Below are 107,101 nucleotides of genomic sequence, written 5' to 3'. Positions count from 1 at the left end.
AGGTAGGTCCGGATGGGGCAGTCCATCCGCTGACCTTTGCCGTAAAACTTTTTCTGGAGCTTTCCTAAAACCTCCAGGAAGCCCTTCAGTGGCCCCTGCAGAAAGAAGGACAGATTCATGAATGTTAATCTTTCTGCACGTATACGTGATTCACTACATGTTAGACACACTACAACTGAATTCAGGCCAACTGAGCTCAATGTGTAGATTTTACAAGCGGATTTAATTTTACACTGTGTAAAATGTAAGCAAAAAGAAGGAACATCCAACGATTTGCAAATCTCTGAAAACCATATTTTGTATTAGATGTTTAAACTGAGAAACAAAAATCCAAGCTGGGACAGGCCCAACTGCGCAAAATCCTTTCTTCTTTCAATAACGATCTGTAAACATCTGAGAACTGAGGAGAACAGCCGCTGGGCTTTTGGAAGAGGAATGATGTCCAATTCTTGTTGAATGTGAGATTCTTGTCATGTTTTTCATTTCATGATGCACGGTACACAGAACAGTGGTGTTTAGAGATCACTGTTCACATATGGCTTCGTCTTTGTGTGCTTTCTGTGGATGACACGGTGAGCTGTGTTCACAGACAGCGATTTCTGGAAGCATTCCTGACCCCATGCAATGATTTTCATGACAGAATCATGTCTGTTTTTAACGCAGTGCCACTTGCCTAAGGATCATTCATATCCAGTAATGATTTTCAGCCTTGTCCATTGCGCACTTTTCTAGACTTTTCTTGCCATCTTCACAACTTTTTTTAGACAAGTTACTGCCATCTAACTCAAAATTAGCTGTTTTCCATAAAAGTAAAATGTCTCACTTTAAAAATTGCATGTTTTCAGTGGTGAAACAATGTGGAGATTTTGATTTTCATTTACATTTTACACAGCTTTCCAACTTTTTGGGAATTTGGGTGGTTGTTGTAGGTAGGTGTAATTCTATAAGAAATAAGAGTGTTATTTGACTTTTGGTGTCCCTTCCTATCATTCTCCAATGGAAAAATGTCTCGCTGTGTATACTGTACATGGTCTAGAGGCTTGTTTTCATGCGCCTTCTCGTGCTCAAAGAACTTGTCCAGTCCATGGGCCTTGCAAATCCGCTCAGACTCATCTGAGAAGAGGACGGCATCTCCATCAAAGGCAACACGGAGCTGAGTGTCCGACACTTCCTTCATCTTCTCCGGAGTAAACATGATGGCTGCTGCTATACCTGGGTCACATATTTGACAGAGGTTATCTTTGAAAATTAGCTGTATTCATGGACACTGATTATACAGGTCTGCAACCAAAAAACTACATAGGATTTTTTTTTTTTACTGTTTCTTATGGATTTTTACCAATTGAAACCAGGAAAAATATTATTTAAATTCCATCTTGTCAGGTTTTTCTTGCAAAACTCATGTTTTTAGTGTATTTAAGTGAAAATTTCCCCTTTTCAACTGAAATCTGGTATCCTATACTTGAGTAAAAAAAACCATATCCAATAATGATTTCTTATATTAATTTAACCGTTCTGAGAGTGAGACAATTATAAATATCAAGAATATTGACAAGGAATATTACAGACATGAGAATATTAACTGTAACAGGCTGCATACATGGTTCATGCATGCACACTGGTGTCCCAACAGGTTTATTTTGTTCATAGGGAAAAATAAGGAATTTCAGAAAAATTATGCATAGTTAATTGTGTTTTTGCAAAAAAAACAAAAAAAAAAACAAAACTGTATGTGATGAAGGGAAATGGATTCAAAACTCTAAAAAACATAAAATTTACCAAAAATATCCCATGCAGCTGAATCTTTTTTTCTTTTTTTGCAGACCTGTGTTATCACACCACAGAGACTGGCACTTACTTTTTTTCATTTTTTAAGGGACTTTGTTTAGGAGTCAGTAATAGAAGCAGGTTGTGTACTCACCTTCTGCCAGAGCTTCACGAACCTTGACAGGGTCAGCAGACAGGTAAAGATTAGTGTGATAGGCCTTCAAGTATCCTATGGGACTGTTTCCTCCAGTCATACAGAAGCGCTCAATAAACAGCTCTGCAGAAAGGAGAAATCAAAAGCTAAGGAGGCAGTCAATAACACTGATCATAGATGATATATTCACACACACACACACACACACACACACACACACACATACATATGTGTGTACTTCCTCTGGAATATATCCAGAGGTGTGTGTCCCTTAAAGTTGCATTATTTTTAAAAGCCACCAGGGGGAGATAATTGTGTTTCAAAAAGACATTTTGCAGGACACTAGCAAAACAATCAAACTACCCACTGTAGTCAGTGTTTATGATTATTATGCTACTTTTTTATTATTCGTAATTTTTTCTTGCTTCTTTCCCATCATGGTGAACTCCACCGAGCTGTTCAACTGAACTTTTAATCAGTCAACAATCTATCGATGCACAGTGTAACCCTTGTGGGTTTACTAGTTGTCAGCTTCTGAAGGATTGCATGGATGCAGCGTAGGTTGCATATTTAATCCCTAACTCTGCATAACCAAATACCTATGCAAACAGACACCAATACAATGCTATGAATTCAACTTCACAGGAACCTGGACTATTTGTTAAAGCGGGCAGAAGTGAGGGGTTTCCATTAATTATACGAAACAATGCTACTTTAATGAAAACCAATAATTTAATAATGGAGCTGGACATGATTAAAATGGTCACTTTTACTTAACATTTAGTTGCAGAAAATATCCAGAGGAGGCAGAGCCGGGAAAAGAAGGAAAGTGCCATGATTTTGTGATTTTCTTAAGTGAGTATGGTAATCTGGTGCTAAAGAGCCAGGACCCAAACTCTCACCACTTATTATTGGGGTCATACTATGGGACTGGGATCATGAGAAACATCCCACTATAACCACTGTCAGTCTCTATTCATCCAGTGTGGCTCGAGTGACTCCTTAAACTGAGCCGAGTGGAAGTCTATTGACACGCTTCAACCAAGAAATAAACAAAAGGGGCTTCGGTTAAATAGTGAAGCCTCACATTACAAGAGATTCTTAGATTACAGTCAGTTCTTTTCCTCTTCTCTTTCTATCCGTCCTTTTTCCTTTTATTTAGTCAACAGAGGATACTGCAATGCCTTGAGGAGAGTCTGTGAGCACACTTGTGTGCCTGTGTGACCTGGGAAGGACTTGGGTCATAAAATAACCCACAGTGTGGGAACAGAGGCGGCCAGCTGTGGAGAGCAGCTGGAGAAGAATATGAGTCAATACCAAAGTTCAAAGTTCAGTTTTTATAAAGAGCTAGGCATAAAATTCTCAAATGTATTTTAAGGGTGTATTTGTTAAGGGCTCAGTGGCTCCAGTTACTTGTTACAATCATATGGAATAAAACAAAAAGTCAGTTGTTTTTGTTGTTTTTTTGCTAAATCTGTGTTTCAGAAAGAAGGATTATCCAGGGTATGCTCAAAATCATTAGCTAATGAAATGTCAGTCACAACTCTTTAGCCAGCAAGTGTGCAGTTTCACAGTCAGATCTGCGCCCTGCATTGATCCAGTTGAGGCTTTATAATGATGCATCACAAACCAGGAAGTGATATGATGGTCGCTATGTTGATTGTTTGTAGCGGTTATTTTATTAGTCTGTATCTGTGCATGGCCCTCAAACAGTACATGTTGTCTAAGCTAAGAATGCTAAGTTAACAAGCTCATTAGCATTCTACCCACATCCAAATATGGTCAAGCTTCTAGATACAGGTAACACTTTAGTAAGGGTTGCAAAACACATGCCAATAGGTAATATTATGGTGGCTCTGTCCAGCCCTTCTGTATTATCTATTGTTTGAATCCTGTGAGCTTCAGATGTATATTAAATGTTGTATCTACATAAAAGCAAACCTTAATCTTTCCCAAAATGCTGATCAACTGTTTGTGCTTGCTTTTTCATGACTGCTCTGTAGAAATTATCAACAATCATATTTCTACTTTATTTACACCACTTTCTTAAGATATTACAGTGAGTTTTTAAATTGCTCATTTACCTTGAAAATATGAAACATTTGATTAAAAATTAATAAATTGACACGCATTTTGACTTTTTTTAGATTTTTTTTTTTTTAGGGGAAACAACGTCATGCAATACTTTCTAATGAATTTTATCTATTTATTCCAATATTCTTATTTTATTTTTATTATTTTTTTTGTCTTTTTCTGTAGGTACAACATATGGACAAGACTACTAGAATACATGTACAGGAGCTGCTTATGGCATGAAGCTGATAATGACAGAGGAGGTTTTAATTCTGGCAGAATCAGCAGAGAACTGGTGACTTTTACACAGTTATACCCCTCAACACTCAGCGAATCCACTTGTGTAGCTTTTCATGGTCTGCTACTTTGTGTCTCAGTTCCTGAAAACATCTGGTTTGTAATAATACCATTTCCAGTTGATGGTGGAATATCTAAAAGTTAAGAAATTTCATCAACTGATTTCTTGCAATGGTGGCATCCTCTTACAGCACCACGCACGAGTTCACTGAGCTTTAAAACAACCCATTCTTTCACAAATGTAAAGGCAGGCTGCGTGGCTATGTGCTTGATTTTACAACACCTGTGGCAATGGGACTGAAAACACTTGAATTAAAAGATTAAAAGGTGTGGACCAATACTTTTTATGTATAATGAAAGGTTATGTAACCAAATAATTTAAAAAATGCCATAACCACTTATAAATTCTACATGTTGCGCCTTTAAAGGTCTAATTAAAAAGACAACTGCTGAAGAGAACAGATAAAAGGACATGTCACCCAGATGCCCCTGGAACTCACGGTGGTGATTAATGGTATTGATGAGTCTTAGGCCCACATTTGCATGGTTGTTGGTCATGAGCACAACATCAAAGAGCTCCTCGCTCTCGGGGTAAAGCTCCCTCAGTTTAGCGTTCACAGCCTCCAGAGCCTGGGAACACGAGCAGATAGGTTTCAGTTATACAAACAGGGTAATTCTGTATCCCCGCAGTGGGATGGAAACGTGTGAATGTGTTTGAGTGGGTTTGTGGTTTGTATTCATCCACCGCCTCCGGAGACACGACCTAACACTGACAACAGTGAATCTCTCTCTGTGTTAGTGTGCATGTGTGTGTGTGCTTGTTTCTCCAGCTCTTTGCCTTCCCAGTCTCTGACCTTGACAAAGGAGAAAGCAGGTCCGGGGCTGAACGGCTCCGTTTCGTGCTCCACTTGGTACTTGATGTACTCTTCCATGCCTTGCTGTTCATAGATCTGCTGCTCCTTCTCCATGTTGAAGAGGACTCGAGATGACACGGCGATGGTGATGGCATTTTCAGGCTTTGGCTGGAGCGTGAATGAGAGGAGCTGAGATTGTTACCCAGTTGGGTAGAGAGCTGTATTTTTTTTCTTGAACGTAGGCACAAGGGACCTTATAATTTTATAAGAACATGCACAAGATCCTGATGAAACCTTTATGTTATTGACCTTGCCTGGCATGCAACAGTAGATAAACTGAATGAGCTGATGTGACAGAATAGAAGTGACAGCATGATATAACATACTTTCCTCAGAGCCTGATAGTGCAGGTCCAAACACCAGAAGGGCTGACACCTGTTAACTCTTTAAAGACTGAGGCGTTTAAATTGCTTGCATAATCTGAAAGGTTTCCTTTTGTGTAAATACTTTGGTGTTTATGAGTCCACTAAACTTAGAAATATGCTGTCACACCCTTTTATTTAATTGACAGCACGAAGAAATCCACAGGATGAAAAATATTCAGACTACTTAAAAAGTATTAATCGAATCAGGACATATTTCTGTCAGATTCCCAGGTTAGACAATTCTTTGTGTTCTTAATGTGCTTTAAGTTTTAGGTGTTTCAGTTTTGAACCCTGTAAGTTCTGAATCTTCATCTATGTTTTGGAAGAAAGCAAAAAAACCAGAACTGTATATTATGATTGCAAAGATTAGGGTTAGCGCTAAGGCTGAGGTCATCACCGATGATGACTTGGACCTGGCAGGGTGAAATTTCGATTCTTCCCCTCCAGAAAAAAAGTCCAAATGAGGTCACTTTACTGACCCGAAACAAGACCCATCTGTACCTCGCTCAGTCTCCAGGCAACACAATACAGCCGCGCCATGCCTCCTATACTATCCTGTTTCACTGAACTACATTGTTATGTGCTTTTATTTTCAGTTAACCCAAAGCTATAAATGATGCATTGCAGACCTGTTTCAACCCTCCCCCTGGTTTTGAGAATGTTGAGTGGCTCTGTGTGTCTGCACTCTGTCATTTGTCATCCATAAGATGACATAACTCTTTGACACTACAGGCAAGAATAGTGAACATGAATCTGCCTTGGCTGATAAATAAGAGTACAATTGTCACGCTTTAATTTTAACTTGAATTATGTGCAAGGAGAATCTCCTTTTGCGTTGTATAATTAATAGTACCTGTTCTGTAAGTGTAGATGGATACTGTAAACAAAAGGCTGTATAGATACTCACTGATTTAGGTTTCCTGGTGGGGGTCGAGGGCCTCAAAACTGTCCTCGCATCTTCCCAAGGGGCTCGGCTGCTGTTGTCTCCATTCTTGGTGAAATCTTGTCCGCCGACATTCAGACTTTGGCCGTTGTTTAGACTCATCTTACCTCTGTGGTTCACCACTCTCCTCCAGGACCACACTGAGCCCTAGCGTTTCCCCTCGATGGCTCACTTTATTAGTCCCCGTCTCTCTCTCTGGCAGGAGTTCCCAACAAAGTCCTCACTCACTCTCACACATTTAGAATTTGAATTCAGTCCTGCTGCACTCAAGAGATGAGATCAGCCTGATTGCTGCAGCTGCAGAGCCACATAGCTATAATATAGCTCTAATAAGGCCGGAGCAGCAGCGAGAGGTTGCAGGACGAGGATGGAGAGAGATTCAGGAAAAGGGCTGAATTCGAGCTGCAAGCACTTCCCTTTTTGTCTCTAGCATCACGCGTGTTAGGACATTCCTTCCTCAGCTCTTCCTTGCTTCTCTTTCCTCTCTCTCACACACATTACTGACTTCAAACCATTTTGCATCCTCCTCCTCTTTGTTAACCCTTTCAGTGTCTAACTTCCTGGAGCAGTACTACAGCACGTGAGAAAGTGTGTGGCAACTGCTTGTTGCTGCCTATTGGACAGAGCATGCTGGTGTGTCAGAGGAGGGATGTGTCACGATGCTTGAAATATAGCCCTCCTTGCCTAGAGATGTAGCATCTGATATAACACAGAGCACAACATTACAGCTATGATTAGGGCTGTGATTATAATAATAATTATTGTTGTTATTATTATTAGTGCATTTTATTATTATATTAGATTTAACTGCAAGAGTAATTATGCACATTGCATCCCATGTGCTTTCCACTCACCACTAACATTTCCTGCTCCTGTTCAGCAGTGTGAGAAATCGAGTCCATCCTGGGTCATTTACTCTCCCCCATGCTTTTACAAATAATGCCTCCTTGCCTCCTTCCCATTTAATCCCTTGAGGATGTTTCCTTGGATTGAATTACAAAGCCATGGTCGCAGTTTCCAAGCAACGGCCACAGAGTCAGACAGGCTGGGACTCCAGCACAACATCTAGAGCTGATTGGCTGTGTGGACACAAGAGGCAGTGCAGCCCGCCTCCCAACAAAACACTGGCATCAGTCAGAGGAACAGGCAGGTGATGCAGGAAACAAAGATGAAAGTGCATGTCGTGCTTTGAAGAACATGAATGCATTATTAATAGTGTTAGCTGGGCTTTTATCACAGCATACAGGCAATTCAGCAGCTAAAGATGTTTCTGGGAAGACGATACTGAGCAGACGCCCATGCAAGGAGTAAAAGAGGAAACAGACCCGCATCCTATCAGACTCCTATTGGATACAACATGCATCATGGCTGTCATTTTTAAATATCTACGAGCAATATACAAAGGCAACAAAGACTGACTGTTGACTTAAAAAAAAACCACATGCACATATTTTTAGCCACATACACATACAAATCTTAAACGTGTGTGTGTGTCTGGGTTAAATGTGTGTTATATTTTACAGGAACTGACAACCAAATTGCATAAAGCTGCACATCAGGGTTGATTACACTTATCTTTCCAATACAGCAGCTCACATGATTACGCCCCCCGACGGGATAATATATGTGTTGCTGTGACCACACACGCTCCTCCACGTACCAGACACAAAGAGCTTTTGTTGATTCTCTGGATTACTTTTATGGATTGAAGACAACTAATGGATTTTTTGGCTCAGTGTGTGTGTGTGTGTGTGTGTGTGTGTGTGTGTGTGTGTGTGTGTGTGTGTGTGTGTGTGTAGCATCAGATAAATATGTGTTCATTTAGATATTTGCACTGTCAGTAGATATGTTAGAGAGCAAGTGAAGAAGTAAGTGTTCAAAATGAGGAGATGTAAGAAATACAAATCTGACACTGTTGATTCAGTTCATAATTTCTATTATTGTATTTGTTTGTTTTTTTCTAAAGTTTAGCTTTGCATTTTTAGTTTCATACAGCAGCTTTGATTAATTATTAATACACAGATTTGTTGTATTATTAACAATGTACATTTATGCAAATTTTCAGGCAGGCAGGAAGGAAAGTACGTTTTGCATCAGCTTGAAATTATTTACAACCTATTTGTTCAAACAGTGAGGAGGAAATCACAGACCTGTGGATTCTGGCATAAATTTGTAGTTCACACTGGTATGCCTTTTTGAGGTGTTAATGCCTCTTTTCTGCTCCAAATGATGATGTCTAATCTAGAAGTGGTCTCACACATTTCCACCAGTAATGTTCACTTTGTTAGGTACACCTGTTCAGCTGCATGTTAGCACAACACAATACAGGCAAAACAGGTGAACCTCATGGCAGCAATTTAATCCATTTAGACATGTAGACATGAACAAGACGACATTCTCAGAATGAGCGTCAGCACAGGGGAAGGCTTTGAGTGTGACACGTTTGCTGGCTGGTCTGAGTATCTCAGAAACTGCTACTCTACTGGGATTTTTCCACAGCCATCTTTAAAGTTTACAGAAAACAAAGAAAATGAAAACATGAAAATGTCTTGTCAATACAAGAGGTTGGAGGGGAAAGGCCACAAAAGCTAGGAAGGAAGGTAACAGTAAGTCAAACAGCATGAGTGAGTATGGATCCATTCTGCACTGTATCAACAGTTCAGTCTGGTGCACACTGCAGGGCCTTTAGTACCAACTAAGTGTTGTTTAAACATGCCACAGCTTGCTGATCGTATGACCAAAGTGCACGTCTTTTGATGGTTGCTTCCAGCAGGATAACACACCATGTCACAAAGCTGTGAGAGGCCTGTGCCCCTGGCTCAGCACTACAACTGATTTGGAAAAGACAAATAAGTGCAGAGGAGTCAGCAGCATCACTCTTTTTTTCTTTTTTTTTGCATGTGACACTTACATCCACTAGAGTGTAGTAGAGGCTTGGTTGTGACTCTCTGCATGTTCTGACTACTTCACAGCTCCATTCATCTTTTACGGGGCTGTAAACAGAGGATGTGAAATAGAAACTTTGCAAGTGTGAGAGAGGAAGTTGTTAAACTGTAGTACACTGCTGTCTTAAAACATTTAAACTTTTCAGTCCTTGCTGCTATTATTATTTTCTAACAAATAATAATAGAAAAATAACCCCAAATATAAGACCAAATGTTAGATAAAAGAAAACCCAGTAAAATGTGACAATAAAGCTTTGCATACGGCAGCGTGCATGAGTATCAGGAGCAATAAAAGGGTATATGTTAACAAAACTATATCAGCATCTTTCCTATTAGTTGTAATTATGTAAAAATTGCAGTTGTGCTATCTGCACAACATCACTGATGTTTTTGCCATTTAAGAAGCAAATCCCTGAGCCTACAATTATATTCGCCTTTGTGTTATAGCCTGAAACTCTTAGGGGGTTAACAGGACACGGAGACAGTTGGGCCGCACCCACCAAGTTGATTTGAATAACGCCAGCATTTGGCCTGAGGCTCACAAGAGCCAGCCTTTCTTCATACCGGCTGTTAAACCACTCCCCGCCTGATGCACCCTGTAGTGGCGGGAAATGTTAACAAGGACACAGAAACACTATAAATAGGAATAAAGAGGGAGTCTGGGATTGCACTGACTGGACTCTGTACCTTCATTTATCCTGCAAAATCAGATACACCGTAAAAGACAAACAGAAAGGAAGAAGGCTAAAGAAGAAGCAGAAGAAGAAGCAACATGCAGCTCCACCTCCCTTTTTGGCGCGAGACTGCAATAGAGATAAAGGTCCTTTAGTGGGTGGAGACAAAGAGAAGGCATGAGTGGAGCAGGGCAGAACAAAGAGAGTAGAAACACCGACCACCCCTCCACCCCCCCCCACCCCCACCCCCCTTTACCCTCACTCCTTATCAGCCCCCCCCCCCCCCCCCCCCAAACACACAGCCTGAAGGCTTGAGGCAAGCCAGATGACTATTATAACCTTAATCAGTCCTTGAAAGCAGCCACTCAGGCATGTTCACCAGCACCGGATTCTTTGTTCTTACTGGGGTTTTATTTGGTTTTAGCTTCCTCCTTAATTTATATTTCAAAAACACACTGCCACACACACGTGCAAATACTGTTATCGTGCACAAGAAAGCTCACACAATCACGCTAAAGGGCCCGGGCTGTATGCTGAAATGGTGACATAGATCACTAAAAGGGACCACAATGTACTCCATATCCCTATCCTAATTCCTTGCCATTTAATTAAACACATCTACCTTTATGTTGTGAGGAAAAAAATACATAGCAGCAGTTCCCCTCACTTCCTGCCTTCTCCAATGGGTTCTTCACAAAAACAGGAAGTCTGTGCTGCTCATGTGTTTCCTAGGTCTCTCTGTCTTTCACAAGAACACACACGCAGGCTTATAGCGGGAAAGGGAAAAACAGGGCATTCATTATTGCATAATCTCCACAGAGGTGGACACTATAGACCTCTCTGACAACAGCAGTCACTGACTGTCATGACTTGCAGTTGAAAAGAAGGAATTGTAACTATGCAAAACGAACAGACGCTTCTGCACCTTTGCCATCTGATAATGCAGACCTAGACTACTTATATGTGTCCTTGGATGTGTGTGCATTTGCATTCGAGCACTTTAAAAGTATACTGATGCAAAAACGCCCTGCATCAGCCTCGCTTTGCAGTAACTGGTCAATAAATTGGCCTTTGTGTGGCGGGGATAGGGCCTGACCCAAGGACCTGGGGAGAGGGGGGGGGGGTAAAAGTTGTAGGGGTGGTGGTGGGAGTTGCGGTTGCAGGACAACAACTATGAGGTCTGTCGGGGGGTTAAAGGGGACAGAGGGGAGGGGTAAAGCCCCTCTCTGAGTAGCTTTTGGGTGAACGGGGGGTTGGGAGGGGTTGATGGCACTCAATGGGGCTAAATTCAAAAGATGCAGCAAGTGTCCCAACTTTAACTGAGGCAACCCTACACCACTGAGCCAAACAATGGAACATCTGCTGGCTGACAAAAGCTGGCAGTTTGCTGAGAGAGCAGCGCTAGCTGTGTGTTGCTTCTCTGTGTGTGAAGCCCCCCCAGCAGTGGCTACAGGTTTGAACATACTCCTAAGATTCTTGACTGATTACCGCACCTCCTCTGAACATAGCAGATTATTTCACTTAATTTTAAAAGCATAAGACTTTTATTTTTTAAGTGGTTCTAAGAGTAGAGGAAGTTGATTCTGGCAGTCAGGGAAGTTACCAGATAGAAAAAGTACTGGTATGCTGGACTTTGAAGTATCTAAGTTATGTGTGAGTGAACTATCTGCCATGACAGATTGCCATCTTGAACGTGAGTTTCAGATTAACAGGTAAAACTAACAGTATTAATATAAACATTGCAGTAACTTAAGTAATCAGTGTATTTATTTGCTTGTGTTTTCATTTGGAGGTCATTTTAGAGGTTCACATGAGCAAACAAGGAGGAACAATAATATTAACTAGAAGTTTTGTTTGTGTCAACCTGAAGAAGACTTTTTTGTGCTTTGTTGACTTAAGAAAAAAATTACATTTTGTTGTACACATTGTTTTCTGTATACAGTTCAAATCAATACAATCCAAATCACAACAAGAGTAACTTTAAAGGGTTTTATATTTTAAGGACCCTGTAATAATAGAGAGAAAACCCAGCAGTCAGACATCCACCTATGAGCAAGCACTTGGTGATAATGGGAAGGAAAAACTCCCTTTAAACAGGAAGAATCATCTGGCAGTACCAGAGTGTTTCACCTAGGCTGAGGCCTGGACTTGGGCTGAGCCATCACCTTCTTCTGTTTCTTTTGCAACCATTCTGATGTAGATTTGCTGTGCTGGGGATCACTGTCCTGTTTATGATGCAGTTTGGACCAAGCTTTAACTTTTGGACAGATGGCCTCACATCTGACTCTAGAATACTTTGATATACAGAACAGTTCATGGCTGTCTTAATGATTGTAAGGTGTCCAGGTCCTGTAACTCCAAAACAAGCCCAAATCTCCACCCCACCACCACGGTGCATGACAGCTGGTATGAGGTGTTTGTGCTGATATGCTGTGTTTGGTCTTTGCCAAATGTGGTGCTGTATGGTATGACCAAAAATGGCAAATTTTCCGGCTGCAAAACTAATATAAAAAGCTAAAAGGTTGCTAAAGCAGTGCTAGATTTGAAAGCCTTAAGTCTATCACATCTGCAAGTTAGCATTTTTGTATTAAAAGAATAAGTTAAGCAGCCTTACAAACACACATTTTACTCATTGCCTTCTAAAATACAATGCACTGTTAATTACAAGCTAACCATCAAGAAGTCAAACTCAGCAAAACTAAATGTGGAAAGTCTCGGCTAAAAACACAAGCCAGAAATTTATAGCTTCTGCACAGAGCCACACAAACAGTAACTAAACAATAAATTATAGGCAGCCAATGACCAGATTTTATATAAATCTCAAAGCATTTAAGACCAGTTTATATTGTAATATGTTATAAACACACAGTGAGGCAAATTACCTCCTTTATCTCAGTTAATTTCTGCATATAAACTGGAAGTAGTTGAGCTTAAAGCTCCATGTTTAGCCAAAGACACTGGAACAACAACAACCATAATAATAAGCAGAAGAACTGAGCAGCTTTAAAACACAAAGTTGTAAGTTGCTTTACAACAAGAAAAAGCATAATAAAATACAAAGCATAATTTGAGAATTAATTACACAGAAACAATGCTGTGTTGTTTCTGTGTAATTAAAAATTAAGAATAAAAGGAAATTTAAATACAATAAATAAGCTGATGATGAGACAGAAACACATTATTCATGTCCTCTAACACAAAATATATTTTACTCTTCCTAACCATCTTGACAATTGACTGCTTTATTAGCATCAGCGTATGGCTTGAGATAAATTGGGCACTCATTAGCGCCCGAGGACGAGAATTTTGGTGGGAGCTCGAAGACCTTTTGATGGGTTCATTATAATCGGAGTGGTGCTGTGTCTGGGCCCAGATGGCGATAGTGTTCACACTAACAGGATTAAGATAAACCCTAGATTAGATTATTACCCTCCCGAATTTATGCTGCTGTCTCACAATGGGCCAGACGCGGATGGGTGACAAATTAAAGGAAAAAACCTGCACGCTCATAAGTACTTGTTACTGCAAATCAGTACCAAGCAATCTGCGTTATCTGAATCTAAACATTTTTTATCTTTGTGGGATTAGTCCCTTCTCGAGGAATGAGAGGGGGTCACTGAAAGATAAGAGGGTGAATAGTTTACTGATGTTTTCACACTCACAGATGTTAACACAGCTGAGGATAAATGGAAGACTTTTGAGTGATTTGTTAGACAGTTCACTAAGTGTGACTCTAATTTTGACATAGCTTTAAATAAGAACACCAAGCCACAGTAAAGCTACTCTCGGGGCCCAGCATCCTTATTTTTTTCAGTTAATTTGTCACCCATCAGCTGTCTTCTGAGGAGGGTAGTTGAAGTGCTTGTGGGGAGTCACAACAAAAGCCTTACGAATTGCTGTGCTGTACAACAGGTGCTGCACAGGAACTTGTGACCCCCCTCCCTACGGTGGCCCTGAGAGGCCAAACGGACTGCAACTTCAGAAAACACTTGCAAAAAGAAAAATGCTGCAAAAAGAAAAACACTTGCAAAAAGAAAAATGCTGCAAAAAGAAAAACACTTGCAAAAAGAAAAACGCAGCAAAAGCACACAAAGCACAACGGAAATAGGAAAAAAGACAACGGAAATGTTTCTGGGGAGACAATAACCGGACGGACCAATTGCACGAACCAAAACATGCTAACAAGTGCACTGGGACTGGGAGACACTTCAAAGAAGTGGAGCGGCCAAAGAGTAAACTTTCAAAAGTAAGTTCTGAATATTATGTCACTTATTTATGTGCAAATGTTAGCCGTTAGATAGTCGACCTTAATCTTACAGAGAATGTGATGATTTTGTGGATAATTAAAGTCAGTCATATATCCACAAACACAACAGGCTGAAAGTCAGTGATGCTGCTCAGTTTGCAGTCCTGAATATCACGGCACAAGCAGGATTCACTGCACTGTTAATGTTAGCTATGTTATATTGCTGCCTCTGTTCGGTGGTGTCGAGCCAAACGGACTTTAACGTGTGTTTGAACGAGCTGACGGTTCACTCGTTAAGCTGAAAGAAAGATGCTTTAATCACAGCAGTCACACATGTGTCCACTGTACCATCTGGGAACTCTTCTTGTTTAGCGCTCGTAATAACACAAACACTAAATCCTCCTGTTTGTAGCAGTGTATACACCTGAGACTGTCACCTGTCTGTCTGTCCTGCACTCTCTCTCTGTTTCTTTCTCTCTGATTGTGGAATAAAAGTATGAACATGTATTTATAAGTTACACTTGTGTTTGAATCCTGCAGCTTATCACACATTTGATTTCCATGTGTGACAACTGCAAGTGTCCAGAGTGAGGACACACTGAGGGACCCACTGCTGCACATCATGTGTGAGGCTTTGCACCCCTGATGATCCACCAGGACAAACTCAGCAGTGTGTGAGGAAGAGGAGGAGGAAGAGCCAGCAGCAGCTGACAGATGGAGAGAATAGACAGACTGTTCCCTGTTTGTGAAGGACTGTTTAAGTGAAGATTTAAGGTGATAGGAAATATAAATAAATGCAACTTGAATCTTTACTGAAGCTCAGTGTTTGGCACAGAGTTCATGCTCACTGCTGTAATAACTAATAATGATTAATATAATATTGGCCATATTATATTTACATTACCAAAGTGAGATGACTTTAGTCTCATGAACAACATTAGCTAATTGTTATTTACTAGCTAATCTTAAATGACTGTTCAGTACAAAAATGAAGCCCAACAATCATGTTTTACAGTCCTGTGGTCTCAGCCTCAGATACTTATCAAATCACACAAAGCTCATGTAGAAACAAATGTACAAAATATGTTCTCCTTCATTTCTGTCAAACAAAGCTGTATGAAACGTTTCCAGCTGTTAGTATCATGGTTGCTAGGCAACCTGGGCAGCGCGACGGAGGCTAGACCGTCCCATTTCACAAGCCTACAAGCCTCGCACTTCCGGCCTCAGCAGTCTTTGAGTACGCGGCCCTTGAGGACCGTTAAGGCTGCGTACTTTAAGGCTGCAGACCCTGAATTGGGAAACAGTCCCTGAATTGGGATACAGCCATACATACATGTTTTGGTTCGTGCAACTGGTCCGTTCGGTTATTGTCTCCCCAGAAACATTTCCGTTGTCTTTTTTCCTATTTCCGTTGTGCTTTGTGTGCTTTTGCAGCATTTTTCTTTTTGCAGCATTTTTCTTTTTGCAGCATTTTTCTTTTTGCAAGTGTTTTTCTTTTTGCAGCATTTTTCTTTTTGCAAGTGTTTTTCTTTTTGCAAGTGTTTTTCTTTTTGCAGCATTTTTCTTTTTGCAAGTGTTTTCTGAAGTTGCAGTCCGTTTGGCCTCTCAGGGCCACCGTACCGTGACACCTATGTGTGCTCGTTTGGGTTTAAGAGCACATCCATTTGTTGGACCTGGTTTGACACAACTCAGCTGAGGCCAGATGCATTTGGATAAACCAACACGCGGGGCCTGTTCCAGCTGAATCATCGCTGTTACATAACAATGGTCTTAGAAAGGGGAGTGTGAGCGGCACAGAGAAGGAGAGAAACCGAACCTCAGAAGACTGACCTAGATCAGCAATCCGACAGATAAGTACCCGAAGAAAGGGTGAGGAGGGGGAAAGAGAGGGTGGTGGGAGCTCTCACTCTGGAGGGTGTTGTGGGTGATGAGAAAAACAAACAGGAAGCCAGGAATAGTGGAATCGCCACTCAGGAAATATGACGAATTTGGGTCAGTAGGCAGAAAGATTAAGGACAATAAGCAGCGAAAGTTTCCTTGCGCATTTTGGTCATCTGTGTTTTGTGTACACCCACAACCAGATGTGTGCATGAGCGCCTTTTCCCGCTTGTGTTTTCCACATCTTCCCTGACCGTCAGCCTCTTGAAAATAGAATAAGGGGAAGGGTGTGTGTGTGTGTGTGTGTGTGTGTGTGTGTGTGTGTGTGTGTGTGTGTGTGCGTGCGGAGAGTTGAGTAAGAAAATGATGACAATAAGTCCACTTCTTGTCTTTCCACCAAACTAAGATTCAGAAAATCTGTGTGCACAACCTAAACACAGGGCCTCTGACTGAAGATTATTCAGCTTATTCTCAAAGACAGAATCATAAGGTTATTATTTTTGTACCACATTTATTGTATACTGTTGTATATTATTGTAAGTCAGCGATGAGCCGCCAGTCTTACAATCACGACCTGTGCAGTGCGTTCATGGTCTGCTTCCTCCTCTGTCCCACTGTGTCAACAAGCAATATAAACACACTACACAAGTCAAGCCAGTCACACAGCCAGATAATACACTGAAAATATTGCACAATGTGCCAGTGTCTGTATCTGTGTCTGTGTGTGTGTGACTGTTTCCCTCTCTCTCTCTCTCTCTCTCTTAAAATGCATAGCTAAGAGATTCATCACAGTGACAGCTAGGGGATTTTAACAATTGCGAAAGCTGATCCTCTCACTTCTTTCCTAGAACACGCATGCACTGCCTGAGTTGCTTAATTAAAGGTTAAGTGACATTAAAAAAAAAAAGAAAGAAAGAAAAAGAGGCTCTCCAGATTCACATGTACTGTAGTTAATCAGCAAGAAATGCCAGAGCAGCAAGTACTACAAGTCTTTTTTTTTTCATCAGGGAGACTTGCCAAAGATGTTCTTACCTGCTTTTTTCTTTTTTTCTTTCTTTGTTTGCCATTTCATCTGACGAGATGTATGCCAAAGATAATAAAGTCAAAAATATAAATTCATTCTTTCACTGGCAGCACATAATCAGGGTGGACTCGTTGTTTAACACCTAACTGTATGTGATAAAGTAAATTACAGTGCGTTTTCTGCCGTCTTACTCACAAGAGGTTAACACAGCAGTTGGCCCCACATGTTGGAATTGGCTTTACTAAGAATGCCAGATGCGCTTCTTGAATAACAAATAAGGGATTCGTGCCTCTTCTTGGGATTGAAACGGGAATCTTTTTCTTGGTAGGTGAATGGGCAAATATACGTGTTTCATCATTTCTGAACTTGTCAGGGTTCTTTCAGCTTTCCTAGCCTTTCCTCTCCAATCTCACCCTATCTGCTTGGTTAAACACAATTTGAATCAATCATTTACCCTTTTAATAATGCTACCCAGTATTGAGTCAAAGGATTTCCCGTGCAGCAGTGCACTGATGCATCTGACAAGAAGTTAGCGCCAGTATTAGATCTTATTCTTACAAGCAGGTGCTCTGTCATTGCACATTGCCTAGTCGCAGCAAAAAAAAAAAAAAAAAAAAAAAACAGTGGATTGACTCAAAAAGAGAATTTAAGATTTCGCAAGACAAGTGTGTGACTGTGGGTTTAGAACAAGGATATAAATCAAAACAAGGCTGCCCTCCTCCCAGTCAAATCATCAATTCTCCACAGTCCCACCCTAGTCTTACACATCACACACTGCCTGACCAGCAGTGATGCTGTCACTTTTCTCGAGGATTTGCAGCGTACGCTACAAGTCTCGGCACTTATATATACTGGATATTGAGCAAGAGCTATAGGCTACAGTGAGAAATTGCAGCTGTAAAAAGTGAGAGGCACGTTGCTCAATGTGGAAGACCAGAAAATCCAGTCTGGCAAGTTAACCGTCAGCGGCACAGAGCATCCAGCAGGACAATCAGATCCTCTTACCTCATTGTTTCCCTCAGGAAAAGTCTTGTTTTTTAAAAAAAAAAAAAAAACTGGAGCCCAGAGTGTCTGCTGTCAATATTAGCAGGAATGCAAATGGTTTTCACCTTTTAAGTTAAGAAATGACACTTTTTTTGTCACCGTTCATGTCTACATAGCGCACTGCAGGAACCCACGTGTGCAGTATGTTTTAGTTCCTCAAACAGCATCTCAAGATATGATATTTTGCCCAAGAACTAACATTTTATTTGCATCCACGACACGATGCACTTAATACTTTACATGTTGCTGGTGGGAGTTAGAAAATGAAGTGGGAAAGGTGATTTTTAAATGAATTTTGTCGTTGGAAGGTAACTGGAAACACACAGAGACGTTGTTCCTATCTGGCTCAAGACCTGATATCTGATTTCTGCTTTCACTTCCTGATGCAAAATAACGTTTAAGCAACAAACTAGAGGCCATGTGCACCGAAGCTGGTCGCCATCACAAGTTTGTTCAGGTTTGCATTACCTGAGATCCTGGTTGGTTTGTTTTCCCCTTAGTGTGGAAATATGAGACCTGCAAAACATACCATTTTCTTCAAGAAATATAAGGTAATTGGGAAGAAAGTATAGCATAGTCAGTATTAAGTTATGTTAAACTGAGCCTCATGAGGCCAAATGTTGACTTGGTGAAGGAAATATATATTAAACTGTGCCAGAAAACAGTGCCCTCAGGACTAAAAACGGGACCCGTTGAATAAACACGAGCAGGTGGAACGCCAGTTCCAGGCATAACAAAAGCCAAGTGAGGTGCGAGACGGTTGGAGTTCAGGGTGTGCCTGGCTCGTCTGTCAGGCTGAACTTGAACAAAGTGCCTGCTTTGAGTTTATTAAACAAATGACTGCAGCTCAAACCTGAGTCATCCAGGCTTGCAGAGACTCGTTGGTAAGGTCGCACACCAGGCAACAACATCACCAGGAGCTTGGATGCATGAAGTTAGTTTCATATTCGTCCTTTAGGCCAATTTACTATAGAATGAATTCCACTTAAAAGGGGTGAATAGAAGGATGCTAACATATTTGAGACCAGTGTTTTTAATGTAGGTTAAGAATGGTCTACATTTTATGTATTGCTTTAGATATATATTTAGATATATATATATATATATATATATATATATATATATATATATATATATATATATATATATATATATATATAGATATAGATATAGAGAGAGAGAGATTTTTTTTTTTTTTTTTTTTTTTAAGAAAAAAAAAAACCCAAGGGACTGTTCTAAAGATACCGATTGTATTTGTGTGTGAGTGTGACCCAATTCAGAGCACATCAGGTGCCCAGCATGCAGCAGTCACTGCAGAGGGGAGAATCACACAGGAATCTCTTCAAGGACGAGTCTCAAGGACAACCTCAACTCAACCTTGTGTAGACCAGCATCTTGTGCAGGAGAATCAATACGTTAAGATACTGTTTGCTAAATTGAATGATCTGCCCTTATTTTACACTTGATCAGGTACAATAGAAGGCGATGTTTCTGGAGGGCAGCAGCCCATCAGCACAACAGAGAGGCCCCTCATAACTTTCTCTATTTTAATAAAACAAACAGTAGACCTCAGGTTCGTATGCAAATATGGTATAAAAATTTAATGATGCTATTGTTGTTAGCATGCTTATAAAACAAAATCAGAAGAAGCATTGAAAGTGACGTGTGAGTATAAAGTACAGTAGTGCAACCTTTATCATCCCAGTTTACCTCCTATTATCCTATCAAAACAGAAGCTTTTGGGTAGCCTGGTGTTACACCACCCAGAGGAGTAGAGTCTTTGTTTTATGGAACCTCAAATAATCAGTCATACAAAAAAAAAAAATGTAATTCATTCACTCCCAGCTACACAGAAAGGCATTCATGCATCACTCCATGTGCAATGGTGAAATGAAGAAACACACATATTCAAAAGGCTACAAATGTTTGCTCTTGGTAAGCAATTAACAGGCAATTCACATCATGGTATTGATGAGCATCAATTCATCAACCCAACTATTGACCAAAAAAAAAAAAAAATCTAACCACTCCTCATCGTCAGAACAGGTTCACAGGCCAGCACAGTCAATTCACAACAACAGCTGAATGCATTCCAAAAAAATTTCACAGCTATTCACATGAGGCATGTAGGAAAAAAAAGCATAGCTTTTCAAAAGTGACGGGTAACTTGTGAGCAAAAGTTCTCGGGGGTGAATGAGGCAGTTTATTTTGAAGGCGCGCTTGTTTGGAGGCTCAAGAGCACTTGAGTTCAGATAGCCTGCGAAGGAGCTGCTGGCGTCTGGATTTGAGGCGCTTCTTCTCCTGCAGCTGCCGTTTCTCCCTGCTGTGCAGCTCCATGAGGTACTCTGTCGCCTGGGTCAGGATGGCCACCTTTGGCGTTTTGGCCGACTCCAGGCCGGGGATCTGATCCCGTAGGGCAAGGAAACGAGACCTGAGGTCATTCCTCCTCTTCCTCTCAAGGAAATTGTGGTTCCGTCTGCGGTCCGTGTCGTCTGTGTCCGAGTTCTGCGAAGCCTCTGAGGAGGATGATGGTTGGGAGACATGAGCTGAAGCACCAGGTCCCATAAAGGCACGCTTGTTTGGGGGTTCTTCCTCCTCCTCCTCCTCCTCCTCATCGTCATCCTCTTCCTCCTCCTCCGGTTCTGGCTCACTGTCAGGGGAACGAGCGGCATAGTTGTGCTGCTGTCTGTGGACAGACATGTGAAAACGTTTGGGGCAGGGGTCTGCCCGGACCGTGATGGTGACTGGTTTTCGGACATTTACCAGCCGCACCCGGTTCTGCTTGTTCTCCACAGTGACTACATCGATCTCCTCTTCATCATCTGTCATCACACAGACAAATAACTCATCAGTAAACACAGAAAAGGGACTCACTCTACAAACTTGCAAATTCCTACAAAGCACTCAAGCTAGTTCAACCTTTAAAAGCAATTCCATAAAACAAACAAGCAAATCTCTATCCGTCAGTGCCAGGATGGCAGAGCAGCAGGTGAGGCGCTTAGAGCAGTGGTGGTGCATGCCAGGTTCAATTCCATGGCAAGAATTGAGGCTTTAACCACTGAGCATTATTCAGCAGTTTCAATGAACACTTTTTATGCTGATAGGGGACAACACCTAATTTGGGAAATGCTTGAAAGTTATTCTCACGGTCTGTCAGTGTTTTTGAAGCAGCAATAAATCATCAGCGGGTTACCCCACCCTTCTACTGCACTCTGATTTCAATGCAGAGCCAGAGGAAGATAGAGAATTGAAGGGGGGTAGAGCGAGAGTAGCAGGGGCGCGGTTTTTAAAATACTACACTCAGCAAGCTTCCAGCCTTTAGGTGACTGTGTCACACTTGATAACCTCGCCATGCAAGTCAGACCACAGCTATGCAACCGCAGCCCCCGCTTTCCAAATTACGCACTGTTATGGGCAATTTAATCCTGGAGCAGGGCAGGGTGGGGCAAATCAGAGGCATGGCTGTATCCTTACCAGAGGAATCAGAGCGGGACTCAGAGCCAGACGACGCCGGCTTCCTGCAGCTGCTTGCGGGGAAGGTGAGAACAGCAGCGGGGTCAACGCAGTCCGTCGCCTTGATGGAGAGCAAGCTACCCGGCGAGACGCACTGCGCTTTGTTCGCTCTTGCAGAGATCTGGGGGACGGGGGAAACACCGGTGTGCCCCGCAGCCGGCGTTCTCCCGTTGACCTTCTCCAGCTGCTTGCTGGCAGAGAAGCTACTCCACATGCAGTCCTGAATTATGTGGGAGCTGAGGTTACCGAATAACTCCTCGGTGTCCGGGATGAACTGACCCTCGCACTCGTCCTCCTGGCCCAGCATTTTGGAAAACACGCTGAGCCTGTCTCCCGGCGAGAGGGGGTACAGAGTCCGGGTGGGAGACATGGGAGGGGTGGGAAGCAGCTCGAACTTTTTCCATATGTCCTCGCTTGGTGCGGTTGATTTGTAAAAATCCTCCTCGGTATCCAAATAATCGAAAAAATAGTGCGAGTCGAAGTCCATTTTCCCGGCTAATAATATCCTCCAGAGTTTATTCCCAGGAATGATCCAGTGGCACACACGAGTGGCTTCTGAACAACGTTCTGCACAACCAGAGAGGAAATTTCAGAGAGATTAGCAATGATCTTTTTAAAGCAGCCTAGTTCCCAGCACATGCACGATCACATATCAAGTGGCCCATCCATCTAATGGGACACTATCAGGACATCGCAATCCCCCTAACAGCCTACTTTCTACAAATGGGACCATATCAATAATTGATGCCATCTTGCAGATGCTCCTCTTTGCGCTGAAGGACTCAAGCTGTTCAGACACATATGGTTATTAAATAATCTAGTTATATATAGTGTTTGTGTGTGTGTGCAAACTTGGGATTTAAAACAAGTGTGAGGGCATACGAGAGGCTACAATAACTGCGTAAAAGTGCCAGACGGTATTTCCTGAATTGAAAACAGCGCTTTGTTCCACTAAGCAGCTATGTGAAGCAGTAGAGGAGATCACTGAGCAGCCACACTGTTACTGAACAGGTCCGTTTCTTCAAGTGAAACTTTCAAAGACGAGACTACAGAATTAAACCACTTACCGGCTCTCCTCGAAATGTCCGATGCGTAATAAAGCGCACAGGGGGGAAAAAAATAGAAACGGCAACGAAAGACCCAATTCACGAAAATGTAATGGATTAAAACCAAATCCAGTTGTTTCTGGTGTGCGATCTATACGTTTTTGTTCCAGATAAATAAAACAAAAGAACTAAAAAATAAGAGAGAGCCCAAAAAACGCCGGTGCTGAAACAGCACGCACGATACTCTCCCCGGTCTCCACAATAAAGAGCCACACAGTGCGTTTTTCGCGCCAGTGAGATACCCTGTTATAAGGCGTCTGAAGCAGGGAGGAGCCTCAGAAAATTCTGCAGCAAGCTGTAGATCCGGGTAAGTCCCCTTCATTTGCATCAGAGCCGTAGTGTAAGTGGGGTTGTTGCACAGCCCCGCCCTGGCTGCTACACCAGTAATGATTACAATAACTGACACTTATTTTCATATCATTTTTCACTGGTCTTGGCAATTGTGGGCTAATGGGGAAAGAAGAATAAGGGAAGCTAGGAAATGTTTTCCATTGCAGAAGAACAATGCAGGGCAAATGTGCTAGATCCAGACTTGTTACTGTTTGGTGTGGTGTGGAATATTTCCACCTTATTGAATTTTAACTTTGAATTGAACGTTTTATGGTTAGTCATAAATTATAAAGCACTAAATAATATATTACTAAAACCTAATGGATTTTAACTTGTCACAGTCAACAAAACTGCATGCCCAAAATGTTTCGTTTAACTCGTTTAATTCCATGTCAGTTTTCGGTTTTCATTTTGTTACAAAATTAAAGAGTAAAATGTTGAATCTGATGCATTCTGGTCCAATAAAATATTCGTGCTTGACATGATAATACCCACGGGAGCCATTTTTGCATGAAAAGTGCTGCAGATACAGGACCGACTCAGTATTTTGACACTGTTTTGCATGTAGCCCTAAATCAGTTTTAGACCCTGCATAGTTTTCACTGTGGGGCCACGTTGCATTTGATGTCGTTACTCACTTCAGTCTCTAATCAAACAAAACTGCGAGACAAGGCTGTCAACCCTGAAGCCAAACAATACTTTTAAGATTAAGACCGTTTTCTCTAATCCCATCAAAATCAGCAGAACTGCCAGTTAAAGGCTATAAAAAAAATGCCAAAGTAGTTGGAGTTAATCTCCATTACTGATAAGCAGTGGTAAGAAGTTACTCTTAAATGAGTTCAAATGTGGATTGACTGGGCATGGAGCAGTTTTCCAAAGCTGCATGCAAACCCCTGTTGAATCACACTAGCAGGCCTCTTCATTTGTATTACAAAAGCTATGAATTCAAAGGAGATAGACCTTCATTTCCATACACAACATCTCCACAAAGACAGAGTCTGAAGTAGTTAATAGGTGTATTCTGTCCCAAGTTATGAAACATTGTCCTGCCGCTGGGTGGAGCACACATCTTTGAACGACCAGCTTTTATCACAAAAGATCACCAAGCACCCAGTTCAGCTGTTAAAATATCTGGCGGTGGGGGTGAAGTGATCAGAGTAAACCTCTTTACAGTTGGTGCAAAGTTTTCCAGCAGCTGCAGGTTAACGTCTTAAACAAACACTGCTATGTTTGCTTTTAACTTCCCGCTTACAGATGACAGTTACAGCTTTGCCAGCAGCATAAGTCTGCCCTCAAGTGACCTCAGAGATTTAATCATGTTAACACTGATCATGATGTAATCACTGGGTAATGATGAGGCTTTGTGCTCACTGGCAAGCAAAAGGTCAAAGTTTGCCAGCGTCTCGTGATCAGACAACAGCAGACTGAAGTTGTACGCCACCCCAAATCTTTCCACCCTCCTAAAATATTGATTGGTTTGGTCCATAGGGTATGCACGCTGTGATACTGAGGCCAAATTATGGATTCTGATTGGTGACTGGGGCTTATTTGGTCAGTGACTGACTTTAAGTTGGCCACATGCCACTGTCGGTTTGGGCAGCAAAGGCAGTTTCAGTCAGTTTGAGGAAAATTGATTACTGGATCTTCTAATAATTGCCCTGGTCCTGGCACAACATAAGTAGAGTCAGAAGATAGGATTTTTTATTTTTTATTTTTTTGAGGATTTTGAAGCACTTAGAGGTTAAAATTTTTAATTCTTGATTTTAAAAATCACCAGCTTACAAAAGACTACATAAACTCTCCAAACACAGCCCGGCAAGTAGCAGCTCTGGAGCGTTTCAACACATAATTAGAGCTTCCTGAGCAGATGGCGTATGCCAAGAGTAACCATTTCTATCTCCACTGAAAGTTCAGAACTTAAACTCAGTAGTGAGCGCCCAGGACGTGAGACATATGTCTAAAGTATAAGCTGCATTTAAGTTACAAGTCTTCGTATCAATAATAGAGATCATCTTATTTGTGGTGTTCAAATTGTTGTGACTTTTTAAAAATAGCAAAAATAAAGGAAAACTCATAATGTCTGCAGAACCTTGTGATATTTTAAAGCAGATTCAATGTGGTCTAAATAAAAAATGAGTTGAACACTTTGAAATCTGGGCTCATTTTAAGCTTCACCGATGGGATTTTGGAGCTCTTTTGCCCTCAAAGCAAAGACCACAGCCTTTAGATCCTGCAGCTTCACATCCTATAATTACACAGTGGACCAGCCCTCAGTCTGCTATGTTGGGACTGTTTCATCCCTGCCAAAGAGAAAGAAGAAAAACACTGGTCTCATAAAATTCAGATGAGTTCCTCCTCCTCTGCTCGTCTTTTCGGTCCTTTTCGTTAAAACCTGGAGATACTTTCCTCATCCGAGACAATGTAGGGGTAACAATGCTTAACACCAACAATAGTATCTCCCCAGGTCACTGCCCAGCTTAACTTCAAGTACCCTCCTTTGTTCTTTATTGTTATAGTAACATATGTGTGAGGGTGGTAAAAAGGGGGTGCAGGGACTTTGGTTTCCCCCTCAGTAGAGCCCTCATGTATCTGTAACACCCACTCAGCAGCATGAAGAACATCAAGCACTACTGTGGAGGAATTTCGATGGGTTTTCAGGGTCTGTCTGTAGAATTGTCCCCATTTGCTACAGAAGGGAGGGGGTGCCCTGTTCCCCACGACCCCAGTGACACACAGAACCTCCTAACCCCGAACTCTGACCCTATCCTCCCAAATATCTTTAACAGGTCTAAAAATGGAACCAGCCAACCAACTGCGCAGGAGAAAGAAAACATAAATAAATCCCCAAAGTCTTATTGCTCCAGTGGGATGTAAGCCATCATAGTGTGACACCTCAGGGCCTTCCTGAGAATACTATGAGAGTGCATTCAGCAGGGCGCCAATTTTACCTGTTAACTGTTGTCACATGCCAAAGATTTGTATCAGTCAAAGCACGCATTACATCAGCTTTCCACTGCTGATGTTATCTCACACGTGTTCACTCCCTCAGTTAACTGCCGCACATAGTGAAAGGATTGTAGATATGATTGCTGTGTAAGTTATTGAATTAACACAATGATGAAATCAACACTTGTGGAAAGTGAGCGTGGTTAAAGATATGATTGAAGAATGTTTACAGTTTTTAATTGATTTTTTTTCACCATTCTGCAGTTTCTCATCACAGCACTGTCAGTCACTTCAAACCCAATGAAGCACTTTACATACAAGATTAACTAAGTTCTGTGCAAATATTTCAAAGGACAAACCAGTGTTTTGTCTACAATTGAGAACCTAGCAAAGAATCGGTGTGTTTCTAGCAGCCTGTCACAAAAACACATAATTTGTTCACCTCTTTAGTTGAATCTCTGAAAAATTCCAGATAGTCATAACGGGCATAAAATTGTAGTTGTGCACTGATCTGATGTGCAAAGATCTATTAGCCAGAAACGCGGAAATGGGGAGAAAATGCTGAGGCATGCCAAATTACACAAGGATGATTTGCCGATCAGTAGCAACACGTCTAATAGAGTCATCACTTCAGGTTTAAAGTTTTTGGTTAAAATTTTCAATATGTGCAGAGAAGTTCAGGAAAGAATAAAGGTGTTCATACCAAATATTGACTTTGAAGTTCGTTAGAATTGCCCCCCCGCCGCCATACACTCAATTTCCATGCATATTTCAGTGAACCGCTGCAGCTACTTCTCTTTTTCCTAACGAAATAGAAAGAAATTAGTGTTGGCTCAAGACTTTTGCGCGGTACTGTATATGCCAAAGTTGAATGAAACGGTTCAAAGAGGCCATGAGAACACTGCTATAGTAGACTGACTTAGACTGCCACCTGGTGCTTGCTAAGGGTAAATAATCTGGGAATTGGTTTCTTTGAAGTGCGCCTGAAAAACTAGAGTGAGATAACAGAGAGGGAGATGTTGGAAGGCAGCTACTTTTAATGCACGCAGGTAAAAACTGCTCAAAGAGTGAGCAAAGTCTTGCATTTAAAACACATTAGGAAACAAATCAAAAGTACTGAGCAGTGTCTACTTCAAAAATCACATCTTTTTTTTCTTTCTCATTTTGTGCTCATTTTAGTCTTTATTTTTAAAAAATACAACTGAAACATGATGCCACCCAACAGGAAGCATTAAAACATGGCTGACCCTAATTTTTAAATTAAATGAAGAAACAGGCAGCTGTTGATTAGCACTGTTGTCTCACAGAAAGAAGGTCCTGAGTTCAATTCCACCATTTAGCCTATATCCACAGTCCAAAGACATGCAGTAGTGAGGTTGAGTTGAATGCAAATGATAGTCTGTTAGCCTGGCGACGTGTCCAGGGTGGACCCTGACTCTTGCGACCCTGACAAGGAAAAGAGGATGGATGGAAGAGAAAACTGATGTTCTATTGTTACAATCCTCTCACCATCGTAAGTGGTGTTCTTGGCCCTTACATTAGATCCTTCACATTCACACCTATGGGCAATTTAGAAACACCGGTTAACCGAAACCACTAATCAACAAAATGAAGCTGTTGTCAGAGCAAGCTTCTTTGAGCTAAGGCTCATTAAAAAAGGATTAAGCTGTGCTTCACCTTCACTGATTTTGAGAAGATGATTCTCAGATTTTTTTTTAATCTTTTTTTTAAATTTATCTATTGCAATAGTTCATTCAGTTGTTGTTTTTTTACACTGACTCACAATTAGAAATGATGTAACATTTTATGAGTTTATGCTGCACTATAGTATTATTATAATTATTATTAGTAACAGTGATAAAAAAAAATATTCCATTTAATTTAACATGATAAAATATTTACTTTCTGCATCATATAGTGATGCAGAAATATGATGTAATGTTTAACTTCCTGGAACGGAACTAATTTGCTTTTATTGGCGAGAACGATATCTACCACTATGCAGAGAAGCTGTAATTTTGAAAAGATCACAAACAGCATCACTACAAATTGTAAACAGTCGTACAGGAGCCCTTTTCCAGTAATGTAGGGATATATATATATATATATATATCCTTGTTATTCTTTGAATTTCTGCCTTGCAACCACGAAAGGACTCATTTGGTTTGTGCCGCTTCCAGCTCATCCATATGAGTAATCCAGGTAGCCTATGAGTCAATAGTGAAAAATAATAGGGACCACTTCATCTGAATCATGGTTTTAGTGAATCATGTATCATTGCTGGGTCTAAAAATTGTGAATTCGCGTCACAGATTTATGAGATTCACATCTTTTCCGTTCTGGCAAATTTTCGCTTTCTATGTATGGGTAAATCCACTAGATGGCGCTAGAATTAAAGTTTTTGCTGCATATAGTTTGCGAAGAGATTCTTTTCTTCTGGTGCTGAAACATGCATATTTTTATGATTATTATAATTTAATTGAACTGTTCAGATGTTACTATACGATCGTATTTTAGGCTCCTTCAGTTATCTGAAGATACTAAATATATATATTTTAGTTGTTGTTTTTTTGTTGTTTTTACCATTAAGTATAAACTCATCAGCAACCACAGAAGGACTCACTCGTGCTGCTTCCATCTCCCCAGTTTTTAACTACAGGTAAATTTGCATTTTCATTAGAAAAGGCCTATAAAATTAAACACGCTGTTGCCTCACAGTCAGTAGGTTCAGGGTTTGAATGTGCCAGCCCGGGGCCCTCTGTTTCTATGTTTTACTCCCACAGTCTTAAAACATGCTTGTTGGCTTATTTATTGATTATAAATTGATTGTGGGTGAGAGTACATGGTTGTATGTCTCTCTGTGATAGACTGTTGACCTCTCTGGCGTGTACCCTGTCTCTGTTTGCTTTCTGTGACCCTGATCTGGATAGAATTTTTTTTTAAATTGATGAAATGTAAAGTAAATTATGTAGCCAGATTGATCTTTCTTACACGCAAAAACAACACATACTAACTGTACACTCTTTGATAAATGAGATTAAATATTTTATAAGATGTGTTATTACACCCCGATAGAAACAAAAACTCAATTTTCTCAGTAAAAGCAGCCTTTGTGGTTTTATTCATTTACATAAAGCGTTTTAAACTGGAATGCAGTTTTCCTAAGCATCTCAATGTGCAGGATTAAGATGTTTCAGGTTATTATATGTCATAAGACTAGCTAAGTTCTCTGCACTGACACCAAAGTAACCATATAGACTTTGTTTCACTCCGGCTGGGAGAAAATTGTGTCTTTTAGTTTTCTTTAAAAAGAAGCAGAAACTCCTCCAGTGTGTTTGTTTGGTATTATCAGATTTGTTGTAATGGGTTCCATGTCTCTTTTTAGTATATGCTCAAATTCCAACAAGGTTCTGTGTTCGAACAAAAAGGAATGGGAACAAAAAGGTTAATGACCCCTGTTATTGAGGCCATAAAAACATAATAGTGCTGTTCACAATGACACAGTGAAGGCTCAGTGCACAGGCCTAATAACTTTGGCAGTATGTAAATGTTATATGGCCAGATCGTACTGCTGAGGGAAGAGATGTCAGTGGACATTCCACAATTCACTTACAGCAGTTTTTGAATTTTTGCTCTTAAAGCATTTTGTAACATATTTATATTGAAACATTATTAATGTATTTAACTTATATTCACAAGCTGAAATCTTATGTTAAAAAGGAAACTACTGCTTTACTGCAGTCTTACATACATAAAGTGCACAGTCCTGTATGGTGCCTTTTAGGCTGTTTGCTTTATGTATATATAAAGAGAACAGATTGTATCTTGTTTCAAAAAAGGCCCCACTTCCCTTTTGGAACATGCTACATTTGAGAACAGATGACATGACTTTATCAGACAGGCTTATTTGCACAGTACCAGGCTGGAAAATGAGGAATCCAAACAGGAGGAGTGGTCTTTTGCACTATACAATGTCTCATAAAACATTTTTATTTTTCAGTTTTTTATTTCCCAAACATTGACCACAGGTAGCATGACTAATTTGAACAGTAGCACAACTGTTTTGCTTTTTTTTTTTTTATGCCTGCTTAAGTAATGGTTTTCCTACAGTTATACATAATACATAGTGCCTGCAATCACTAATACCCAATGTAGCTCTAAGCATACAGGGAGTGCAGAATTATTAGGCAAATGAGTATTTTGTCCACATCATTCTCTTCATGCATGTTGTCTTACTCCAAGCTGTATAGGCTCGAAAGCCTACTACCAATTAAGCATATTAGGTGATGTGCATCTCTGTAATGAGAAGGGGTGTGGTCTAATGACATCAACACCCTATACCAGGTGTGCATAATTATTAGGCAACGTCCTTTCCTTTGGCAAAATAGGTCAAAAGAAGGACTTGACAGGCTCAGAAAAGTCAAAAATAGTGAGATATCTTGCAGAGGGATGCAGCAGTCTCAAAATTGCAAAGCTTCTGAAGCGTGATCATCGAACAATCAAGCGTTTCATTCAAAATAGTCAACAGGGTCACAAGAAGCGTGTGGAAAAACCAAGGCGCAAAATAACTGCCCATGAACTGAGAAAAGTCAAGCGTGCAGCTGCCAAGATGCCACTTGCCACCAGTTTGGCCATATTTCAGAGCTGCAACATCACTGGAGTGCCCAAAAGCACAAGGTGTGCAATACTCAGAGACATGGCCAAGGTAAGAAAGGCTGAAAGACGACCACCACTGAACAAGACACACAAGCTGAAACGTCAAGACTGGGCCAAGAAATATCTCAAGACTGGTTTTTCTAAGGTTTTATGGACTGATGAAATGAGAGTGAGTCTTGATGGGCCAGATGGATGGGCCCGTGGCTGGATTGGTAAAGGGCAGAGAGCTCCAGTCCCACTCAGACGGCAGCAAGGTGGAGGTGGAGTACTGGTTTGGGCTGGTATCATCAAAGATGAGCTTGTGGGGCCTTTTCGGGTTGAGGATGGAGTCAAGCTCAACTCCCAGTCCTACTGCCAGTTTCTGGAAGACACCTTCTTCAAGCAGTGGTACAGGAAGAAGTCTGCATCCTTCAAGAAAAACATGATTTCCATGCAGGACAATGCTCCATCACACGCGTCCAAGTACTCCACAGCGTGGCTGGCAAGAAAGGGTATAAAAGAAGAAAAACTAATGACATGGCCTCCTTGTTCACCTGATCTGAACCCCATTGAGAACCTGTGGTCCATCATCAAATGTGAGATTTACAAGGAGGGAAAACAGTACACCTCTCTGAACAGTGTCTGGGAGGCTGTGGTTGCTGCTGCACGCAATGTTGATGGTGAACAGATCAAAACACTGACAGAATCCATGGATGGCAGGCTTTTGAGTGTCCTTGCAAAGAAAGGTGGCTATATTGGTCGCTGATTTGTTTTTGTTTTGTTTTTGAATGTCAGAAATGTATATTTGTGAATGTGGAGATGTTATATTGGTTTCACTGGTAAAAATAAATAATTGAAATGGGTATATATTTGTTTTTTGTTAAGTTGCCTAATAATTATGCACAGTAATAGTCACCTGCACACACAGATATCCCCTAAAAGTAGCTAAAACTAAAAACAAACTAGAAACTACTTCCAAAAACATTCAGCTTTGATATTAATGAGTTTTTTGGGTTCATTGAGAACATGGTTGTTGTTCAATAATAACATTATTCCTCAAAAATACAACTTGCCTAATAATTCTGCACTCCCTGTAACACTGATTACAAGGGGGTATCTCAGACAGCACTTAGCACCCTCCACAGTGTAGACATTTGAAGCCTGACAAATCATATTTGTCTGCATGATGTGGCTTCTTATATTATATTAAATATTTTTTTGCATATAGAATAGGCAATTATTATTATTTTATTTCATTGCATTAGATGCTTGTGCCCAAATAGATATGTGTTTAGCCAAGGGAAAGGCATGTCGGCTACCCCATTTAGTTAGGTGTGTAGACATGGTCAAGATGATCTGCTAAAGTTCAGCAGAGAATGCTACGAAAAAGAAAAAATCCATTGAGCAGCAGCCCAGAGAACTGACGGTGACTGGATTTAAATTTAAGCTCAGAACATGGACAGAGTGTGTCTTTTAAAAATGAGTCAGGTTTGTGGTGTTGGTGTGATGGTGTGGGGATATTTTCTTGGCACACTTTGGGTCCCTTAGTACAAGCTTAGCATCATTTAAATGCCACAGCCCACCTGAGTCTCATGGCTGACCATGTCCATCCCTTTATGGCCACTGTGTATTACAATCTTCTAATGGCTGCTTCCTGCAGGATAACACGTCATATCACAATACTTGAATCATCTCAAAGTGGTTTCTTGGAAATGGAAAATGGAAATTAGTTCACTGTATCCAAATGGCCTCCAACGTCACCAGATATGTTGGAATGGGAGATTTGCATTATAGATGTGCAGCTGACACTATTATATCAATATGTATAAATCAAAATCTCTGAGAAATGTTTCCTGAATCTATGTCATGACGATTTTAAACAGTTCAGAAGCCAAGAGGGGTCCAAACCAGTACTAGTAAGGAGCACCTAATGATGTCTCTGTTGCATCCAGACTATTCTACTTTGGGTGTGTCTCTTTGCGTCTTACACAAAGCTAAGTTGATATTACTTCACTCATTTGCCAGTAGTATTATTACACAAAGGTTGAAAGTAAGGGAACGCTTCTGCTTTCAGTTACATACAACCGAGCAGTGTCTGTCATCAGGATTTGCCATTTCTCTCAGTCAAAGTGATACCGGATACAGAGGGGAAAAGAGGAAAGCTCCAATTCATAAGGATACCACTTATTTTCTACTGAAGATAGAAATTAGCATTAGCTTCAAAGTCCTACCCAACTCATTATAGGTTTAAACAGAGTAACTAACATATACTTGACCATGTACATCGCTTTATGACCACAGTGTACCCATCTTCTGATGGTTGCTTCCCAGAGGATAACGCCCCATGTCACAAAGTCCAAATCATGTCAAACTGGTTTCTTGATCATTACAATGAGTTCACTGTACTCAAATGACTCCCATTGTCACCAGATCTCAACCCAATAGAGCACATTTGGCATGTAGTGGAACAGGAGATTTATACCATGGAGGTGCAGCTGACAAATATGCAGCAACTCTGTGACACTGTCATGTCAATATGGACCAGAATCTCACAGCAACGTTTTTCAACACCTTGTTGATTTCATGCCATGAACACTTAGTGTAGTTTAGGCTATCCTATTTCTAGTGTGCTTTTTGTCTCTTACACAAAGCTAAGTTCATATTATTACATTCATTTTTCAACGGAACTGTATTACATAGTGGGTGCCACCAGATCTCAGTCCAATAGGGAATATGGGATGTTTTAAACGGTATCATTAAAAATAATTCTGGACAACAAAGTTATCCTCAATACTTTATCGACAATGGCAATATTATGGAAAACACTGCTGATAAGGTCAACAGCTTTAATCATTATTTTGTAAATATTGGACCAAAACTGGCAGAACAAATTCCTGAGTCACTGCCATCAGTAGACTGTAGTGAAAACCTGATTGATAGGAACCCTAACTCAATGTTCCTCACATCAGTGGAGGAAAAAGAAATAATTGACATTGTACACATGTGTAAATATAAAACATCTACTGATTGTAATGATATTGACATGAAAATCGTCAAGAAGGTCATTGAAGGAATTGTAGGACCTCTAACATATATTTGCAACTTATCATTTCAGACGGGAAAAGTGCCAAACAAAATGAAAATAGCTAAAGTTGTGCCGCTGTATAAAACCGGGGATAGACGCCACTTCACAAATTACAGGCCTGTTTCTTTACTACCACAATTCTCCGAAATCCTAGGAAACCTGTTTAATAAACGATTAGACAAATTCTTAGATAAATATAAATTACTCTCTGACAGTCAATATGGATTCAGTTCAAAAAGATCAACATCTCTGGCATTAATCGAATCAATTGAGGAGATTACGAATGCTATAGATCAGAAACAGTATGCAGCTGGAGTATTTCTGGATCTCAAGAAAGCATTCGACACAATCAATCATGACATATTAATTAATAAACTGGAACGGTACGGGATCAGGGGGGTTGTACTGCAATGGGTGAAAAATTATTTAAGTGACAGGAAACAATTTGTGAAGCTGGGTGTCCATTCCTCATCATGCTTGGACATTACTTGTGGTGTTCCACAAGGCTCTGTACTGGGTCCAAAATTATTTATTATTTATATAAATGATATTTGTAAGGCATCTGATATATTAAAATTAGTATTATATGCAGATGACACAAATATTTTTTGTTCTGAGGAGAATCTAAAGAAGCTGCTGGATACAATTACTTCAGAAATGTGCAGAATTAAAAAATGGTTAAACAGGAACAAACTATCGCTAAATCTAAGTAAAACTAAAATAATCTTATTTGGGAATTCCCTTAGAAATGCACAAGTGCAGATTCATTTAGATGGTGTGGAAATTGAAAGAGTACTTGAACATAAGTTTCTTGGTGTGATTATAGATGATAAATTAAACTGGAAGTCTCATATAAATCATATACATAACAAAATTTCAAGAAGTGTCTCAATCTTGAGTAAAGTAAAACACATTCTGGACCACAAATCACTCCACATTCTCTATTGTTCCCTGATTGCACCGTATTTGAATTACTGTGCAGAGGTTTGGGGCAATACTTACAAATGTTCGCTATCATCAACCTTTATATTACAAAAAAGGGCCATAAGGATAATCCATAAAACTGGTTACAGAGATCATACAAATCCACTATTCTTAAAATCAAAAATTCTAAAATTCACAGATCTGGTTCATTTTCTCACTGCACAAATTATATATAAAGCAATAAATAACCTGCTTCCTGACAATATTCTAAAAATGTTTTCTAAAAGGGAACAGGGATACAATTTGAGGGGGGAATTAAATTTAAAACATCCTCGTATCCATACAACATTAAAAAGTTTCTGCATCTCTGTGTGTGGAGTGAAGCTGTGGAACAGACTAAGTAAAGATATGAAGCAATGTCCAAGCATGGCGCAGTTTAAAAAGCGGTTTAAGGATATGGTTTTTACAGGGTACAGGGAAGAGGCAGAGATTTGATAGGGTGTTCTTGTCTAATATTTTCATGTGTGTGCGGGTGCACGGGTATGTTGGTATGGGTATATATATATATATATTTGTAGGTTGTGTATCCTTGAGGTGTTAATGGGGTTATTGAAAATGTGTATATGTGCGTATGTGTATATACGTATGTATGGATAGATAGAAACATATATGTATATATATTAAAAAAAATTACACATGACATATAATGTAATTGCAAGGAGGTATTTCTGTAGTCTATTGATACTAGATAGTGGAAAAGGGGTGGGATTAAATAAGCTTATGCTTCTTCCTGCTCCTTTTTGAACATGAAAGTTATTTGGAGTTGTGGTTGCTCGTTTTCCTTTTGTTTTGCTTTGTTCATTTGTCTCTTTTAATTCTATTTTGTTGTACTTTTTCAACATGTTCAAAATAAAGATTCAATCAATCAATCAATCAATAGAGCGCCTTGGGGATTTGATGAAATGGGATTCAGATCATGAATGTGCACCAAACAAATCCGCCCCAACTATGTGAAAGTTTCCTGCGTCTTAGCTGCTCTGAGGCAAACGTGGGTCCACACCTTTACTAAGATATGCCTAATAAAATGTCCAGTGAGTGTATAGTTATTATTTTATGAAATTAAGTGAAATTAATTAGCGCAAAGAAAAGGTTAAAAAGTTGGTGATATTGCTGATGCCTTCCTGTTAGCTGCTTCGTTATTAGGTAGAGTAAGGGTTCTTCAATCTCCACTGAAGTTGGAATTTTTACTGATTTTCTAACACAAAGAAAACTTCTTAAAAGACCCAGCGTACTAAACTTTTAGTAGTTACTGAAGGTCACGAACAGGGGGAAAAAAGGAAAAAATGGTGGAACATCCGATTGTGACGTGTAACCTGACGTAGCCTACATAGTAGAAAGAATGAGGTGGACGAAAGCAGCACGAGCGCTCTGACTCAGAAGCTCCCAGAGCTCTGGCTAACATGGCGATGCTGTGAACTCTGTTCATTCTTCTGACACTAAGGAATATATTTACATTTTACAATATCGGAAAATAACATCAACTAGAACAAGATAATGGCACGAGGAGAGGGCGCCGAGCAGTACGCGGCGACTTTATTGTCAGTCAAACCGCTCAATGCAGAGATCAAGACGGTGAAGGTAAGAGCGACGTTTAACCGGCACGTTTGATTTTTAAGAGGAGTGTTAAAATGAACAGGATTTATGTGCCCACCGCGCCCACTTAAAAAAAAAAATAATTAGGTGCGTTAAAGGGCGCCTAAATTCAAAGTAACGTTTGATAAAATGCGGTCGTTACTTCCTTTCTTCCCAAAAACCTCACACCCTGCCTTGTTCTGTGCCCTTTCCTGCCCTCGAGGTTTGAATTTCGCCCGGTCCACGTTTATCTGTCCTCCAGCTCTCGTGATGCTGGCATACCGGTTTTAAAGGGACCAAACACCTTAACGAAAGCCGGCGTTTTCTCTCTGTCACATTCAAATATAGCTGCTGGCAGATGTGGAGAAACGTGGCGTGATCCTGTTTTTAGAGCCACGACTTGTGAGCCATATTTGGTTTAAGTGGCTGAAATTAAGTCCCTATATTTAACGATTAACGCCTTAAATTTCCCCCCAAAATGGTTTAATAGCTTCCATATCGTTCAACAGTGGCTGTGTCTTTGCACGAGAAAATACACGGCAGGTTGCATTTCAAACATCAGTGTCTTCTCTGTGATCATTTACATTAATGTGATGTAGATTTAAAGTGTAACAAAACTCCTGTGAAACATTAGCCCCAAAGCTGCTAATCTTTAGTAACCTTGATGTGCATTTAAATTCATTGTCTTTGGGTTTTTAGACTGCTGGATGAAAAAGTAGCAATGTATATGGCACCATGGTTCAAACTGTAAATTATACTGGTGGTTTTCTATGAATCCAAAGGCACTTTTCAGTGCAGTCCTCTTGTACTCTGGGAAAGACTGTGGAGATCTTTCTTTAAAGCACATTAAAGGTTATGCAGGCTGCTGTTCTTTATTTAGCATCAGTATTATTTTTAGTCTTGCATCACTGTAATTCCAGACATGCCCTCTGTGGAACGTGACCACAGAGAGAATATTGTGTGTGCCTGTTGATAAGGTTGCAATTTGCGTCCTTCAAGAGGTGATTCTGCTTCTGTGTCCGTGATGGTTGTAAATCAGGGTGTGTAATCCCCCCTTTGCTGACATCACACTTGAGAAAGGGTATTGGCTACCGCTCATAGGCTCTAGTCTGTCTGGAGGCTGTTGGCTATTCAGCATAAAATGTCACACTACCTCTAACATACCATTGCTGGAGCCAATGGCTGTGCTGAGGTGATGTAGTGATGTGGTTTCACTCAGCATGAACTACAGTAACCTCATAGTTCCGCGTTGCAACGCAAAGTTTGACAGAGGGATGGGTGTAGGGATTTGAATCAGAGGGATGAATTAAAGACTGAAGGCAGAAATGGAGCCAATGATAATGTGTTAACCCACTGTCTACATAATTACACCTTAATTTATAGCTTCCCAGTGGAATTCGAGTTTACCCATATTTAATGTCTAAATGCACTAACATCACTGCATTTCCCCTCTGTTCTCCCCTCTTCTTCTCTTCCAGCTGAAGACCCAGAGAAATCGTCTGTCTGTGTTCAGTAAAGTGTGCTATGCCTTTGGCGGGGCTCCCTACCAGATCACAGGCACTGCTCTTGGCTTCTTCCTCCAAATCTACTTGCTCGACGTGGCACAGGTAATTGCCAGGCGCTGGGCAAAAAAAACCAAAAGGTTAAAATCACACACTTCTGCCTCCTTTATAAAGCTCCACCAACTGTGAAGATTCTGGGCTGATGCCAGTATTTAAAATAAAAAAAATTTAACATTTGTGTGAGGAAAACTAAGTGATCTTCATTATTTAAAAAAAGCTCTTCATCACAATGTTTTTTTTTTTAATATTAAAAATCAATGCCACACAGCAGCTAAATGACATCGATAAAATTAAATTGTTTGCAGAACACACACAGGTTACAAGAGCAGGGGTCTGTGTGTGTGCGTGTGTGTGTGTGTGTGTGTGTGCGTGTGCTCTTCTCAGCCTCATATCAGCTAAACTGTCTCCGGTCAAGCGTGTTAACCCGGACTCCCCCTGTTTGCTTTGTTAGCAAATTAGACTTTTTCCTGCTGTACACAGTAGGAACTGAAAAAGGCCATTCAGCTCAGAGGATGAGATCATTAGAGGGGCTTTGAATGCTGCTTTGTTATAAAAGAAGTGACAGTGTTGTGTATTTTAATTCTGTTGTGCTCTCAGCTGTACTGAGTCTGCTGTCACAGCTCTTTTGAGCCACTCTCCATATGAGGTAGTCCTTGGCATCCTCACTGTTTTGGTCTCAAAGCTAACACACTTTTTTCCACCCTTCCCTTCTAGCTGGACCCCTTCTATGCCTCTATCATCCTGTTTGTGGGAAGGGCCTGGGATGCTATCACCGACCCTACAGTGGGTTTCCTGGTGAGCCGGAGTAGATCCACCCGCTTTGGCCGCATGATGCCCTGGTAGGTATCTGTACGTTGAATGATAATAAGATAATGCTGCGATTTGAGTAAGGACAGAGATACATGAGGCAAATGCTCTGGCAACAACAAGGGAAAAAAAACAAAAAAAAAACAGCTCAGGATCAGTAGCCATGGCAACAAGTTTGAAGTAGCAACTAAGGAGGAATAAATGGTAAGAGTGCAATAATGCAGTCTAAATATGTATCATATACAGTGCCAGCATCAGACATTCCTACCAAATGCAGGCTGAAGCACCCACTGAAACCAGCCAGTTGAAGAGTAGGAGCAGGGCTACCATCATCTGCTGCGGTCCTAGTTTGGATCGAGCCTTGAGACGAAATCCTTTTAGGGAAGCAGTTGAATTATATTGAGGACTGATAGAGTAGCAAGCAGGACAGCTAGTCAGCCAATAGGGAAAATAAAAGATGGGCCTGGGCTAGCTGGTTAACATCAACTGAGCTTTAAAAGTGAGGGAGTCAGACAGGAAAAAAAACTAAAATGAGCTGCAAGATATACTTAAGTGACTTGTGTGAATCACAGGGATGGATCAGGTCATAACAGTGGTTGTGAGAATTATTATTAGTGTAAGTCTTCTTGCTGACAAAGACTTTAACCAGGGTTTTAAAAAGTCCAGCTTACTTGACATCAAGTCTGAGCGCATGTCTCCCCGGACTAAACTAAGTTTGACGAGCCTGTAGGAAAGTGACACTTGGCTCGGTAAGAAATTTGTTGCAGCAGCTGGGAGAGTTTCTCTTCTTGCAACTTTGCAAGTACAAAAGGTCCTTGTAGCTGAACACACGCTGTACTTTTCCTTCCCTGTAAAACATTTGCAAAACTCAAATAGATGAAAATGCCTGAAACCATTTTTGCATTCCTAACAAACCAGTTTAGTTACCAGCATCGTCTCCCATGTTTTAGTTGTTGCTTATGTTTCAGTCTAGATATGTGTTTGCAATCTGCTGTGTGTTTGGTTCACTGTGACATAGCTGGCAGCTTGTCATGGGTATCCCTGCCTGAAGAAGGGCGACCTTGACTTTCTTCTCACAGTCAAACATGGTGCAGCTTTCTTGACAATATCAGAACCGTATCTGGTTACAAAAATCTCTCAAGGCCATGATATAATCTGCAGAGGAGCAGAGCTAAATATTTTTACAAGCTTTTTTTTCCCCCCCTCACATGATACCCCAGCCATATCTGGAGTGGAGTGACTGAAAAAGCCAGCTGTGCATGAGCTGTAATGTTGTAGCTGGGAGGAAGTGAGGGGGAGGGGGAAGTTACTGGCTTAAGCTGTGATTGGTCCAACCCACAACACACCATCAGCTTCAAACCAATATGGGTGTGTTCTCCTTTGTGTGTATGATTTCCTGGCGTGTACAAGTGTAGAGAGGTTACTTCAGGTCAAAAAGCATGCTGGGTTAAAATAATGAGGCTAGTTTAAAGAAAAATAGCAAAATGTACATAAAAGGGACATCCTCCAGATAAAAATACAGAGATTTGTTAGGTTCTTACTTCTTTTTTCTGTCTGTACTGGAAATGTACATAAAGACAGGCAGGCAGCCAGACTGGCAGGAGTCTACATTTCTCATTTTACTTATTATCTTAGCTCAATGAGGTTTTTTTTTATTTTAGAAGTAGATTTTGTTTCTTTTAGAAAGAGGGGGGGGAGAGTGTGATCATGTGTCTGTGACTTTCACTGCTGTGCCAGTGAACCAGCAACCTGTGCTCAGTGAGCAAAAATGGAAATTATTAGTACTCATTAACCTAAATTCGCTTGGACGTTAAAAGGTATCAGGAGTTTTCTTATTTTCCATGTGAAGCCCTTTCTCCACACACAAGATCTAACAAGGCAGGATTAGAAGGATTATTCACAAAGCATAAAAGAAAGAGTTGAAAAGAATTGACTGCCAGGGAGGGATGTAAAAAGGAGGGGTTGAGCTACAGTAACAGTGGGGAAAATGCATTAGACACACCCTTAAAGGAAGGAAACAGTGGGTTCTATGTGTTTGCCTTAAATACAAAAGAAAATAAAACAAAGGTAAGAAAGAAATGCTCAGTCTTTTATCAACCTATGTCCACTCATCTCTTCTCAGGATCATTTTCTCCACCCCGTTTGCAGTGCTTACTTACCTCCTGATCTGGTACGTGCCTCCGTTTGAAGAGGGGAAGGTCATTTGGTATCTGGTCTTTTACTGCCTTTTCCAGTCAATGCAGACGGTTAGTACCGCATTTTGAGCCCATGTTTTTTATTTTATTTTTTTTTTATTTGCTTTTTGTCCACTGGCGTGAACTTGTCTAATGTTGTGGTCTCGTACATTTGCAGTGCTTCCATGTGCCATATTCAGCCCTCACCATGTTCATCAGCAGGGACCAGAAAGAGCGGGACTCTGCTACAGCCTACAGTACGACATCACCCTGTGCAAATAAACTGATTTCACTGGTGTTTTGTTATTCGTGTGCTGACCGTCAGTTCTTGTGTTTGCTCTCAGGGATGATGGTGGAGGTGCTGGGCACAGTGCTGGGCACTGCAATCCAGGGGCAGATAGTAGGTGATAATTCCAATTGTCCCACTGAGTCTGATGCGCCTTACAGCACAAACTCATCCAGTGTCAACACCACTATAGCCTCACTGGATCAGACGGTGAGTCTATTGAGAGGGTTTTTTTGTACTGTGTCAAATAAAAGATGATTATTGTTGGTCCAAGCTAAGGGTCGTGTATTTTTTTTTTTTTTTTTTTTTTTTTTTTTTTGTGTCCTCAGAAACAAGCTTACTTGGTTGCTTCAGGGGTCATATGCATCATCTACGTCCTGTGTGCTGCAATCTTATTTTTAGGTGTGAAGGAGCAAAAAGGTATGAATCCTTTCTTATCCAATCAGGGCTCGCAAAATCGCCTGACGGGCGGGGCTTGGATAGATTTTGGTCGCCCGACCGGAGATATCGCTAGCCCCGGGACATCGGGCGATTTTGCGAGCCCTGATAAATGCAAACAACATTTAAAGCAAGATAATGACTCAATTTGGCTTCAAGACAGACTTGAATCATGAATCTGACAACTTGACACGTGAATTGATGTAAAAAAAAAAAAAAAAAAGAAAATTCTGACTCAGTTTTTGTCCAGTTTAATCATCCGCATGCAAAACTGTATATTAGTAACAGTGACAGGAATAATTCTTTAACTGTTAAACTTTTCTTAGCGCCTCTGGTTAGTTCCTCTTGGCCTTCTCACTCTGTGTTCAAAAAGATAAAGATGTGGTGGCCAGATTGTAGCAAGTGCTGCAAAATACTCACTAGACAAATACCACATTGTCTCACCACAAAAGCTTGTGTGTGTTGTATTCTTAGATGCAGATTTTCAGATGTCTCATTTGTTGTCTTCTCCTTTATGTTGGACTCTAGAAACCGGGCGGGACAAGTCGGAGCCGCTCACCTTTGCTCAGGGCCTGCGGTTGGTCATGTGTCACGGGCCGTATGTCAAACTGGTCATCGGCTTCCTCTTCACCTCTCTTGCTTTCATGGTAACGCTACATTTGATTTATGCATGATTTTTTTTTTTTTTTTTTTTTTTTTTTTTTATTACAGTAATTTGGTTTATAGTTGCTTCTGTCTTTTACAGCTGCTGGAGGGAAACTTTGCACTTTTTATCACCTACGCTCTCGGCCACAGGAAGGACTTTCAGAATATCCTTCTTGTCATCATGGTGAGTGTTTGTATTTTTACTATGAGTGCTCTTCTCGTAAAAACCCTCATCAGGGTAGATTTAGTGTACATCAACACCATGTCTGCAGACGTAAAGCTTGCTGCTTGCTGTAAACTGTTTAGGGGATATTTCAGTTTCTAGTCTTAGGCGCTTCCTCGCATGAAGTAGAAGCATGCTACGAAGGCCTGAGAGGGCAGATTTCAGGATGAGAGGAGGTGTCGTACTGTTGGGAATCGGTCTCCCACTCACTCACTCTCTGAGTTATGCTAGATCAAGGGCACAGAATGGAGCTTTTGTTGCCCTGGCAACCCTTCACTGACACCATGGGAACAGCCACCATTGCTAATGCCCTCCTCTCACTGCTTTCTGCTCTGCTGCCTTTTTCTATGATTAGGAGTGGGAAATACTTGGACACTGTATCACATTTGGAGAGTTTAGAGCAGAGTGTCAAAGTCTGAGAATTCGTGGGCTTCTGGCCTTTCATCTACTGCTTGACCTTGAGGTCAAAGGTTTTCTGCGCCCCTGCAGAGTTGGGTTAAAAGCCAATGAAAGCTTATCATGACCTTATCCCCTGACCTCCTCCGGTGGTCATTTTAATTTTTCCACTTTCCACATTTCCCACAGTCCTCAGTGAAGCCCAGTTAGTAGTCTGAATAGTTTCTGTAGAAAATATTTTGTAATTTTTTGTTTATGAATTTCATTTGATTTATTTAAAATTATATAATTGATCATCCAAGAAAGTCCATCATATAGAGTTAGAGCTAGGAATTTAGAGAAATGCAGACTAACTTTCCAACTAGTGTTTGGATTCCACTCATTTTAATGTATAAAACACAGTATAGGAAAATTTGGAGCACTAGATGGTGCCTAAATATGGGAGATTAGAAGTTAACACTAACAAGCTTGACTAGCAAGTTACATAAACTGTATACATTGTATTAATGAATCTAACAGATATGTATTTCATTTCATTTCCTTTATTTATTTATTTCACACTTGGTCAACAGTTTCCACAGTTAGTTCTTTCAAACAAACCAACTACACTTTCTGTCAGTAAAGCACTGCAACCACGTGTGAAAAGGAGCAGGCAGAAGAATATATTCTTATTAAACCCTGCCCCCTATCTACAATCCAACTTATATTGCAAGTGGGCACCAAAAGTCAAGGAACAAACTAACATTAACACTTATTTCCAGTCCTAACTCAAACCAAACAACAATTTACAATCAGAATATACCACTCCACATAGTAACAAGGAGAAAAGTAAGTAAATGAAACAAAAAATAATGGATCCTTATTCAATTAACTCCAATTTCATTCACATTCTTCATATTGAGTTATTGTTTTAGACATGTAACACTTTTTAAAACAATGTAAATTTATACAACTCTTTAAATTATAATGAAGAGAGTTCCACAGTCGTACCCCTAACCGTTGGACTCATTAATCTTTGTGTTGTCCTAGCTAGCTGATGCTTAAAATAAAATTTCCTTCTGCTGTCTTCTTCCCCGAACACGTTAAAAATACTCCTTGTAACTTAGAAGGCAAAATATTACTTTTAGCCTTAAACATAATTAATAGTGTCCTTAGTTTCACTAAATCTCCTAATTTTAATCATTTTGATTTTATAAATAATTTATTTGTATGTTCTCTATATTTAACGTTATGAATCATCCGTATCACTTTCTTCTGTAATAAGTTTATAGATTTTATAGTATTCTCATATGTATTCCCCCAAACTTCGACACAGTAACTAAAGTATGGAAAAAAAACCAATGAGAAATATAAAATGCGCATTGTTTTGTGGTCTAATAAATCTCTTACATTTCCCAAAACATAAATGTTTTTAAACATCTTCTTTCTAATATACTCAATATGTGATTTCCACGTCAAATTTTCATCTACTATTAAAATTCAGTAACTCTTTCAATCAATTCTCCATTAATGGACATAATGACTTCTTCCTCCTTTACACGATTGCCAAATATCATGAATTTCGTTTTTGTCAGATTCAAAGATAATTTATTTACATCAAACCATTTTTTTAATCTTAACATCTCAGAAATCATAATTTCAACCAAATCTTTCAAATTCTCTCCAGAGCAATAAAAATTTGTGTCATCTGTAAATAAAATAAAATTTAACCTTTTTGATACATCACAGATATCATTAATATATAAATTAAAAAGTTTAGGTCCTAAAATAGAACCTTGAGGAACGCCACATACAATCTTCAATCGTTCAGAGGTATTGCCAAGATAATGTACATATTGCAACCTATTTTCTAAATAACTCCTTAACCAATTCAGTGCTACTCCTCTCACACCATAATTATACAATTTAGAAATCAAAATAGGATGTTGTAACGTGTCAAAAGCTTTTTTTTTTTTAAATCAACAAATACCCCAACTGTGTATTTATTATTATGGGTTGCAGATGAAATATCATCAATGAAAGTCAACAATGCTAATGCCGTTGATCTATTTTTACGAAATCCAAATTGATTTCCATTTATTAGTTGATAGTTTTATTGAAAAAAATCAAGTCTTTCCGCAAAAAGTTTTTCAAGCACTTTTGAAAACTGTGACAAACGAGACACTGGCCTATAGTTGTTAAAACTATGCTTATCTCCGGATTTATATAAGGGTATCACTTTTGCCACTATTCATTGATGTATTAAAAAATAAAATCTGTCCACCCACCATGAAGGGGGAAACTAGGTGTTTAATTTGTACCATTCTGTAAACATGTTTATTTCTGCTGTAAAGTTGGGCTTTTAAGTGGCTTTTGGAATCAGCCTCATGTGGCTACTAAAGGAATTGCAGTTTTTGGCATTTCATTTCTGGCTTCATTTTTTTACTCCCAGACATTCCCACTGTGTCCCCGATGATTATCCAAGCAGACATTTTTTTTTTTTCTCCATTTGCATCAGACCTGCGTATTTCACATAGTAGCAAGTTGCAAAAATATTCACATGTATAAAAAATGCAGAGAAGAAGATATGACTGATGCCAACCAGCTATAATTTCCGCAACAATAAGTCTCAAGGTTTCCTCACACACTGGAAAAGTCCAGTTGGTTTGGCAATTTGTTTGCAACAAGGTCTGTGTGTGCACAGATTAAATTCTGATTAAAAAGAAACAATGTGGTTAACAGTTTAGTATGTTGTCCAACAATGCCGATGCTACAAGTCTGCTATGTGTAGTCTACTTTGTGTTCTGTGTTTTGTTTTGTTTTGTTTTGTTTTTTGCCTGTCCCGTTTGGCTCTTTTGCCATCAGAATTGTTGTCTAAAGGCAAAGAAAGATGCCCAACGGATTTACTTTACAAAATTGACCATCCCAGCCTTGCCGTAATGGTCCATTTGATTCACCTTTTATTGTTTATTTTATTTTCACTTACTGAATACGGGACAGACTTGACTGGAGGAAAGAAGGGGAGAAAGAAAGAGGGAAAGAGAAACAGCTGAGAAGAGGGACGGGGGAGAAGGGCAAAAGACAAAAACCAACAGAATGAGCAGAAAAAAAAATGCATATATCAATCACCTGGATCACCTGCTGAGAAAGAAAAAAGAAAACAAGCAGAAGAGAACAAGAGTAATAGAATAAACAACATCACAATGATATATGGGAATATGTCAGTAAATACTAAATATTAAACATTATTGTGCAGCACATAAGATCAACATAACACAGTGTGCTTTGAGGTAGAAGCCAAAAAGGGTGTAGTTTGTGGGTGTGATCACTCGTGTGTACACCTGTGAGCATGGACGCGCTTGTTTTTTCAAAAGGTTCCTTCATGTAATGATCTGCTAGAGGGTGTGGGGGGGCCGCAGCCCCGTCCTCCAGGGCATGAAGCAGGTATGGAGGAGATCAAAACTCCAGACATCCAGTGTTTTGGTTTTTTTGGGGACAAAGTGAATGAAACATATTTGCAAGCACAGCAGGAAAAAAGGCCATATGTTAAATTATTATTATTATTTTTTTTAATTGCCCCTTGGTTGATAAACATGCTTCAGCTATATGAAATAGATGAAAAAAAAATTCTATAGTCATCGCTTAGTCATCATTTAACTCAGAGTATATGTTCTTTTCGTGCTCTCTTCTGAGCTTGTATAACTAAATTCTTTATCATTATTTCTTCAGCTCTCTGGGGCTCTAACCATCCCTTGGTGGCAGTGGTTTCTAACCCGGTTCGGGAAGAAGAAAGCAGCTTACTTTGGCATCTCGGTGAGTAGCAGATGTTATGGAGTGTAGATGAGTGAAGCTATAGCTCACTCTATGCTCTATTTTGACTCATTCAGTCTGCAAGATTAAAAAAAAGTCTTCAATAAATCCTGATCTTAAACTTTGTTTGTTTTATTTATGAGACCTCTGACGTCTTTCTCCCTCTCGCTACAGTGGGCAGTGCCCTTCATGATCCTGATCGTCTCTGTCAAAAGCAACCTGATCGTTTCTTACCTGGTCTCAGTGGCAGCAGGTGTGAGTGTAGCAGCAGCCTTCCTCCTGCCCTGGTAAGCACAAGTTTATCCACAGAAGTCGTCCTTGGATCCTTTTGCGGATGTGGGTTTTCTTTTGTGTTGTTGAGCTTCTGTCTGGATGTTTGATCTTTCAGGTCGATGCTTCCTGATGTAGTGGATGACTTCAAAGTTCAAAATCCAGACATCCGCGGTCATGAAGCCCTCTTCTACTCCTTCTATGTGTTCTTTATCAAGTTTGCCTCTGGAGTCTCCCTGGGTATCTCTACCCTCAGTTTGAAGTAAGTTTACTGACCTGATTTTTAATCAGTGTTTCAATCATATTAATGTTTTCATCCTTAAAACTAAGGAGCTTATCAGTCCAGTAGTCCTGGGGACAACAATACTTAATTCTTCAGCTGACCATATTGCTTAATTTTTCTCCCCCTGTGTACACTTTTTCACAGATTTGCCGGCTACGTGACCGGGGGCTGCTCACAACCTGAGGCGGTCAGTGTAACCCTGAAGGTGCTGGTCTCTCCCGTGCCCGTGGTTCTTATTGCTGTGGGACTGTTGATACTGAAGACCTACCCCATCGATGAGGAAAGGAGGCAAGGCAACCGAAAACTACTGCAGGCAATGTTGTAAGTGAGGAGTGAAAACACACACACAATTTACCATTGATCCTTCTTCTGTGTCCCACCAGGATCTGTGCATTGTATGAAAACTTGAACTGTTAACCAGTTTTAGCCCACTCTTGTGTGTTTGACTCTGGTTGTTCTCCTTTTCTTTTTAAACAGCGATTCTGAAACTGATTCTGAATCTGAAACCTCAGATCGTGGGAGCAGCGTCTAGAGGCCAAGCCAGCCACCTCTGCTGCTTTACATGTTTGCACAGGCTGTGAAGAGACCGCCTGGACTAACAGGGGAGGGACCACAAACCACCCACTGCTGACTAGTGATCGTCATCATGTGCGGGTTCCTCCGCAGTGAATTGCACAGGTTTACATCACCCTCTAGTGTCCACACTGAGTATTTATTTTTCCATCCAGCTGTGTCCCAGTGAACAGGTTAATGAAAACTCCAGAGAATACACAAGATCCAAATCTACACAGTGTAGGATTGTTATGTTATGCTGACCTCCCAGGTTAGATTCTGTTACTTATATATTTTTTTGTTTGTTTTGTTGAGATTTTCTTTCATCATTTAGCTTAAATGCCGCACAGAGATCTCTCTTTATTATAATCTACAGCAATAGCTGAAAAAAATTCAAACCACTTCTTTGTTAAAACAAAGCTCACACACATTTTGGTTAGCATTTGGCAGCTTTTTATAAATGAACGACAAAGCCTCTTGGGAGCTCTAGTCTTGGTTTCCAAAGATGTTTGACTTTATTGTTTACTGAGACGTTCCTATTTATAGCCTTCCGTTTTGTCACTCCTCCCGTGTGATTGCACTACATCATGAAAGCTTTGGGAGAAAGTGTGCTTTGCAGTACCGTTTGCAAGGTATTAACGTGCTGGTTTACACTATGAGACCATCACTCGAACACACTGTTACATTTTGATGTTTCGATGACGCGTCTTAGCCGTTTTCCACTCAGAGTGTGCTCTGAAAGAAATGTACAGTATCAGCCCTTATTATGAAGGGTGTGCCAGCACTATTCCAGTAAATGGAGTCGTATGGAGATTTGCTACACTCTCTCCTTTTTGTTGTTTGTTTGTTTGTTTTCATATAGCACATTTCAAAAAGTGTACTTGAATTTTCTAAAGGAGAAACGGCAGTACAACATGATGTACTTGTATATAGGTTATGTGAATCATTGCCTTACAAATACGTCTTACAACTGGTTTCAGATATCTCTGATTTTCTGAACTCAAATTAATTTTTTATGCAAATCTCCGTCGGGTTTAATAGACTTTTTTGAAGTGCTTATAAAGCAAAGTCAGCTGTACTGGGAGTTCTTTTTTATTTACCATGTGACATCCCAAATTCAAAAATGTGTTATTTAACTATTTATGGAAAGTATCTAAGGGACTATAATTTTCTTATGCTGGCATGTGTTTAAGAATAACTTATTACCAATGACTGAATGATTTGAGTCTTGTGGAAGGAATATAATGTAAATGTTGGCTTTGTTTGTCTTTTCCTTTTGTCTTAGAAAAGTAAAAGTTGCAGTCATGGTGAAATGTGACTGATTTAAAAGAATACAATAAAAAAAATTTAAAAAAAAAACAGCAGCCCTATAGCAGATGCTTTCATTAACTAATATGCAGATGACTTGATTTTACCTCAAATGATGCTATGAAAAAGGAACCGTTTTCATTTGGGGCCTTCAAACTGCACTGAATCAGCAGAATAGAGTAGATTACATCTGCCCTCTATATTAATATATGCTGCTGTATGTGTATATGTGTAAATACTTTTTCCAACTATGTTTATGAAGAGCAATGTATATAAACCACTGAGGAGTCAAATCGTGTTCATATTTTTGATTTTAAACCTGTGAATAAACTTTGTCAAAGCAGAGGAAAAAAAACTGTTTGGTTTCTTTGAAGCATCCTTATAACCAGTGTTGGGTAAGTTACTTTAAATTAGTAACTTAGTTACATTACTAGTTACTTCTATCAAAAGTAACTCAGTTACTTCAAGTTACTCGTTACTTTCAGAGTAACTAGTTACTAGGGAAAGTAACTTTGGTTTTACTCAGAATTCTCTTGTTAATGTGTTGCTTCCGTAACTGGATACCCAGCAAGATTGCCAGTCTTCTAGCTTGCTTACTTGCTACAAGTGCACTGTGCCACCTACCAATAGAAAGGAAAAAATAATGTACACATTTCCACGAGAGAAATCCCACGCCTGATTCTATCCTAGCCTGCTTTTTACATCCAATACAAAACTGCAGTCGTGGTGCTTTCGATTGTACTCAGAACTCGGAAATTCTGCCTTCGGAATAGGAAGATGTAGGTAACACCAGACTGCAGATGAGCTGCATACAGAGCTGGACTGGGACAAAAAATCAGCCCGGGCATTTTGACTAGAGACCGGCCCACCATTATAGGAAAAATCATAAAGCCTTTGAATGAAAATAAACACTGTTGTGACAGTGATGTACACTGTTTTGATGGTATATATGTATCAATCTATCAATTGTTTGTTGTAAGACTCAGATAATTATTTTTTTTTTAAAGTGAGACATTTTAAATGAGAATAAGAAAGTATTTCCTTGTGCCCCCCTTTCCCTTTTAATGCCCTACATGGACCCCTGCACAGTTACCAGCTGTCAGCTACTTAGAAAAGGATCCTGGTGTTATTTGTCTCTCAGAAACAGTTCATAACTTCAACTCATTCCTGTCACCTAAAAGGTAAACCTGTTTCTCCATCACAGCTCTGATGATCCAGTAAGGACATCTCCTGGTTTCATCTTCATGTTTCCCTCTCACCACATATACAAACCGACATCATGACCAGCAGCTTTACAGCTGTGGCTCCAGCAAACATCAGCTGATACTAGAAATTAATATTAAATAAATTCTAACAACAGCTGATCAAGCTTAAAGGTGCTGCTGCTGTTGTTTACCGCAACATCCGCTGGTTTCCTCTTTCTGGCGCAAAGCGGGCGATAAACAAACAAGAGAGAAAAGCCAATCAGCTGATCATTGATCAGTTTCATGATTGAAGTAGAAACGTGAGAGGATGAGAGAAGAAGAGGCAGCTGACAGCGTAAACACAGAATAACTCCAGCTTTGTGTCTTTTTCATTGTAGCTGAAGTCCGGGACAAACTGTTCCTTTTCACCTCAATACCAAACGCGTAATATTTTCTCTGAAGAGACGATTCCGTTTTTTACGGGACGGTTGGCAACTCTAATAATTAACCTTATGAACAAAATAAAGTTCAACATCAGTAACATAGCACCCACCCAGCTGTGTAGAAACTCCGTCATGCTAGCTAGCACGCAGTACGAAAAAGTCAGCATAACGAAAATAAACTCCAACTAAACTTGGTTCATATCTGACCCAGATGGACTGCAGGTTATAACTTCTTACCTGAAGTTCAGTTCACCTGACACTCTCGGACCAGCGGCCGCTTCGGGTCTCTCCTCCTCCTGCCTCCCTTTTCCTTCATCCACCTGCTGGCCTCCACCACTTGCTAATGTTATTGAATCTGTGGAAGCTCCGCGATGCCTCCACACGAAGTAACGAATAACGAGCCTATCTAAATCCCAGTAACGAGTAACGCGTTCCTGGTTTTGGCATAATAACTAGTTACCCTGCTCGTTACCACAATAATAACGTAGTTACTGTAACGCGTTACTTAATAACGCGTTAGTCCCAACACTGCTTATAACACTTTGTTTTTTATGCGGAACATTAAACCAGTTAGATGTAAGCCATGCATTAACATTAAGGTAGTGCAAGTTGGTATAAAACAACTTCCTTCAGTGACAGAGACATTTATTTATTCATTTGTTTGGGGGGGGGGGTTGATTTTCTAAAAAAAAGAAATACCATAAATTTCAGACTTTTTTTTTTTTTTTTTTTTTACCTTGAGGTTAGTTTGAGTCTCTTTTTTTTAATGATTAACATTTTTACATAAGAAATATGAGTAAAAATAAGTAAAACTATCACTGATTTATTTTAGGGGTTTAAATCGACCAAATAGTTCTGGTTCATCGCATCTAATTGCTTTCAGCCGTGACGGCGACGTTTCTACGCGTGCATTAAAGAGAAGGAGTGATCGACCGCTGTCCGTCTGTTGCGATGAAAACAAAGTGGTATCCCTTTATTTTGTGGAGCGTTTTATCACTTGGCCTTCTAAGCTCTGCGGCGGACACGTATGACTCTCCGCTTACGAGAAGGAAAGTGGTTTTCAAACTGGGCGCTCCGAAAATCAAACTTCCATTAGCTGAAGACAGAGAATCCAACCAGAGGCTACCTGCCGACACACCTCCACAGCCTCAGCGGGGTTACCGAAGGTCCTATTCCGCTTCAGCACCTGTGACACTTGGACCCATGCGACCAGGGAAACCCGAGGCAAAGATTCAGTCAGACTTTGCTTACCTCCCGGACGTCTCTGTAACCTGCTCCACATCTGACTTTGTCGTCAGGATCAAACCAGCTTTCTACGGTCTGGGCGCAGAAGCAGAGGAACTGTTATTAGGCAGCAGTTGTAAAAGCAACGGGCTTCTTAGACCATACGGCGACCTTCTTTTCTCGTATCCCCTGACCGCCTGTGATGGCGTACGTGAGGTAAGCTATGGGTGGTGCTCAATCCCTCTCTCGCTGCATCTGTGATCTTGCATTCACACTTTCTGACCTTTCCTGACAGATGCCCCACGGTTATCTGGTTTATAAATTCGTGCTCCATTATGAGCCGTCGCCAAAACGATTTCCAAGCAGAGCGCACCGGGTGGATGTAGATATTGAATGCCGCTACCCAAGGTTAGGCATGTTGGTTTGCTTTACGCAGAAGGTGTGCGAACACTTAGTCAGTGTTGAAAGCTTCCAAATCGTCTGCCCTCCATAGGAACCATCATGTGCACCAACTGGCTGTCCAACCAACCTGGGAAACAGTTGTTTTCCGTAAAAGGCTGAAAAGTCGTCACACGGACTACCAGATTACCCTGATGGATGGTATGGGTGTCTGCATTATGCAGCAGAACAGACTTTGGCAGATCCTAAACAGCTGGGTACTTGTGTTTCACATTCAACGTGTTTCACATTTGTAGATTCATGGAGTAGACCGGTCACCACTCGGGTCTACCAGCTTGGGCAAAAGGTTCATATCCAGGTTTCTGCTCCTCATCTGCCTGCTGGAGGAAAACTCTACATACGTAGCTGCTATGCAGCTCCATCTAGTGGCTCTAGATCGTCCCTGAAGTACTCCATCATAGACAACTTTGGGTATGTAGTGTGGATAGAGTGACCTGATTAAACTAAATGTGGAGCAAAAGAGTGAATCTGTGACGAATGTGAGATTTAGAAAAAGCTACATATTTAAATTTTTGGGTTTTTACTCCATATTGTTGTCATTGATGTTTGCAGCTGTATGCTGGACAGCAAGGGAGACCTGGGGACCTCTGAGTTTGTGTCCCGGACAGACAGGACTGTGAGACTTTCCGTGTTGGCCTTCCAGTTTACTGCTGATCCAAACACTGAGGTGAGAGTAGACCATCTATGATTCTCTCAGTTTACACAGCTAAGCACTGCGGCATAATCCCGTTTCTGTTTTAGGTCAGTATCTACTGCAGGTTGTTTGTCACGTCAGAGGATCCAAGTCCTGTGCACAAATCCTGCACGTACAGGGGCAACAGGTGAGGAATAATAGGATGATATACCAACAGAACTGTAGATTTCCCAGCTGTTTCCAGGGGGACTGTTAATACATATGCTATAACAGGTGGAGGGCGCTTACTGGTGATGACTCCATATGTGAATGTTGTGAGTCCCGGTGTGTGACTCCTAAGCCCCGGAGGGCTATGATGGAAGGTCTGTAACAATCTCATTATTATACCTTTTAATTTAAGATATTCAGCATTTTGCATCGACTGTTTGGGAATTGCAGACATTTTTACACATAGCCATCAATTTTCAGAGGCTCAAAGATGACAAACTAATATAATTTGAAATATAAAGATGTTTTTCTTAATTAATTGGATGCAAATCGTTTGCAGTTGGTGATTGAGAAGGCCTGGCAGGGGATTCACTTAATGTTCTGCCGCTGACACCTCTGGATTTCATTTTTTGAGTTCCAGTGAACAGCTACCAAATACAAGTTCAAGCTTTAAATCCTAACTAGCTGATACAATACTTTTGTAAAATGATTAAAATTACAGCTGAAAGTGTACAATTTAAATAGTTTTTTATATATACAAGTGTTTAAAACCCCACTATGATGGTGTAGCAAGGTAAAATTACAAATGTGTCATTGTCCAAATAAATGTATGGACTTAACTGTGTATTCAAAAATCGAATATACAGTTATGGAAAACTGTAAAACATCCAATTGTATACGAACATTAAATCTGTTAGTCAGTTAAAAAATTAAAATTACTTTTTGTTGTTTTGTTTGTTTGTTTGTTTGTTTGTTTGTTTGTAAGGTTCTGCCAGCAGTGGGTCATTACTGGTGTCGGATCAGTCGTACACAGCAAAGGACCAGTTTCTACCAGTCAGCCTCCCTCTGGACAGCATAAGAAAACAACAGAGGACCACAAATCGTTACAGTAATGAGACTCACAGCCGGGACAGGTTCTTGGGAAAAGCAGTAAAGTATAATGATGATGGTGAAGAAGAAAGTGGAACTGCATTTGGAGCGATGACGGGACTTAATTTAGATGATTTTGGTTTTGGGGAGAGGGCCTTAAAGGGCAAGTGGAATGAATCTGAGGTGAAGCGTTTGGATAAGTTGAGGGAGGAGGAGTCACCGTATGAAAAAAAGGATTCAGATGAGAGAAGTGAAAATGAAGTTTATGATGTAGAGCAAGCGAACGATCTGAATCAGAAGGAAAGTGAAAGGATTAGTCACTTGGAGCAGTCGCCACTGTCGAAGATTGATGTACAGCCACCTGATTCTAGAGATGAGGGAGGAAACGGGACACATGGAGGGAAGGAGGTGGAGGTTGAGGAGAAGGGGTTGATGACGTCACACGAGGTGCAGTTGAAGAATGACAGCAGGACAGCAGATGCAGAAGATGGCGGGGAGATGACGTGGTATTTTTTTTGGAGGTAGTGTTTGATCAATTAATCAAGTATACCGCCTTAAGACTGGAGCTCTGCATAGTCTGACTCATTTCAATAAAATGTGAAAATGAAATCAACTGACTCTTGTCATTCATGACTTCACACAACAAACTTTGTTTCATTTAAAAACAGTTTCCATTCTAGGAACGTACACTGCACAGAAAAATGAAAGGAGCACTTCTTAATCAGAGAACAGCATCAGGTCGGTTAAAGTTCTGGGGTACTGAAGTTTAACTGAGTAGCAGAGAGGCTCAGCTGCTTTGAAATTAATAGCAGGTGCACTAGAGGGGCAACAATAGGACAACCTCCAAAATGTGGATAGTTTTACAGGTGGAGGCCACTGAAATTTTTTTTTTTTTTTCCCCCCTCATCTTTGTCTTCTTGTTTCACTAGGCTCTGTGTCACTAGAGGTACCATGAGGAAATACCAGGGCCCTACAGAGGCTGCACAGGATGTACAACTCCTCCAGGAGAGCACATCAATATGTGCTATTGCCAGGTTTGCTGTGTCCCAGCACAGTCTCAAGAGCACGGACATTCCATCGGTTCTTAACCTACCAGCAGGACCATTAGCTGCACCTCTACAGGCTAGGCAACAGCACCCTGACTGCCATTAGGTATCACGATGAAGTCCTTGGACCCACTGCCAGAACTTACGCTGAAACAGTGGGTCCATCTGTGATGACGTGCATACAAACTACTGAGTATCCATTATGAGTTGCTGTAATGAAATTTTGGCAAAATGGACCAGCCTGCTGCATAATTTTCACTCTGATTTTAAGCATTTCTTTAAATTCAACCTACTGTAGTTAAATTTTCAATTCTTTTAAATGAGGTGGTATCCTTTTGTTCTTATTACCCAGTACATATCAATGTAGATATCCAGCAGCATTTTTCCCTCAGTAAGATTTGATGCGTTTTAAAAGTGTTCCTTTACATTTTTGTGAAGGGTAGAATCTCTAAACAGTTGACCCTGAAGTAAAACAATGCAAGGAAAAAAAAAAAAAAGATGGGCAACACAGTATTTTAGTTTATCGATAAATCTTTAATTTTTCTTTATAAATGGTGATTCTTACAGTTGTCTGCAAAACCAGTTTGAAATATATTATAGTTCAATACAGAAATATCCCACAGTTTAAGCCATAACTGGGAAGAAAGGCATTGCCTCCATTATCTGTAACTAAAAAGCAGCAGAAAATGTGCACTATAATCATTCTAGTGTGTGATGTGTCTGTGTGTGGGATCTAAAATATAAATTTGCATGCTTGTAGAGCTACGCAACAGACTGTTTTATTATGTCATTCTTTAGCAAACATGGCAAAGAAGACTTTCTGTCTGTAGAGGTCGTCCTCTAAATGTGACAGAAAAAATAACTTAAGATAATTAATAGTATTTGGAACAAATACAATTAGTGTGGAAACTTTTGGAAAAGATACAGAACATAACTCTGTAGAAGAAATCCACCATTACTGGATATGTTAAATAAACATAATGCTGCTATATTTACAGATGAGTGCCCAAAAGTCCCATTGTTCCAAGTACTGACTAAAGGATTGATTCAGCAGGACATAAGTGGTACAATCACTATTTGAGACTAGAGGGCGACAAAGACCCTCTGGTAAAGAAAATATACATCTCTTTATAAAATGCAAAATGAGCTCTCAAGAAAATTAGGACCCACACCATTAAATTCAAACAACTCCAAAACCTTAAAAAAAAAAAAAAAGCAGTTTCTGAGTGAAGCATCTCATCCATCCATATCCAGTTGCAGAGGTCTCCTTCAGTCTTTATAATCATGTTTATGACGACCCTCCTTCAACAGTACCAGCTGTTCCATTTGTTTTCTCTGCAGCATCTAAAGTTGGAAATGTACACAGAGTTGGTTTGTCTACATCCAAAAGAATTGTACAGAAAAAAATATTTTAGCTATTTAGGCAAGTAGATGGCAGTGTTAGCCGTTTGGTGCAAACTGGGAAAACATCTCAAGTACTCAATGGCTGGGCATCATAATCTCAAAACATACATTTCCCCCTGAAAAACTATTATTTGTTGGTCTGTTAAATACTTTACCCACATTACCATCAACGGATCTGCTGTAGTGTGTTTATTGCCCACTGCTTAGTAAATGTTAGCATAGCATGTGGCTAAGCTATGGGAAACTGCTGGGAAACAGCATGTGAAGCGCTGATCACTAAACTGAGTAAAAAGGCTTAAAATTTGCATTGCGTTTGACCCGTTTCTTTATCTGTACTGTCTTTTTTTTGTTTTGGGGGCTTTTCACACCCACTCATGATCTTTATGTGCACAACATGCGCCACATCTGGTCACTCTCTTTCTATTTGTCATGTGTTGCATGCCTTTTTAAAAAATCTGGGCTGATATACATTACCTTTGATACTTTCCTGCTGCGCTTCCTGTCTTGCAGTTTGGTCCACATCTTCACTCGTCTCAACCTCGCTGCCCCTTGTTTTGGGTTTCTTTGCAACAGGTGGTGGCACCTTGGCTCCCTTATTCATTGACTCTGCTTCACTGGTCACCTTCTGTACATCTTCCTTGGCCACCGGCATTGGCTTGGTCTCAGTCACAACATTCCTGTTGCTCTTGGAGAAGATAAAGCTTGCAGTGCTGCTGGGGGACTTGTGAAGGTCCAGTGGTGACGTTGGAGGCTGCAAGCTGAGGCGAGACGCTGGACTTTGTTGAGATCTGGCTGCTGTCCTCATGCGGATGGCTTCCTGTAGGTTCATGGAACGGGTAGTGTTCACGGCAGAATAAGCCTTTTTCGTAGGGGAGGTGGCTATGGACAAAGATGAAGGAGGAACCACGTCAGCTTGGGACTTGGGCACAGTTGGTTGCGAAGGGACTGTTTCCAGTGGAGGAATGGGTGTAGAAGAGGTCATGATTAGAGATTTTCTGATGGGCTTCTGAGGAGCCTCACCATTAGCAGATGAGGATGGGAACTGATTGCTGCTTGTGACCTCAGCCTGTGGTTGCTGCTCTTCAGCTTTGGGGGGCTCAGGGCTGCTGCTGACTGACCGCAATTTGACCATCTGCAGGAGGGAAGGGGTGACAATGGGCATAGGTTCTTCTTGCACAACTGGGGTAGAAGTCTGCTCTTGGGTTTTATTCTCTGTGCTTAAAGGAATAGGCTGCTCCTTAATGCTGGCATGCCCCTGAACTGGTAAAGGTGGAGGTACAGGGATGTTTACAGGTTCAGGAGCAAATACTTGAGTCTTTTCTGGTGAAGATGTTTCAGGTGGTGATGGTGGTGGTATTGATACTTCAGATGGAGGTGAAGGTGAGGCCTCCTTTGTTGTCAGAACATCAGTTTTTGGGGGCTCTACAGTTTGTGGAACATCAGTTTTTGGGGCTACTACCTGAGATTGTGGGAGAAGCTCTGTGGGAGGTGGAGGGGGAATATTCTGAGGGGGGATAAGAACACTGTTAGATGAAACTGTGTTAGCTTCAGGTTCAAAGGAGACCACCTCTTGTAGAAGCTCAATCTTCTGCTCTGATGATTCTGGCTGTGTTGGCAGGGGTGGTGCAGGTGGAATACTTTGTGGTGGAGTGAGCTTGCTGATAGATTCAGCCTCTTCAGAGATATTAGACATATTTTCTTGAGAAGGAGGAGACGTAACCTCTTCAGAGGACGGAGCAGACACCTCTTTGAGTGGCAGATGTGAGACCTCAACAACTAGAGGAGGTGAGACGACTTTAGCTGGTGAAGGAGATACTAATGTTAATAAGGTAGAGGAGATGTCTTTAACAGGTGGGGGCACATCTTGAACCACGGGTGAAGGTGGCTTTTTTGGTATTACAGGACCAAACTCTACAGGTGGTGGTGGAGAAAGTGTCAGAGATGCCTTATCAGTTGCAGTAGGCAGAACCTCTGTAAGTGGTGGAGGGGGTGCTGTATATGGTGGGGGAGGAGGGATATTTAAGGGAGAAGGCGCTACCCCCTGAGATGTACTGGACTTGTGAAGTTCAGGCTCCATGATCACCTTAATGATGTCGTTTTTCACTACTGATATAACCGATGTAGTCGTGCAAGGGGAGTCACTCCTGAGGGAGGACTTTGGTGGAACCTGAACAGGTATAATGGGTGAATCATCACCAAACAGTGGAGGTGGAGGAAGAGGAAAATCTATTTCATCTGGCCCACTGGGGCTACCTGATGTCGGTGGTGGTGGTGGAGGGGGCCAGGAAGATTCGGGGGATACAACTTTTACTGATGTAATGGAATTTATTTCTGTGGTCTGTCTGGGGAGGGGCTGGGAAACACGTTGCACCAGAGGAGCAGATAGCGTTGGGGAAATGTGAATTAATGAAATGGCAGGTGCTCTATCAGTGTTAGTCTTTACCTCTGTAGCTTGGCCGGTTGTTTTATTAGCTGCTTCTTCTTTTATTGCTGCAAGTCTTTCTTCTCGTCTCTCTACAGCCTTCATTAACATTCCATTCAACATATCACTTACTCTCCCTTTCTCATCTTTACCACGTCCATTCAAATCTACATTCTGAGCCAGTCTTTCATTGCTATCTTTGCAAATCTCTGCATTCAAAATCCCACTTTCTTGAACTTTCTTCAATTCTAGCACATGTAGGGATCCATTAACAGACTCTGTCGTCACTGATGGATTTTTGTGCTTTCTTTCTACTGCCAAGCTCTTAGCCAACTCCTCAGCAGCTGCAGGAGACTGCCTCTGTTGTCTCCGGTCCTTCGGGTTCTTCTTTGCAATAGCATAAGTCTTGCCAGGGGCTGGGGGTCCCAGGATCAGCTCACATGAACGCAAACTATGGGACCATACCTCAGGTGGAGGAGGTGGAGGTGCATGGATTTTAGGTGGTGGAGGGATATTGAAAAGTTCTATCAAGGCCTGTACAGAGGGACTGACAGTGTCTTTTGAATCAGCTTTATGTTCCTCAGTGCACTTATTATATTTAGATGACTCTGACTTAATTGAAGAGGATCCAGCAAATACTTTTTGAAGCTTTGCTAAAATGCTGTTCTTATGCTTTGGAGATGAACCGTTAGCTTGTTTAGTGAGCTGTGGGGATGTGCCATCTTGGCTGGAGTTGCCACTGACATTGTTTAGCTTATTCTCCTCAAGCAGTTCCCGCTTCTCTTGTGAAGCATCTTTCGATCTTTTGATTGCCTGCAGCTGAGTTCTAAAGGGACCGACTGACGAAGAGCCCATTGAATCATCCAGAGAACTGGTGTCAGCATTGTAGCCAGGGCTGTCCAGAGTCTTGGAGGGATGAGAGTCAGATTGGTTTTGGTCACTTTCCTCACTTGGGGCTGAATTGCTGTGGAGAGAATTTTCTCCTGGCAGGACCCTAATCTCTGCTGGATAACGGGGCTGGCGCTTCATTTTACTGTGGAGGGAATAGGAGCGGCTTGGAGGAGGAGGGGCCCTTTTTGGCTTAGTAACAGAGAGGCTACGCACAAACTGTCCGTCTTTCTTAACCTCATCTCCCCTGACGATCACCCTGCCATTGGAGCTGGAGGCCTTGCTTATAGAGGAGTGAGCATCAACTTTGTCCTCCTTAGCAGAAGCATTGCCATTTCTCTTTTGCTTTGGGGTGCTGCTGTTGGAGATGGTTGAAGAGTCAGATACCAATGTCTCGGACGAGTCAGAATTACTCCAACACGACGTGTCAGACAGATTTGGAGGATTGTTGCGAGAGGCAGAGGTGATGGTGGACGATTTGGAGGAATAGGTTCTCACTGAAGATGCTCTAGAAGAAGCACGGGACGGAGCTGGGCTGGAGAGCATCAGGCTGCTTTTGCTGACAGTGCGGACACTGTTCCGACTACGCCCACGGCTGATCTCCACCACATCGATTGCGGGTGGCAAAATGGCATTGGGAATGATTTTGGACATGTAAGCAGCCTGGGGTGACATGGACATGACGGGGCTGGGGAGCTCCTGTTGAAGGCTGGAGGCAGTGGTCAACCAGGGTACAGCTAAAGATCGAGGCCTCTGATCATCTTCCAAGGCGGGACGCAGGCGGTGCAGCAGGGCGAGATCATCTCTATGAGCAGCATGGGTAGCACCGAGCTGCTTGACATTTTTCTTGTTGAGAGGCTGGATGCTTATGCCTGGAACATTAATACTGGCTCCTTTTTCAGACTGTGATCCCATCTGTTGCCCATCTGTAGTTGGACTGAGATTAGTCTCGCCATTAAAAAGCTGTTCCTCATCTAACTTTGGATTCAGTGTCCAGTCAACTCTGTCCAGACCTAAAACAACAGCACAACCTTTCAGAATTAACATAGCTAGTTATGCACTAATTGTCTTTCTTTGAATCTGCAACATAAACATCTTAGATACTGTAGCAGTCTTGAATAGTTCATGTTAGGTTTTGTATTGTTGATTGTTATTTATGCTTAGAAATATTTAACCATATATGCTTAGAGGTGTATAATCAATTGTGTAGTGACAGGATGTGTGATCTTTAGCAGGCTACAAAGGCTTGGTGTGCATTCGCACACCTACATCCTGGGAGCATGGGAAGAGGTCGTACCTTGTTTTATGGTAGGATAAACGTGGCTATATCTGTTTTAGTCTAAGTGGCTTTTGTTTAGATGAACTGCTGGACTTCCAGACCAGCAGGTTTAGGGAAGTCTTTATGGGGGGGACGGACGGACGGACGCACACACACACACGCACGCACGCACACACACACACACACACACACACACACACACACACACACACACACACTATTCTTTGTTCACTTGTATACCTATGTAAGATGTTTTATGTTAATGACCCTATGCATATTCATGTAACCACAATAAAAGGAGTGCTATGGGGAACCTGGCTGAGAGTCTGACGGAGGTCAAGTGGTGGAACGACACTTGGCTCCAGGCAGGTCTCCCTCATGCATGAGTAACAAGAAGAACTTTGCCTACTTGGTGTTCAATGCTTTTGCTGTGTTTTTTAATTGTCTCGTTCCAGCGGTGGGCCTGTGCTAGACAGACCCAACAGTTCATATAGTTCAAAAAAGTCACTGCATACCCAGCTCTCTCTGAACATGATGTGGGATACCCACAACAGTCTTCCTGTGGCGTCTTCTGGTCCTGGTCTTTTCTGACTTTTTCCCAGAGTTCAAAGGTCTGAATGTTGAACCTGTAGAGCGAATAAATGTTTAGCCACATGTCATCAATTAAATGTTTTATGCAAGCATGTCAAAGCGCGTTGCATAATGACAAAGAGTGGATATAAATAGTGTTTTGGCTTGTGGTTAATTTACCTTGTCTGGTGAGTCCAGAGCGGGAGGATCTAGTGGACACTGACGATTGCACAGAGGCGACAGAAGACGTATCAGGAATCGTGCTGTCCGTCATAAACCCAGCACTTTCTCCATCTGTTTGAGCCGTCATTGTCGACTAGCAAAAACAGAAAGATTACTTATATTACATTAATAAAAGTTTTAACAAATCATTTGTGATATTAGAAAGCACAAGAATCTGTATATAATGTGTAACTTACAATTGTGCTTACGCTGTCCTGGTATTCCACTCCATTATTGGTTTCTGAAAAGACAAGAACATTTTTCAATTGATAATGGGACTTTTTAATTAAGTGTCAAAATCTAGGGAAGAACAAACATGTACTGGGTATATCAGTAGTTGGTTTTATACCTTCCTCCTGCATCATTTTCAGTCCTTGCAGAGCCTCAGTGTGAAGGTCCTCCAGGTACTTGGGCCTGCTGGACTCAATGAACACATTCTCCTGGAACAACGGGGGTGCCGGGGTCTTTTCATCGTCATCTAGCTTTAGGGCAGCTTTAAAAAAAAAAAAAAAAAAGATAGGGAGAGGAGATCAGGCCAGATCAACTCAAAGCTCTGTGTTACTGTAACTGTAAATGATGGGGCCATATGGACAGGGGGTTAGCATTTAGGTGACTGTCAGGGATATTTGAGCACAGGAACAGTAAAGATGTTTGAGGGTTAACACATGAGTGTGAAATGAATAGACCGAACTCCAGTTCTTCTCATGCAGGATTAGACACAGTGATCCTCAACATGGGATTATCATATCAAAAATCTGCCTGCAGCAACATATGCCTGGTGTTTTTTCCCAGCTTAAGCATCATTTAAAGAGACCGTAAGAAGGACACTAAACTGCTATGGCATCTCAAACGATGGATCCAATCCAAAGTTAAGCATTACTTTCAGTCATGTGTGAAACTCAAGAATAACAAAAACCTGAGTAACCTATTCTTAAGACCGTTATATAAAATTAAAGTTAATGAGTCTTTACATTTAAAAGAGCAACATATTTTCTTCGTGAATCCAATAAGAACTAAACATAATTAAACATAACACCCATTTGACATGTCATGTAATACCTGCAGTGCTCTCATGCCTCCATGGCACAGTCTGGGATTGTTGGACTAGCAGCCTTCTACGAAAGTTTTATGTAACAGCAGTAGCTGCCCTACTTTTAGCTACCTGTCCTCCTAGCACTATCACTGTAAGACCATGCTGGAATTAACCACGTGCTTAACAGTTAAAGCTAATTCTTACCTTCCTCTTCTGTAACAGCAGTATATATACACTGTTAAGGAAATCCTAATGTGCAAAATTGAAATTCTAGCTGTTCTTTTTTTAATATTTTTCTTATTATGAGAAGTATTTGTAACTACTGTAGGAGAAAAAAATCACAGCATTTTATATATCTGCAAAGTAAATATTATAGCTCAACAGTGGTTTTTATGGTTTATAATGACCAGACTTTAATTTCTTTATTGACTGCCATAAGCAAGGCAGCTGATCGAGCCTGTGTGGTCATTTATAGTAAACACAACCTGGGTAGGACCAATTAGTTTGGATCTTCAACCAATAAGATCAAACCTATGCTGCTCTCACTCACCTCTTCTCTTGGAAACTGTAGGAAAGCAGTAAAAATTATTGGCGTTATTAGTCAGAAGCACCACCATGATCTTTCTTATGTCTTCAAAAAGTTGACTAAAAGTATGTCCAAGTTATAAAGTTAAACCACATAAAAACACCCAAAAAGACGATCCATTCAAAAAATATATAAATCCCGGAACGATGCATGAATATGGTGCTTGTTATTGTCAGTTCAGGTCCTCGCCGAGCAGAGAATGTCTCTTCAGCCAATGGACAATCAGAGCTCAGACACTAATCCTCAGCAGCCTAATTCCTGCCATCCCTCTTCCACTATGTCACCCCCCTGTCAGTGCTCAGTAAGATACCATCTCACTATCGTGCCCCGTCTGCAGACTAGCTCGCCCAGGATTGGTCAGTCAGGATGCAGAAATCAAACATGTAAACATTAATGCAAAGAGCGCTGTTGTCAGGGATTTGAGGTCAAACAGGCATGTCTTCAGTAAACAACACACCACGTCTTTGTTAAAATATACAATTTCATTACAGAACTCTGGTCAACATTTCTATACTTCCTCAGACTTCATTAGAATAGACACTATAAAGCTGCCTTATAAATTACTTTTTTATTAAATTGGCATTTTAAAAATGTATATATTCATTTTTTTGTTAAATATACGTCCTTCCCAGCACAACTCCAAAAGGATCCGTCTGGCCTCTGGGATCAAACCGTGGATATTCTGCTTGTTAGGTGAATGCTTAATCTACTACACTAAATTGTTTATATAAAAAAAATATTATTTTGCCACAAGGGGGTGTAAGTGAATTGAAATGACTATTCCTGAAACAAGATTAAAAACATGTTTAGTACAGGCCTGCAGCTCCAGAGCACATGGTTACCCATGTGAAAAATACTCCCCATTGTTTCCAGAAAACACTACAATAATTTGTTACTATGCAGCCTGAATACAGAGAATGGCACAAGGCCTCTCCAGTTAACTTTAAGTGCTGCTATCCAGAGGGCCACCAAATACTTTTCAAGCAAGCTGTTACAGCGTCCCATTTTTGTCGACAAGACTGTTCTTTCTTCATTCCTTCCCTTCATTTTATTTTTCTAAATTTACTTTTTTTAAATGTATCACTTCCCTGGTGCGCTGCACACACATGACATAGAGCACATGACATCTGAACAAATGGAAAACGCTCCCATGGTCTGAATCCTACAGAGTGAGTGTTACAAGAAAAGAAACGAATCACATGTGGAACCAGCATATACAAACGAGTAAAAACATACCGCTGACTTACCAGAACTGGCTGCTCAATACAACGCAAAGCTGATACGCTTGTGTGTAAAGTAGTAAAGTCAACTTAGTATAATGCTTTATCTTTTTACCGTTAGAGTACAAACTTACACGGAAAAGCCAGGAGTTATGGTTGAGAATAACTGCACGGTAATAATGACTTATAGTATCACCAGTTTGGCAGTCACATTGTAACAGAGTCCATATTAATCACTGGCATATTAAAGATACCATCTGTCACAGCTGGATTGAGCAGGATTGTGTATTAATGGACTGGTAGTGTTGGCGTTACATACATCCCCCACCCTAAACTGATTTTTACGTCTTAGATTTGGTTAAAGAAACCAAATCAAATGAATTTGATGACAATTCAATATAAGTTTGAGTCTTCAGCCTCCAGTGAGGAAAAAATAAAAGTCAGCTCATGGAGGTGTGGTTAAATGATTATAACATAAATAAGAGTACATTTTAAGGGAAAAACAATTTAAACAAGCAAGTTTTTAATGGCAAATGTGTTTTTGTGCATAATGTACTTTGGATCATCATATTACGCGAAACAAATTACAACCAGAGACACAGACAGTGTTGAAGAGCGGTTATGACACGCAGCCAGGACAATCAGTTGGAAGTCTGAATGGCTATTCTACATTAGAACTGAAACTAATTTGTTAGTATTAATATGTTCAGAGCAGAAATTTGGCTCTTTTTAACCAAAAAAACAGAACTTTATAAATGTCAGCGTACGATGTGAACCGTTTGACTGGGGACATGATGCAGAGGGAGAAATCTAGTGTTGTAAAACAGATTAACTTCTTTTTGCAGCTCACCTGTCTCATCACACCAGCACAGGCAAATGTACATGTTTTCTATGGTCTAGAACCATGTCAGTGAATCGATGCTGACTTTTCACTAGAATACAGGTGAAAGTCTTCAGCTTCACTTACAGTGTCACTGAACGTTCATGGATATTTTTACTCTTCACTCTGCTTGCTACTCTTTCTCTGATCCAGTCCGAAGAGTCTTATTATTGAGTCCAATTCCTCCTTAGAAGATTGAAATTATAGGAAGACTGGAAGGTCCTTGTGGCTCTTTTGTCAAATGACACCTGTGATGGCCAGTGAGCTGGGTTTTTCTGACTTTGCAGCTTGTGCTGTTACAAGGGCTGCAGCTAAAAGGGATGCAGAGCCTGTAACTCAAGCAGAAGAGTGTCAGGTTGAACCAGATTTGATTGTTCCTGAACATTTGTCAGTTTCCCAGCAAGAGTTAATTCAAGCACAGCGTGCTGATGCTTCACTGACTGAGCTGTTTCACAAAGTGCAACCTAGTGATGACGCTACAAGTGCGGCCTCTGGTTATTTTCTGCAGAAGGATGTACTAGTCCGTAGGTGGATTCCGCAGGGGTTGGACTGTGTTGGAAGTCCAGTTGTCCAGATTGTGGTTCCAACTAAATACAGTGACGAGGTGTTGAAGTGTTCTCATGACAAATCTGGGCATTTGGGAGTGACGAAGACTTATAATTACATCTTGCGCTACTTCTTTTGGCCACGTCTTAAGCGTGATGTTTCAGCTTACATTAAGACCTGCCATACTTGCCAAATTGTAGGTAAGCCAAATCAGTCTATTAAACCTGCTCCACTTTGTCCCATCCCTGCTGTGAGTAACCCATTTGAACATTTGATCATTGACTGTGTGGGCCCTCTTCCTAGATCAAAATCTGGTTCGGAGTAACTGTTGACTGTGATGTGCCAGGTTACGCGTTATCCTGCTGCATATCCGCTGCGTACCATCACAGCCAAGTCTGTGGTGAAGGCTTTGACACAGTTTATTTCTATATTTGGCATACCGAAGATTATTCAGAGTGACCAGGGATCAAACTTTTCGTCAAATCTATTTGCACAAGTTCTTAAGCTGTTGAATATTGTACATAATAAAGCCTCTCCTTATCATCCACAGAGCCAAGGTGCTTTAGAGCGCTTCCATCAAACGCTGAAGTCCTTGTTACGTGCCTATTGCACCGAAATGAGGAGTGACTGGGAGGAAGGTTTACCGTGGCTTCTGCTGGCAGCGCGAGAAGTGTGCCAGGAGAGTACTGGGTTTAGCCCAAATGACTTGGTCTTTGGCCACAAAGTTCGGGGACCATTGACAGTGCTGTGCGATAAGTGGTTGTCAGGTGTACCACCAGTGAACTTGATAGATTATGTTAATGGTTTTCGGCACAGACTGTATGTGGCAGGTCAGTTGGCCAAACAGAACCTTGAAAAGGTTCAGGTCAAGATGAAATATTTTTATGGCCGGCGTTCTGAAGAGCAGCAGTTTAGTGCGGGTGACCAGGTTTTGGCTTTACTGCCGATTGCAGGGTCACCGTTCCAGGCACGGTTTGCTGGGCCTTACACCGTGGTACAGAAACTGTCTGAACAGAATTATCTGATTGCTACACCAGATCGCCGGAAAAGAAATCAACTTTGCCATGTTAATTTGATGAAACCATATCATGTTCGTCCGTTATCCGTCGGTCTGTCAGGCTCTCTCATTTCTCCTTCCACATCGAGTCCAGGGTTGACTGCTTGTACAATGGCGCAGTCAGATTGTGGGGGGGAGGATGTGGCAGCACCTGATGATCCTTTATGGCTTGGTCGTCTGAAGAATTCAGAAACTCTTCAGAACTTGGATGTGCTGTTGGGCCATTTGTCTGCTGACAAATGTGCAGAACTGTCTGCATTAATTAAAAGGTATCCAACCTTGTTTAGAGACACACCTTCTAAAACAACTTTGATAGAGCATGATATTGATGTGGGTGATGCAAAACCAATCCTGCAGAGGTTCTACAGGGTCTCTGAGGAAAAGAGGAAAATAATTGATAAGGAAGTTCATTACATGTTGGAAAACAACATTGCAGTGCCGTCGTCATCAAGCTGGGCTTCCCCTTGTTTGTTGGTTGAAAAAGCTGATAAATCACCACGTTGTTGCACAGACTTTCATAAAGTAAATGCAGTGACCAAACCCGATTCCTATCCCTTGCCTCATATTGACGACTGTATTGACCAAGTTGGTGCAGCAGAATATGTGAGCAAGTTTGATCTGTTGAAGGGATATTGGCAGGTGCCACTGACTCCCAGAGCTCAGGAAATATCTGCTTTCATCACGCCATCTGGTCTTTATTCATATACAGTCATGGGTTTTGGTTTACGCAATGCTCCAGCTACATTTCAGCGACTCATGAATATGGTTGTTAATGGGCTGAAAGGCTGTGCTGTTTACCTAGATGACGTGGTGGTATATAGTAGCACCTGGGAGGATCATCTGGATCGCATTCGCACTCTGAACGATTAGTTTGGGGAAATCTGACTATCAACCTGGCAAAATGTGAATTTGCAAAAGCAACTGTGACCTATCTTGGTAAGGTTGTGGGCCAAGGTTATGTGAGGCCGGTTGATGCAAAGGTGTTGGCCATCAAAGAGTTCCCTGTTCCAGTAACAAAAAAAGAACTCATGAGATTTTTGGGTCTGGTCGGTTATTATCGCTGTTTTTGTCGAAACTTCTCAACAGTGGTTGCTCCTCTGACTGATTTGTTGAAGGCCAAAGTAAAGTTTATTTGGTCTGCAGCATGCCAGCAAGCTTTTTGGGATGTAAAAGCTTTACTGTGCTCTGAACCTGTGCTTTTAGCCCCTCGTCTGGATCAGCCCTTCAAGCTGTACGTGGACGCAAGCCACATTGGTGCAGGTGTTGTTCTAGTCCAAGCTGACAAGCAAGGTACGGAACATCCAGTTAGTTTCTATTCCAAGAAGTTCAACTCCCATCAGCTGAATTATTCGGTCATTGAGAAGGAAGCTTTGGCATTAGTCTTGGCCTTGCAGCATTTTAGGGTATATTTAGATTCTGCTCGGCCAATTGAGGTATTTTCTGACCATAACCCTCTCCCTTTCTTGAACACATTGCAGAACCCAAATCAGAGGCTCATGCAGTGGGCTCTCTTTTTGCAGCCTTACAATTTGGATATCCAGCACATTAAGGGCAAAGATAATGTCTTGGCAGATGCTTTGTCCCGTGCCCCTTTGTAACCAGCAGCTTCACTCTTCATATGCTTTGAAGTATGTCCTCTCCAGTATGGTTTTCCTTCCTCTTAAATTGCTCCTAGGTACCAAGGTTGCTGAGGTTGGAGTTGAGCTGAAGATTACTTTTGAGCATACAAAAGGTGTTGAAAGTGAGGTTGCATGTGTGTGTATATATGTTATGGATTTAATATATGCATGTTCTTCTAGTTGCAAATTCATAATGTAAATGTGTTTGCCAATTCAGGGTGAGACCCTGTTCTATGGGGGGGAAGTGTGACAGCCAGTGGGCTGGCCTTGTGTTTTGCTTTTTCTTTTGCCTGTTTCTTGCAGGTAGGTGGAGCTGACCCAATTATTGATGCAGCACACCTGAGAGGCCAGTCCCAGTGTATATAAAGACACCTTGACTGAACCAGCAGGCTGGCTTTGGCTCTGTCTCTCTCCGTCTGGCACCCATTTTGTTCATTTGGAAGGTTCAGTTATGGCTGTTATGTCCTTTAAATTGTCTTTAAGTTGCTTTACCTTATTTTCATTAAATGTGTCTTACAGCCTTTAAAAGCCTGTGTGTGGTCTCCCTCTTGATTGTCACTTCCTATGAGCCGGGTTGTGACACACCAAAAACCATTTTCACCAAACCCAGCTTTAATTTTCAAATCAGGCTGCAAAATTCTGACTTACGGCAGGAGAGAGTTCAAAGATTTTTTTGGCCTGTTATACCATCTACCCGTTTTTTCTTGCAGGTCCTGAAGGCCATATAACTGCCTCAGAGTGAGGACACACCCTTGACTGGTCACCAGTGTGACCAGTATTATTTATTGTGAAGCGACTTGGCTTAACACCACACTCCCATGCCAGCCCTCTTATGTTTTATCTTATTTTCTGTCATATATATGGCTGCTCACATTAAACATGGTGAAAACTTCAAATAAAGAAGTAATCCTCATGAACCAGCCCAGAGTTCAGGTGCAAAGGTCTGGTTGTGAGCAAAAACAGATTCACACCTGCTGTTTAAACCTTATGCCAATAAAAGAAGTGGCTCTAAAGCAGCTGACTTTGGACAGTAGATGAATGAGAGGATTGACTGAAATCAATAAGATAAGGATTTCATGCTTATCTTGTGGTTGAAAGTGAAGTTATGTTTGAGTCCAAGAATGAAAACAGGGAGCAGGAAATATTTTGATTTTGGTTTTATATTTTCAACAAACCTTATTTAGATACTCAGTTTTAGGTCATGTTATCCAAACTACTGTCCTTTTTAGCCTAGATTGGCTGCACAGCAGACATAGAGCGCCACACACATACTGACACAATCCAGCGCTGATGCGACTCTTCCTAGAACTGTTTCATGGGAATCAGACAGATGCAAATACCTATCTCACACACACACACACACACACACACACACACACACACACACACACACACACACACCTCTCCGCCCTGCCCTAACTTGCCCCTCTCTCTTGTTTTGAACCGCCAGCTCTGAGGGTGCTGTCTGCCAGGTGCTTAAGCTTCTCTAATCAACACAAACCCAACTGACAGTGGGAAAGAGCTGAAAGTTCACCCTTTATCTCAAGGACGATACGTGTAGCCTCGATCCGCTGGAAGCACATCTCAAAGAATCCTGGTCTGCCTGCATACTCTCTTTTCACGCAGGTGGTTTTTTGTGAATTAAACATAAACGTCGGAGGTGAAAGAAAAGGAAGCACGAAAGGTGCTGTGACAAGGACCGCAATGTAGGTAACACTCATGTGGCACTGAGTGCTGCACCACAATCGGTATGCAAGACAAGGACCAGATGTATCAAATAACTCAGAAAATCCATTAACGGTTTCACAACAGTAGATTGTCTTTTGGGGTTTTTTGGAGGGGGGAGTTGGCAGGTCAGTTACTTTTTAACGCCACAGTCAATGTCACCACATCCGTTTACATCCTGAACCTCCCCCACAGCACAGAAAACTCACTGCCAGCCACATAACAAAAGAAAACAAAAAGGTCTTTATGAATAGATTTAGCCATAAGCAACAAATTTAAATCTCATTAAAACGTAGAATAAAATGGAAAGTATTCAGGCCTGCTAGAGCCTGTTTGATGAAAGCACAAGCTTAACTGAGATTCATATGTGAATACAAATCAATTAAAAGTGTTGAGAAAATAAAAAGCCTTAATAGTATTAGTACGACAAGTAGATGCTAGAAATAGGCAGAATATTTTGGATGTATTACAGGCAAACTTGGCACGTTTGTGATTTTCGCTTTTTCTATTTTTTTTCCCCACTTTTTTCAAAAATGGGCACAGGATTTTAGGATTTTATGGGTTCCAATTGTAGTCTGGTGCTGGTGGTGAATCCACCACTCTGGACAAAACAGAAATTTCCAGCAATTACGCCATGAATCATCAATAATCTGGTGGTAATAGCTTGTTGTTCTTCACAGGATAAAGTTCACAGTCTTTCTCTAGTAGACCAGAAGGTAAAGGTTTAAATGTGCTATGTCCAGTACTAAGACAGCAAATTCCGTATGAACACTGCCTGAACTTTGGAATTCTCATAAACATCAGGGATTAAAAATGTAACCAGCCTCGAACCAAATACTGCAGTCCCGCGAATGGCTTGTTAGTATTTGTGTTCCCCTTATGTGACAACCTGGTCTGGTCTGATTAGCTAGTATTTGAGCCTGCTTTGTATCTAAAAGGTACCAAAGATCAGCTGCACAGAGCTGCTATCCCAACCTCATGTTTAACATTAATAACATATCTTCAGGATAAACAAATTGACACCTCTGGGAACTGAAACAACAGTTTCTGTTGACATAAACTGGGCAGGTACCTGCGTTATACACAAGCGGAGTCTGCACTTATGAGAGGTACAGTCCCTGAATTCTGAATTCATCCAAAAAGAACAGCACACTCTCATGGAAAACCACATTATTAATAGTGCGCATGTTTGGCAAAATTTGCTGCCCCAACACAGTTATCTTTATTAAGGATGTCACAAGTGTCTGCTACCTAACGTCGCTCCAAAATGTCTCGATTTAACTACAAAAGTCACGAGTGGTGACTCACGGACCTTTCCAAGCACACAGTTATCAGTCTCTCTGTAGACCAGCCGCAGTGTGCTGGCAAACATTTTCCTTTCGTGACAATAGCAATAGCTGGTGCCATGCCACACTGACACGTCTGCATATCTTGACAATGAAACAATGCAAAGATATCAGAAATAATGTTGCTGTTGGTCGCCTTGCTTTAGTTTGGTAACAATGACACCAAACATTAGAAGAGTGCAGAGAATAAACTTGATGAAATGAAACCCAAGCACGTTATTCAGACTGGGACTAGAGGGCAAACTGGCACTTATTAAAACGTTCTCAACACTTGAGCGAACTAAATATGATCACATGGGCTATCTGGGTGTGGTGACACTTCATCTGCTGAAATCAAATCCTACTAAAGCCCTGTCATTATAGATAAGCGCGTGCGCAACTGTTTACACGTCGCCAAGTCCACCAACGCTGACGTTCCCACAGCGTCAGCGTCGACTTGGTTTTCACCCACATTCACAACAGATTTGGACAGTTCATTTGTGCAAGTCGTTTTCAGCCCAAAGACGATTTTTAGGCAATTTCCTGAAAGTATCACAGAAAATGACGTCATCCCTGCTCCAATCAAAAGGCACCTTTTCACAAAGGCACTAGAGAACGAAAGCATCTTTTAGAGATTTATATTTCCCTGAGGCAACGATGTGCAAAAAGCAGTTACTGACTTCCCACCATGAGAGGAAGAAAGTGAAACTCTATCATAAGTCAGTTTTTTCAAACCTGTTCTCCTGCCCTTCACTGTTATTGTGTCGTGCCGCAGTGCCAAAGTCTCTGTTCTTTGTTATAGAGCATTTTAAGAGCAAATATCAGCACTTGTGTCACAACGATTTAGTTCTGTTAGTTCTGCTTCTCCCAAGCAGCCTCTAGAACTAAATATTCAACAAAGGAAGTCTCATTAAATGGCTCATAGGATCGGAACCTTGCATGAAAACTAAACAAGCTCACACACAAAGGGCTCCCTATTTCTAGCTTCCTTAGAGAGATATCTTAAAGCTCAGGAATGTGAGGAATCTCTGCGGGAGTGTTCAGAGCAAACAGGTGAGCGTACCTTGTTAGGGCTGTGTGACCTAATTATCCTTAAACAACCTTGTTTCCATTTAAAAAACACAGGGATTCCTTTAAAAGGCCATTTTAAGAGAAGACAGAGCTTGATAGAGTTGCGTAAGAGACGCCTGTCTGGTTTTGACACAGGACTGGGTAAACTGAGAGCATGACAGAGACATAAATCACTCACAGACATGTAAACAAAGACCCAAATTGCCATTTAAGTCATTCAACTAATCGAGGTGAATCAACTTTCAAAGACAGATATCCTCTGCCCACTGGTCTCGAGATGAATCAGGCAGAAGTTATCAGAAAAGACAATGAACAATTGATGAGTTTATAAGAGTGTAAGGCCTCAGAGACTAGACTTTATCAACTCAAGCAACTCAGCAAATCAGAAAGTAAACCAATGCAAACTTTGGACCAGAAATCTAGATCAACCTGTGATCAAGTGAAACTGAAAAGTAAACTGATTATCCAACCAGCAGGTTAGTTGGTTTGGATTCTTAGCAAGCTTAAGACATGCAGTATCACTTCAATACAAAAACATATTAATAAGGCTCTGTATTGCTCAATGTTTTTCGTATTATGCAATCGGTATACAATTCTGATTTACCCTGAACAGAATTTTGTGCTTGAATTTTAATAACAATAGCTTAAAACTCTTTTGACTAGTTTTGACAGTTTTCAAAATATCAAAATTATAAAACCATGTGAGGTGATTAATACAGTTTATGTGGCTGATAAACAACTACTACACTGAAAGAGCTCCTCTACATCGGAGCAACAACTAAATACCCCAGTCTTGAAGATTCCTAGTTTTCTGTGATTATTATCAGGAATAAGATATAGATATTGTACCAAATCCATTGGCTTAGTTATGGGTGGGGTAATTTGTGAGTATGTGGAGTAGATCCTGTGTTTATAAAGAAAGAACTTGGCTGACCTCAACTTGGCAATAACACTATAACTTGTCCTTTCGATCATTTATGTTTATCCTGTTTTCAACTCCTCTCTCCATTTGTTCCATTCCCTTCCTTTTCCCCACCTCCTATTTTTCCCCTCACATTAATTTGAGGATTTATTATTTCCTCATTTTATAACCAACAGGCTTCCACATTGATAAAGAATTTCCCGTCCATTTCAAATCATTAGTGTACCGCAAAACAGCGTGTAAGCTACTGCTAAAATGGCCCTAACGACGCCCTACATTGATCATTTCAAACACATGCTGGAATAAAGGCATTCTATCATTTGAACAGTCCCTATAGTGTGTCTGGGCTTAAAATAGCCTTGTGGTTGTTTGCGTCTGATAACCAATCTAGATTTGACTATACTTGATATAAAGTTTATGTTACCTTTACCTTTCAACCACTAAATTCTAATCAGGTCGTTCTTGAGTCCAAGTCTACCAGTAGTTCAAAAGATATGTTAATGAGAATGGGAGGGGCATACAGTTTACACATATGGACAGACAACTCAAAAATATTGTGTACCCCAACACAGCTGTTGTCAGGACTGGGAGAATGAACTGGCATTCAACACATCACTAGAAGTAAATGTCCTCACATTTTCACACAGCACCTTTTTGTTACACAACACTCAAAATGCTTTGGACTACAAGTTACATTTTTACCATCCATTCATGCAGACTCCATACAGAAAGACCCAAGCAGGACATTCAAACACGGAACCGCCTTCTTTTAAGGTGATAGCGCTAACTAATGCATTATCATGGCTACTACTACATCTGACCATTGTTCCAGACCTCTGAAGGTATCCTGTGGTATCAGTCACTAGAGATGAGCAGAAGAGCTTTTAAGGTCTTTAAGCTGTGAGGTTGACGGTCAACAGGTACTTCCCACACTGATAATGGTTTGGCACATAAAATGTCTAAATGTTGCAGGAAAAGACCATCAACTTCTTTCTAAAACTTAAAGTTACAGTATGTAAAATGTTTCACCACACATGAAACATACTAAGATGACTGTTGAGGATTTACTGAATTGTCAGTAGCACTACTTTGTTTGCCACTGTTCGCTACTATTAGCCTCTATTAGTTACTATTTGCTGCATGGCCGAATAAGCTGGAAGTTGAAATTTCCAAGTTCCCAGTCAAAATGTAAGTCTCGGAAGCCTTCTCAACTCAGATTTCCCACTTGGAAGGTCGGAGCAGCCCCACCAAACCTGAATTAGCAATCAAAGATTACAGCACTGAACACAAACAGTACTTTTTATCTGTACGGCCACTGTTGTGTATTTATGAATCACCAAATAAGCTATACACAGAGCACTGATCATATTCTATACATGAACATGATGCAATTGTTTTAAATGCAAAAAAAAAAAAAATTGCTAGTGATACATGAATCGCAAAACAAATCCTGCTTTTCCTCACTTTTTCTGAAAAATGCTCCAACATCCAAGTTGCAGTATCTGGGACACAGCATAAAGTCTTGAGAATGTAATTAAACTGTTTATCATTGGGGAAGTGGGACACTCGAGAATAATATTAGCTGGTATAATGTTAGATTACAACCAGCTGTTGTTTTTTAGCCGGCTCTTTTCTGATCTGCTGACATTAAATAACTGCAACAATATTGGGTAAAATAAGCATGTTTGTGCATGTTTGTGTGTTAGAGGCCTAACTCCAGTTCAGAAGACAAGGCTTGAGTTGAGGAGAAAGAGGATTTTTAGGATGCCAGTGGTGTTGTCTTTTGCCTTCTTGCATTTTCACTTCTTTGGTTAAGGTAACCTATGCTCTGACAATAAAACATAGGTATAGCCCTTGATGCCCTGAGTCAGAAGGTGCAGGCACATTTTTAAACTTCCCATGACGGCACACAAACACTTACAACTACAGCATGTATGTGGCTGGTCTCTAGCCACATACGTAAAACACCTCTAGTCTAAAAGGAGAGGTCCTTCCCAAACACTGTATTCAAATATGAAGAAGGAACATTGTGACTTCCTTACACCACAAACCAACTCCTATTTATTTTTAAAAGACAAATTATAAGTTTATTAGAATGCCTTAGTTTGTTGCAAAATGTAATTACACCCTATTCTGTTTATATTTATGAATACAGGTATCCTTCTTTTCTATTAAATAACCTCAAAACATTACTGACTGTACCTTTAAGGTGACAATATCTAATTTAAAAAAATGCACTGGCACTCAAGCTACATTGTGCCTGTCGCCAACGCCAAAAATTGTCACATTCTCTTTTATTAACAGAAGGTATTGTGCTCTGATAGGCATCCCTACACTCTTGTCTCATATCCTCTGACCTGTATGTGTACAGTGTTTCAGTGCAGAAAGAAACAGTATTCATGGAGAGATCAGAAAAAGCAGAACACCTTGTTCCTCCCTCACTGTAACAGTCCTGGCATGGCTTTTAATTAACTGGCACAATGCCTGCCATACCAGGCATTTATTGGGCAGGAGGCCCCTCTGGCATCAATACAGATCATCATCAAGGGCTCAGCTGGTGGTATTAAATTTTCTGGGCAAATGTGTTACATTGCACCACATCTTGCTTCCGTAGTAAACCTCCTCTGGATGCGTTTTGGGAACGCTGAGCTCCTTCTCTAATCTGAGGAAGCGTCTGCTGAGAAGCTTGCAGCGGTTGTTGCCAGCACCAATAATCGGCACGGCATACACACGCCATGTTCATTGCTAAGGGCTCAATAGCAGCATACATCTATACCTGGCACATGAATCACAGTTAACAGTTAAGAACCCTGGCTTTCCAAAGATCAATTTATGCAACCTTTAGGCTAAATTTATACCATTAAAAACATTTTCTGAGATTGCTTTCACAATAATGTCCGTCCAACTTTCTTCTTTTTTTAAAAAAAAAAATCCAAAAAGTAGTGGTTTTATGCATCTCTAGTCGAGTGTGTGTATTCAGAAGTGTAGTGGAGACATTCTTGACCCATGCCCAGTGTGGGAGTCAGCCTCTATGCCAACCTTGGCAGAGCAGAAATGCCTTATCTCACTTTAGAATTTACTTTTTAAACAAAAACTGCTGGGACCTAACACGAGTGGCCCAACAAAGTGCAAAGATTGTGTGACGCACTAACAAAATATACTGACGTCTTTATGCATGCATTCATTTATGATCTCCCGAATCCACAGATGTGACTGAAAACAAGTCTATACATATTCGTCTAATGTTTTGGGTATAGTTAGACGATGTCAGACTGAAGGGGTCTGGATCTTATGGAAATCCCCGATGCCTCTCACCATTGCACCGAGATTACAGCTCCAACTACAAGAAACAAGAGGAACCTCCTCTGTCGTAAACTAATTAGCCAAGACTGCATAAGCACTGCCAGACAAAGAAACGTTAAACAGCCCTGAGCAAATGAAACACCATTTGTACTTTCATGGTTTTAGCATAAGCAGTCTCACTAAAACAAGGTTCCGCTTGTTTGTGGAATGTTTTCGTGTTTCAGGTCTGACTGCATATAGGTGTGATTAATCAGGGTATAAAACTAACGTTAGCACCCACAGTTCCCACCAGACTATGCTGAAGACAATAGTGTTCACAGAGAAAAAACAGGACTGGTATATTGCTGCACCTCTGCAAGCTGCAACAAGATCTGCAGAGTACAGCTCAGGGGAAAGTCTAAGTGTTCCCAGAAGTTTCTTAAAGGAGACCTAGTGTGCTCATTCCCAGCTCCATACTTTTAGTCATGGATTCTACTAGAACAAATGGCACGAGAATGAAGCCATTTCAGCACTTTCCCCCATAAAGACGACGTCTGACGATCTCCTTTGTAGCTTTAATGACGAGTTTTGACACCTGGTTTGATGACATGATTTCTCCAAGGGTAGCTTTAGTAAGGCAGAGATCAACCTCACTAATTTCTGACGCACACCCAGTCATTTTGTTTGGGAAGGCCTAAAATATGAAAGAAGCCACTCAGTTCAAAAAAGAGAAACAAGTGTTACCCCTAGCAGTCATCCAAGGGGGAGGCTATCTTCTGACTGGCTGCCTCTCACAAACTGAATGCCTTGACAGCAGATAGGCAGGGTTGTTGTTTAGCTTTTGTTTACTAGGATCACTTGCACATGTCGTCATTATTTCAGGCTTGGGCTCTGTTTAATATGCGCATTCACCATTTTAACAGTGCATACTACAAAGATGACAGAAAATTAAAGAAAAGCAAAAAAGGTCCCCTTTAAGAGATTGCGAGTATCTTATGTACTGCCTTTACTGAAGCTGGTGACTGTGAGGTTAAACCCCACTATCCGCTTAGAGTCTGTCCTGTTTGAAAGTGTGCCACAGTGCTCCCATGTAACCTGAAGACGAGGTAAGCAAGCAATGGAGTCACAGAACAGGATGGACAGATTTCTTCACAGCAAACAAAGTGTGCTGAAGGTCAGAAGGCGAGGAGTAAGTCAGTCTGTTTAAACATCCCTTCAGAAAGCAAGCAAACATACCTGGGAACCGATACGCAGGATATCAAGCTGGTTCCCAGGACTTTGTCTTTATCTATCACAGATGACACATTAAAAGAACATAATGCTCTAAACTGGTGCAACAACAAATCACTTCACCTTGTCGTAATGTACTTAGTCTGGGTGACTTTACATTTTAAGAGTCATTCCTTCCTGACAGGTACATGTTTGGCTGATTCATGTCAGTACAAAATGTAGATCAACTGGCACGGCCTCAATGGAGACGGGGAATTTATCAGCACAACAATAAGCATGATTTATGTTTTGGATTTGCATGTCTGTCAAAGGTACCTTATGTTATAATTTGCAGTGCAAGAATAGACTTTATGAAGGATGGTTAGATGTCCAAAATTGTGACTAACCTGCTTAAATTAAGATGCAGTAGAAGAGAAACTACAGACTGTCTTACTGAATGACTGAGTTATACGTAATTTATATGTTTATGGACAAGAAAAAACTCTTTGAGTTCTAAGGTGAAATAATATGAAATAAAAAGTATAAAACACAATGGGAAACTTAAAATCAAACAATGTTTAGACTGATAATTAAAATAGTTCATAAAACAAGACCATGTGGGATTTTACCATGGCTGTTGCCCTGCAGATGAGCCTGCCTTCCAGACTTCTGTCCTCCCTTGTGTCCACCCTGATTCCCAGCAGGGTGCCCATCCAAAGCCAGGTCCAGAGCAGGACCCAGCCCGGGGTTCTTCTCATTCAGGCTGAGATTCTTCCTCCTCTTACCCTTCAGCCAGCCCAAAGCGCGACCCAGGGAACGAGTGCGCTTCTTCCGCCCCTTTTTGCTGTGCTTCTCGTGAGCAAAAATGTTGACCACGTCCTGGGGAAGCAGGTCCCCAAACCCCAGTGAGTCACGGTTTGACATCCCACCTCACACTGGAGCACCCTGAGAAACAGGAAAGATATTACATTTTAGTTCTCATCCAAGCAACACATGCACCAGCACTCAAGAAGAGAGAATAAATGAAAGACCTGAAAACTCTCTCCCACTGTTTTTCCCCAATCACAGTAACAATCAGCTTGCAGAGAGTAATAATAATAATAATAATGGATTGGATTTATATAGCGCTTTTCAAGGCACCCAAAGCGCTTTACAATTCCACTATTCAGTCACTCTCACATTCACACACTGGTGGAGGCAGCTACAGTTGTAGCCACAGCTGCCCTGGGGCAGACTGACAGAAGTGAGGCTGCCATATCGCGCCATCGGCCCTTCTGGCCCACACTAGTAGGCGGCAGGGTAAAGTGTCTTGCCCAAGGACACAACGACCAGGGCAGAGAGCCCGGGGATCGAACCGGCGACCTTCCGGTTACAGATACGCTTCCCAACCCCCTGAGCCACAGTCACCCCTACACCTTAAGTAGGCCTCACCTTAAGTAGAGGCCTACTTAAGGTGATAAATCAGTCACAGTGAGTTTTGAATGAAAAGTTGACAAAATGTTACCTTTACTACTTGTCAGAGCTGCCCTGTCATTAAGAAAACTCAACTTACTGCATAACAGAAAGTTGGGTTCAGCATAGAAACCCTTTAACTCAAGAAATTCCAAAATTCAGTGTTCTTACAATAAGTGTACTTTCTTAGTTTGATTTCCTGAAAAATCAAAAGATAAATATCCCTTATTGTCATATACTTCCACATGTGTGTTGTTTAAATTTCAAGTTAAAGCTTGCGGTAATGCTTTCGGAAAAGCTTGACACTACAAATCTAGAATTAACGCCTTTGCCTGCACCGGCCAGACAAGCTACAGTTTGAATCCATTTCTATCCAGGTTCATGCAACACAAGCAGGCAAGACTTTGAAGGAATTAGGTGCATCTAAACTTGGTCAGCACAAAGTTGCAACCATGACATTAGAACATTTATACTGTAACCACAGCTTCAAGATGAGCACTGGCCCCTCTGTTATGGCACTAGCTAATGATGAGCTATCATTTCATAACGTAGCTGACCTTTCACCTTTGACCTCAGAGATAAATAATGTCATCAATTCATCAAGTTAAAATCATGTTTGTGGCAAACGTTGGAATGAAAATGATGTTATGTGAGGCCTTTAGTGTCCTTGACCTTTGACCACTGACCACTAAGTAGAAATTTGTGGCAAAGTTAAATAGGGTCCCTCGGTGCACTTGTAAAAATATGACATTCATGATAATAGGATGGATGGACTTTTAGCCTTGCATTTATTTGCATCATTGGTTCAGCTGCCTAATTATGTATTTACAATAGCTTGATTTTATGATGTAATGATTACCAGGGAGAACAATTGCTATGTTGTTGGTGGCTAACGTAGATCCAAAGCAACAAACAACCACACAGACAACAGAAAATGTAACCTCTTCATAAGCACAGAGGCACAACTCTGGGCAGCAAAACCTAAAAACGACTACAAATATATCCAACATGTATCCCTGGTAGCAAAGTCTATTTTACTCAGACCACTCCTCCTGTGTTTGTGTTTGTGTGTCTCCGTGGTCACTGCTCATTCGGCCAGCACACTCTATCCTACACAGACCCCCTCCAGCCTCTAAACCAAACTTCAGCTCTACAAAGAAAGAACTGGCACCGCTCCCTTCATTCCATAACGTAGAGTCATAATTCACAAAGCCACACCCGTAAGCTCACGCACTGCATACATACAGGCACAGCAGCACGCTAAGAAGAGCAAAAAGACACAAAATTAACAGCAACCAGTGAGTGTGTCCATTCATGCACTTTATTGTCATCCCTCATTGTTTTCCTTTACTATTGTTTTATTCATCACCCGCTGAATGAGCTCATCGCTTTGCTTCCTTCCTCCGCCCGTCACCTTGTTAAACTTCCCTACTCTGAGGCAGATTTCCCAGCCCTGCTCCTGGGGATCTGTAAGCTTACACTGGACTTTTTCCAGCTGCGGTTTTATTAGATGCTTATGTCCAAATCATAGTCTGAAAATAGGGACAAACTCTTAAGATGACAGGAGCTTGTAAACAGACAAAGAATTAGGGAAGGTGGGAGTTGAGTCTGAGCGAGTAAATTATGAATCCCCCGGTGCAGTCGACAAAGTTCAGGCATAAGTTGTTTCTTTGGCTGCTGTGCTGCTTTTTCCAAAAAGATTTAAGTAACGTGTGAGTAACACAGCCAAACATGTTTCTAGAAAGACTTTGAACCTTAAGTTGGTGAGACATGAAACTAAACCACACAAACCCAAAGTCGTGTTCTCTGAGGATTTACAAATGGGACTTTTTCCAAAACAGCCTCTCATTATCAAAACTGCAACAGGGAAGTGAGACGACTCTGGTCTGGGTGCATCATGTGGAAGATATTTAAGCAGATGTGCACTTTTAAAACCAGATGTTTGACATTCTGTTTATTAAGTAACATTTTCTTTAGTCTTGGGTCAAATCTTGACAAAGTAGGATTCTCATGAGTAAAGAAAATGACACAAGGAATATATAACATCATTTTACACCTGACTCAAACTAATATAATCTTAAGGTTGGTGCCAGTTTGGAGTGTTAAACACCAACTGGGAAGTAATCCCAGAAGTTAAAAAAAAAAAAATCTAACATGTGGATCAAGGTCTTAAGATCTGCATCCCAATCCCTTTTGACCATCCCATGGTCATTACTTTTATATTACAAAAAAAAAATAGGGGGGGTGGGCGGCGTCATGCTCCTGCTGTAGTTGCACTAAGACTGTGAAATTAGCTCCAATGTGACTTCAGACTTGCATCAACTGTGCCTGCTTTTGAATCTAAGTAGAAGATGCACTGCTGGAATTGCAGCTTCTAGAACACAGATTAGAACCCAATCGTGGCATTTCCCACTTAGAAAAAAAATTATTTCCCTTGGATCTGCCACAAACTAAAGCGATATCCATGTCTCTTTTATGAGGCTGTGGGACAGTAACCTTTAATGTTTAAATATATTAGGTTTTCCGTTTCGTAGTTCTAATGTGCAGCTGTCACATTAGAAATAAACAACATTATAAATAGCAAATATAGCGGCCATCATAGTGGTGCAGTGGTTAGCATACCAGCCCTGGGTTTAGATGTAGTCTGGGGCCTTTCTGTGTGCAGTTTGGATGTTCTCTCCGTGTCTGCCTGAGTCCTCTCCAGGAATTCCGGCTTCCTCCCACACTCCAAAGACATGCATGTGGTTAGGTTAATTGGCGATTCCAAATTGGCTGCGTGAATAGTTTTCTCTCTATGTGTGTGTGCCCTGTGATAGATTAGCGACCTGTCCAGGGCGTACCCTGCCTCTCACTCTATGACAGCTTGGACAGATACCTGCCTCACACAACCCCAGACTGGATAAACAGAACAATATGGATGGTTAAAAATATAACTTATTTTGGCAGTCTGTGCCTCGGTACATTATAACCCAAGATTAGTGTTTTCCTGTAGCACTGACGTCATGCATTCATTGCAACAGTGTGGAATTTTGCTGTTGCAGTTTTCTATCTATGTTTTTTCACCCATTTATATCGCCACTTTATCCTTATCTAACTTTAACTGTGAGTATGTGACACTCATAGGGATTATTTAATGTGGAAGAAGAGTCATGTGACGTGTGTAACACACCTTTCTATGTGACCGTGCACGGAGCCTGAGAAGCGGAAAGCCAGTCTAAACAGAAAAGGTTGATAACCGCTGTCATGATATCTGTTGCCTCCGATTAGGACTTTAGGTTTTGTCAAACCAGCTAATGGAAAGAAAGCCTGGCCATGTTTGAACACCCCTCAGGGTGTTTTGGAAGTATTTCCACGAACAGTTTAAATTCTGACCTGGTGATATTTTTCAAGTCCACTGATTTATCCTGAAGGACACAAAAATGTCACTGGAGCTCAGAAATTCCGAGTTCCCATCCGGAAATGTTTTGTAGAACACCCACTGAACTCAAACACTCAGAAAGTTGGAGCAGACCAACCAACCCCAAGCTGGCAATCGAAGATGGAAGCACTGAATGTAAACAGTAGTTGGGATTTTTTTTAGTTTGTTTCTTTGCTTGTTTTTTAAATCTTGAATTAAAAGATGTGTCTTTTTATGCAGAGCACTGATCAGGTTCTGTCCATGAAAGTATTATGCTGTATTTCTAGTACTACCTGAATGACTTTACCTCGCTAAGAACCCAAACAAATCCTGTTTTTCCTAGCTTTTTCTGGAACGTGCTAACTCAAGAGTGACGTCACTTCCAACTTGCAGTATCTGGATGGCCGCACTCATCCTTGATGAAGCCAGTCCTTGCAGAGATATTTGAGTCCAAACAATGCCGCTTATATGGAAGAAAGAACAGAATTAATTTAGTTTCTGGCCTCACCAGAAAGAAGTTTGCACCCGAACTCATGCCTGAAGTATGCAGTTCAGTCTGAGAGGCTTAAGATGAATACTTGAAGAGCTTCAAAGCTTTTCTAAACATTATACATAATGTGGGTGTTTTTGAAGGAGTTTATCTTAATCTGGACAAGCTGAACTTGTTATCCACTGCCGCACATCTGAAATGACAAAGTGCCAGAGTGTGTGTGTGTGTGTGTGTGTGTGTGTGTGTGTGTGTGTGTGTGTGTGTGTGTGTGTGTGTGTGTGTGTGTGTGTGTGTGTAGCCGGTGCCCCATGAGGAGTGAGCTGCAGTGAAAGGCTAGTAAAAAAGAAAGGGTATCCATCCTTTTCAGAGAAAAGTACAAGGCCTCTCCCCGCACTAAGCCCTGTGTTTCTCCTGCTCCAAATTACAGTCATTAGGGCATGACTAACATCCATGCATCTGCATTGGCTTCAGCCGCCAATAATCAAGACGCCTCTCATGGGAGAAGAGGTGAGTGCAACAACTTCTCGTGTTACTTCCACCTCAGAGGGAGCAGAGCAATACTAAGAAGTCTAGGATGTAGACGAGACCACCCAGCTGATCACTGTCTGTGCAGTCTGGTCACAAAGAGTTGACTCATGCCACAATTGCAACCTGCAATTTTTCATTTTACAAACAAATCTAATTTGGTGACGTACACAGTGGAGTTTCCTTAAAAATAAAAAAAAAAGGTAACTCTTTCTTTCTTTCTTTCATCAGGAAATTTACTAAATGGTTATTTAGACTTTAAAAATTCCTATCACAATTCTTTCTCTAGCAAATAAGTTTTAAACACACCATTACTTTTCAAAATAAAGCATCAAAATGCTAATTACAGAGCTGCTTTATTGCCCCAGCAATTACTAAACACCAAACCTTTGTTACAGTTGACACACAAACTCAGGGCTCAAAAGAATCTAAAATCAGAGCATTTGGGAGGATTTGTAGTGACACAGCACATGTGTGTGTATAATATATTCAGAAAAGATCACAATCAAGACATAAGCTGATTTACAAACAAAAACAGCTGTGTGCCCTTTCTACACGTCTCGCTCTCTCTCTGACACACACACACAAACGAGCGCGTGCGCACGCAAAACCTGCTGTGGTTTTTAAACCCAACCCCAGCCTGCCAGAGCAGGCATGTGTTCCAACACGCTGTTTACTTATCCTTTACAAAAGACGTCAAGCTTTGCGTTGGACAGGAGATACTTCTCTAACGCAGCAAACCTCAACGTGGTGTGTCAATACCTGCAGAGCGACTGACATTGACAGCCGTGTGTACACACCAGCATGAAGTAAACAGGAGCTGATAATAGTTTACACACTCTTGACAAATAGACTGAGCATATCTGGAACGACGATTTATTGATTATGCACTACCGACCGCTACAGTATACGCCATTTGGCCGCAATGTTAAAACCAGTGGCGGCTGAAGTACATACAGTGGGGCAAAAAAGTATTTAGTCAGCCACCGATTGTGCAAGTTCCCCCACTTAAAATGATGACAGAGGTCAGTAATTTGCACCAGAGGTACACTTCAACTGTGAGAGACAGAATGTGAAAAAAAAAAAATCCATGAATCCACATGGTAGGATTTGTAAAGAATTTATTCGTAAATCAGGGTGGAAAATAAGTATTTGGTCAATAACAAAAATACAACTCAATACTTTGTAACATAACCTTTGTTGGCAATAACAGAGGTCAAACGTTTACTATAGGTCTTTACCAGGTTTGCACACACAGTAGCTGGTATTTTGGCCCATTCCTCCATGCAGATCTTCTCGAGAGCAGTGATGTTTTGGGGCTGTCGCCGAGCAACACGGACTTTCAACTCCCGCCACAGATTTTCTATGGGGTTGAGGTCTGGAGACTGGCTAGGCCACTCCAGGACTTTCAAATGCTTCTTACGGAGCCACTCCTTTGTTGCCCGGGCGGTGTGTTTTGGATCATTGTCATGTTGGAAGACCCAGCCTCGTTTCATCTTCAAAGTTCTCACTGATGGAAGGAGGTTTTGGCTCAAAATCTCACGATACATGGCCCCATTCATTCTGTCCTTAACACGGATCAGTCGTCCTGTCCCCTTGGCAGAAAAACAGCCCCATAGCATGATGTTTCCACCCCCATGCTTCACAGTAGGTATGGTGTTCTTGGGATGCAACTCAGTATTCTTCTTCCTCCAAACACAACGAGTTGAGTTTATACCAAAAAGTTCTACTTTGGTTTCATCTGACCACATGACATTCTCCCAATCCTCTGCTGTATCATCCATGTGCTCTCTGGCAAACTCCAGACGGGCCTGGACATGCACTGGCTTCAGCAGCGGAACACGTCTGGCACTGCGGGATTTGATTCCCTGCCGTTGTAGTGTGTTACTGATGGTGGCCTTTGTTACTTTGGTCCCAGCTCTCTGCAGGTCATTCACCAGGTCCCCCCGTGTGGTTCTGGGATCTTTGCTCACCGTTCTCATGATCATTTTGACCCCACGGGATGAGATCTTGCGTGGAGCCCCAGATCGAGGGAGATTATCAGTGGTCTTGTATGTCTTCCATTTTCTGATGATTGCTCCCACAGTTGATTTTTTCACACCAAGCTGCTTGCCTATTGTAGATTCACTCTTCCCAGTCTGGTGCAGGTCTACAATACTTTTCCTGGTGTCCTTCGAAAGCTCTTTGGTCTTGGCCATGGCGGAGTTTGGAGTCTGACTGTTTGAGGCTGTGGACAGGTGTCTTTTATACAGATGATGAGTTCAAACAGGTGCCATTCATACAGGTAACGAGTAGGGGACAGAAAAGCTTCTTACAGAAGACGTTACAGGTCTGTGAGAGACAGAGATTTTCCTTGTTTGAGGTGACCAAATACTTATTTTCCACCCTAATTTACGAATAAATTCTTTACAAATCCTACCATGTGGATTCATGGATTTTTTTTTACACATTCTGTCTCTCACAGTTGAAGTGTACCTCTGGTGCAAATTATTGACCTCTGTCATCATTTTAAGTGGGGGAACTTGCACAATCGGTGGCTGACTAAATACTTTTTTGCCCCACTGTACATAACTAATATGCAATTTAACGCACCAAATAGTATATGAGAAATTATTCAAAAGGACATAAGTTTGTTTAAATTAGCTTTTGTTTATCTTTGGTTAAAATTTACTTTCCCATGTAATTTGTTGATTTTTTTTAACTATTTTGTAATGTTGTTGTTAAAGCTGACCTCATGACAAACTTTGAATATCATTCTTCATTTGCATAATGAAGCAGAAATATAAAAGAAAAAAAAACATTATTTATGTCCAAGTACATACAAAGTTAAATTTATAAATAGACAATTAAATAGAAAAAGTAGATACACAAGTGTCTACATATGTTCAAAGGTAAATAAATACGCAGTCATTTTACAGATCAAACAAATTAAAGACTACTTTTATTCCTAACAATATATTGTTTTTGCTGCATTTTATGGAATTTCTTTGTTTATTTTGTAGTTTTTGACCACTTTGGTGCTACACAGTACCACCCATCCAAACATTACTGCAGATCAAGTACACAACTCCATGGCAATGGCACTCCCCAGTGTCAGCAGAACTCCCAGCATGGCAATGTCTCCCACTGTAATAGCTCATCTGGTTGATTTGAAAAGAAAATCTTGCTGCAGCCTGTCCAGTCCTCCTCACTGTCTCCTTACTGTCTACTGCCTCATCACGACAAGGAAAAGACAAGAGGGTGTATCATTGATATAAACAGCCACCTCTGAAATCTGTACCCCTCACTGTCCTAGCTAAAGAAAAACCTGCCTAACAACACAGTACAAGGTACTGACCCCGACTTCCATGCTCTTCCTTCTCTGTGTCTGTTCGGGATATGCTGCAACAAGCCTGATCCACAAAGGCCCCACCCCACAAGGACCAAAGCTGTCCATGTCCCCTAGAATAAAGAGCTGTAGTGTGGGCATGAGGGAGACCTAAATGATATCAGGAAGGTGGGTTTCAATGTTGTGGTTAAACAGTCAAAGCCAGCTCGGGAAATTGAATTCCAGAACAAATCCAGGTCTCGTGTCCACATTTAAACAGGCAGGTCAGCTAAGTTACAGCAACATAAAGCAATGACACCAGCCTTGCCTGAGGCAACTGTGGTTACAAATTAAGGATAATACCCCACAGAGCTCACAGAGCTTTCAAACATCTTCCCTTGACAAACCAGCGTGGAGAGAAAAAAGACGGAAAGCTAGCTGTGGCAGGAATAAAAAACAAAACACTAAAGTTAAGCGCACACACCCTCAGCAGATCAGAGCCAAAGTGGAGTATCACAAATACAACTATCACTGTTGTCTTTTTTGACTCCAACAGCCATCTGTGCATTACAGCGACTTCGCACAACACTCCCTTTAAACTGGAGTCTTATCACGTAAATATGAGCAATAGGAATTTCACAAGTAGTTGCATGGGGGATGAGGGGAGGAGGGGGCTTGGGGAAGTGTAACTTTTGACTGCAGTGAGTCATACAGGGAAGCTGATGGAGCAGACTCTGCTGCCTCACAGGGATAAGGCAAAGCCAAGAGGGTGTGGCAATGATACAGACAGCCACCTTTGTTTGAACTAGGACTGGCTCAGTTTAACCAGAAGGCCATTCACATCTAATGCCTGACCTGTTGGTTTCACATGGCACGATCTTAACCTTGCTGGCAGCAAGCAAGGTTAAGATCGGGCTGCAAATGGTTTAGTCACCATAGGAAGAGGAAACATAATAGACCAACAAGCTCATTCTCCTTTAGAGAGAGGAGGAGTGCTTTGGATCTGTTCCAGTCTTCTTTCAAAGACCAGAAAGTTGTTTACAGTAACAGCCAGTTTGGAAAATAACAGTTTTCACACTTACAGCCATTCTGTAGCTAAATAGCAAGTGTTTAGCAGTGAGAAAACTGGTGTTACTGTTCAGCACCTGCAGGCATCTGTCAGGGCGTTGGCTGTCTTCTTTGGGCATTATCAAACAAAGAAGAGTGCTGCTAAGACTTAAGCTGCCTTGCCTGAACTAGAACTCTGCATATTCATGCAAACACTTGATGTGCAAGAAACGCTGCTGGTGTGATGGATGATGTGGCCACTATAAGAGACAAACTGGAAATACTTAATTCCTACATCTCAAGGCGGTTTTCACAACTGAAACCAGGGACAGCCGGTGAAATGAGACACGTTTTATGGGCCGAGGGAATCTCGAGGAAACCATTCACCATACACCCACCATAAAGGAAGCGACCTCCTCTTTCGGTTTAGACTCAATAGAAACATTTTTGAATACATAATGGCTCCAAATGTCTAGCAGAACTTTCAATCCAGGACCTGGAGCATGAAGACATGTCATAGATGCAATCTTTTGAGCTGAAAGGTGACATCTTTGTGGTTCTTCTGTTTGCTCCAAAAAGGGTACGGTTTCAGGAAACTGTCATACAAATAAAAACAATAACGCCGCAAGGCAATAATGACACAAATGAACCAAAATGCTATGAGGTTAAAGGCGGTTACAGATGGTCCGTGCACGTATGCGTGCATGTGTGTGCAAGAAAGAGAGACAGATCTGTGGAAGGAAATGCAACTTGGCATGCTGCAAGGCCACTGTAGCCGTGCAGCAGCTTGTCTGGTAAGAACAGCAGCTGCATTCCTGAGAGATTTATAATTACCGACTGAGGAACTCTTCTTTCCAATCCTGCTTTCATCCCCCCCCAGCATCAAACACACACACCTCCTCACCCCCTCCACCTATTCCCCTTTTTTCACCCCATGCAGTGGCCTTCTAGGAGACAGCGCCATGACAGAAAAATGGATAATGGCTGGCGCATGGAAGTCATTTTGAGATAACATTATAATGTGTGGTTGTGTGCGCTGGCCCAGATTGTTGTTCCCTGTGTTTATGCAATATTTTAACTTCTATGGAAACAGGGCAGATTGCAAATGGAGGTACTGTAGGTGGGCAACAGCAAAGTGATATCTATTAAATGATAATCTTAACTAGAGGTAAGGTGTGAATGCCAGTGCTTACCTTTTTCAATGCAAAAGCTGGATTTAAAGAGAAAAAAAAAAGTCTGGAAAGTTGGCGAGTTGCGACAAAGTCTCGTTTGCTTTGCCTCCAGGGGTTGCTGGGGGTCTAAGTCTGGACTGCAGTCTCTGCAGAGTTTAAAGACCTCTGGACTGACAGGTCAGACGCAGATAAAAAGAAACTGCTGTGCAGCAGCAGTGACCAGCTCACAGAAAAGGCAAACACAGCTGGAGAGCGAGGTTTAAAAATACATCCTGGCATCTTTGTGTCTCCGCTCAGCCCAAGTCAAAACAATATCCTTTCAGTTTAAAGCTCACTCCGTCTGACAGTTGCTTGGCACTGGCAAGTGTGGGAATAAAAACACTTGAAAGAGCTTAGAGCACAACTTATGTGAAGCCTCAGAAAGACACTAAAGTAAACAGCCTCAGTCCCAAATTGAGTAAATCATGATGACTTGGATGGCCGGCTAACAGCCACTGATTGGATTTTTCATCTCTTGATAAGAGCTCATTGATTAACTTAATCATCAGTTAATCTCTCTGATTAATGGCCTGCTTTCTTCCACTCATCAGTCAGGCGTTTCCGTTCTCTGCAGGCCTGCATGACACACAGAAATCAGTCACTCGGTGATCACACACACTCGTGCGCATTTTGTCTCTTGCAACATTCGATTGCTCCTCTTGTTGCCGTTCTTGACCGCCACCTCTCCCCTTTCCTCCACTGATCTCAGTCACGTGTGAACCACAGCACACAGCTGAACAGCTGCACCTACCTGTCTGCTTACCCAAGATCCGAGTGCACTTACACTCCTTAGCTCCCAGTGTAATCTTCATCCCGGCCCTCTCCTCACATCCTTGCCTTTTGTCATCTCATCTCTGCCTTAACATCTGCTCCCCTCCCCAAATCTCGGGTTTCTACCGGGTTCCGCCATGCATCCAAAAGTGCTTACACAACGCACCTGTAATGGGTACAAGCCCAAGCATGGCAGGCTGGCCAAGAAGGAGCACCAGTATGTGACACACCCTTTTTAAACAAATGGCTCAGTCTCAGCCTCACCTATTAGAAAGGTATAACAGCTAAACCTGCAGCTAAAAAAAAACAACCCAAACAACTGAAAGTGCGGATTAGTTTTTCAGAGACGTTTTGATTATTGGAAGCTCATTCCAGACCAAAGTCCAGCAGATGCTGCTGCAGCAGACAGCCAAAAGGGGGAAAGGGAGAGGGAGTCCTAAGGTGGTCGTGTTATCTCCCTCGGGTTAATCAGCAAGCAGTGGGTTATCAAGTGCGTGTTAACTGCCATTTATTAAAAGAAGTGTCAGGGGACTATGCCGTAAAAAGTGTGCTACTGGATCAGTGACTGGACCCAACACAATACCCTTCATTGTCACGAGCTCCATAGCTAAGAGAAGCACTACAGGTCTTAGATTACCTCTGTATAGGATCCCTTAACGCTGAGAAGCAACTCTCCCACACCTTGTTTTTCCATACATGCCTATACTCAACATCTAGCCATGGAGTTGCAATTTGAACCAAACTTTATTTGAACAGACTTGAGATCCCTGGTTCTGACATGCATGGACTATTTTTCTTTACTTCTGGGCTAAAATTACCGTACTTATGTTGCCCATAATTAAAAACCTGCATTAGGAAGAAGAAAAATCGTGCTGATATAACAGCTTCACTTCTAAACCTACTTTCTTCACGCCTTCAAAAGCCAGTCAATCATATCGATCGTTATCTGTTTGTTTTTTCCCTATGCAGGAATATTAAACCCTTTCTCCTAAAATTCACGCCACAGCTCAGTTTCGAGGGACTTTCCCAGCAGGAATTCCAACAAAAATAAATAAATAAATAAAAATAATGCCAACACAATAAGGTAGCCATTAATCTGTCGCTTAAGTTGGACAGATAAAAAAGAAGTGTCAGACGTACCGTAACCAAACTTTAAAGACTGATTTAGCCGCTCTCCATTTGAAGCGTCGCCCTGCTTCGCCCTCGTTCTCCAACTCCAAACTTTCAGCGCCCGAAGGAAAACTCCAGGTGAAGCATTTCCGTGAAAAGTTAAACTTCAGGAAACAACTGCAGCCTGGATGTGTTTGCACGCCCGGCTTCAGTCCTCGCGTTTAAGGTGCCAGGAGAGCGTGTCCTCTGCTGTCAGCGTCGTTTGTCTGCGGACGCTTCACTGAAGCAAAATGTGGGACTACCGAGAAAAGTCGCGCCGCAGTCGACCCGAGGTCCCACCTGACGGAGGCTGGGCACACTCAGGTGAGCGCGCGGGGCTGCGGCCGTTGATTTGGCGACATCTAGCGGTGGAACGAGGAATAACGAGCTAATAGCATGGAGCAGACTGGGGAGAAACTGGAACTTAATTTTCCCACGGTTAGTTTACGTTTCAGGTATTTACGTCTGCATTTTTTTCATTCATGAAGACTACTTAAAGAAACTGTAGATAAAAGCTTGCGTGGTGAATAGAGGTGGTCACACCAAATGTTGACTTTCAAGCTCGTTAGAGCTGTACACACGCATGTATGTTTGCACACGTTTCCAGCAAAACATAAAGAAACGACGGGTGTCTCAAGACTTTTGCACAATACTGTAATAATACAAAAAGAAAATGTTCTTTGTACTTCTTTAACCTTTTGGATATCCTTGAAAATATCCAAAGTTACTAGCATGAAATTTTGTATTTTAATAATATTATATAATAAAAAATATACCTTATTACTTAAAGATGTTCACATCTTTCAGATCACCTCCTTCATTAAATCCATATTCACATGTCTGAGTGTGTGTGTTTGTTTCCACTTGTCTGCAGGAGTGTGATAGGCAGTATGCAAAACACCTCAAACAAATACTGTTACATAACCATGCAAACTTGGTCAGCTGAGCTGAGTCCTGGAGGAAGATATTAATTGAAAAGCATGCATGGTCCTGCTAATGTCGACACCTTTGCCTGTAAGGTAGTCTGGGGTACACTTGTGGAAAGTTATTGCTCAGCTCAGCTTTCCACCATGATGTCACTACCTTCTTAAACACACATTGAAACAGGTTGTGAAGAAGGGTAAATATAGCTCTCTGTGGCACCCGGGCTGGTCCGGACATGCGCTAACTGCCACATCCAGAGCACACTGAGTCTGCTTCCAGCACTGACACAGTTTGTGAACCCATGAGGGAGTCTTAGATAGAGTTTCTCCCAGGCCTCCAGTGTTATTAATAAACACAAAGTGTGCCTCTGTTTTCCTGGAAACAGACACTGCAGACCTCTTCCTAACTGAAAACCGTGCTAACACAGTAACTGCCTGAACATTTAGTCGGACTGCCAGTTAACGTAAGTACACATCTATGTTAATAAAAGCTGTTTGTTTAATTATTTGACAGGTTGAAAGGTTCTGTAGTGTGAAGCTTTAGGACAGGCCTCTCAACTTTAACAGCTATCAGAATGATTGATGTGTTTGCCTTTACAGTTCATTCCTCTTAACAATCTGTAAAGGAATAAGTGTTTTGAAAACCACAGTCTTACCAGGTGCTGTTTTTAATGGCTCTCGCCTTGTTTTCTTAGATTCTCTCATGGATGATCAAAGCTCAGTACAGGATGGAAACTTGATGTTATCTACTGATGACTCACATGTGCAGCTGAGACTTTCTGAAGATATCTCACCGAGCAACCGCACAGACTCTGAAACACTAGGTAGATTTGCTCAAGATCCTATTCTACGCTCGGAACAGGTGGACATGGAGAGCTTGGGTGAACTCTTTGAGCACTGCATACAGCGAGTATCCCATCTAGAGAGGCAAAGAGATGTGCTGATACAGGAGCTTCTGGTTCTGCAGGAACCTATGCTGCAAGTTGTGGGGCACCTGAGAGCGAAGCTGGAGGGAACACGCAGGCTTCTCGCTCTGGCTCAGCTGGATTATGTTACGGTTTGTGAGGATGTGCAACAGGTAAAGAGGAAACTGTTCACCACAGCCAGAGACTGCATCCAGAGCCAGGTGAAGCTAGCCGAGCAGGAGTACGAGGTGGCTCAGTCTGCTGTTACTCAGGTAGAAACCACAGGCTTTACATTTAATGATGATTTACTTCTGTAGTGTAGGTTTGCTTAGTATAGCAACATCATATAAAACTTGGGGTCATCATGGCTGCAGCTTGTTTATGGTTTGATTTTCAGTTATTTGAGTATCATGAGTATGAGTTCTTGTTGTTTTAGTTCTAGCTACTATTTGCACCCTATAGAGAAATTAGCATTCAGATAAATTCATGTACCCAACTAAGCTACTGGGTAGTTTCCATTTCCACTCTCTTGCTATATGGGATCCTTTTATTTGCTGAATGTTTTTACCCACAGATAAAAATAGCCTCCATTATCAAATTTAATACTTTTCATTCTTATTTTACATCTCTTCATAGGAAGAACTCAAGGCTCAAATTCAAAGTCTGACCCAGGAGTTGGTGCAGCTGGAGGACGCCCACCAGAACCAGCTCAATTCCCTCCGTGATCAGGCCACTAAGCCTTGCAGGCCCAGGGCCATGAGTGACATCAGCCAGTGTCGCCAGGCCTCCATCAGACTGCAGCGAAGGCTCAGTGGCAGTGTGAAGATGTTGGAAGGCTGGTACGAGCCTCGCCTCATGGTTCTGCTGAAGAGAAGGCAGGTTGGGGAGGAAGCTTTGAGAAAAACCAGGGAGCAGGCAGTGGACCTGAGAGCCGGGCTGAAGCCTCTGAGAGAGGAGATACAGAGGCTGGAGGTGCAGAGATCATGTCTGGAACAGAGGATCACTCTTTTGGAGACAGAGCGGCAGGAGAGCACTGCACAACATAAGGTACAAGAGAGGTTGGATAGAACAGATGTTCAGTAAAACTAGATGACAGTATGTTTTTATTTTATGCAGAAGACTGTGGAGAAACTAAGAAAGACTCTGAGAGAACTAGAAGTGGAGTTTGAGGTTCAGAGAAAATCAAAGAAAGGCTTGGAAGATCTTAAAGATGGCCTTTTAGCAGAGCTGACATTTCTGAGGTGGGTTTATCCCAATCATTTCTGCTTTAACTTAGTAAAAGTCAAGATAATAAATGAATAATAAACTTATTTTCTTATAGGGGCTGTGAACTCAGTGACATTACAGAGGAAGAGTCATAAGTTTCAATTTCCCGAGACATCAGACATGAGACCAAATCACAACGCTGACATTATGGTAAATGGACTGGTTCTTTTATAGCGCTTTTCTACTCATCTGAGCACTCAAAGCGCTTTACACAACTTGTGCATTCACCCATTCACACAAGCACATCTTTCTAAGTGCTTCATAGCTAACATTCACACACATTCATACTCTGATGGATCAGAGAGCAATTTGGGGTTAGTATCTTGCCCAAGGATATTTGGCATGTAGGCTAGGGGAAGCCAGGAATCGAACCACCAACCTTCTGATCAGTGGATGACCTGCTCATGTAATGGGTGAGCTACAGCCACCCCATTACATGTTTGAAAATGCGGTCTACTTAATGCAAGCGTCTTGTTACTCGCTCACATCCGACTTAACATCTAAAATGTTGTGCCAAGAAAACAAAGCAAACAGCTTTACTGTAAATATTTTTATATGAATATACTTAAGTACACAAAAGATCAGATGCAGAGAGAAAAACAAAACACATACAAGTGACAACACAATTTGGGGGAATTTCATACTACAAATATCAGGCAAATTAAAAGGATCAACCTACAGTATGTACAATAACATTTAAAAATGGATCTTCCACAGAAATGTTTCTGCTCAACTAACCAAGATGGAAGAAATAAAACCAACAAAATGCACACTTAGGTGATCATAAACATGTCTGTGGTTTCATCACGAGTCAGATTTCAGTTCGAAAAACTAAAAAGATCTAAAAACCTGATCATTAGAGACCTTTTCTTAAACATGTCACGTGATGACATGGCAGCATTTTATTCTTTTATTTTCTACAAAACACTGCTGCTCAAAATGTATTTTAAAAAGACTGCTTTTTCACCCAGTGCTGGTAAACGGATCCATTTTTAATGAGCAGGTCAAAAGAAGAAGACACGTGGAGACCGGACTCATGCCTGGACTTCTGAATCTGCGGCACCTTCTGGGTCCTCGTCATTGTAGATATTTTCAGCCTGCAGATAATTGCCAAAAAAATAAAAGATTTTTAATGTAACTGCTCTTCTATGTTATAATAATAAATGCACTTTACTATTCAAATCCTCGCTGTGTTGTAACTGATCGAGTTTTCTTTACAAAGCCTTTACCATCTGCCACACTTGCATGATGTTGTCCTCTGATACTGAACAGATGACCCACGGCTCGTTGGGGTTCCAAGAGAAGTCTGAGATCTTAGCTGTGTGTCCTCCGTGGATGAACTGAAACGAAATGAAGCAGAAAGATTTAGCACAATGATCGAGATTTAGCTTAAAAAATAAAACAAAGCCAATGTTTGAAAGCAACATTACAGTATTTCCTACACAAAGACTTAGGCATGCTCTTCCAGTGTGGTGGTACCTTACTAACAGACCAACCAAGTCACTGTTAAGGCAGTGACCACTGCCTCTCTAGAAAAATCATGTAGCTTGCTGGACTCCAACTCTATTGTCATGGATTGCATTTGGTGACAGTAGTCCTTGTACTGCTCTACAGAGCCACTGCAAGCTGCAGGGTCACTAACTACAAACTGCAGCAGGTGGAGAAGTTCGTGTGCCAGTAGACATTTCTCAGGCTGCTGAGCAGAACAATGACTATCATCACCAGCTGCAGTCCATGCATTGGTGGAGCTATAGTCCACCTGCTGGACAAGACTCTTACTGGAGAGTGTGGGTGCATAGAGCCTCTGACGTCACCACAAATATGCTCATTTTGTTGAGAAAAACTGCATCATCACCACCGCTCATTGTCACAACTCACCAGCAGCTCAGGAGGGCCATCCTCAGCATCCTCTGGTGACTGCTCCTCTCCAATCTTACTGAGGTCCCAGACGTTGAGCCGCCTGTCGGTGCCGCTGGAGGCCAGGATAGTTTCGTTATGAGGAGACCACTGAACCTGTTGGAAAAAGATGTGGATATGAAACCTCTGCAATTAAGTCCCCCCTTGCAGTACTTTGGTGAATATAATTGTAAATATTATATCTATACAAAGAATTAAATATTCAACCCTAAATTCCAAGGGTACAAGCAAGTGTACAACCAAAAGCTTTAAACAATTCACCATCACATATTTTCACAAGTTACTACAAAGTCCTACAATCCTTTTTCTCAAAAATGTTTTTCCCAAAGTTGAAAAATTTTAACTCCTGCATCAGACAACACTGTTTTCCACCAGTTTACCTCATTGTATTGACTTTGTATGCAACTGTAAAAGCAAACAACTTCCTGACAGTTTGTCTTTTTGTTAACTTAATTATACCATAAATAGCTATTGCATTTCATCTTTTGTAGCCAAAAGCTAGTTATTTACCAGACACATATTTAAGCCTAAATAGCCTCACTCCACAATGCAGTTAGTGAGCTGAAACATTCAAGCCGAAGTTTGCACAACAACAACTACAGATGTATTGCGAAGAAGTTCACTTCTTACCTGGAAGATCTCGTCCTTGTGGGATTCAAACGAGTGAAGCTTCAGCTTCAGGTTCCTCAAGTCCCAAAGAGCCACAGTCTGCAAGTAAAAGGAGGCCGATTCAGTACAGTATCAAGATGCTATTCACTGTAACTGTTAGGGGTGGGGGGAAAAAATCGATACTGTGTAGTATCGTGATATTTTGTTTGCTAATAATGTATCGATACAGGGACAGCAGAAATCGATATTTTGTTACAAAAAAAGTTTTTGTGGACTGGAACATGCTCTGACTTCAGATGTTGATCCTTTTTCTGAGCAAGAATCTTGACACTGTCCAAATGTGTTTAACTTTTTTTTTTGGCAGCAATAAACATGACAGTTTACTTATTTTAATTTAAGACAAGTTTTATTTTAATTAAGTTTAAAACTTTTTTATTTAATGTAAAATTATATTTTGTTTTATATTCTGAACTATGCATAAATTGCATAGTTCAGAATAGCTATAATTGTACCAGATGGTTGCATTCAGTTAAGTTGGACTAGACTGTAGTACAAACCGTTCAGTTTGTCAACAATAAAACTGACTGAAATGAGAGAAAGACTGAGTGTGAGACTTTGATATTAGATAAAATGAATATTGATAAGGTTTACCTTTATGTACAGAATCTGAATATCGCAAAATATTTTTAAAAAATTGCAATAATATCGTATCGTGCGTTAAGTACTGTGATAATATCGTATCGTGGGATGTATGGTGATTCCCACCTCTAGTAACTGTCTGAAAGAAAGACGCCTCACCTTATCTGCAGAGCCAGTGGCAAGAATGAACTCGCTGTAAGGATTGAAAGACAGGCAGTTGACCTCAGCAGTGTGGGCGTCCACTGCATGGCTGGGCTTGGAGGTGTTGTTGGACCGCGTGTCCCAACTGTTCCAAAAACAGACAAAAAGCACCAGTGTCAGGAAGAAATGTGAAACTGAACAACAACTTTGTTTTTAATGAGTCATCGCTGAGGCTGCTTACATCATGAGTTTCTGGTCATCTGCCACAGATCCAAAGAGCGATTCGTGGAGAAGGTGCCATGAGACGTCCTCCACCACAGCAGTGTGGCCTGTGAAGATAGTCTTGGCATCCACAATCTTCCCTTCTTTGGGAACTGTGCTGATATCCCACAGGCATATAGTCTGCAGAGAGCACAGACGAATGTTAAAAAAAGAAAGAAAAAAAAGAAGTAACAAATGATTTGTAATGTGATAGAAGACAAAAAAATCATTTTAACAAGAATAAGGCAGGCATGTCAAGACAGGTTTCTTACGTGGTCATCAGAAGCACTAAGGAGACAGCCACTAAGGTTTGGGTTCCATGAGAGGCCATAGCCCTCCTTCTGGTGGCCCCTCAGACGGAGATCTGGGGTGCATTCTCCAGAAGGGTCTTTAACAGAAATAATGTCAGTGTTAAAAAGCCTGTAGAGCTTCAAATGTAGCGGCACATGATATGCAGTTATGCAAGAAAAAGTGTTCTTTCTGCAAACCTACCAGGCTTGGAGGGGTGCTTTGTGTAATCAAAGACTAGCACATCACTGGTGGGGGTCTTGGTGGCAATGATGCAAGGATTCTGAGGCATGTATCGGGCTCTGTTCACTTCTCCTTCATGGTTGATCTTGATCTCAATCTCTATTTTCCCACTAACAGATCCAAAACCTCCAAACTCTGAAATAAAAAGACAACAGATACATGAAGCTCTTCCATTCCATGAAGCAGGTTTTAGGGTGACCTATGCACCAGGGATTTTTATGTATTTTTTAGACAAAAAATGCAACCCTTAAGTTACGTAGTGTGTCTTTTATGCCCAATGTTCCTGTTAACCAGTTTTGCTCTTAATAAATGTTTAATAAACATATTACAGAACTTTAAAAAAGCGATTTAAAAAGTACGTAACCTACTATTCTACTTGTTCAGCTGACATTCACTATTGCCCTTGCTTCGCTGAATGAGGTTAAATTTGATTCATGCTGTTATACGTTACTTCCTTTTCCTTCCTCTTGTGAGCAGAGTTGCCCATAGCCAACAATGTTGTTCTTTCTGCACCATCACACAATTATCAATAAGCTATATAGGAGTTGGATAGCGCTACATTAACAATGTGCAAAATTAAAAGACTACTGAAATGTCCTCCAAACTCTCTGCATTCACCAGGTCTAACAACATTTTCTGGTGGAAGTGTACTAGTATTGCTGTGCTAAAGTTGGATTAGATCGATTAAATCAATATCATCCAAAACCAGCTTAGGCATGTGAATTAGTCTGTTTATAAGTGTTATTTCCATGTTTTGCATGTAAAATTCCCTTGAGAACACTATGAAACTATAAGTTATTCTATGACCTCTTACTGGTGGTGCTCTTGTAACATAGGTTCTCAGTGGACTTTTTATGCTCTCACCTCCTTTCTCGCTGTCATAGTGTGAAGCATCAAACTGGGCATCATCATTCGGCAGCTGAACGCTGGCAATTACGAGGTGATTCTGCTCATCAGAAGTATGGGTCCCCAGAACCAGCCTGTGCACACTGTAGTCCTTTCCCTCTGGCCTGTGGACATATCGCATGATATTTACGTATCTGCTACAATATCTTGTTGTGACTTTGAGCCTGAAAAGGTGTTGCAGAACTCCCATTTACCTGGTGACATCTGGGAGCCACTGAGCAGTGAGGCTTGGCCACTCCAGAGCATGGGTCATGACCAGATCATAGAGGAAAGGGGTGTTCTTCTTCCAAATCTTATACTCCTCATTGATCACCCTTTCCTCCACAGCGTCATCAAAAGCCGCTGCAACAGTAACATTTAACACAAAGCTACGTTATAGTCAAATTTACAAACATATGCAGCAGCTACTTGAGGAAATCTTTTCCTTCCGAGCGTTTTAGTTGATTTTATCAATAAAGTAACAGTAGCACACAATGCTAGAGCAGCTGTCGCCCATATAAACAAATAATACAGTCTTTCAGAAGATTATTATAGTGGGGCAGTATATCTGACTGCACTGGTTTAAAACCCTTTTTACCGGCGCGTTAGCAGCTAATGCTAACATCAGCTAGCAGCTAGCTGAGTGCTTTCTAACAATGAAAGGTGATGCTGGCTGGCGCGCCAACCACCTCCGCTACATCCTGATTCGCATTTTCTGTCACTCTCGACAGCACACACACATAAATAACGTTCTCATTAAAAACGTAGACGTCCTTACCGTCTTTATCAGCCATTGCGTGGTTATAATACCGCTACTAATGACAAAAAGAAGTAATTTTTAGGGAGAGCGCTCAGAAGACAGCACGACGGCTCGCAATGGCGCCAACTCCATAGAACGCGCCTAGCCAATCAGAGTCGACGACAAAACCGACAGGAAGTCGTTACGCGACACATTACTACATCCGGTGCTGTGCCAAAAAAAGTAACTTCCGGTATTTGCAAACGATAACGATACTACTAATAATAGGTAGTATTTAGGCCGTTTTGAATAAGTTGGCCATTTTTTCATGACAGCTGAATGCCCTGTTTTGCAAGGAGGAGCTCTATAACATATACATACGCGTATATGCACTATAAACTCTCTAGAGGTTCCTATTGCTAGTAATTTTTACAATTTATTATTTGTAATTATTTCTGTTAATATATCCATTGTGTAACAATGAAAAAAGAGAGCGAAGAAAAAATAAGTGTTCTTCGTCTTTCACGGAAGCAGTACAGTGAGTCAAGCCTGCCCGGAAATTCAAGAAGAACACACGGACATGGTCTAGATAAACGTCTGCCTTTTTCAACAAGCTTCAATCTACTATGGACGATCGTGTGTTAGACTTGACAGAGGCACAGGAAGCTGTCAAATCCAAATACCCGCCGATCAACAAGAAATATGAATGTAAGTGCGAAGTTATGATACTTAAAGTCGGAGCACCAACCACGATGCTGGTTTCAATGGAAGTCTAAATTTCCGAGTTGTCAATATTTTAAGCTGGACCGCCCCCTCATGTCACCACCAACAATCACCCCGACTATAACTGGGCTCTGTTCATAAACGTGTGGGAGCGGTGCTTTTGAACGAAAAAACAAACTGTGACATATTGTTCTCAAGGCGAAAAACAAATCCTGATTTTTCTTCCTGATCGTACTTTCAGTTCCAGTTGAAAATTCCACGTGGGAAATGAAAACTTCGACTTCCAATGCCAATAGTTCCTTTACCATTACTTGATTTATCAAAACAACGTCACAGAAAGTCTAGTTTCGAAAGTCTAGTTTAATTTTGATTTCAGTGAGCTAAAAGGATTGTTCGTGTTAAATTTTGTCTCAAAATTCAAAAAAGATCTTTAATATGTCCAGTTTTTTTACATTTGTGTGAAAGAGATTCTATTTTTCACGAGACTAGACAGTCCTGTGAAAAATGTAGTACAACCTTACTCTTTCAGGTAAGCAGGAGGTAGGTGCTGTTAATCAAATGCACCTGATTAACTGATCACCAACAAGTGTGGCCACCTATAAACAAAAAAGCAGGTTTGCCAACTTCGTATTTATGTCTCCTGTACTGTGTGACAGGTTTCTATTTTTTTTTTTTTTTTGTTGTTGTTGTTGTTGTTGTTGTTGTTGTTGTTGTTGTTGTTGTTAAAATCTCACATCTGAGAACCAATGTGCACAATAGTGAGCCACCCAGTTCTTCTATGTCAGTGTTGTATGGATGTTGCCAGTCTACTTTAAACGTGCAATTATGCGTTCTTCATGTCATGTCAAGAAAACTAATCTTGAGGCTACAAACTCATCAAGTTTTACACCAATCTCTTGTTTTTCTTTTGTTGTCTCTTTTTACAACTGTTGTTGTTGTTATACTATTTTAACATGTTCAAAATAAAGGTACATACAAATACAAACCTGCGGTGTACTTCAAGGCTCCATCATGGGTCTAATTCTGTAGTTTTAAAGAGCTACCAAAAAAAAAAAAAAAAGTTAATTAAGTAGTTCTTCAAAATAAATGCTCAAATAAGTACCTAGAGACATTTCAGGATTGCTGCCACTGGCAAGACTTTCTTAGGACTTTAACTCAGTCAACTCATGATATCGCCTCATTTTTTTTTTTTTTTTTTTTAATCATTTCAGACCTGGATCACACAGCAGATGTACAGTGAGTACCTTTTTGGTATAGTAAAACCATGTTCCTCTGTTTTTTCTTAGACTTTAACAAAAAAAACCTTCTTTTTTCTTTTCCAAGAATTCACTCTTGGGGAGACTCTTTGGAGGAAGCTTTTGAGCAGTGTGCCATGGGCATGTTCGGCTACATGACGGACACAGAGACGGTGGAACCGATAGATACAGTTGAAGTGGAATCGGAGGGTGAGAGTCTGTCACCAAGATTTCAACCGACTCCAGTTGTACCTACTTTCTACCTGTCTCAGTCTGGCTGTTTGCAGAGCAGATCAGCTAAAGTTTGTGTGTATGTTTTTGTTCCTAAAAGGTGAAGACATGGAGTCGCTTCTCTTCCACTTCCTAGATGATTGGTTATACAAGTTTAGTGCAGATCTTTTCTTTATTCCCAGGGTGAGTATCTTGGTCACTTGCGTATTACTTAACATGTACTTTAAACTTCTTTACATTGATTGCATATCTGTTTTTGTTTGCAATAGCATTTGAGACCTGAGCCTTTATAAAATAGATCGGTTTTGATATAAATTATGACTTAAATGGGTAAGTATAAAATCTTTCCTTGACACGGAAAAATAATATAGACTTCATAGATTTCTATCAAAGCAGGACAGAAAGCAACATGTATTGCTATCTTAACCATCTCCAAATTCTATGTCAAGCCACATTTTTATAGGCCCAATGAAACGGATCCATAAGTATTTTGACCCTGTTTTTGTCATTTTGCCTCTATACACTCCCCGAAGCAATTTTAGTTTTAATTCAAGGGTTTAACAGAAATACGGCATCACTATTCAAGAATTATATACATAGTCTCTTATTTTCAGATTCTCCAAAGTAATTGGACAATTTACTTCCAAGCTGTTTCGTGGCCTGTTGAGACCTTCTTCCTGATTACTTTAAGACAAAATGACTACAATGGTCTGGATTTGATTATATAAGTTTATTTTTGCATTTTATAGCTTTTTACTGGAGCTCTCAATGTGAGGTCCAAAGAGTGGTCGACGCATGTGAAGGAAGCCATCTTAGTCTGGAAAAAAATAAATAAATAAATAAACCTAAAAAGGAAATGGAAAAAACTTTAGTAAGTGGTCAAATCAACAATATGGTGCATTCTGTAAAATAATGAATGAATCATCTGGCCAGCTCAGCAACATCAAAAGCCTTGAAAGACCACAGAAGACAACTAAAGTTGATGATTGAAGAAATCTTTCCTGGATTAAGAAAAACCACTTCACAACACATAGAGGATTCAAGGACGCTGTCGAGGAGGTAGGCGTGCCGTTGTCAAGGTCTGCAATCAAAAGACAACTTCATGGATGGAACAGAGGATTTACAGCAAGGTGGAAACCACTGGTTACACTCAGCAACAAGGACATCAGATTAGAACATAAAAGAAAACAAAGAGCCTGCCCACAAAAGTAAGGAGACAGACTGAAACCGCTCATGATCACACAGATGCCACATCATCTGTCAAACATAGTTGAGGCAATGTTATGGCATGAGCATGTAGGACTGCCAGTTCAACTGGGCCTCTAGTTAGTACTGGTGGTGTGGCTGCTGATAGAAACAGCTGGATGAATTCTTAGTGTACAGGGCCGTAGACCTTGCTCAGACTCAATCAGATTCTGCGTTTCACAGTGCAAATTGAGAGTTTCTTAAGGAAACAGAAATGGGATATTCTTCAGTGGCCACGTCAGTAACCAGCTGAGCATGCTTTTCAGTTACTGAATATAAAATTGAAGGCAGAGAGACCCACAAACAAGCAGCAATTTAATTTAATTTTAGCTTATCCAATTACATTTGAGCCTCTGATAATGGAAGACTGTGGATAAAAATGTCTGTAATTCCTAATGTTGTACTTTGGTTAAACTCCTTAATATTAAAGCTGAAACTCTGCACTTAAATCAGATCATGATTGTCTAGTTTTAAATGTGGTGGTGAACTTACCCAAAACAACTGGTAATATTATCTTTTTTTTTCCTTTTTTTTTTTTTTTTTTATATAATCACCATCTCTAAATATTATAGGCTGCAAGTAATTTTGCTACTGTTCCTTATTTACATTACAGTTATGAAGTTGCTACATTTATGAAGTGCTAACAATTGTGTCATATCTGTTCATCAGGAGGTCAAAGTTTTACATATTGACAGAATGCGTTTCAAGATTCGCTCCATTGGGTAAGTTTGGGGTCCTCCTCAATAACACTGAAGTTATCTTGATATTTATTTTTAAAAAGTATGGCGTACAATTCAAACCCGAGCTAATGTGGAACAACTTTGTAATTTGTTTTTAAGGCAAAGGTCAAACTTGATCAGGACATGCAAAAAAGTTTAAAGTCCTTTGGTGTCTGTTTGTAATTTTAAAATGTTCCATATTTTTCCAGTATACAAAAAGATCACTGGGTTTAAACGGGTTGGGTTTGGGGAAAAAATAGTTTATCAGAGATAGAAAATTCAGTTTTACTGTCTCTCTCTGTATTTTTCTCTTTAATTTACTTTCTTTGCTTTATTTTTCTTTGGTTTATGAAAGGTGGGGTGAAGAATTTTCTCTGGAAAAGCACCCACAGGTAAGCCAGACAAAGAAGTAAAATGACACTCATTAGAAGAAATACATAAAACTAATAACTAACTCTACAAAACTACAACGCAACTACAGTAACTTATATGTCATTTGTTGTCCTTCTAGGGAACTGAGGTGAAAGCCATCACATATTCAGCAATGCAAATCCACGATAAAGAAAAACCAGAAATATTTGCCATCATTGATATCTGATACAACTGTGAGAAGAAGCTCACACTCACTGGTTCAGTAAAAGTGGGAAGTCTACATGACCAGTTTAAGTGGCCTTTTAATTCAATGCACTGATTTTTGACTAGTACTGTCTTTTTTGGGGCATGTAAGATCAACTCTTTATTTAAATTTAAAAAAGAATTGTAAAATTAGCCTTACATTTAAATGAGACTTGTGGGGATATCAATTATTTGGAGGGAATACACTGAATTTGAACTGTGCACCTGAAGTCACAATTACCAAATTTAAGCTCAAATTTTCATTTTAGGAGATCATTACATTTATGTGTGATGGTTTTGAAGGTGTGTTGATGCATTATATCTCATTGTAAATAAATAAGCAAATGTTTACCTTTGACATACAATTGAGTCACCTGTTTTTCAACTTAAAATCTCAGTTTTAAGTATTTTATAGAGGTGTTGTGATTAAATAGGACATAAGTGCAAAAAGGTCATCATTTATCACCATATTTTAGCAAAGAATATCAAATTGGAAAAAATATGCACAACTTACTGAGTTCAACACAGCAAAATATTCCAAATGTACACTGCGTCTACTTTTTGAACTGTTTAAACCTGTTCATACATCAAATGTAAGATGAGTGTATTCTACAAAACACTTCCCTGCATTAGACATCAGGATATTCATGCCTGGGCTTGTCTTATTTCCAGAGAGTAACTGAACAAAGCTTTTCTAAGAAACGTCCAAAGCTTGTTTTCAATAGATATCTCAGACAAAGCGGTATAATACCAGGAAGCTGCCTGTATGAATAACGGAAAGTACAGGCAGCAGTATTCTATGTATAAGAGAACTGTTTTGGTCATTGACTAAATACACATACCAGGCAAAACAGAATAGAGTGTTAAAACGGGATGTTGTATATCCTGTAGTGCTTCAGATAACCGAGAAAGAACATTATCTGCATTGATATTATAGCTTCTTCTTGCTGCAGTGCCCACCAAGCACCTCCGAAAATTCAACCTGAACTGACTCATTCATGTGTGATGTGTGAGCTGATAGTTGAGAGCTTAAATCATTACAAATTATATTATTATTTGTTTGTAAACAGAGCTGGCCTTTGAAAACCCATGTAGTCTGTTTTGATGATGTTCTGGACTGATGCACTGGACAGTTTGTATGTATTGAATTTCAAAACTTTGTTGTGACATTTTACAATAACTCATAATCCAGACTATTGTAGATGTGGGTAAATGGTGTGTAGTGGTCTTTGCTGTATGCTTGTGAGAACTGTCTGAACTAATTTATTTTCAAGTTTCTTTATTTTTGTTATCTGAATACTAGAATAGAATTAGAATAGAATTCAACTTTATTGTCATTGCACATGCACAGGTACAGGGCAACGAAATGCAGTTTGCATCCATCCAGAAGTGCTTTAGTGATATAGATATATTACAATATATATTAGCAATAATATAGATATGTAAGTATATTACAGAAATGGGTCTATTATGGTATGTTATAATGTACACGGTATGAAGTATGTTGTGAATATTCTATAACTATAAGTATGTACAGGCTGTAGTGAGTACAAGCTATGTACAGGCTATGAACAGGATATAAATATGAAAAACTATACAGAATATGAAATAAA

General features: G+C 40.8%; 8 protein-coding genes across 14 annotated transcripts in view; 4 read left to right on the top strand and 4 right to left on the bottom strand.

Moving 5' to 3' along the window:
• LOC120739794 (cytosolic 5'-nucleotidase 1A-like) overlaps positions 1-6,615 on the bottom strand; it is a 6,913-nt gene extending 298 nt beyond the window's left edge. The window contains exons 1-6 of the mRNA XM_040041685.1: positions 6,478-6,615; positions 5,146-5,313; positions 4,792-4,921; positions 1,922-2,044; positions 1,028-1,212; positions 35-95 (exon numbers count right to left, since the gene is read on the bottom strand). Of these exons, the coding sequence (XP_039897619.1) occupies positions 35-95; positions 1,028-1,212; positions 1,922-2,044; positions 4,792-4,921; positions 5,146-5,313; positions 6,478-6,615 (805 nt within the window). The remainder of the gene's footprint in view (positions 1-34; positions 96-1,027; positions 1,213-1,921; positions 2,045-4,791; positions 4,922-5,145; positions 5,314-6,477) is intronic.
• Positions 6,616-19,898: 13,283 nt separating this feature from the next.
• LOC120740273 (protein L-Myc-1b-like) lies at positions 19,899-23,186 on the bottom strand. The gene is made up of 3 exons (XM_040042517.1): positions 22,905-23,186; positions 21,799-22,404; positions 19,899-21,146 (listed from the first exon to the last, which is right to left on the bottom strand). The coding sequence occupies exons 2-3, from the start codon at positions 22,322-22,324 to the stop codon at positions 20,557-20,559; spliced, it is 1,116 nt and encodes a 371-aa protein (XP_039898451.1). The 5' UTR covers positions 22,325-22,404; positions 22,905-23,186; the 3' UTR covers positions 19,899-20,556.
• A 12,879-nt stretch (positions 23,187-36,065) lies between these two features.
• Positions 36,066-49,281, top strand: LOC120740157 (sodium-dependent lysophosphatidylcholine symporter 1-B-like). The gene is made up of 14 exons (XM_040042300.1): positions 36,066-36,501; positions 37,974-38,102; positions 38,772-38,896; positions 40,987-41,110; positions 41,217-41,295; positions 41,383-41,534; positions 41,654-41,744; positions 42,291-42,409; positions 42,508-42,591; positions 46,735-46,818; positions 46,990-47,102; positions 47,204-47,347; positions 47,513-47,689; positions 47,846-49,281. The coding sequence occupies exons 1-14, from the start codon at positions 36,418-36,420 to the stop codon at positions 47,898-47,900; spliced, it is 1,560 nt and encodes a 519-aa protein (XP_039898234.1). The 5' UTR covers positions 36,066-36,417; the 3' UTR covers positions 47,901-49,281.
• A 2,448-nt stretch (positions 49,282-51,729) lies between these two features.
• On the top strand, positions 51,730-54,859 carry LOC120739514. Of its 2 annotated transcripts, XM_040041286.1 has the most exons (8): positions 51,733-52,295; positions 52,375-52,487; positions 52,573-52,679; positions 52,775-52,949; positions 53,091-53,205; positions 53,280-53,359; positions 53,446-53,534; positions 54,146-54,859. In XM_040041286.1, exons 1-8 carry the CDS (start codon positions 51,807-51,809, stop codon positions 54,772-54,774), a joined length of 1,797 nt encoding a protein of 598 aa, XP_039897220.1. In that variant the 5' UTR covers positions 51,733-51,806; the 3' UTR covers positions 54,775-54,859. The 2 variants fall into 2 exon arrangements, with proteins under 2 accessions (XP_039897221.1, XP_039897220.1); XM_040041287.1 differs by lacking the exon at positions 52,375-52,487 and having other exon boundaries at positions 51,730-52,295.
• A 949-nt stretch (positions 54,860-55,808) lies between these two features.
• LOC120739513 (uncharacterized protein KIAA1522 homolog) lies at positions 55,809-92,126 on the bottom strand. Of its 3 annotated transcripts, none has more exons than XM_040041282.1 (8): positions 91,896-92,126; positions 79,185-79,500; positions 62,430-62,573; positions 62,278-62,321; positions 62,039-62,174; positions 61,804-61,914; positions 57,174-61,022; positions 55,809-56,639 (listed from the first exon to the last, which is right to left on the bottom strand). In XM_040041282.1, the coding sequence occupies exons 2-8, from the start codon at positions 79,477-79,479 to the stop codon at positions 56,584-56,586; spliced, it is 4,635 nt and encodes a 1,544-aa protein (XP_039897216.1). In that variant the 5' UTR covers positions 79,480-79,500; positions 91,896-92,126; the 3' UTR covers positions 55,809-56,583. The 3 variants fall into 3 exon arrangements, with proteins under 3 accessions (XP_039897216.1, XP_039897217.1, XP_039897218.1); XM_040041283.1 differs by lacking the exon at positions 91,896-92,126 and adding an exon at positions 90,736-91,887; XM_040041284.1 differs by lacking the exon at positions 91,896-92,126 and adding an exon at positions 90,769-91,887.
• A 76-nt stretch (positions 92,127-92,202) lies between these two features.
• LOC120739516 (syncoilin-like) lies at positions 92,203-95,150 on the top strand. Of its 2 annotated transcripts, none has more exons than XM_040041289.1 (5): positions 92,203-92,342; positions 93,523-94,004; positions 94,369-94,779; positions 94,849-94,973; positions 95,054-95,150. In XM_040041289.1, the coding sequence occupies exons 2-5, from the start codon at positions 93,531-93,533 to the stop codon at positions 95,091-95,093; spliced, it is 1,050 nt and encodes a 349-aa protein (XP_039897223.1). In that variant the 5' UTR covers positions 92,203-92,342; positions 93,523-93,530; the 3' UTR covers positions 95,094-95,150. The 2 variants fall into 2 exon arrangements, with proteins under 2 accessions (XP_039897223.1, XP_039897224.1); XM_040041290.1 differs by lacking the exon at positions 92,203-92,342 and adding an exon at positions 92,648-93,291.
• Positions 95,151-95,533: 383 nt separating this feature from the next.
• LOC120739515 (histone-binding protein RBBP4) lies at positions 95,534-100,892 on the bottom strand. The gene is made up of 11 exons (XM_040041288.1): positions 100,760-100,892; positions 100,197-100,344; positions 99,961-100,106; positions 99,058-99,231; positions 98,838-98,953; positions 98,546-98,706; positions 98,323-98,449; positions 97,546-97,623; positions 96,877-97,011; positions 96,228-96,338; positions 95,534-96,095 (listed from the first exon to the last, which is right to left on the bottom strand). Exons 1-11 carry the CDS (start codon positions 100,773-100,775, stop codon positions 96,033-96,035), a joined length of 1,275 nt encoding a protein of 424 aa, XP_039897222.1. The 5' UTR covers positions 100,776-100,892; the 3' UTR covers positions 95,534-96,032.
• Positions 100,893-100,987: 95 nt separating this feature from the next.
• On the top strand, positions 100,988-105,853 carry zbtb8os (zinc finger and BTB domain containing 8 opposite strand). Of its 3 annotated transcripts, none has more exons than XM_040041291.1 (7): positions 101,006-101,428; positions 102,655-102,679; positions 102,767-102,888; positions 103,010-103,092; positions 104,824-104,876; positions 105,229-105,265; positions 105,385-105,853. In XM_040041291.1, exons 1-7 carry the CDS (start codon positions 101,347-101,349, stop codon positions 105,469-105,471), a joined length of 489 nt encoding a protein of 162 aa, XP_039897225.1. In that variant the 5' UTR covers positions 101,006-101,346; the 3' UTR covers positions 105,472-105,853. The 3 variants fall into 3 exon arrangements, with proteins under 3 accessions (XP_039897226.1, XP_039897225.1, XP_039897227.1); XM_040041293.1 differs by lacking the exon at positions 101,006-101,428 and adding an exon at positions 101,436-102,057; XM_040041292.1 differs by lacking the exons at positions 104,824-104,876; positions 105,229-105,265; positions 105,385-105,853 and adding an exon at positions 103,524-103,853 and having other exon boundaries at positions 100,988-101,428.
• The last annotated feature ends 1,248 nt before the right edge of the window (positions 105,854-107,101 follow it).

This window comes from Simochromis diagramma, unplaced genomic scaffold (assembly GCF_900408965.1).
Source record: "Simochromis diagramma unplaced genomic scaffold, fSimDia1.1 OVJJ01000304.1, whole genome shotgun sequence".
Classification (NCBI taxonomy): domain Eukaryota; kingdom Metazoa; phylum Chordata; class Actinopteri; order Cichliformes; family Cichlidae; genus Simochromis; species Simochromis diagramma.
Note: the sequence above shows the minus strand (reverse complement) of the source record. Positions and strands in the feature narration are given on the sequence as shown.

What these genes read in the sequence shown, in the direction of transcription:
- LOC120740273 (XM_040042517.1), bottom strand. Translation starts at nt 22,324, where the DNA reads ATGGACTTCGACTCGCACTATTTTTTCGATTATTTGGATACCGAGGAG. An exon ending in GTCCCGCTCTGATTCCTCTG is followed by an intron (nt 21,147 to 21,798) that starts GTAAGGATACAG and finishes GTGTGATGACAG; the next exon opens with ATGATGAAGAGGAGATCGAT.
- LOC120740157 (XM_040042300.1), top strand. Translation starts at nt 36,418, where the DNA reads ATGGCACGAGGAGAGGGCGCCGAGCAGTACGCGGCGACTTTATTGTCA. An exon ending in CAGAGATCAAGACGGTGAAG is followed by an intron (nt 36,502 to 37,973) that starts GTAAGAGCGACG and finishes CTTCTCTTCCAG; the next exon opens with CTGAAGACCCAGAGAAATCG. An exon ending in GGACTCTGCTACAGCCTACA is followed by an intron (nt 41,296 to 41,382) that starts GTACGACATCAC and finishes GTTTGCTCTCAG; the next exon opens with GGATGATGGTGGAGGTGCTG.
- LOC120739514 (XM_040041286.1), top strand. Translation starts at nt 51,807, where the DNA reads ATGAAAACAAAGTGGTATCCCTTTATTTTGTGGAGCGTTTTATCACTT. An exon ending in TCCATCATAGACAACTTTGG is followed by an intron (nt 52,950 to 53,090) that starts GTATGTAGTGTG and finishes TGATGTTTGCAG; the next exon opens with CTGTATGCTGGACAGCAAGG. An exon ending in CCGGAGGGCTATGATGGAAG is followed by an intron (nt 53,535 to 54,145) that starts GTCTGTAACAAT and finishes TTTGTTTGTAAG; the next exon opens with GTTCTGCCAGCAGTGGGTCA.
- LOC120739513 (XM_040041282.1), bottom strand. Translation starts at nt 79,479, where the DNA reads ATGTCAAACCGTGACTCACTGGGGTTTGGGGACCTGCTTCCCCAGGAC. An exon ending in CTCTGGACTCACCAGACAAG is followed by an intron (nt 61,915 to 62,038) that starts GTAAATTAACCA and finishes TTCGCTCTACAG; the next exon opens with GTTCAACATTCAGACCTTTG. An exon ending in GCAGCAGGAAAGTATCAAAG is followed by an intron (nt 56,640 to 57,173) that starts GTAATGTATATC and finishes TTCCAACTTTAG; the next exon opens with ATGCTGCAGAGAAAACAAAT.
- LOC120739516 (XM_040041289.1), top strand. Translation starts at nt 93,531, where the DNA reads ATGGATGATCAAAGCTCAGTACAGGATGGAAACTTGATGTTATCTACT. An exon ending in CTCAGTCTGCTGTTACTCAG is followed by an intron (nt 94,005 to 94,368) that starts GTAGAAACCACA and finishes ATCTCTTCATAG; the next exon opens with GAAGAACTCAAGGCTCAAAT. An exon ending in AGAGCACTGCACAACATAAG is followed by an intron (nt 94,780 to 94,848) that starts GTACAAGAGAGG and finishes TATTTTATGCAG; the next exon opens with AAGACTGTGGAGAAACTAAG.
- LOC120739515 (XM_040041288.1), bottom strand. An exon ending in TGGCTCCCAGATGTCACCAG is followed by an intron (nt 100,107 to 100,196) that starts GTAAATGGGAGT and finishes ATATGTCCACAG; the next exon opens with GCCAGAGGGAAAGGACTACA. An exon ending in CTATGACAGCGAGAAAGGAG is followed by an intron (nt 99,232 to 99,960) that starts GTGAGAGCATAA and finishes TTTTTATTTCAG; the next exon opens with AGTTTGGAGGTTTTGGATCT.
- zbtb8os (XM_040041291.1), top strand. Translation starts at nt 101,347, where the DNA reads ATGGACGATCGTGTGTTAGACTTGACAGAGGCACAGGAAGCTGTCAAA. An exon ending in GATCAACAAGAAATATGAAT is followed by an intron (nt 101,429 to 102,654) that starts GTAAGTGCGAAG and finishes TAATCATTTCAG; the next exon opens with ACCTGGATCACACAGCAGAT. An exon ending in TTCAAGATTCGCTCCATTGG is followed by an intron (nt 104,877 to 105,228) that starts GTAAGTTTGGGG and finishes GGTTTATGAAAG; the next exon opens with GTGGGGTGAAGAATTTTCTC.